General features: G+C 40.2%; 4 protein-coding genes and 2 long non-coding RNA genes across 11 annotated transcripts; 5 read left to right on the plus strand and 1 right to left on the minus strand.

Annotated features, from left to right (window-relative positions):
* Positions 1 to 12,642: 12,642 nt before the first annotated feature.
* LOC128870467 (uncharacterized) lies at positions 12,643 to 13,690 on the plus strand. Its single transcript, XR_008455382.1, has 5 exons — positions 12,643 to 12,779; positions 12,847 to 13,085; positions 13,148 to 13,316; positions 13,376 to 13,498; positions 13,559 to 13,690. It is a non-coding gene; the product is annotated as an uncharacterized LOC128870467 (long non-coding RNA).
* A 1,374-nt stretch (positions 13,691 to 15,064) lies between these two features.
* LOC128869191 (uncharacterized) lies at positions 15,065 to 15,615 on the minus strand. Its single transcript, XR_008455228.1, has 3 exons — positions 15,522 to 15,615; positions 15,308 to 15,448; positions 15,065 to 15,226 (listed from the first exon to the last, which is right to left on the minus strand). It is a non-coding gene; the product is annotated as an uncharacterized LOC128869191 (long non-coding RNA).
* A 6,014-nt stretch (positions 15,616 to 21,629) lies between these two features.
* On the plus strand, positions 21,630 to 93,010 carry LOC128869510 (eukaryotic translation initiation factor 4E transporter). 5 transcript variants are annotated; one of them, XM_054112078.1, is made up of 7 exons: positions 21,630 to 23,154; positions 70,225 to 71,297; positions 71,361 to 71,598; positions 75,144 to 76,580; positions 76,644 to 76,751; positions 76,809 to 77,180; positions 92,373 to 93,010. In XM_054112078.1, the coding sequence occupies exons 1-7, from the start codon at positions 22,338 to 22,340 to the stop codon at positions 92,624 to 92,626; spliced, it is 4,299 nt and encodes a 1,432-aa protein (XP_053968053.1). In that variant the 5' UTR covers positions 21,630 to 22,337; the 3' UTR covers positions 92,627 to 93,010. The 5 variants fall into 5 exon arrangements, with proteins under 5 accessions (XP_053968053.1, XP_053968054.1, XP_053968050.1 ...); XM_054112075.1 differs by having other exon boundaries at positions 21,631 to 21,898; positions 22,089 to 23,154; positions 75,144 to 76,751; XM_054112074.1 differs by having other exon boundaries at positions 21,631 to 21,898; positions 22,113 to 23,154; positions 75,144 to 76,751.
* On the plus strand, positions 62,715 to 65,025 carry LOC128869511 (E3 SUMO-protein ligase ZBED1-like). Of its 2 annotated transcripts, none has more exons than XM_054112080.1 (2): positions 62,715 to 64,626; positions 64,691 to 65,025. In XM_054112080.1, the coding sequence occupies exons 1-2, from the start codon at positions 64,003 to 64,005 to the stop codon at positions 64,877 to 64,879; spliced, it is 813 nt and encodes a 270-aa protein (XP_053968055.1). In that variant the 5' UTR covers positions 62,715 to 64,002; the 3' UTR covers positions 64,880 to 65,025. The 2 variants fall into 2 exon arrangements, with proteins under 2 accessions (XP_053968055.1, XP_053968056.1); XM_054112081.1 differs by having other exon boundaries at positions 62,715 to 64,510.
* A 5,630-nt stretch (positions 93,011 to 98,640) lies between the features above and the next one.
* LOC128870169 (uncharacterized) lies at positions 98,641 to 103,938 on the plus strand. Its single transcript, XM_054112763.1, has one exon. It carries the CDS (start codon positions 98,641 to 98,643, stop codon positions 103,936 to 103,938), a length of 5,298 nt encoding a protein of 1,765 aa, XP_053968738.1.
* A 39,354-nt stretch (positions 103,939 to 143,292) lies between these two features.
* On the plus strand, positions 143,293 to 144,006 carry LOC128869346 (putative nuclease HARBI1). The gene is made up of 2 exons (XM_054111883.1): positions 143,293 to 143,422; positions 143,661 to 144,006. Exons 1-2 carry the CDS (start codon positions 143,293 to 143,295, stop codon positions 143,999 to 144,001), a joined length of 471 nt encoding a protein of 156 aa, XP_053967858.1. The 3' UTR covers positions 144,002 to 144,006.
* The last annotated feature ends 173 nt before the right edge of the window (positions 144,007 to 144,179 follow it).

Below are 144,179 nucleotides of genomic sequence, written 5' to 3' on the forward strand. Positions count from 1 at the left end.
CCGAAAGAAAAACGTTGGGAGAGAAACCTATTTATTATGGAAATTCGGCAAGATAGACTTGCCCGACTCATATACGATGGCTCTCAGGCGTTTGCAGTACCTCGAAGCCAAAATGTCTAAGGATCCACAATTGAAATCCTTCATTCTTAGCACTATACCAAGCAACAAACCAAGGCGTTACATACGCAAGCTGAGCGACACTGAACTTCGGGACAATACTCTTTCATGTTTTCTTCCGATATTCACCGTAACAAATCATAACAAGACTAAAACACGCTAAGAATGGGACGCTGCTGCCAAAGTACGTGGTGTCTGCCTTTAGGACGTCCTGTTGAAAGGGCCTGATGTGTTGGTGTGGCGTGCTTATGCACTTTCGAGAGTAGTGTATCGCGGTTTCCGGCAATATACGAGAAATGTTTCACAAATCAAGGTGCGCAATGAAGACCAACCTGTTCAGAAATTTGTATGGCATGACGGATACAGAACGCGTTCTACTGATCTGTATGTCATGCAAGTCGTGGCATTTGGTGCCTTATGCTCCCCCGCCTTAGCCAACTTCATAAAGAACAGGAACGCTAAGCGGCTCTTAACGAAGTATCAAGAAGCGGTTAAAGGGATTCGCGAAAATACCTTCGTTCATGATTGGCTGCACTCCGTCGATTCAGAAGAACAAATGCTACTTTAAAACAAATACATGCTGAAGGTGGGTACGAGATAAGGCATTGGCTATCAAATTCAATTCAAATTGGCTATCAAGTCAATTTTTGATCCGCTTGGACTTCTTGATTTCTTTAACGTACGTGCCAAAATTATTCTCCTAAATATCTGGCGATCTGGAATCAGATGGAAAGAGGCACTGAAAGATGACGACGAGGCGGACCGGCAGCATTGGATAGGGTTGGTGCCGAAGCTTAACGACGAGCGTATAACTCGTTGCAGTCAATTCAATTGTATATATTTCTAGACGCGAGTATTTATGTGTGGCAGTAGCATTTCTGGTCTCGGATATGGATCGCGATGTACGCAATCCCCTAGTGACTTCGAAGACTAGAGTTCCGCTGCTAAAGCCGATCTTAATACTCCGTATGGAATTGATAGCAGCATTTTTGGGGCTTCGGCTAGCATTAAATCTGAAGCATCTATGTATACGTATCAATCATCGCATCTTTTGGACAGATTCAAAGGATTTGCTTTATTCGATGATGCGCGCATGTTTCAACAGTTCGTAGTAGTTCGCATGGGCGAAATTTTTTGAAGGATCTGGCGTAGATAGGTGCCGCTGGATTCCTTCAGCTCATAAACGACACTAAGTGGGTAACGGATCGACGCATTTGTTTACAGGCCCTGGGCTTCTACGTATGGATGAGTCTCAGTGGCCGCAGTTGAGTATGAACGTTGAATCCAGCAAAAGCAATATCCTGTGTCATGCCATAGTAAATCCTACAAATCCGTCAGCTTTGTTCTGCATTTTACCTGATCTCAACCGACTCAGCAAGTTGGTATGATTGATAGCTACAAAGCGGCACGTACTGAACTTTTCACGAGCTATACGACAAAGGCATTTCAAGGCGCTACTCCACAACATTATACAGCTGAAAGGTGACCATGAAATGGATGTCGTTCTCATGCGCGCTTGCCAAGAATAGGTGTTCTTCTACAATATCAATTATTTACAGGCTGCACACCCTTTGACCGATCGAAAGAGTGCGTTGTTTAAATGCTCGCCGTACTTGGGCGATTATGGAGTTCTCCGTGGGAGAGGCTGCATCGCCGCTATTGAATGTATCGAAATCAACGTAAAGCGCTCCGTGATCCTACCCCGACGGCACCGAATAAATTACCTTGTAGTTGAATTTTACCACAGAAAGTACAGCGAGATCATCGTCAATGAGGTGCGGCAGCGCTACTCTATTTTTAGAATTAAAGCGTTGGCAAGGGAAGTTATAAAAAACTGTCCAGCGTGTCCCATACGTCGAGGCTAACCCTAGCCGTCAGAGATGGGGAAGCTTTCTGTTGAGCGATTGTAGCCTCACCCTCGGCCGTTCACGTTTACGTACGTGGACTACTTCGGCCCCATAGACATTGTGGTGGGTCGGCGCCGTGAAAAATGATGAGAAGTCTTCTTTACAGGCCTTACTACATGGCCTGTTTACTTAGACATCGTTTCTTCTCTCTCCACCGATTCGTTTCTGATGGTGCGGAAGTCTTTTACAACGCGACGTGGCGTACCCAACGAATTCTTTCTGACGGCGGGACAAATTTTCGGACAACTCAATCAGACTGGCACCGGGTTAGCCAAAGATTTTCATGTTGCTGGCCAGATAGCTGATGCGTTTTGGAAGAGGTGGCTACGCAAGTTCCTTACCCCCTTATTTCAATTTTGAATAATTTCATTTAAATATAAATTTTTAAATTTTTTTTTATTTATGTATTTTATACTGATTGTGCTTATTTGTATTGTATACTCGTATGCGTGTATACGAGTGATGTAAGCGAAGTCGTAAGATCCTGTGGATAATCAAACAAAAGGAAGGGGAATTACTTGTGTGTGAAAAAGAGTAGGCAATGGAAACTACCAGACACAAGAAATAATACGCATACACACATACTTCCTTACCGCGGCGTCTTCCGCATAAAAACGAAAACAAACTGTATTTGGAGGCTTTACATTAATTTGTATTTTCACAATTTTACACACGGCACGGTTTTCATTAGTTTGTATAGTTTAAATCTCACAAGCCACAATATTACATAATCACTGAACTTTTACAAGCATGTAATTTCTCCTCTTGTTTGTTCTGTATTGCGAAGAGAGCTTTATTGTGTGAGAACGCGCCCAGGATCTCGTTTCAATACTTGGCAGCATTGCCTATCCCCGGGCTGATGAACAGCTTATAATCGAAATGGCGGGCTCCCACAAGTAAGATACCAAAAATGACTAACGCAACTGTTCGTATTTACATTAGTGGAGAAATATTTGCATTTAAATATTTATAATTATTTGTTTTGAATTATAATATGTATGTTCTTTCTTCGTTATACTTATGTATAATATGTTTTTCATAAGAGCACTGATAAATTTAATCACACTTTGCTGAAAACATTTTGTATACAGGCAATTCCATTGAAAACTTATTGTTGATTATAAAGCTTTCACTTATTCTGTTCCTTGTTAATTTGTTTATTTGCTACCCACTTTTTATGTTATCTTCAAAAATTTCAATATTTTATGTCTTTCCGTGTTTATTACTTTTGTGTGTTTTGAATAATTTCATTTAAATCTTAAACTTTAATTGTTTGCCATATTAATATATATTATACTTATTGTTCTTATTTTATATAGGAGTCTGCGGGTAATATACAGGGTCTGGCATTCGAGGTGTAAAAACTTCAGACCGCTTGCGAAACTGATGCGCAGGCATCAACTGTCCGTTAGTTGGCTAAATGGCAGTCCAGAGTATTATTTACAAGCGCGCAGAAGCATTTTGCCGAGAGTAAACGCTAGAAAAAGAAAATCAGTGATGGATTGTTCGCGAGCTTGAGTAACTTAGAGTAAATAAAGTTTTTATTTATCACACTACTACTCGTCACAGTGATAGTGGTAGCATCACGAAACGTCATGGAGGTGGTCATCAAAAGACTTCAACGTCACGTAAAATGGTTCAAAAAGTGAAGAAGCGACTTGAGCGAAATCCCCGACGAAGTGCCAATCTAATGGCGAAATAACTGAAAATATCTTTTGACAGTAGCATCCGCCGCATACTGAAAAATGATCTTAAAGACAAGCCCTACAAGATCCAAAAGGCGCATGATCTCACACAAAAGCAGTAAAAAGGCAGACTTGAGAAAGCGAAGACTTTCGCTTGGCGGAAAGCGGCCAATTTCGAAACATTGTGTTTTCTGACGAGAAAATTTTTCACAGCAATTCGTAAATGCCCAAAACGATAGGGTTTATTTGACCGACCGTTCATAGGAGAATTTGAGTCTCCGATTGGCCACCAGGAGGCAACACCCGCCACCGGTAATGGTTTGGGCCGCTGTAACCGCAGATGGGCGCTTTCCACTCGTTTTCATCGAGCCTGGCGTCAAGGTAAATGTGAAATGTTATCGGAAAGTATTCTGAAGGTTGCTTTGAAGCCGTGAGCAGACAAACATTTCGTATGCCCCCATGAACGTTTCAAGAGGACTCGACACCGTCTTACAAAGCTCGAGGGAACCAAGAATTGCTAAAAATCAACGATCCGAACTTAATAACGTCCACACAATGGCTCTCGAATTCCCCAAACGCGAATCCGAGATGGCAAACGATTTTTAGAAAACAGTTAACACTTCAGTAATGATATTTTCGAAATCTTCATCATTAATAAATATTTCGATATCTAAATTAAGATAGTCCTGCATATCAACTTGGACTTCGCTGAGCAAGTGCTAATAGAGGAAGCTCATCTTCTGCGGTCCCACCGCTATCGTTATTGGGCATATCTGTTATCCCAAACCCAGCTGTAATGAAACAATTTCGTATTGCCTGTGGACTCATTTGCTTCTACGTTTTTTGCATGAAATAAACCACATCTAATAACTTGATTTTGACAACTCCATCGTGGAACTCGTATCTTCCATCCGAAACAAAATGTGTTTTAAAAATAGCAATTTGCAAGTATCCATGAGCTTAAAGTTTTTTATAACGCCTTGGTCAAGGGGCTGACAAAATTCTGTTGTGTTTGTTGAGAGAAAAATAACTTTAACATTTTTCAATTTTAGATCGCGAGGATGGGAAGCCGGATTATCTAGATACAGAAAGACGCTCCGCTATTGAAGCTGAATGCTTTTATCGAACTGAACGAAAAAATATGTCATCAAATCAGACACCATCCAAGCTTTTTTGTTTGATCGCCCCTTAACGAGTGGATTGTTCGAATTTATGTTGCGAAATGCCCGAGGTCTTGCAAATTTCTCAGTAACAAAAAGGCGTTCTCTTTCTCCAGCCACATTGACGCAGTGTAAAATATTGAGCCTATCCTTAGGTCTCATCTGCATTATAAATGTTTCGCCAATCAAATCCTTCAATCAAATATGGTAGGTTGGTGAAATGGTTGAAGCGCCAGTCTGGCACTCATCAAGTAGCACTAAAGCGCCGTTTTGATACCATTATGACACCTACACCAGGCAGATATCTACAGCCAGCCAGAGGTGTTGATATAATGGAGGACATTGATTGGATTTAGGTTGGCGCACTGCCCCAGGCTGACAAAGAAAGGAGCCCCCAGTGACCTTAGTCGTCTAGCTTCCAAACCCGAACATTTTCAAAGAGTTCAACAGTCTCCTTCTCTGAAAGGTCCACACACCTTCTGCAATGGGGGTTAAATGGCAACCCAAACTTCTCCGGGTGTGTGCCGATCCTCCAGTAATCTGTAAACACAACTACGAGTTTGGAAATTGTATGGCGAGGAGTCCAAAGTACGTTCTGAGTCCTTTGTATTGGGGCCAAACGGTTTTCGAAATAGACATGAAGAAATCGAGCTCCATCTTTTCTGCGCTTTCCTGAGAAATAATTTGTGCAGTTCCCCTTTAACGACTGTGGGGGGATGCCGATGACCGGTAGGAGCTCTGTGATGCCAATTCAGTCCCCTTCCTGGCAAGCTCCTTAGCAATCTCATTTCCCTCTATGTTCCTTTGTCGTGGAGCCCAGATCAGATAAATGTTACCTGCACACCCAAGAGATTTGATCTCCTCCTTACAGGAGTTTACTAATTTCGTTCTACACCATGGCCTCGTCAGAGCCTTAATCGCGGCTTGACTATCGGAGAAAATGTTAATATCTCCCTCGCTCCCGCGTTCCTTAAGCATTTTGCATGCCTGCAAGATCGCAAAGACTTCTGCTTGAAAAACACTAGCAGTGTTCGGTAGTTTAAAAGAGATAGACAAGTTGGCTGATTTAGAGAAAACCCCTGCTCCGACTTCCGATTCCATCTTGGAACCGTCAGTGAAGACAGAGGTACAAGCTTTGGTGCAGATTTTCCCTTCGATTCAATTCTGCCTATTTGGAAAGATTGCCGTGGCGCGACCCTCGAACTCTAGTTTGCGGATAGAGAGACTGTTCGAAGTTCGGAGGAACACGGTGTTAATTTCCCGAAAATGCTACCATGTCCCTTGAGTGATTGCCTCCAGAGGCCAATCTCCTTTGACCTGATTGCACTTTGAGCTGCGATGGAAATAACGCAAAAAACCATGGGAAGTAAGTGTAAAATACCCGTATGGAGTTGCCTGATCTCCCATCGGGCGCGTCCCAGGTGGTGGATAGAGAAGCCCTGACATCACACGAGTGGCCTTCCCTGATGGGGTAGGTTCAACACCCGTGTGATGACTCAAAGTTGGCATAGAATCAGGGTGCCATCCGCGAACCAAACTGGCGAGGGAGGAGTCCCAAATAAAAACCATTCACACAAGTGGCAATCCACCCGCTTCGGCAGAAGGGGCATGGATTCTGGAGGCCCCAACCATTACCCAAGTAAAGTAGCACATTCAAGGGTGCGGCCAAGCCATCCCATAGCTAGAAGGCTGCTGGCCCACGACCTGTGGCTGTGATTGGTAAACTGGGGCCTGACCATCAGCTGACGGATCGACTAACCATCGACTGATGCGTCAGGTTGTTCCCTCCGGTCCTGAAGCCAACGCGAAGGGCTAAGAGGCAAAGTACGGCACCATAAAGGTGACGTGCGCGCCTCTGGCCTACTTCGAGTGGATCAGGACCGTGGTCAATAACGTGCCCCCATGGGGAACACTCGCTTCGCATTAGCACGATGCTTTGGCGAGTCCTCTCGTACACCAAGAGCAAAAACCGGGAAGGAAAGGAAGGGCCTGCTCTTGTGGTGCGAGTGGATGAGGCCAGTGTTGAGGTCATGGGCTCACGGTACGGGAACCGTCTGAGTCTCTTCTTTGGGACTGTCACTTTCCATGTCTATCCCAGATGAGTGGCTCGTACGGTCCCTGCAGCTAAAGTCCCTTGACGGTGACGCAGATTAACTTGCAGCATTCCAAAGACGCTACTGCCCTGGGTCTTTAGGGGCCGTCTCTGTGGCTTAAGCGCGTTGAAAGGGGCCACGTTATTATATGACAGGAGTTCGAGTAGACCTAGGACCGGTCTTATAGTATCATCCCATCTCACTGTAACGGGTCTTGAGCAATTTTGTTGCCAAGACCTGGTAGCGGCTGAGGTGTGTTGCATAGGTAGACGCGTATGGTCGAAGTTTGTGATTGCATCTGCTTAATTTCCTTACGATGCTCTGGAAGGGTCACCACCCGGGAAGGCCACTAGCCTCGTGAGTTTCTGTGAGCGGCGCAATCGGGACCTCATCCTATGTTCCGATGCTAATGCCCAGCATACAATATGGGGCAGCAGCAAGTGCAATGGACGGGCTCTCGACTATTCGAATTTATCGCGTCCTCTTTCCTAGACATACATAACAAGGGCTCACAGCCAACGTTTGTAAGAGCAAGAAGGCAGGAGGTGATTGATCTCACCCTATCAAACTCGAGACTTGGGTGGTCAATCAAGAATTGGAGAGTCCTTGCTGAAGATTCGTGCTCGGACCACAGATACAGAAAAACAGACTGGCAGAAGTTTAGGGCGGCGTTGCGGGACCTTGACGTTATGCCACCAAGACTTCGAAAAGTACAGGCCATTGAGGCGGCTGTGTAGAAACTCAACGCTTCCCTAACTGAATGTTTTGAGTCAGCCTATCCAGCTCGACCTCTCCATAACCGGACTCCCGTTCTTTGGTGGAATCGAGAGCTCCAGACGTTGAGGCGTGAGTCGAGAAAGCTTCTAAAGCGGGCCCTCAAGACTAACCTTGCTGAGAACTGGAAACGATTCCGTGATGTTCAAAAGAACTGCAAAAGCCTTATTCGGTAATCGAAAAGAGCCTCATATAGGGAGTTCTGCAGCGGTATTGAATCACTGAGTGACACGGCGAAATTGGTTAGGATCCTGAAAAGGGGCCTAACTGTAAAGCTGGGGTCACTTAGGAAATCTGATGGCTCCTTCACGGAGTGGCAAAGTGAAACACTCACCTTGCTGATGGAATCTGACTTTCCTTGTAATCAGATAAGCGTCAGCCGGCAACAGCACTTATTGATAGAGGCGGTTGTCAGAGCTGTTACACGTTCTCGGCAGGACTGGTTCGTTGCCAGATCTATGATGAATGAAGCCGCCATTCGATTTGCCATCAAATATTGCCTGGCACTGGCCTACATACCACGCTCTTGGAGAATGGTGCGGGTCGCTTTCATCCCAAAGGTTGGAAGAGACGACTACCCCAGCCCCAAAAGCTTAAGACCCATCAGCATGACTTCTTTCGTGCTGAAAAGTCTCGAACGACTCATGGAATTGCGCATACGTCAGAAGTCGCTGAAGGCTCACCCTCTGTCTCCATTTCAGAATGCCTATGAAAGTGGAAAATCCTGCGAGACGGCACTGCAAAACCTTGTTGCTAGGGTAGAGCTGGCCATTGACAGGAGGGACTACGCTATCGGCATATTTTTAGATATAGAGGAAGCGTTTGATAATGCCACTTTTGACAGTATGTGTAGCTCTGCTAGTAAGCATAGCATAGACCGGGCGCTAGTAAATTGGATTGGTTCGATCCTGGCCCAAAAAATCGTCTCGGTGCGAGCAGAGGAAGATATGCTGGTGTCATCTGGGGTTAATAGAGGCGGTGTGTTGTCTCCATTGCTCTGGGGCATGGTAATCGATCCTCTACTCACCATCTTAATCGATTCGGGAGTTTACACACAAGCATATGCGGACGACCTTGCCTGTTTTTTAATGGGAACTTCGCTTATCAACATCTGTAGAAAAGTCCAGAAAACTCTGGATATGATTGACACTTGGTGATGTGCGAATGGGCTATCGGCAAACCCTACCAAAGCTGGTATTGTCCTATTAACCAGAAGGAGGAAGCTTGATGGACTCGTTCTGCCTGAACTTAAAGGAGTCGCAATCCAACTATCCAAGGAAATTTAATATCTTGGAGTAATCCCCGATAGTAAGCTCCTATGGAAATCACACGTTCAAACAAAGACATCCAAAGCACTAACATCTTTCTGGCAGTGCAAAGGTTTCTTTGGGAAAACGTGGGGTATTTCTCCTATCAAAGTCCTATGGATCTACACGGCTATGATAAGACCTATTATCACCTATGCATCTGTGGTGTGGGATGAGTAGACTCTCTCTCGTGGGAGTCAGGAGGATCTTATCGAGACTACAACGCACTGTGGCCCTCTGTTGCACCGGAGCTTTTCCGACTACTTCAGGCCCGGCATTAGATGCTCTTATTGGTTTGCCACCACTTGATGCGTCCATCCAAGGAGAGGCCTTGAAGACCATCTGCAGGCTCAAACAAAGTGGGAACTGGTACGGCCCTTGTCTGGCATTGGAAAACAGAGAAGGCATGGACGCCCATCCAACGATTCTCTCCATGCCATCAAGAGTCGTACTTGAATACAAATACTGTTTTCGCATTTTTATGGATGGCTCCAGGACCGAGCATAGCTCCAGCTCTGACGTCTACGTGGAATCCAGCGGGGCAAAACAGCACTTTGCTCTTGGAATGCATGCATCTGTGTTTCAAGCGGAGGTGTATGCAGTTCAAGAAGCGATGAACTTTGTTGTGCAAAACCGATGGAGAGGCAGATCTATATGTGTCTGCAGCGACAGCCAAGCTGCGCTTATGGCCTTAGACAGCCCCCCAACCACATCAGGGGTAGTCAAGTCCTGTAAATCCAGGCTGAACTATGTCGGTAGACATAATAGCCTGATGCTACCATGGGTCCCGGGACACGTGGATATCGCGGGTAACGAGACCTCTGACTCCTTAGCTAAGATGGGCTCTGAGGCCAACTTCAACAGATTGTGCATCTCAGACAGTACACTCTGCCCAGCTAGTGAACAGGAGGTTGAGACGACGGACCACTTTCTGTGTGTCTGCCCCTCCTTCACCCGAATCAGGATTGAGGTCTTTGGCACTGATGTGTTAAGAAGCGACCATCTTGGCTCCTTGGCACCACAAGATCTACTCAGATTTCTTCGGAGATCGGCAAGATTTTAAGAAAATTAAAAGGGAATCCAATTGTAGTACAATGAACTTAATTCATGTCTGCGTGCAGCATTTGCTAGTTGTCCTGACAAAAAAAAACGTGTAAAAGGACATTCAGGTCAGCGCCGGGGCAAGTTTTACATACTCCGGTGATGCCAATACATGCAGTCCCTTACACCCTCCCCAGTTCCGAAGAGCTTCCCACCGAACTAGGCATCCATACGTTAAAATTGGCAAAACCACTGCGTTGTACATCCACATGACCTGTGGCTTGAGGCTCTATTTTTTACCGAACATAGATTTGCAGGCCTAGAAGTCTATCTGTCGTTCTTCACATGATTTTCAATGTGTAGCCTCCAATGGTGGTTAAATTATAGACCATATAGATAATAGCTAAAAAATCACCCGTTAGATTTTTTGCAGGACAGGAACCACCAAAGTACTTGTTTTCTGAAGCATCCAGGGCCGTGGAGAGAGTATTCGGGCCCCGGGGGAAACTTGAGATGCGGGCCCCTTCAAATTTTTTTTATTTATCAAAATGCGTATTACATTATTGTGATATAGCATTTAAACATTGAAAAACTCATTGATAAAATTTTTTATATTGTAGAATTAATTATGAAATATTGATTAAAATGAATTTTAGAAAACTCTTCAGCAGATCTTCAATTCTTTAATTTAATTCTTTATCAACGTAAGGACAAATTGCTTTAAGGAATAACTACGTTTCAAAATTGGTCTTCATTTAAAATACAACTATCTAAATTTTATCTAATCATCACTATAATTATTAATTACCTTATAAATCAGTAGCATAAAATGTTCCATTTTAATAAGAGCTCAATAATATATACTTTTGTATCACCATATTATATTTATTCCTCGTAATCGTGATCATAACAATCGATATGGTGACACCAAAAAAAGTCTGTGACGGAACTCTAGTAGAAGTATTATTTACTATATTTTTTCAAGCAGGAATTTTCTTGAAATTACCCTTGAGTCCGGGCCCCTCTGAAAACTAAGGCCCGGGGGAAAAAGTACGATTTCGCCTATCAGCTGTTCATTATCCCATGATGTTTGAAACGAGCTTTTGGGCGCGCTCTCACTCAAAATGAAAAAGTTTCGCATTTCATCATCTGACTTAGTTTGCCATAATTGCACGACCATTACTAGACATTTTTTTCATTTCACTTTGTGTTATACACCAGGTACCATAGGTGGCGCCTTTCCAAAACAATTACTTTATTTATCACGATTTTGACAAGTCTGACGCCAGTTCCCTTTCCAATACTAAACAAACAAAAGTGGGAGAAATTACATGTTTGTGAAAATTCAGTGAATGGCTTGGTAATATTGGGGTTTGTGAGATTTAAACTAATGAAAACGAAGTGTCGGGTGGTAATTTATGAAATCACAAATTAATAAAAAGCCTCTAAATGCAGTTTGCTTTCGTTTCTATGCGGAACACGCCTTCTCGCGTATATATGTTGTTGTAAATCCAACGAAAGTGCCCATGCGCCAAGTAACGAAGCGAGGTTCTCGGAGCATGACCTCGCAGCGAATTCGGGAACAGCAATCTCTTTTCCTATCATTCTTGTATCATGAGTATTCTCGTTTTCAAAGACGCCCAATTATGGTATTATGAATGATATCAGCCTTTCGGCTACAGGGCTGTCTTATGAGCTTTGAGCTTCTTTGTAGTTCACAATTGCACAAATTTCTACGTGCCTTATTTAATGTTTCGGACATCATTTTAAATCTATAGGGGTATTCACATTGAGCTCGTTGCTTCGTTACTTTGGCGAATTGAATATCAGAGTTGGCGCAATTACAAAACATTTACTTTATTTATCGCGATTTTTACAAGTCTGACGTCAACTCCCTTCGCAACAAAAACAAATAAAAGTAGGAGACATTAGGACATGTTTGTGAAAATTCAGTGAATGGCTTGGTAATATTATGATTTTTGTGAGATTTAAATTAATCAAACTAATGAAAACGAAGTGCTGCATATTGAATTGTCAAAGCACAAATTAAAATGAAACCTCCAAATTTAGTTTGTTTGCGTAAGACGCCGTGGCAGAAAGTATGTGTATTTGCATATAATTTTTTGTGTTTGGATGTTTCCATTGCTTTCGGCTACTTTTCTTCTTCACAAACAATTAACTCCCCTTCCTTTTGTTTTTTTATTCATGGACTCTTACGACACGTTGAATTCGGAAGGCGCAATCGTGTATTCTATCATTCTTGCGTATAAATGTTGTTGTAAGTCCATTGAAAGTGCCCAAGCGCCAAGTAACGAAGCTATGTGATGGCAAGCTTGACAATTTGATCGGGTAGGCCGTAGTTATTTTTTCAGTGAAAAAATTGATATTTCAAGGATGACTTCTTACACCGGAAGCAAGGTGGATTTATTATAGGTGACAGCATTCACCCAGCTGAATTTTTCGCCGTAGATATGGCTTACGTCGAAATGATATGCTTTGTTTGTATGTATTGGTATGTTTACATTCGTATGTTTACATTTGTACGTGGAGGTTGAACTTCCAGAAGATGTGAAACGGCTTTTTTCAAATGTAGGATTTTCTTCCGCAAACGCAATCTCAACAAGCGGTTGAAATTAAGAAAGCGAAGCAGAGGATAATGGGCTACAAAAAGTTCATTAAAATTAATCTTTGAATAGTAAGCAGACCCTATTAAAGTAATTTTTTTAAACATGTTTTCTAATCCAATTCAATTTGTGTTTTAGACTCAAATAAAGTAGCTGTCCAGTGCAGTATTAGCAGGTGAAAACACGAAAACTGTCCGTCGAATAACTACAGTATTTGAAAATTAAAACATCGTACAAAGCATCATTTGCTGATTATCGAAAATATGTACAAAGAACTGGCAATAATTTTATCTAGTGGTGGTTTATATACTGCTGCGTTGATTCGGATTATCACCTCTGTGAAGCGTGAGGGTGGTCACAAGAAAATGAAATGGCTGGTGAGAAAAAGCAGTTTCTATACAAACATTTTCTTTCCTATATGATTTTTCCTATAATTTAGATTTGCCTCATCGCAATAAAGCAACCAATACGGCCCGGTCACTGTTACAAAAACTCATTTATGATTATGAGTTAGAAAATTCTACTAGCGTACGTAAATATATAGCAAACAAACTGCTAAGTCTCAACGCTTTTATACCGCAATGGCTATATAGTGTAATGACTACAAGGTATTGAATTTGCTATAAAAACGTTTGACGTAATTTATTAAAAACATGTATACCAACAGTTGGCGAATTGTCCAGAGCTATTGTATTTGTTCGTCTTACATAATCCCTTAATTGAAGCTGCCATATTATCACATGCACCATTGGAAGCTATAAGCGAATACTCAGTTTCAGATATCGAGCAGGTATGCATAATAATAATTCGAATAATAGGCATAAATAATAATTTGTTTTTAATATCATAGGGGCTCACAAATTTAGAGGACGACACCACACACGCACAGCAAATAAAATATCCAAATAAATGAAATAACATTAATATAAATTTAATTAAATAATTTATTTTTAATCAATTTTTCAATGTTCAATAACTTATGTTCTAAATACAGGCTATAAAATCAATAAAGTTGAATTAATAGGACTATGAATAAGTTCATGCGGTTTTTTTTCGAAATTTGAAACTTTATTGACGTAAAATGGTTACAAATTTAATATTCAAAATATTGTCCATCGCTTACTACTACTTTTTCCCATCTTTCTGGCAATTCACGGATTCCCTTTGTGAAAAATTCGGTCGGTTTTGCCGCAATCCACGAATCGATCCATTTTTTGACTTCATCGTAATTACGGAAGTGCTGGTCAGCCAGGCCATGTTGCATCGATCGGAAGAGATAGTAATCGGATGGCGCAAGGTCTGGACTATACAGCGGGTGGGGTAGGATATCCCATTTGAGCGTTTCTAAGTATGTTTTGACCACTTGTGCAACATGTGGCCGAGCATTGTCATGTTGCAAAATAACTTTGTCGTGTCTATCGGCGTATTGCGGCCGTTTTTCTCGCAGTGCTCGGCTCAAACGCATCAATTGTCGTCGGTAGACATCCCCCGTAATCGTTTCATTCGGTTTCAGTAGCTCATAATACACAACACCCAGCTGGTCCCACCAGATACACAGCATAACCTTCAGGCCATGAATATTCTGCGCCGACGTCGATGTTGAAGCATGGCCAGGGTATCCATACGTTGCCCGACGTTTTGGATTGTCGTAATGGACCCACTTTTCATCGCCAGTCACAATTCGATGCAAAAAACCCTTTCTTTTGTGCCGTTGAAGCAGTTGTTCGCATGCCATAAAACGGCGTTCAACGTCTCTTGGCTTCAATTCATACGGCACCCAATGGCCTACCTTTCGGATCATTCCCATGGCTTTTAAACGTTTGGAAATGGTTGATTGATCAACTCCCAAAGTTTTTGCAACCTCTTCTTGCGTTTGAGCCGGATCTTGATCGAGCAATTCCTCCAATTCGGTATCCATGAACTTTGGCGGCGCACCCTCGCGTTCTTCGTCTTCCAAGCCAAAATCACCACTTTTAAAGCGTGCAAACCACTTCTGGCACGTTCGCTCAGATAGAGCATGCTCACCATAAACTTCCACCAAGATACGATGACTTTCGGCTGCTTTTTTCTTCATATTAAAATAATGAAGAAGAATTCCCCGCAAAAACACATTATTTGGCACGAAATTCGACATTTTCAAGTGTGGTAAAAATATTGTTGTTTACGCTTCAAATAAAAAACTTATACTGACGTTTGTGCCTTACGACAGTAGCTCTCCAATGAATGTTTGGAAATGTGGATCGATGGAATAATAATCAAGTTACGCCATCTGTTGTAAAACCGTAACGAACTTATTCATAGTCCTATTATATAAAATGAATTCACAAGCATGTTACAAATTTGTTATCCAGAATTTTTAAGTGTTCAGTTTTAGATGTCTATCATAGCGATCGATTTTCCACAAAAAACATGAAGCAAACTTTTTTATGCAATATGGTATGCGCATCTCAATAGTATTTAGTATGACGTCATCATAGTCATTAGCAGCCAAAGTGGATTTCTGATAGCCATCAATATCCTATGAGGATATAGAATTATACATATAAAAATTTAAAATTAAAAATGTGATACAAATACAATTGAGCTCAATATTACATACATTACTTTCTGTACGCAGTGAGACTTTAATTTTGCCTTTGTTTCGAAGTTTTTTGCGTTATGTTTCTCTATTTTAAACTTTTCCGCCTCCAAACTTCTCTCTCTACATTCAATTTCACCTTATGCATGCCCGTGGCAAATTCTGAAATATGTATGTATTAATAATTAAAATACCGCAAACTCAAATGATTTCTTTCATATCCACAAGAACTTACAATTCACACATAATAAATCCACCTTGCACATAAGCTACATACGCAATCTTCAATGAACTGTGGGAAATGTAGCGACTTTTTATTTTGTGACTATTTCCAGCGTACGTTTCACAAGTAAATCACACTGCAAATTAACAGCTGATTTGACGTGATGCTTGGACCAAATACATGTAGGGTTATATGTGGTTGCTGTCACCTATAAAAAATTCGCCTTGCCCGGAAGAAACGAAGTTCTGTTTCTTGATGTATTAAGAAAGTTCTTTCTCTCGGCCCGCTTCGCTGGGCACACTAAAATAGAATAGATATGGTTTAGAACAGAAAAGATATGGTTTTCATATTATATATTTTTTTATTCTTTATTCAAGCGCTTTGGCATAAACAATATTTTTTGTTTTTCTATTTGTTTTTGATTAAATATATAATGTTGTTGGCTTCCCAACACGTGAACAGCCAACGTATAGTTGACCATGAGTGAATACTGGTTCTTGTAAATTCATCCCGCATATTTCTAAAGTTCACCCTTGTGATTTATTGATAGTTATTGCAAATGCTAAACGAATGGGCAGTTGCAAACGCTTGAATTCAAATGGCAATTCAGGTGGAATCATAGGAATTCTGGGTATTAGAACGTCTTCATTCTTGAATTTGCCAATTAAAACAGTTGCTTGGATAGCATTATTCATCAATCGTTTGACTACTTCATTTTGTTCTTGACGTTCTTCTGATGTCGCGTTATTCCGGGCATTTCTCATGCGCCTATTATTATTTGTCGAACGACCAATATGATTACGTGATTGTCTTGGCATTTGTACTGTAATAAACATGATTGTAATTATGGTATTCTGAGATTTTAAAACATGTTTTTTTTCAATTTTGTGGATTATATTTTCGATGCATATGTGTTTAAAAGCCCAAGTCCACATGGTCAGGATTATTTTATTTTGTTGTGATTTTCTTAAATCATCTCTTTGCTTCTGAAAATTGGTGACAATTTGCATGATAAGACTATTGATTTTTTCATCAAAGTTACGCTTTTTTCGTGCTCTTCTCTTGCATCCTTTAACAATTTCTTTTGTTTTTTAATTTTTTTTTTACCTTTTTTTCACTCATGGTGTATCGTAGCTTATCGCAAATGAACCGAAAAAATAAATCCACAAAACATAATTTCATTTGAACATTCGGATTTCACATTAAACTCTCAAATTTCGTAAGAAATTACTCACTGTTCCAAAATCCACTCCAAAAAAATTCACAAAAAATGTTTACACTTTGCACTTACGTCTTCTCCTTATGGCGTCCAAATCTGAAAGAAATATTGAGACATTGTAACTCACACTGTCAATTTGACAGTTCAGTTCCGCCCCAAGCGTTAAAAAAGTAAACGACATTATGGCTGGTTCAAAGAACGCTGTACGCGTTGCCGGTGTTCCGAATTACAACCAAACTTTACGAAACCCATTTTCAATACTTATTTAACAATGTGTGTAAGTTTGGTTTAATTCGGTGCAAAGACACGGCGGGTCCACGTTTTGGCATATATTTCGAGACCTTAGTGATCAATAGGTATGAAAATGACCCCGTATTAAAGTACTTATCAACAGCTTTCATTTGATACCCATATTGTACATACACAACCAAAGGTTACCCGGGTCCACTTTTTGAGCTATATCTCGAGACCCCAGTCACGGAGCGACATGAAAAATACTCTGTACTAAAGCATTCACCAACAGCTTCCATTTGATATCCATATTGTACAAACATATCCTAGGGTTACCCGGGTCCACGTTTTGGCCTATATCCCGAGACCCTAGTCACGGAACGGTATTAAAAATACTCTATACTATAGAAATCATCAACAGCTTCCATTTGCTACCCATATTGTACATACACGTCCGAAGGTTACCCGGGTCCACGTTTTGACCTATATCTCGAGACCCTATCTACCAATAGGTATTCAAACTATACGGAAACCATCTTCAATAGTAAGTTCGGTTTAATTCGGTTTAAAGACACGGCGGGTCCACGTTTTGGCATATATTTCGAGACCCTAGTCATCAATAGGTATGAAAATTAACCCGTATTAAAGCACTTAACCACAGCTTTCATTTGATATCCATATTGTACAAACATATTCTAGGGTCCACGTTTTGGTCTCTATCTCGAGACCCTAGTCACGGAGCGGATGGAAATACTCTGAACTAAAGCATTCACCAACAGCTTCCATTTGATACCCATATTGTACATACACATCCCCAGGTTACCCGGGTCCACGTTTTGACCTATATCTCGAGACCGTATCTACCAATAGGTATCCAAACTATACGGAAACCATCTTCAATACCTCCTTAACAATGTGTGTAAGTTTGGTTTAATTCGGTTTAAAGACACGACGGGTCCACGTTTTGGCATATATTTCGAGACCCTAGTCATCAATAGGTATGAAAATTACCCCGTATCAAAGCACTTATCAACAGCTTTCATTTGATACCCATATTGTACATACACAACCATAGGTTACCCGGGTCCACGTTTTGACCATTTTCCCGGCAATTATTCGAATTTTTCTCACCTTTTAAACCTTCCCTAGACCTCCACAAATAATTCAAGACCAAGATAAGATAAATCCGTTCAGCCGTTCTCGAGTTTTAAGCGAATATAGGGACAGATTTTCGCATTTATATATATAGACTAGCATTTCCCAGTGGGCTTCGCACCACCATACATAAAATGTTTTTTTATATCGCAAGAAATTTTTCATATTAAGTTTTCTTTGTAGAACTCGTAAAATGTTTAAACAGTTGAATTAGTTGATTTTTTTCATTCAACATAGTTTCTAAAGATGTCACAATAACCTTTTCTGTACTTTTTTTAAATTTGATTGTGGTGGTCACCTACATATATACAGGTAAGGTGAAAGAGCCGATAAAAACTTGTAATTAAACTTTGATTCTTTAATTTCCATTTCAATTTTTTACGCTAAATAAATTATGCTAAAATAAATAAAGTTAAAAATGCTTTTCCAGTTCCTTGAATGCTCCAGTTTTTATTATATTTTCGCCCAAAATTAATATTAACATAATACACTTACAACCACAACAGTACAACAGAAACGCTCATAAGCGGCTGTGTATTTGTTATTGTTTTTCCCATACAGGCATTTCGTATGAGAGGAAACCATTACTCACATAAAATATCATAACTCAGGAACGGCTGCACCGATTTCAATCAAACTTCACACAAACCTCCTCCTTAAAGATAGAAAAGAACTCTAAAATTTTTGTGTCAATCGGTTTGGCGGTTCTTGAGTTATAAGATTACTAAGGAAATGTAAGGCTTTGTTGGACTATTCAGTAGATGGTTTGTGTTTTGAAATTTTAAGAATCGGATACCAGGGTCTCGAGAAATAGGCCAAAACGTGAACCCGGGTAACCCTAGGATGTGTTTGTACAATATGGGTAGCAGCCAAATTAGTATATGTGCGTGCGGCAATCCCCTTTTCTGCCATTCGATGGAGTACATATGGCAACGCACCTCCCCAAATACATATAATTTCACAATTAAATCCATAATTGCTTTACATTTTTGCCGAAATGGATACTCATGTACTATAGAATCATCAGCAGCTTCCATTTGCTACCCATATTGTACAAACACATCCTAGGGTTACCCGGGTCCACGTTTTGGATTATATCTCGAGACCCTAGTCACGGAACGGTATGAAAAATACTCTATACTATAGAAATCATCAACAGCTCCCATTTGCTACCCATATTGTACGAACACATCCTTAAGTTATCGGGGTCCACATTTTGGGCGATATCTCGAGACCTAGTCACGGAGCGGCATCAAAAATACTCTATACTATAGAATAATCAGCAGCTTCCATTTGCTACCCATACTGTACAAACACATCCTAGGGTTACCCGGGTCCACGTTTTGGATTATATCTCGAGACCCTAGTCACGGAACGGTATGAAAAATACTCTATACTATAGAAATCATCAACAGCTCCCATTTGCTACCCATAATGTACGAACACATCCTTAAGTTATCGGGGTCCACATTTTGGGCGATATCTCGAGACCCTAGTCACGGAGCGGCATCAAAAATACTCTATACTATAGAATCATCAACAGCTTCCATTTGCTACCCATATTGTACAAACACATCCTAGGGTTACCCGGGTTCACGTTTTGGCCTATTTCTCGAGACCCTGGTATCCGATTCTGAAAATTTTAAAACACAAACCATCTACTGAATAGTCCAAACAAAGCCTAAAAATTTGGTTTGGATAGGTGAGCCCGTTCTTGAGTTATAAGATTACCAAGGAAATGTAACTTCTTTTTATATATATAGATATACATATATATACATATATATATATATATATATATATATATAGATATATGCGATCTCCACGTTTGACGCCTTCTAGCAGAATACCTAATTATTTGGCTTTTTTTGTCTGTGGTATTGGGGCGTTATTTAAAAATACAGCAGGACATGAGCCGTAGCGAAGCGTGAAAGTAGTCTGCATAGACTTAGTTTCGTTAGCTTTTATACGACAGGCTTTCAATCAGGAACTAATGCTGTTGAGGTTTTCTTGTAAGTAGTAAGAAACAATTGAGGCATGGCTACTTTTGGACATTATACCCGTACCATCGGCAAAAGTGGCTGTAGATGTGATCTTCGTGAAGGGTAAGTCGGCTGTGAACAAAGAGTGCAAAAGGGGTCCTAGGACATTTCCTTGTGATACACCTGCTTTAATTTCGTGGAGGTTGGTAGTTTCATCGATTTACTTTGACAAGAAAGTGTCTACTATTTGTACGATTTTAGAAGCATATATAGTGCGGTGGGCTCATTTTAAACTTATATAGCAGGCCTTCGTGCCATATCTTACCACCTTACCAAAAGCTTTCGTAATATCTAAAAATACTGCAGTACAGAATTTCTTTTTTTCGAGTGCTTCTCTAGCGAATTTGTATACGCAATTAACCTGCTCTATAGTCGAGTAATGTTTGCGGAATCCAAATTGGTTTATTGGAGTGAGTTTCCTTTGCTCAATTATCGGATTAAGCCTTTTCAGAAGCAACCTTTGAAAAAGTTTACAAACAATAGGCAGCAAGCTACTTGGCCTATAGTTGGAAACAAAGTTTGGTGGTTTCCCAGGCTTTAGAATAAGAATAATTTCAGCAACTTTCCACTGAATGGGCAAGTACTCGTTTTTGATCATCGCATTATATATGTAAGTGATGTATTTAACACTCATGTGGGTAACTCTTTTGAAATCTTACTTGTTATGACGTGCCGTTGTTGTTCTAAGTTCTTTGCTTATCGTGTGTTTTACTTCTTTCCGCATTTTGACTCTGAAATGGTACAATAACCTTCAAGCTCTATAGCTTTTCCATGCCAGTTTTTGTCAAGATTCCCTTGGACGTTTCCATCGGTGCAATATCAGATGTTGGCTGTAACAGGGTTTTCGTTGCCTTCCACAGTGAATAGTCCGTAGCTTGTGTAGGCCAGAGATTGGATAACTACTCTTGAGTTTCTGCATTCTTTGCGGCTTTTAGTACGGTTTTGAATTGTTTTGTGAACTTGTTTAGCAGTATCCAAATCAGTGTTGGTTTTTATCAGAATATTTAGTAACAGCGAGTCCTCGACCAAATCTGTATAGCATACTAAGTCTGTCTGCTTGTGGTGCAACCTTGCTGCAGTTTTATTTTCGTAAAAACATGATGTTAAAGTTAAAATCAGTGGCAAGAGGTCTTATGAGAGCTCGGGACATGTACCTATGGAGACCCTATTTTTGGATACACCTTTGCTTATGCAGAAATCGATATCGTCTGGTATTTTGTTTGGGTCGCTAGGCTAGTAGGTAGGGTGCTCTGTGTTTATGTATAATTATTTATGTTTGGCAATTTCTATTGCTTTCGCTTACTCCTCTTGTTCACAAAAACGTATTTTCCCTTCCACTTGTGTGTATATTCTTAAGCGATTACGTCGCAGCGAATTCGGAAGGCGCTATCTTGTATTAATATTTCTGTAGATTTTAGCAATGTTTGGCAACTCTATTTCTTGTGCACTTCGGAATGATTATGTATAGCTAGTCTATTCGATTTGTTTCGTTTCATATATCGCTTTACTTTTTACGTTCGTGGGGAGTAGGATATGTCGTTTGGTTCGAGAAAGTGAAACGTATTTTGTTTATTCAGTCCTGTGCATAAATAACTATTATGAGAGGAAAATACAATTTAATACTGGCGAATGACACGCTACTCTTACTATTGCCCTATATAGCTGATGGGTTATAAATCCTCTGGATTTATATGTATATAATTTGCAACAAGCCAGTTCTCGACTTGTATTTGTTCTTTAAAGTAAAGTGGATTTTTTATATACACTCTTAAGTAATAAAAGTGCGAAAAATATACACGCATTAGGAGTCTCATCATAACTGTGTTGTTAAAACTTACGCGTTGAAAAAATTGATTTTTTCATATCTATCGTCATCGATTTTTATTTAGTATTTTCAATGTTCATTGAAATTATGAATTTCTTTATTCCAAGTATATTCTTTAATTTCATCGATAGTACCTAGTGCCAATAGTAAAATTTTATTTATGCTGCCAAGAGAATAAATATTAAAGAAACAAGAAATTGATGTAAAGAGAAAAAAACTGAAAGTAGAGTAATAATTATTTCTACATTTAGTGAGAATGAAATAAAATCGGTGAAATAAACAATTCTTTGTAAATATAAAAAGTTTTCCAATAAGCTAAAGACAAATTTTAATTCATCTCCATTCAAATAAAATATATGGAGATGAGTTCGTCACCAACAGCGCCGTTGGATACGGCAATTAACAGACACGTCCCTTTTAAAAGTTATAATTATCCGTTAGCCGACTCCAAATTTTCCAATACCACTGTTTCTATCTGTGATACTATCAAACGTTATAATAGATCACAGCTTTTTGATCTTCGCAACGATTCATATTCTCGTCGCCGACCTGAACCTAACCTACAAGCTGATCTGCAGTCTCTTGGTATATGGAAATTTAATGCCAGTGGTAGCGTACATCAAAATGGGGTTAACGCAAGCAGTGAAGGAGCTTCGGTATCTGCCAATTTATGTGGCGGTAGTCATTCGGTACAAATTTCATCTACTTATTTGAATGTTCGTTCACAACGCTCCCCTTCAAGACGTGAAATAAATACGGCTGTAAACATTACAAATTCATCATACCAACATAATTTGTCTCATCACAGCCTTCACAAGACTTACATAGATCATCGTAGCATTTCTTCGTCTCATCTCATGCCAGCGTTTGCGAAGAGGCGAATAGCTGCTTCGTCCACAACCTCAAGTAATGCAACAAAAATGGTTCCCCAAAATTTACCTGGAAGTGGAAATTCTTCATTTGGACCCAATTCTCCTGTTGGTATACGCTCGCAAACCCCAACAGATGGAAAGGATGGCATATTATATAGCAATATTTCTGGCGGAAGTAATGGTAATATGAGGCAACGCACTAAAGAACAATTATATAATTACCGACAAGGTGGAAGTAATACTGGCCATATTGTTGGAGAAGATCACAACTTATTCTTATGTCCTCAACGAAATGTATTGGGTAAGCTAAAATTAGGTAATATAAAGTGAAATAACAATAAATTTGAAAGAGTGGGTGTCTTCGCCAAAATATAGGTTTTTATAAATTCAAATCTAACGGTAACAACTAGGATATATTTTTATCTTTGTAGCACTTAAAGCGAAATTAAATTCAGGATCTGATTTAAGTAACATTTATTTTAAATATGACATGACTTTCTTCTCCATTTTAGTTGTTTTTGCAAAATGTTTATGCAGCTCAAGAGGCTAAACTTTCCATTACTATCACGATATATTTGCATGGGGAGCGGAGGGGGAGGTGGCGCCGGCTGTGCTTTCCTTTCCTACCACGATATATTTCCTTATAATGTCTAAGTGCGTGGACCGAATTTAAAAATTATAACACGCAAATGTAGTCACTATATCAGCCTTTTGATTTATATTAATTTTTATAAATTAAAATTTAGAATTAATAGTAATATTTAACGTTAAAAATGCATCTTTTTTGCATAAGCTTCAAAAAATGCCCGATTACAGACGCTTATTTCACTTAAATACCAACACAGAAAAGTAACAAAATCACTTATAACCATTCTTTATTACATTAAGATTCGATTTAAAGCTATTTTTACTAAATAATAGTCCAAATTCTATTAAAATTCTATTATTACAAATGTTCTAACCGTTTGTAATACCGTGCAGAATAAATTTCAGGAGCGAACTGTCAAACGAACGATGAGAGAGAGAAGAACAAAGCGAAATAAAAAAAACCCAATCAACCAAAAGGGAACAATTCTTTTTTATTATTTATAGGGGCGCTTTTTTGATTTCAAATATACATATATATAACAAAAACAAATATTTTTACAAATACTGAAAATTTGGAATAAAAATCGCGCATTCAAATATATCGTGGTAGTAAAGGAAAGTTTTGCCGTGGCGCCCATTAGAAAGAGCAAGGCCACACCATTATAACTGTGAAAGTCCCAACCTCCTAGGGTGCCTATAGAACCCCCAGGAGAAGTTTAAAAATTAGGTTGTTTACGACCGCATTTGAAGTTTCTACTGAAATACTGTTGAAGAGAAGTGTATACAGCAATCGTCAACCAAGCAAGCATTTAACTTAGGTTTTATAATTCATAGCACTTATGAAAATGTTTTATCATAAAATTTATAAGTGCCGCTGGCGAAAATTTGGGCTATGTAATATGTATGTATATTTGAAATCAAAAAAGCGCCACAGACGAAAGTTTGGACTAAAAATCGCACTATTTTTATTCCAAATTTTTAGTATTCGTAAAAATATTTGTTTTTTATAATATGTATGTATATTCGAAATCAAAAAAGCGTCCCTATAAATAATAAAAAATAATAATAAAAGAGTTCTTCCCTTTTGGTTGACTGGGTTTTTCTTATTTCGCTTTGTTCTTCTCTCATCGTTCGTTTGACAGTTCGCTTCTCACATTTACACCAGATTTACACACGGAGACATCTGGAAAGGAGACACTGGAAATTCTCTTTTCATCAAGAATGATAGAAAGAAGATTGCGCCAATTAGAGAATACGTGACGTCACGTTCGCTGAGTTGTGCAGTATTGCCAACCATTTGCTCTTCGCAATAAATTTAGTGCTTTTTCATACCGAAAATGCGAAAATTTTGAAGTTTCGTGTTTGTTTCTTTTTTTTTTTAATTTAAAGCTACCGAAACTTTAGGTTAAAAAAAACTAATATATATTATTATACAAAAGAAGGTTAAAAAAGGCCATTCTGAGAAGATTTTAGTGCTAATGAAAATTAGTTGGTTTTTATAAAATTTGATACTTTGAAAGTGTGAATTTAATTTTTTGCTCCTTTTAAGGTTATGGAAAAATATTAAATGTCCCTCTCTCAACTCTTCCTAAGATTGAAAATTTTTTACACATTTTAAAAGGCGTTTGAATTTACTGAATGCGGATTAAAATCATAGAGGTGTAATCGTTTCTTCCGGCCATCAATCCTTAGTGGGACATAGGGCATCTAGAGGTGCATTCATTACAAAAATAAGCAACAAAATACCAGAAAATACTAAAGAAACCATACTGACATTTTTACGAAAATAGTACTCTTATCTAGCTAATAACCTCAAATATAGCAAATAAGTCGTTCCCTTAACAAAAGAGTCTCGCTTGACAAAAATAACTTATAAATTAAATTGTACATAAGCACAACCCATTTATTAAAAAAAAACGCACATTCTAAAGAGAATTTGGCACGCATACAAAATTCTTTTAATAATTCAATAAATTTGTTGTGTTATTTTCTTTGAATGGGAATTTTAGTGCCTTTTTTGCGTTTTTATATCCAAAGGTAGGCAATACTGCAGTAGCGAGAGAGGGATTTGACTGCCGAAAGCAGAAGAACACCAGCAACACCTGCAATCGCGGGTAATGCCACCAGATGTTAAAAAAAGTAAAGCTAAATAAAACTAAGTGAATTATTGAACTAATTAAAAAAATATATATTATGTATATTTTACAAAATTATAAACATTACTTTTAATTAGAACAGGCTAGAAAAATGTCATGAAGAAAGAACTAAAACTCTCAGACTAAATAACAAAAAAAAAAAAAAATGCTAAATCAAGTTACGAAAATGGTAATCTGGCCATACTGGAGCTAAAATCACGTAAATCGTTGTCAAATTCGCTGAGAGCAAAGTAACAGGACCACGATAGGCGCCATCTCATTATTCTTTCCATCATGTCTTTTCATGTCTCATTCGCGGCCACACGAGCAAAATTGTTTTCGGCAACATTTTGACGTTTACTACTTTAACATCTTCTGGTTCGAATATATTCTACAACCCGCTAACATGTAAAGCGGAAAACGTTCGTCAACAATTTCTTAAATATATGAATGAAAAATGCAAATTGGTTAAATAATAAATAATTTGTTGTTTTTTTATTTAAATATATTTATAAATTGTTGTACTTGAATAAAAAAAATTAAATTAAAAATACTTCATATGTAAATAATTAACTTGAGTATCAAGAAATGCGGGGAAAATTAGAATTCAACATAAACATGCCCCATAATATATTTTAAATTATACCTACTTTACTAGCAAAAAGAATCGTGCATTTCATAAGCAGCGTTCGGATGTTTGTCATCGTTGTTATCTTCCGTTTGATTGAAAACCAACACATAACTCAGAACTTTCTCCCACAAAAGAAGAAAACAAATGAAGCAACTGTCAAAAATTGCTTTAAGATTGGAAATACGAATAAGAGAGCAAAGCGTGTCGCCAGTACAGGAGACAGAAGAAGAACACATTCCCATGGCAGCCGGTTCTACGTTACCGGAATGACTCGGGTTTTTATTCCCGACCAAGGGCTGCCGCCCCAGTACACTAGCCCTGTCTAGTGCACCGTATTTTACCCTAAACCTTTCGTCACAGGAGCAACTCATTGCAGCCAGTTTGCTCCAAATACTTCTCTTCCGGGCTGGCGTCGAACCCAACCCCGGACCTGAAGTATTTTACTGCTGCATTTGCCACAAACGGCTCCACCCGAACTCCACCTCGGTTAGGTGTAACCAGTGCAACGGGTGGTGCCATCTTAAGACCTGTTCAGGCCTTAAGACTCACAGGGAGTGGTCCACAAGGTATGTGGCCACGTGTTGCTCCCGCCCACAGGCGGTCACCGCCTCTACGGCGACACTGCCCTCAGTGCCGGCACATCACACTGCCGCCACTAACAACACCTCAACGGCCAGGAGCCCCCAAGAGCAACACGACTCCCTCTCCAACCCACAACCCTCCTGCTCCTACCCCAGTGCGGGGACAAACCAGCAGCTCTTGGTCCCCCGCACAGTCTGCTCCGTGTGCCAGACCGTAGTACCTCGGAACCTGACAACTGTCCAATGCAGTTCTTGCAGTGGCTGGTGTCACTTTCGGAGGTGCTCCGGCCTGCACACCACCCGTGAGTGGACACGCGACTACGTTGCCCCCTGCTGCAGAGCTCTGCACCCGCAACCGCCCACCGTGGCGCGGCCACCCGACAACATCAGGCCACTCCCCATTTTGCGGAACGCACAGCAGGACCAACGCAGACAACATCACGCATCCCTCACCCCCCGAATTACGACGACCCTCCCGCGAAGCTTCAAGCTTTTGCAACTGAACTGCAACGGACTAACGAGTAAGATTGACGAGATAGTCGACTTCATGAGTCGGTTCGGAATTAAGATAGCTGCGGTCCAAGAGACAAAACTGCACGCTAGCTCCCCCCTGATTACCAGGGACGGCTATAACGTGCACCGAAAGGACCGCGAGCGAGACAACGGTGGTGGCCTAGCGTTCATAGTACACCATTCAGTGCAGTATCGTCTTATTGATGAAGGCATCGACCGCAGGGACAGCACCTTAGAACGTCAAGGTATAGCTGTCCGGTCAGGCGATGCCGAGCTCGAAATTTACAATATTTATATACCCCCTGTCACCTGCTGCCCGGCAGGATATCTCCCCGATATTGGTGCGCTCATCAGGGGAGAAAACCGATTGGTAGTAGGTGACTTTAACGCGCATCACGATCTTTGGCATTCAAGCCTGCCAAATGATCGTAGGGGACAGCTATTGGCAGAGCAGATAGACGATTCGACGTTCAGCACTGTAAACGACGACGCCCCCACTAGGGTAGTGGGCAATTGTAGCAGCTCGCCTGACATAACAATTGCTAGCGCTGGACTGATAAATAGCATAACCTGGCGACCTATGCTATCGCTTGCATCAGACCACTTGCCCATTATCATCTCGATCGAGAGACCCGCCGATTTTGTTTCCGCGGATCACCGGTCATATATCAACTTTAACAAAGCTGATTGGACCAGATTCGCGGAATTTACTGAGAACATCTTCGCAGCCCTACCCACTCCCACCGATGTGCGCGCAGGCGAACGCGCACTCCGCAAGGCGATTACAGCCGCCGCGGCTCGCTTCATACCTGCTGGACGGATCCGGGAATTACGTCCCAATTTCCCAGCCGAAGCAGCCGTTATGGCAAACGAGCGTGACCGTCTACGCCAGGCCGATCCCGGGGATCCTCGTATAAAGGATCTCAATTTGGAGATCCGGCAACTGGTCACCCAACATAAGCGGACCAAATGGGTAGAGCATCTGAAGTCCTGTAACTTCACCTCTGGTGTGAGCAAGCTCTGGTCCACCGTAAGGTCCCTGTCGAACCCGACGAAGCACAACGACAAGGTGGATATCACCTTCAACGGTCGTACTTCGTCGGACCCGAAGAGATGCGCGAGCTATTTTAGCCGGCAATTTATATTGCATCCTCCGGTCGACAGATCCAAACGTTGTGCCACCAGACGGCTGCACAAACTGCCCTACAACAGTGCACCGCTTACTTTCACCAGTGACGAGGTTCAGGGGGCCATCAAACACATGAAACCATCAAAAGCCATTGGCCCCGACGGACTAAACATGCTGATGCTGAAAAAGCTGGGTCCATTGGGAGTAGAATATCTCACAAAGGTCTTCAACCTGTCTATGGCCACTCTCATCATTCCTGATAAGTGGAAATTAGGGAGAGTGGTCCCACTGCTGAAGCCTGGGAAACCCGCCAACCAAGGGGAGTCCTATCGTCCGATAACTCTCCTTTCCCCAGTAGTGAAGACACTTGAGGCCCTTCTACTCCCACTCCTCACTCAACACCTGACTCCAGCCCCACACCAGCATGGTTTCCGTAGAGTGCACAGTACCACCACGGCACTCACCGTCATAAACACCCAGGTAAACCGCGGCCTTAACCAAAACCGCCCCTGCGAGAGGACTGTCCTAGTAGCGTTGGACCTACAAAAGGCTTTCGACACAGTCAGCCACGCCACGCTACTAGATGACATTTTACAGTCGACACTCCCGCCAGGGCTGAAGAGGTGGACCGCGAACTACCTGAGTGGTCGTCACTCGTCGGTAGTATTTCGAGACCAAACCTCAAAACAGAGAAAAATAAAGCAAGGAGTACCGCAGGGTGGTGTCCTTTCACCCTTGCTTTTTAATTTCTATATTTCGAAACTCCCCCAGCCACCAGAGGGAGTCTCACTGGTCTCATATGCCGACGACTGCACGATAATGGCGTCGGGCAATGACATTGATGGCCTATGCTCAAAAGTAAACGACTACCTCGCCAGCCTTTCTCGCTTCTTCACTGCGAGAAACTTAAAACTTTCTCCCACTAAATCCACGGCGACCCTATTTACCACCTGGACAAAGGAGGTCAAGCTGCCACTTCAGGTACACGTCGACGATACCCCAATTCCGACGATAAACAACCCCAAAATTTTGGGAGTCACCTTTGACAGCTTGCTCTCCTTTTCGGCGCACACAACCGCTATTGCAACGAGAGTACAGAATCGCAACAAGGTCCTCAAGTCGCTTGCCGGCAGCACTTGGGGCAAAGACAAAGAAATGTTGCTGTCGACTTTCAAAGCAATAGGCCGACCGGTTCTGAACTATGCCGCGCCTGTCTGGTCGCCTGGAACCAGTGATACGCAGTGGACGAAGCTTCAGACCTGCCAGAATACTGCCATCAGGACCGCGACAGGATGTCTCCTGATGTCCCCTATCTACCATTTACATGACGAGGCGCACATGCTCCCGGTTAAGGAGCATAACAAAATGCTCGGCAAGCAGTTTCTGCTTGGGTGTCACCGCAGGCCTCACCCATGCAGACACCTGCTCGAGCCTGAGCCACCTCCCAGGCACATCAGGAGACACTTCCTCAACTACGTGGACGAGATCCAGGACAAAACGGACAGACCTATCCAGGATCGGACAGTATACAGACAGGCTATTAACGACATTCATCGGGAGACACTTACCACCTTCCTAAGCTCCCGACCTCCGAATGCCGTTATCGGAGTCCAACCACCACCTATCGCAGACGAAGAGCTCCAGCTTCCTCGAGAGTCCCGCGTAATCTTGGCACAACTACGTTCTGGATATTGTAGCAGGTTAAACTCCTACCTATCCAGAATCGACCCCGACATACTAAACATATGTCCTGCATGTGAAGGTACCCCGCACGACACTAACCACCTCTTCACATGCCCTATCAAACCCACTCATCTAACACCTCTCTCCCTCTGGACCCAACCCGTCGAAACTGCCAGTTTCCTGGGCCTACCGTTAGATGAGCTAGACGAAGACGACCGGTAATTTACACTACACTGACAGGGCGAAGATACTGCTACAACAACAACAACAACAACAACAGAGAAGAACATTTGTAATAATAGAATTTGGAGTATTATTTAGTAAAAATAACTTTAAATCGAATCTTCAATTAAACAATTTTAAAGTGAATATTTTTACTTTTCTGTGCTTGTATTTAAGTAAAATAAGCGTCTGTAATAGGGCATTTTTTCAGCTTATGCAAAAAATAAGTATTTTTAACGTTAAATATTGCTATTAATTCTTAATTTTAATTTATAAAAAGTACTGTAATTCAAAAGGCTGATATAGTGACTACATTTGCGTGTTATAATTTTTAAATTCGGTCCACGCTTTCAGACATTATAAACAACTTTACGTGATAGAAATGGAAAGCCAACCCGCTCAAGATAATGTGCCGAAGGCTCCCAGATTTTGAATGATAAATATTATATGTTACCACTACAACTACAATTACTTCGGCCCTGAAGATTGGTTTCGGGAATTAAGGTGTCCTTAAATAGATGCTGTAATACGTGTGTGGTATATGATCGTATTTGTAGTGGTAAAGATGAAAAGCAAGGGCCCTCAAACTTCTGCGGTACCTTACACTACGGTATGATCCAAAAAATTATGCATGGTTGCAAAAAAAGATAGCTGCATGTACGAGGAACATACAGTGAGTCAAAAAAATATTGGCACACTCGAAAAATCAGAGTTTTCAGTGCTATAACTTTTCTTCTAATGAAAGTATAAAAAAAAAACTATTTTCTAAATGTATTTATTTATTACGCATAGGGAGAGTAATCAGCTTGCTCCATTGCAGCTGTAACGCGCTAATACTTTGTGTGTCCCCACTATTACCAGATTTGAAGGTTCGGAAGGTGTTATTTTATTCCATTCAGCAATTATTGCCTCTTTTAGAGAATCCTTTGACGTTATGTGGTGAGATCGTATCTTGCGTTCCAGAAGATGCCACACATGGTCAATAGGATTTAAGTCCGGCGATTGGGGGTGTTTTGAACTGTTTGCAATGGTATATCAATCACTCCTGCACAAGATAAGATGTATGTTTTGGGCGTTCCCACGACAGTCGGTTCTACGTAACCGGAACGACCCGGATTTATATCCGGCCAAGGACTGTCACTTCAGCAGTATTCCTCGTATATGCACGGGGAATGTTTATGCTGCTACAACAACAACAACAACGTATGTTTTGGGTCATTACCTTGTTGATATTGTCGAGTTGTCCCATTAAGGCCCAGTTTTTCGACACTTGGACTTAAATTTCCTTTAAGAATGTCGCGATACACATGCTTATCCATTGTCTCTTCTATGAACACGAGCTTTTCGACACCAGATGCCGTGAAATACCCCCAAACTATCACATTTCCTCCACCGTGTTTAACTGTTTTGAGCAGATTGTTTTATTGAAGCTCTTTATTTGGCTTTTGTTGAATCTTTTATGCTCCATCTGATCCAAATAAATTGAATTTTGATTCCTCACTAAATATGATGGTGTTCCAAAAAGCGTTGTGCTTATTTAAATGCTGTTAAGCAAATTCTAGCCTCTTTTTCTTATTTACCTTCGAAATTAAGGGTTTGCGTCGAGGAACCCGGCCTTGCACAATTTGCCGGCCGAAGTTTTTGGATTTTGTGCCACCGTGGACACCACAATTCGCTCCTGTCGTTCGGTTAATTTATTTGGGAGACCAGATCTCCCCGAAGCTATTTTGCCAATAATGCAATAAAGCATAACGATGTTTCGAACGCTGGACCATGAAGTATCGACAAGTTTGCCGATTTCGCGATTTTTTTTCCAAAATACAGTTTTATCATTAATTGACGTAGTTTTAGGGAAATTTCAGCACCACGCCAAAAGCATAAGCTAACATAAAGAATGTGCCAGTACTTTTTTGATGTGAATTTGTGCCTTATTTTACCTTTCAAGTTTGAGCTTGTAAACCTTTGTCGAAATATTTTTTATACATTAATAATAAATAAATACATTTAGACAATACCGTTTTCTACTTTTTTATACATACTATACTTTCATTAGAAGAGAAGTTGTAGCACTAAGAACTTTGATTTTTCGAGTGTGACAATACTTTTTTGACTCACTGTATACTCGTATAATGTCTTATGTCGCACCCTTTGTTGGTTGGAATTTTTTTTTATAATAATGATGATTTTGATAAAACAATTCGTTGTTGTTATAGCAACATAAACATTCCCCATACGTGTACCGGGAGGGCTTCTGGAGTGACAGTCATTGGTCGGATATAAATCCGAGTCGTTCCGGTAACGTTGAACCGACTGTGTGAGAACGACAATTTTTTAAATCTAAATATCAATTCGTCATCTGAACCATTAAATTCAAAAATTTTGTTTCACAAAATAGGGGGCACATGGAAAAAGGTTTTCAAACAAAGTTGAGAGGGTGCCAATCGGCGCATATAAGCCCCAGTATTAGCCCTCCGTTGGGCACCCGGCTCTGGTCACACCTTTTTAGAATTTGGACGTGAATTTAACATATTTCTATCATAGTTAACGACTTAAGCTTCCATGTAGCTTCCTAAAATCAAATTTCCTATCTATTTAAAAAGAATCTTCGAACAAGTCGAATATAAGGATTTAAAAAGTTACACCATCGGCTGGGCACCTTGGGTCGTTTCTTTGCTCTTTTTGGTGTACTGCCTGTATATATATTCAGCGTCATTTCTATTTATCAACCAGTCAGCAAGTAAACGTTCAACACTTAACACATTAGTGTCAAATAAAAAGTAATTTACGCGCAAAATAAAGTATCATAATGGGCGATCAAGTAGAGTTAATTTACAACACAATATCACGCGGAAGAAATCTGAGTGTTGATTTATATAATCGACTTTCTTTCTGATATTCGTCGAGGAAGTACAGGTGAAGATAACAATGACGAAGTGATTATTTGCCTGAGGAAGATGCATCCGATATTGAGCAGGAAGAAATAATCAAGCCAAATGAAATACTTGACAGCAATAAAGAAATTGAGCACGATTTATTGAATGAGACGACGACTCCGCCAGATCCAAGATCTGACGATCAGTTTTTTTTCGCGGCAGAGATGGAACAAATTGGAAGAAAGATGAACCCTCTGCGACAACACAATATTATGCGACTTAGCTCGGGGCTAAAACATAAAAATTCTGTTCCTATTGAGGTATTCGAGAAATTTTTATTCAAAATATTTCATTCATTATTATTTCGGAAACAAACGATACGCCATTCAAAAATGGAATGAAGCACATCCATATGCAAAACAATACGTTTTGATTGATCTAACTAGCACTGAGCTTGATGCATTTATTGGTATTCTTTTGGTGGTGGGTGTAACACACAATCATATGCAGAAAGCGGAAATTTTTAAGCGTTCGGATGCTTTGCCCATTTTTCGAGCAACAATGTCGATTCAAAATTCGGACACGATATATTCGTTTTGATAGCGGCCGAACACGTGAGTTTCGCCAAAGAACTGATTAAGCTGCACCCATTCGTTATATAAGTTATTGGCTTTTAAGCATTGAAACTAATATTTTTATTTTAATCGCTAGTGCTCTTGTTTATTTTATGAGCTAATTACAACTGAAACTTAAAAGTATTTTCTCCAACTCATTTGTTCCTATGCTTCGCACAAATTCCGTGACAGTGTTGCTGTTGTTGGTGCAGTTCACGCTGACGTTGTTGTTGCAGAAGTTCGCACTGGCATTGTTGGTTCAGGTTGCGCTAACATTGTTGTAGCATTCGCCGGTAAATGGATTGGATTTCTATGTCGTGGCATGACACGAGCAGTTCACGCACTTGCACACTGGCAGAATTGCTACGCCATCGTCTGCTCTGTGGTGTGACGGTGGCAAGGGTTTTCATGTGTTAAAGGCAAGCTAAGGAGTTCCAAGTGTTCCGTTATATTGACGAACTGCGTCGATGGGACTCCAGGGGGAAGTGTTGCCATCGCTTTGTAGTTGACAAATACGGTATCATTTATGCGGACTTCTTTTTCGAAGGTTATTAGAAAAGTACCACTTATAGTGACCAAAGAATCGTTTGCCTCTCGAACTTCGATAGTTTCGTCATTTATGATGATGAGGCAACTGTTTATTTCAGTTACTGAACCGAGTTGGCTGAACACGATTATACACGATGCCTTGTGGTTACTAAACAGCTGCTGTACGCTTGTGGCTTCTGCTTTGATCTTACAAAAGCTAGCAGTTGGTGCTATCGTGCAATTAGTGATAGGAAATGCTGAGTTGCAATTGCGTTGGTTTCCAAAACTATTGTCGTTTCGTTGTGTGCCACTGGAAATACCCTAACTAAACTACAAATTTCCTTAATTTTTTGCAAAATTTTTAACTTAGAATAACTTAATATATCGCTTATGCCAACGTTAACGCTGTACGCAGTTATCAATATTTTTGAAATTTCATTTGAATCAAGAAGGGCTTTGTTAGCAATGTTTATTTCTCCTAAAACTATAGAGTAAATGATATTTTCCAAATCCCTTATTACTGCTCTATTTTTAGCTGAAAGTAATCCAAATAACTTCCCTATAGCTATTGCATTTACTTAGGTGGTTTTTAAAATTCGTTTGACTGTCTCAGTAATTTGGTTTATTTGTAACTGTATTTATGTGTTGATAGAGAATTGACGTTCAATGAGCGCCCTCTCCCTGTATTTACCTCATTAAAGTCGTACCTATTACGTTAATACTTCGGGCATGTGTAGAATAAATTTGAAGCGTATCCATTAGTTCGGATAATTTGGTTTAATATTTTTCATATGGGATTGAGGGAATATGTGAAGTATGTTTTCCATGTCCTTTAAAACGTTACGGGGAAATCCTTAAGTTTGTACAGTGCGTCATATAGTCATAACTTTCCCAAATTGCTACCTTTCCGTCTGTTATTTTGCTATACAATCCCTGACTTGACAGTAACAATACAAATATGTCAAGAAAAGTAAAAATTAAAAACTTATAGGTTGCATTTATGAATCTTCCTATTGTCTATTAGAACGCTGGAACTTATATCCTTTTGTACCGTTTTTTTTTCTATAAATACTTTAGAAAACTAATTTCTATTCTTTTGTTTGTCTTCACACAGACTTTATCCCCTGGATTGAAAATTCGTGTAACTTTATCCTTATTGAGTGTTTTCAACTTACTTTCCTGAGCTTTTATTAATTTTGCTTTAGTTTCTGACAGTTGATATACCAGAGCTCTCCAAAGAGCTTCTGAGATATATATCCAAAAGTCTTTCAAAGATTTTTAACAGGAAAGGTGAAACAATGATTGGCCTATAATCCTTCGCTGATTCATGTCCCCTCCTGCCTATTGGAATGAAGACGACCTTGACTAGTTTCCAACTATCTAGAATATGACCTAGGTTTAAACACGCTTTTAAAATTTCCTCTAGCCATGGTTGAATACAGTACAAGGTTTCCTGTAACATCTTTGGAATGATCCCATCTGGCCCCGGAGATTTAAAAGGTGAGAAAGATTTAATTGCCCATGCAACTTTTTCCTTTGTAATTTTTTCTTTTGCAAGATGCTGTGGATTATATTGGCTCCGCCTGATATGTCCCCTTTCAATTTCGTGGACGCTGCACCCCGGGAAATGCGTGTTTAGCAGAAGTTTTAGCGATTCTTCTGTTGTAGCAGTCCAAGTACCATCAGGCTTTTTGACCCAAGAAGCCATTGAATGGTCTTTGGACAGAACACGGCTAAGTCTAGCAGAATCCCTGGTGGGTTCGATTGACGGACACAATTCCCTCCAGCTCTCTTTCTTGGCGGCCCTAATTGCCTTCTTGTAGTGTCTCCGACTCTGTCTGTACAATTCCCAATTTCCTGTCGAGTATCTGAGGTTAAACGTTGATCTAGAATTTTCCCTTAGTTTCGAGAGCTCACTGCTCCACCAAGGAGGGTGGGATTTTTTGTTAAATTTTATGGGGCAGGACGTTTTGTTGGCCCTACTAAATGCCGTCTCCAGCGTTGTAATCCTACTCTAAGGTTTTCGGTGAGAGTGATTTGGTGGATGGTAATATCTCCTATCCTTTTATTTACTATGTTTCTGAACCTCTTCCAGTTGGTTCTTAGTGGATTTCTATACGGCAAGGGCGGATCAACATTAAGATCCAGATTGTACAAGATCCAGCTGTGATCCGAAAAAGACCTTTTATTAGAGACCCTCCAATTGTCTAACCTTACTGAGCTGTTTTCAGACAATAGATCGTCGATCACTTCCTCCCATTCCCTGAAGTACTCTAAACTGGGAAAGGTGAAAGTGGGAGTGTTACCCCTGTTACATACCGACAAGTTAGTGTTAATTATGAAATCATAAAGAGACTCACCTCGGTCGTTTTTTTTGGAGCTTCCCCTTACATTGGCATCGCATTCGAGAAGTAGGGTTTTGTTCTTGTTTTCCTGCACAAGTTTGCGGGCCTCCTCAGGCGGTGGTGGTCTCTTATGTGCCATATACTCGTATACTATATAGAGGCAAGTGTTATTCTGACTCCGTCAGTGGCATCCACCTCAACAGCCGTCACATCCTGTGAACTATATAATGGAATTTTTTTATATTTATTTTATTTATTTTTTATTTTTAAAAGCTTACATGATAATAAAATTATAAGTAAACTTAAGCAAACGCAGCGCTAGCAGCAGAGGCTTTCGGCGGCTGGTGATGTGTGTTGGATCAGATACGACGGAGTAGGTCGGTGTCCTTCAGAAATTTGTAAATTTGTTTAATGTGTTCTTCAGTGGCTTCTTTTAAAAGTAGAAGAGGATCTGTGTTGCTGAAGTGGTGATGCCTTTGAGAAGCAAGTTCTGGGTAGGATACCAGTAGATGATGTACGCTGACTGTTGCTTGGCAAAAGGGGCAGGTGTTGGATGTATTACCCTGTAATAGGTGTACGCTAGTAATTGTGGTGTGCTCAATACGGAGTCGTGTGTATGGGGTAATGGTATTGGTGGGTACCGATGAGGGATAGGCAGGTTTTGAACATTTGGGGTTAATGTTCGAATAATGGTGTTTATAATACGGAATAGGAATTATGGGCGAGGTGGGTCTCATTTAGAAGTATGACGGAGGGCGTATACGTTTTTATTAGGATTTCAAGTTCTATGTAGTTATTATTGTACCCGTTTGTATTCCACTGTAAAATTGTTAACATAGGATATGTAATACTCGTATGTATGTGTGTGTTAATGTGTTATTACTAAGTATTAAAGTTATGACTTATCTAAATAATTGGTTGTATTTTGTACAGGTAAAAAGTTTTTGTATTTTGGTATGCGTTAAGGTTGATACTATAAATTTTCCACGCTTCTCTAAAAGTGCAACGCCGCTCTATTTTTATCTTATTAACGGACTTGTGTTTCAAAAAAGTGGGACAGCAAGGTTCGTTAGACGAATGTGTCTCTGCTTGACAATTCACACAAAATAGTCTTGGGCATGGGTGATGTGGCGGTGGAGTGGCGCGCTGGCTACATACCTCATTGTTGCGACATCTGTTTTTTGTGTGCCCTAGCCTTTGGCAGGTTTTGCATCGCAACGGATTAGGGATGTGTTCTAGCACACGTACCCTTTCCCAACCTAATTTACTGAATTCGGGTCTCCGGATAAGATCGATCGTCACAATTGCAGCACCCGTAGAAACTAGTTTGTCCCCATCTTTTTAACTTCGATCACTTTTTGGTCAATCAATCCTTCAGTTAATTCTTCTTCAGAGAGGTTGATGTTTCTCGAAAAAATTCTGCCTTGCGTTGTGTTTAAACCTTTGTGGGATGTAATCTTTACAGCTATGTTGCCTATGTGGGTTGCTTTAAGGAACTTTTCACCTGATCTTAATTCCGTAACAACGATGTTTTCGGCGCAAATGTGTCTTAAGCCTCTTTCTATTTGGAAGACATTATAGGATGATAGTGAACGAATTTTATCGTCAACAAATGGACCGATAGCGCTTGCGACTAGGAATCGAGGGATGTGATCGTCGTTTTGTTTTGGCACAGGAAGGGGCACAAAGTCGTTAAATTTTGGTCTTTTCTTCGGGCGTTGCAGGTCAGGATCGAGTAACCGAAACCTGTTGCTTTCGGGTTCATGGCGTCAAATGTACACTATTGCAATGTGTTGGTTATTTGTGTTTGACTTTGTGGTTATTACTTTTTTTTGTGTTTAGTTTGTTTTTTGGTTTGTTTTGTTTATTTGTGAGGTGTTTGAACTTTTAACTAACTGCAATTGTAAGGGAAGCGGTAGCGGTAAATAAATAGTCAATCGCAAGAGAACGCGTGAAACGGGACGTGTTAACGCGGCGGTTGCCCACTATCGACTAATGGAATAATGGAATTAAAAATGTGTTTAAGTGTTTTTAGCCACAATACATGTTCTGGGATTACCCTCTATCCGGTTATAGTAGATATTGTAGTTTTTCCCAGTGAATCCTGAATTAATGCAATGTCCACGTTGTCCTCCGCCAGGAGAACGGTTAAGTTGTCCGTTGCAGTCTGTGAATGCTGCAGATTAATTTGGACAACCCTTAAACCCATGTTTATTGGTTTCCTTTTTCGGTGTTATCTAGCTGCATGCCAGTCAGCAGTTCGTTGGCACCATCGACCTCATCCTGCTCCTCTTCCGCGTTCGCAGAACGGAATATCTTCAGCTGGGCCTTCCTAATGCCAAACCGAGGTTTGTTTTCCACTTTCTCCAGTGGTCCCAGACTCTCTTCTGTAATTAGAAGGAGGAAAGACATGCTGTGCCTTTGCGGAGCCTCCGCTTTAATGATCGACCGAACGGTCATCGGCACCGAGCGATTTTGCGCCTGAAGGTAGGGGATTAATTGATTGGCTTCAAACTCCATGTTTGGTACCCAGATGCGAGCCCTCGGCCTTCGTGGAATCTCGCTAGCCGGAATTAGCTTGAATTTCAGGCCTTCCCAGCTGTTCTGGATTTTATCAATAACGTTTGTCAGAAAATGCAGTGAGAATTGGTCATCACATTTTATGACACTGTAACCGTGGACTACCTCCACCGAGTCGAAACCTGGTGTTTGGCCCCCCGGTTCGCCATGACATGGTCAACGACTATGCGAGACAAGCGTGCCCCAATCTCTGACCAGTTGTCAAGCACTGGATTTCCGCGATTAGAGGTTTCATCTACAAATGCCATTTTAAGATGGTTCCGCGCCACCTCACTAAATCGCTTGGTAGGTTTGGAGGCAACTGCACCCTTATCCGATATCTTGTGCTTCTTTGTTACCTTCCCAGTTTCGTCATGCGAGCGGTTTCGTTTTTTGGCATCTGTCTTTCGGGCGGTTTGGAATGCCAAGTATTTGTCAACCACGTTTTGACATCTTGCCTTGTCGGTCTTATCTTTGGGATGAACTTTACCTTCGGCCTCGTTTTTTCGAATCCTGCCAAGGATAGCGAGGGACCTCTGGTAGAGTTTATACCTCGAGGGACCTTTATTACCACGCTTTTGCCCCATGGCTTTAGCGGATGTTGTTGGTTGATTTATGGTTGTTGGCGTACTGTGGCCCACAGTTTTGCCGTCAACTGTTTCTTGGCTGAAGGCCAAGAGCTCATCCTCTGAGGGTGACCCAGTCATCCTCAGTTCGTCCGAGCACGTACGTCTTGTCCATTTGTCTGACTGGTTTTTAAGTGCGTCCGTCCCTTTCCCCTGTCTATCTTTTTGCTTGTCCTGTGGTTTTGTCCGCGTGTTCGTTTTTTTATCAGTCAGTGCTGTCGATGCGTCCGTATGTTTTCCAGTAATTTTGTCCGTTTGTTTCGTGCTTGTTTTTCCGTCATCCGAATTGTTATTTTTTTTTTTTGTTTGAGCATTTCATCTGGTTCGTACGGTCTCCTGCCCCGCCAAGGGAGCTGCGCATGTCGCCATGCGCGGTGACCAAAGAGGATTAAGTGGAAATATCCGGTCGACCACGGCAGCGCCCCATACCATCACAAGGCCACCGTTACAACCTGAGGCGGCCTGATATCAGGAGGGCTCCGTTCGAAGACAGCCTTATTTAGTCCCCCGGCTGCCAAACCCACCCAATAGGCACGGGTCGCATCACACCTTGGGTTGAGGGAGTTTTTTAACGAAGTTTGCGTCTTCGACCTGTGTGGTTCGCGGGAGACCTACTCTCCTACCTTTCATATCTGGGAGGCGTTCCCCTATCCACCACCTGGGGACGCTCCCTATAGGGATAACTGGTTCCCAGAAGGGATATTTTACCTATATTTGCCAAACAAATTCGGTAAATATTGGCAATACCTTAAATATATTGGTAATACAAATATATACAATATATAACGAAATGATGCTTGACATTGCCAACTTATTGTTCTGCACTGGTTTGAACCACGCGAGTACGACCACTTCTTTTTCAGCCTGTCACTTCAGATGTTTGGGAAAAACGATTAATCGTGCGGTAAACAAATTTTTTTTTCAGCAATTCGTATATCTCACTTGCACTTTTACTACACTTATTTATTTATTTATTCAGATGATTCAATCCTAACACAGAAAGGATAAACCTTATAATTACTAGTGCTAGTCAGAATAGGCTTAAATTTTCAAAATTTTACGAATATATTTTAAGTTTCAAAAGAAAAACAAATTAAGTTAACATTACTTATGAATTACTTACTTATTATTAAAATTATCTCTCTTAGTACTAATATATCTCTGCAGTTAGCGTCTTAATGAAGAAAATTCCAAAGTTGAGTCACATGCTCCTAGAACTGTCTTTCCGATGTTTGTGTTTTGTATCTAGTAACAAGAAGTTTTGAGTTTCTCACTGACTTCGTGGCAGTTATTCTGAGGGCGAGGGCGATCTTTCAGTATTTTGGGAAAACGGACGTTGTTAGTATCATGTTAAAACAGTGAGAAAAATATGGAAGTATAATTGGTCGAACAGCTTTTAGAAAAACAGAGTGTATACCATCCAGGCATTCAGCATCCGGCATTTGACTTGATCGAGAGAAAACATTCAACGACCTCAGACTGATTAACGCACGAAAAGCTAAATTTTAGATCATTTGGTAGAGGGCTAAAAAAATGTATGTTAGTGTTCGTGACTCGAGGCGGCGAAATATTTACCAATTTTTCATTTATAGAGACAAGATTTAACAAGCATTAATAATTTTTGACTTTACTTTTAATAAGACCAATGGATTTGATTTTTTGCGAAGTTTGTTTGCTGCCAATTGCCCTTGCAAAACTGTTTTCCAAGTACTTGGAACTAGTAACGTCTTTCCTTATAGCTAAAAACTGGTTGTGAGAATCGTATGTTTTGTATATTTTCCAGAGATCGTACGTTTTATTCCGCCTCTCTATAGCTTTTTTAATTTCTGAATTGAACCAAATGTTGTCATGATCTCACTTAATAATTGTCTTGATTGGAGTGTTAAACAGATTTACTAAATTATTTTGCAAATATTGCATTTGGTCGTCGGTAGATATCATATTCTTAATAGAGTGCCAGTCAATTTTATTTACGTCATTGTTAAGCTTAACATCGTCTATATTTTTGAAATCTCTATAGCTAAACTGCTGAACGTCATCGGTCGTAGTGACACAAGACAAACGTCAAGAAAATTAAGTCTTGTTTGGAAAAAGTAGGCATAGCTAGTTGGTCATATAATAAAATTCATTTAAAGTTATTGTTGTTGTAGTAGCATAAACATTCCCCATATTTACATACGGGGAATGCTGCTGGAGTGACAGTCCTTGGCCGGATATAAATCCGGGTCGTTTCGGTAACGTAGAACCGACTGTCGTGACAGTAACCGGAACGACCCGGATTTATATCCGGCCAAGGACTGTCACTTCAGCAGTATTCCTCGTATATGCACGGGGAATGTTTATGCTGCTACAACAACAACAACAAAACGTAGAGTTGACTGTCGTGGTTCATATAGAAGTAGTCAATGCGAGATACACTACTATTCGTGAAGTACATTGGTGTTACTGAATTCACTGGTAGAAGACCAAAAGTACTCATTATGTCAGCTACGCAGTGTTCAACCAACAAATTGCAGTTGGAATCACCAGCAACAATACCATCTTTATAAGATAACGATATTTTCTCAATGGTATTCGCTAGTGGGGCACAAACTGTAGGTCCCTCCATTTGTGGAACAACATCAAGACGCACGCCACAAATAGGAGGAGTAGCTCGGCCAAACACCCAAAAAAGGGTGTACGCGCCAATTATATATATAATACTCCAAATTTTATTAAAATTTTATTATTACAACTGTTCTTCTAAACGTTTGTAATACTGTGCAGAATAAATGTGAGAAGCGAAATGTCAAACGAACGATGAGAGAGAGAAGAACAAAGCGAAATAAGAAAAACCCACTCAACCAAAAGGGAAGAACTCTTTTATTATTACTTTTTATTATTTATAGGGACGCTTTTTTGATTTAGAATATACATACATATTATAAAAAAAATATTTTTACGAATACTCAAAATTTGGAATAAAAATAGCGCGATTTTTAGTCCAAATTTTCGTCTGCGGCGCTTTTTTGATTTCAAATATACATACATATACAAAAAAAATATTTTTACAAATACTGAAAATTTGGAATAAAAATCGCGCGATTTTTAGTCGAAATTTTCGTCTGTGGCGCTTTTTTGATTTCATATATACATACATATTACAAAAAAAAAATATGTATGTTTACAAATACTGAAAATTTTGAATAAAAATCGCGCGATTTTTAATTCAAAAACATATATCGTGGCAGTAATGGAAAGTTTTACCCATTCAAATAACGCAACATAAGAAATATTTTCAATTTGATAAATAATACATTTCATAAGAGAATTTACAGACATCAATCTACATATCGCTGCGTAAAAGAAAATTCTCTTCGACGGTTCCCCCTAAGTGTCTCAGTGTTTGCATAGATAGTAATCAAGGCGAATTTATTACAGGTGACAGCAAACACATATAAGTAAAACCCTACATGTATTTGTTGTTGCGTTTGGTGCAAGCATCATGTCAAAATCAGCAAGCAAATGTAAACATAAGAATGTAAACATACCAATTCATACAAACAAAGCATATCATTTTGACGTAAGCCATACCTACGGCGAAAAATTCAGCTGGGTGAATGCTGTCACCTTATTAAATCCACCTTGATAGTAATCAAACAGGTGCCTCGCTAAGAGAAAATGAAAATTTTCCCACGCCTTGTTAAAGATGAGAAAATTTGTTAATGTTTTTTTAAGCGCACCGCAGTTTTCAGCAAAGTGTGATTTGCTTAAGGCAAGCATTCATTATCGCATATAAGCATTCATTGGTATGTTGGAGTTGGTGCCTTAAGCACAATTTCTAAGAAACGCTCCCTTCTCCTTAGGAAAGCTGAACTTTACAATGATCGGAGCGTCAGTTTTTGTGTTGATAGATTTGCGTATTAGAAAAATTCTTTTTACCTCAGATAGCATAGTATTAGTTCAGCTATAAATATTCAGCAGGCACCGCAAACTTCTGTTTTTTTTTTGCTGGTATGCCGTTTAAAGATGCATCAGCGCGATTTCAGCTCTTTCATAGCGATCAATCTGTCTTTGCAGTGAACAGACTTCAACGCTAAGAGAAGCATTTCTCACATCTCCGTTTTAAGAGTACCAACGCAACTTCTCTCATTCGGCGCAGTCTCGTTGTACTGTTTCTACTCTTCAAGAGATTTTACTGTTTGCTTTATTCTTGTGAGCTCAGCCGTAAGCTCTTCTATGGGTAGCCGTATGCGCCCATCTGATTCCCTCGTTGAGTCCTTCACTGCACCTATGATTTTTGCCTCCAGCTGCGCGACTAACGCAGCGCTAGGCGAACTCCCACCTTTGCTCAGATTTTGTTCTGTTGTTGGACTCAAACAAGTGGTAATTTTGTTTGTTTGTAGAAAACCAAGGTGGATTTAATAAGGTGACAGCATTCACCCAGCTGAATTTTTCGCCGTAGGTATGGCTTACGTCAAAATGATATGCTTTGTATACAAACAATTGGTATGTTTACATTCGTATGTTTACATTTGCTTGCTGATTTTGACATGATGCTTGCACCAAACGCAACAACAAATACATGTAGGGTTTTACTTATATGTGTTTGCTGTCACCTGTAATAAATTCGCCTTGTAGAAAACTTTAGACAAAAAGAGCAGGAGAAATTAATAATCCGCTTGAAGGCAGCAAGAGCGTATCAGCGGTAGAGCAGTAGCAGTATCAACAGACAAACGAAAAACAAGTTTTTGCTTACGCGATATGTTATTTATTATTTCTCTTTTTGTATGTAAATCACCACTTATTCTAATACGACACAGCTCAAAGAGACTTTGAAATGCTGGTTATAGTTCTCAATCAAATTTTAGTTCATGATTAGAAAAGGACCGTAAAGATTGGAATTTCTGTGCAGAGCGAGAAAAAAGACGTCTGTGCTCTCGAACAACTTGTTTAGTTTTTGTAGTTTTAGTTTATGTAATGCAATTACTGCAATGCGATTTTCCTTAGCTCCCCACTCCATTGAAACAAGCCAAGTTTGCCACAAAACTGGGTATAATTTATGAGTAGACAATGCATACGAACAAAAGCAACCATATGCCAACGTTTCCACGGCAGTCGGTTCTACGTTACCGAAACGACCTGGATTTATATCCGGCCAAGGATTGCCACTCCAGGAGCATTCCCCGTATGTAAGAATGGGGAATGTTTATGCTGCTACAACAACAACAACCATATGCCAACTATCTTGTGAAGCAATATTTTTTAATGTAATAGATCAGATGACGAATTGATATAATTTTTTGTAAACAGATGCCATAATGAAAACATCACCCATACAGTTAGTTATGGCGCGCACACCCTTTTTAGGTGTTCGGCCGAGCTCCTCCTCCCATTTGTGACGTGCGTCTTTATTTTGTTCCACAAATGGAGGGATCTACAGTTTCAAGCCGACTCCGAACCGGAGATATTTTTTATGAGGAGCTTTTTCATGGCAGAAATACACTCGGAGGTTTGCCATTGCCTGCCGAGGGGCGACCGCTATTAGAAAAATGTTTTTCTCAATTTTGGTGTTTCACCGAGATTCGAACCTACGTTCTCTCTGAATTCCGAATGGTAGTCACGCACCAATCCATTCGGCTACGACGGCCGTTGTAGTGCTTACCACGCGAAATATTAACTTAATAATTAGTCATGATATTCCTCATTTTTATGTACAGCGAGTTAATAAAGTATTGGCACACTCGAAAAATCAGAGTTCTTAGTGCTATAACTTTTCTTCCAATGAAATTATAAAAAAATAGGAAACGTATTCGTGTCTTATTGTATTTATTTATTACGTATCTGAACAAAAAAAAAATAATACAATAATATCGACAAAGGTTTACAAGCTCAAACGTGAAAGGTAAAATAAGGCACAAATTCACATCGAAAAACTATTAGCACATTCTTTATGTTAGCTTATGCTTTTGGCGTTATAACGGTATTTTTTCACTCTTGCTTTTTACTTATTCGTACGTTTCAGGATTTGCATACGGTTGCAATCACTTTTGATCGCGATTTCAACGGACATATACCAAAATGGGCCGTGGTGCTGAAATTTCCCTAGAACTACGCCAGTTAATGATAAACCTGTATTTAGAAAAAAATCGTATCGTGAAATTGGCAAACTCGTCGATAAATCATGGTCCAGCGTCCGCCCAAAAAAATTAACCGAACGACACCCTGCGAAATTCATTTGAAATCAATTTCAACCCCCAAACTGTTTAGAATACGCTATATAAGGCTGGGTATCATGGCTGGGTTCCTCCACGCAAACCCTTAATTTCGAAGGTAAATAAGAAAAAGAAGGTAAATAGAATTTGCTAAGCAGCATTTAAATAAGCCCGACGCCTTTTGGAACACCATCATATTTAGTGAGGAATCAAAATTCAATTTATTTGGATCAGATGGACCACAAAAGATTCGGCGAAAACCAAATAAAGAGCTTCAAGAAAACAATCTGCTAAAAACAGTTAAACACGGTGGAGGAAATGTGATGGTTTGGGGGTGTTTCACGGCATCTGGTGTCGGAAAGCTCGGGTTCATAGATGAGACAATGGATAAGCATGTGTATCGCGACATTCTTAAAGAAATTTTATGTTCAAGTATCGAAAAAGTGGGCCTTAATGGGACAACTTGACAATTTCAACAAGGTAATGACCCAAAACATACATCTTATCTTGTGCAGGAGTGATTGATATACCATTGCAAACAGTTCAAAATACCCCCCAATCGCCGGACTTAAATCCTATTGACCATGTGTGGCATCTTCTGGAGCGGAAGATACGATCTCACCACATAACGTCAAAGGATTCTCTAAAAGAGGCAATTGCTGAATGGCATAAAATAACACCTTCAGAAACTTCAAACCTGGTAATAGTGTGAAGAGACATTTGCAGGCCGTTAAACAGTCTAAAGGAGGACACACAAAGTATTAGCTCGTTACAGCTGCAATGGAGCAAGCTGATTACGCTACCTGGGCGTAAATACGTAATAAATAAATTTAGAAAACACAGTTTTTTATTTTTTTATATTATACTTTCATTAGGAGAAAAGTTATAGCACTGAGAACTTTGATTTTCCGAGTGTGCCAATACTTTTTTGACTCACTGTATATTATTTGCTTACACCGGTTGTCTTATTACCGACTACAAATACTTTTAAGTTATATTCTGTGGTTAACTATCGCGAAAGAGACTTAAAAAGTTAAATCTAAAGGAATGACGCCATTCTTATTTTTATCTTGCCCTGCTACGAAGGTGTGTTTAAAAAATACTAAATCTTATGGTTACGAAAATAAGTGCAATTGTTTCTTTTTTATCAGATATTTAACACGAGGGAGCGAAGTACAGAATTAAAAAAACCTAACTGCTACGCCGTTTATGGAAATCTAAAGTCTTAACCTGCAACTATTTTGAGATTTATTATTATTGTTGTTGTTGGTGTAGCTCATCTAACGGTAGGCCCGGGAAACTTGCTGTTTCGACAGGTTGAGTGCTTATAGAAAGGGGTATTAGATAAGTGGGTTTGATGGGGCATGTGAAAAGGTGGTTAGTGTCGTGCGGAGTGCCTTCACATGCTGGACATATGTTTATTATGTCGGGGTCCATTCTGGGTAAGTAGGAGTTTAACCTGCTACAATATCCGGAACGTAATTGTGCCAAGGTTACCAAGGTTATTTCGTCGGCGTAGTTGAAGAGGTGCCTCCTGACGTACTCGGTAGTCGGCCCTGGCTCAAGTCGGAATGGGTTGGACCTGCGGTAGCACCTGATCAGAAACTGCTTGCTGAGGGGTTTGTTGTGCTCGTCATGTAAGTGTTCTAGTGGAGACATCAGGAGGCATCCTGTTTTGGACTTAATTAGCAATTGCGGTTGTGTGCGCAGAGAAGGAAAGCAAACTGTCGAAGGTAACTCCCAAGATTTTGGGGTTGCTAACAGTCGGTATTGGTGTGTCGTCGACTTTCACCTCAGGTCGCAGTGGACTTCGAGGGAGAAAGTTGTAGATTCCTCCCAGGGAAACTAGGAAGAAAGAGGTAGACTTTCACTTTGGCGCAGAGGCCATCAATGTCCGACGCCATTACCGTACACTCTTCGGCGTAGGAGTCCAGGGAGACTGGAAGAGCTTGAAAAGCAAGGGGGAAAAGACACCACCCTGCGGAAAACCTTGCTTTATTATGTTTGGAGATTTGGTCTTGAAATATTGCCGACGAGTGTCGACAACTCAGATAGTTCGCGGACCACCTCTTCAGCCCTGTCGGGAGGGTCGACTGTGAAATGTCATCTAGTAGCGTGGAGTAGCTGACAGTGTCGAAAGCCTTCATCAGGTGAGGTGTTACTAGGGCAGTCCTCTCGCAGGGGCGGTTTTGGTTAAGCCCCTGGTTGACCTGGCTGTTTATGCCGGTGAGTGCTGTGGTGGTACTGTGCACTCTTCGGAAGTCATGTTGATGTGAGGCTGGGGTCAGATGTTTCGTGTAAAGTGGGAGTAGTAAAGGCCGATAAGAATCCCCTTGGTTGGCGGATTCAGACCAGCGCTAGCAATTGTTATATCGAGCGAGCTGCTGCTATTGCCCCCTACCCTGGTGGGGGCGTCGTCGTTCACAGTGCTGAATGTCGAATCGTCCATCTGCTCTGCCAAATGGTGTCCCCGACGATCGTTTGGTAGGCTTGAATGCCAAAGATCGTCGTGCGTATTAAAGTCACCTATTACCCATCGGATGCGCGCACCAATTTCAGAGCGATATCATGCTGGGCAGCAGGTGACATATATACCATATAGACATATATGTTATAAATTTCGAGCTCGGCATCGCCTGACCGGACAGCTATACCTGGGGTGAATGCCTTCATCGATAAGACGATATTGCACTGTGTGGTGGACTATAAACGCTAGGCCTACACCGTTGTCTCACTCGCGATCCTTTCTGTGTATATTATCGCCATCCCTGGTAATCAAGAAGGAGCTAGCGACCAATTTCGTCTCTTGGATCGCAGCTGTTTTAATTCCATGTTGGCTCATAAAGTCGACTATCTCATCTATCTTGCTCATAAGTCCGTTGTATTGTCGTAAAGCGGGGTGCGAGGGACGCGTGAGGTTGTCCTGCTGTGCGTTCCGCAGTTGTTGCGGGCTGATGGTAATGGGCGCCCAAGCCACAGGGGGTGGTTGCGGGAGCAGGGCGACGTAGTCGCGCGTCCACTCACGGGTGGTGCGCAGGCTAGAGCACCTCCGCAAGTGGTACCAGCCGTTGCAGGAATTGCACCTGACCGATGTTCGAGGAACCCTGGTCTGACACACGGAGCAGACTGTGCAGAGAGTTTGCAGTGCCAGCACATTTGACGGTAAAGCCTTTGAAGCAGGGACCGCCTGAAGGCGAGAGCAACACGTGGGTACATATCGTGTGTCTTAAAGTCTGAGCAACTCTTAAGATGGCACCTCCCGTTGCACTTGTTACACCTAACCGAGGTTGAATTCAGGTGGAGCCCTTTGTGGCAGATGCAGCAGTATAATACTTCTGGTCCAGGGTTGGATTCGATACCAGCTCCGAAGAAAAGTATTTGGAGCAGACTTGCTGCGTAAGATTGCTCCTGTGACGATAGGTTAGGGGTGAGGTACAGTACACTGGACAGGGCTAGTTTACTGGGGCACCAGCATTTGATCGGGAAAAAGCCGAGTCATTCCGGTAACGTGGAACCGGCTGCCATGGAAAGGATTATTTTTTAAGATTTGTCGATATATTTTGAGATGTATCGATATGCATTGCATTTGCATTTCCTATGTCGTGATGTAGGTCTTTTACGATATGAGATTACCCATAGAATATAACTGTTAAAAGTCGTAAGCTCTTTGTACTTGAGAGTAAAAATCCTTGTATATTGTTGTTTTCTTTCGTCGATGTGAGTCAGAATGAAATATATAAATTATAATTATTAATATCCCACGGCACTCTCCCCCGCATGCCGCGTGAGTTGGGTTCCATTTTCACCAAGCACGACGTTTTTAATTGCTACTTATTTTGTTTGAGATTTATGAATTTTCTTGTTAAATTGCACGTTTTAAGAATCAACCATTTATGTATTCTGTAGTGATTTTTTGAGTGTATTTCTAAATGTTTCAGATTGCGAAAAAAGGTTTGTGCAATATACCATTGACTGAAGTTCTAAAAGGGAATTGTTCGAACACTTTTTGTTTCCATATGCATTTTATTTCTTGTGTGAATTCAATGTATGTTCTATTTTTTCGGTATATTTTCTGTGTATGTTTGTTTCTTGAGGCGATACTTTCAATGAAGAAGGTTGTTCTATTGGTTTTGTTAATAGGTGTTATATATTAATAGACCCCTCCTGTATATTATGTTGTATGGTGTGTTTTTATAAAATGGTTCCTTGTTTTTCAACAGGTGTAGTTTGTTTGCAATTTCTTGTAAAAATTGCAATTTCTTGTGTAAAATTTTTGCGACTATGTTATGCCTTTTTGTGTATTCAGTACCGGTAAATATAGGGCATTGTGTAACTATATGGGTTATCGTTTCTTGGGTATATGGCATCTGCGGCATTTATAATCTGACACGAATTGCAATAATTTTGTTGGAAAAATTTTTTCCTTCTATTATTAAATCATTGTTTTCTCTAGGTTTTCTGTATATTTTCTGTGTATATTCGTATCATGGGGGGTTTTCGTTCGTTTGTTCATTTGCGTTATATCCGGTTTTTGTTGTTGCTGTTGTAACAGGTTACTGAATCCTGTCAGTCCGATGTAGTTACCGGGCATCTTCGTCTAACGATAGACCCCGAAAACGTGTTCTTGTTGTAGCGACGTACTAAACCCTGTCAGTGCGATGTAGATTACCGGTTATCTTCGTCTAGCTCATCTAAGGTAGACCCAAGAAATTTGCTGTTTTGACAGACCGGGTCCACATGTTGGACATATACTGGATAAGTTCTTCGTCTGCAATAGGTTGTTGTTGTTGTTGTTAATATCATTTAGTGTTTGTATACTGTCCGGTCCAGTATGTTAGTTGTAAATATGACGTGCCTGGGAGATGGCTCAGGTTCTAACGAGTGTCTGCAGGGGTGACACCTTCAGTAGTAGAAATTGCTTGCTGAACATTTTATTGTACTTCTTGACAGGGAGCATTGATACCTCTCTGATTAGTATTTTGACATTTCTATCGCTTTTTCCACTGCGAATCCCTGGTACCAGGTGAATAGACAGGCGCAGCATAATTGAGAGCCGGTCGGCCAATTGCTTTAAATGTCGCCAACAACATTTCTTTGTTTTTGCCCCAAGTGCTGCCGGGAAGCGATTTGAGGATCTTGTTGCCGTTTCGAATCTTAGTAGCAATTGCGAATGTGTGCTCAGAAAAGGAAAGCAAACTATCGAAGATGACACACAACATTTGGGGGTTGTCTACTGTCGGTATTGATGTGTCATCGACTTTTACCTTTAGCTGTAGTTTGACCTCTTTGGTCCAGGTTGTGAAGAGGGTCGACGTGGATTTAGTGGGGAAAAGGGAGAAAAGCGTGGTGGGGCAATAGTTGACTTTGAAACCAGTGAGACTCCCTCTGGTGGTTGGGGGAGCTTCGATATGTAGAAGTTGAAGAGCAAAGGTGAAAGCACACCACCCTTGCTTTATCTTCCTCTGTTTTAAGTTTTGGTCTCGAAAAATGACTGACGAGTGCCGAAGACTCAAATAATTTGCGGACACCACTTCAGCTCCGGCGGGAGGGTTAACTTTATAATATCATCTATCAGTTTGGAGTGACTGACTGTATCGAAAGCCGTCTTCAGTCCTCATGCAGGGGCGGTTTTTTTGGTTAAGCCCGCAGTTAATTTGGGTGTTTATGGCGGTGAGTGCTGTGGTGGAATGAAGCGAGTCGCAGCGGCTGTAAGCACCTTGCGGAAAGCACGTTAGCCTGCGTGCACATCGGTGGGGATGGGGAGAGCGGCGAAGGTGTTCTCGGTAAATTCCGCGAAGCTGGCCTAATTAGCTTTGTTGAAGCTAATATATTACCGGTGATCCGCGGAAACAAACTCAGCAGGTCTCTCATTCGAGATGATAATGGGTACGTGGTCTGATGCAAGGAATATCATAGGTCGCCGGTTGTGCTATTTTTCATCAGACCAGCGCTAGCAATTGTTATATCAGGCGAGCTGCTGCGAACGGCTTTGCTGCGGGAAGCAGCGTAGTCGCGCGACCACTCACGGGTGGTGCGCAAGCTAGAACACCTCTGCAAGTGGTACCAGCCATTGCAGGAATTGCACCTGACCGATGTCAGGTTCCGAGGAACCCTGGTCTGACACACGGAGCAGACTGTGCGTGGGAGCAAGTGTTGCTGGCTTGTCCTCGCACTAGGGTTGGAACAAGAGGTTATGGTCTGAGTTCAGAGAGTTGTGGCGACAGTTTGCAGTGCCAGCACATTTGACGATAACGCCGTTGACGCAGCAGTATTGGATTCGATACCAGCTCTGAAGAGAAGTATTTGGAGCAGACTTGCTGCATGTTTACTCTTGTGACGATAGATTAGGGGTAAGGTACGGTGCACTAGACAAGGCTAGTTTACTGGGGCGGCAGCCCTTTGTCGGGAAAAAGTCGAGTTATTCCGGGAACGTGGAACAGGCTTCCATGAATGTATTCCATTTTCACCTAAAACGACGGCAAGTCGTGTCAGCACTAGTTTTTGTTTTTGTTAGGTTTTGTATTATTTTATTGATATTTATGTTGATATTTTCCTAACAATGTTGCATGTTTCTAAAATTACTGCCTTTTGTATCATGTGATGTAAAATAGGTTCGATGTGGAATTCTTTTAAGTTTTTAATAATTGTTTTGTGGAGTAATCCAGTTGCTGAAATCAGAAATGGGACTGTTTTTACAGTATTTTGTTTCCACATTCGTTTTATTTCTTGTGTTAGTTCACTATATTTTTAAGTTTTTTCTAGGTATTCAGTTTTATCGGTGCGTATTGTAGTGTCCCAGTATAGGGTATATTCTTCATTGTCTATGATGTCTGAAGGGGTATATTTGTAATATGGGTCTTTGTTTTCTGTTAAATGTTGTTTATTGGCCATTTCTTGATGTATTATTTTGTAACTATCATATAATAGAGTTGTATGTATTATGAATTTTAATAGTTCTTGCGGCATTAAAATCCCTCCGATTCATGATGAAGCTCTCCTCTCTGTAGCCAAGTACAGCTGTTCATCCTGTCAAGATCTTCCATAATGTGTAATTGTTTGCCATATAACTCTTTCTGTGCCCAAGCAGTTTTCTTTTCTTCAACTATTGTTTGGGTAATTGTAATTTCAGTGTTCTATAGGTTTAGTGCTTATCTGCAAGGACTATTGCTTTGTGTAGGTCGGATGTGTGGTGGAATTTAGTTGTGTTTTAAGTATCTGGTTAAGGCGTTTCTTGTATTGCTGTGACAGTTGATTTTTAATAGAGGTGTGGTCTATTTTGTACTTTGATGTAGTCTAAGATATTTGTACTTTATAAGTTCTTCCATGTTTTCAAGGATTTGATCGTTTAATGTTTCAGTCCATTTTCTTTTCTACACATTTGTGCTTTACATTTACCAATGCCAAAGCACATTTTTATATCGTTTGTTATTGGTTCTGTAATTTTTGAAAGTGTAATTTTATGTGTGTTTGTGTTATTGTATTAGTTAGATCATTTAACAGTGCGATATTGTGTTGTGGTTGCAGTTCTTCTTGCCGGTATGCCTCTTGGCGAATCCATGTACCTGTGTCGTTCTGCTGAGCCGGTTGTTGTAGTTGTAGCGGGTGGGTGGTGTAGTAAAGGTGGGGGTTGAGCAGGTATTGACCTTAAGTTTTTCCAGTAGTTTGTTATTTGTTCTTTGGAAGAGGGGTATTATTTAAAAGTCTTCTGCACATGCTAATTTTTTGTAAAAGGTTGTTTTGGAAAAGTTCGTAATAAATTCTCCTTTGGTTGGATTCTCTATAACGTGCTAGTCTGGCGGGGTACGCCTTATGTGTTTATTAATGGGTGTTCATTATTTCGTCTAATAGTTTATTATTTTTTTATTGTAAAACGTTTAAGTATTTAATTATGTTTTTTATCTGTTGTCATTTTTTTATTGTGTGAGTCGTCCTAAATGTCTCCGAAGTTCATTTACAGATAACCCTCCTACAACGCGGTCAATAGGTTTCTGAAAAAAGTCGCGTTGTAGGAGACTTATATATATATATAATTGGCGCGTACACCCTCTTTGGGTGTTTGGTCGAGCTCCTCCTCCTATTTATGGTGTGCGTCTTGATGTTGGGACCTACGTCAAATGGAGGGACCTACACTTTCAAGCCGACTCCGAACGGCAGATATTTTTTATGAGGAGCTTTTTGATGGCAGAATACACTCGAAGGTTCGCCATTGCCTGCCGAGGGGCGACCGTTATTACAAAAATGTTTTTCTTAATTTTGATATTTCACCGAGATTCGAACCTACGTTCTCTCTCTGAATTCCGAATGGTAGTCACGCACCAACTCATTCGGCCACGGCGGCCGCCATGAGACTTTTTACTCCATACAAAAATCAAGGCTAGGTTTCTATTCGAAAAAAAAAGTTTTATTTAAGATAGTTTTCCATTTATTCAATTCAATATAACAAGATAAATTAATACCAATTCCTTTATGTAAAGAACACAAAACAAAATAAAATAAAAACTGAAAAAAAAAAACGGAATTTCAAATCTACTTAACATGTAGAGTTAAACCGAAATTCAAATCACAACCTTCTACGAAACTTCCTCCTTGGGGTCACTTCTTATAACTTGCTCGTGGTCGTCCTAATTCAAAGTCAGATCTTGATACACTATCAGATTGATCCTTTTCAGCGATTACTGATTTTAAAAAACCTTCTACTGAAATTTGTTTCCCCTTATTTCGTAAATCTTTATAGATTTCCTGGTAGGCAGATAAATTGTTTTCTAGACTTCTTTTGAACATTTCTGCTCTATCCCTTACAGGATCGTTTTCTAAAACATACTCTTCCAACTCCTTCCCTAGATTTAAAAATTTCACCCCACTTTTTAGTGAAAAGTTTTTGTTTTCTACATCGGGAACGTCGTAAGGGCTATCTTCAATCGATAATGATTCATTTGTTATTGCCACTAAAGCTCTCAGTTTTAATTGTAAAGATAAGTGAGATACCAACGATTTCGTTTTTCAAAATAAAAGTTCTTGACGGCATTTTTTCCATCATAAACACGTCTCATCAGCGTTAAATATTTGATCTAGTAAATACTCGTTATAATGTTTTTTAACAATTTTTGCGAACTCTTTTGGATATTTATCCGCTGCATCAGCAGCTGCAGGTGCTCTTTCACCCTGTATTTTCAAATTGTGTAATGCATGTCGGTTTTTGAACTTTTCAAACCATCCTTTGCTAGCCATGAATTGATGGCTGTCTTCATCGGTTGATGGTTGTCCTATTTCCTTTAAATAATCGAATATTTTAATGCTTTCTGCTTAATTACATTTCCATCTAAGGGCAATCGCTTTTTCGTCATATCTTCTATCCACACCTTGTTCCATTTGTTCATTATTTTTGCTCTTGGACGAGAAGTGATTTTTGCGGGTACCGATGATCCAGATGATATCGAATATCTTCTTTCCTCTTCGTTTTATTTTAATGTTTTTGTTGTTGATTCATTTAAGGGGTTATACGCAGTTATGACTTTCAAAAAAATCGATTTTTTATTGCATTTTTGTAATGTACATATATTCAAAAGTATACGCACGAAATTTGAAGTAGATCTAAGCAATACTTTCGGAGTTATACCTAAATATGTAGAGATGCCTCGGCACGTTTTAAGGTAGGTATTGAAACTTTAAACGTGTTTTTTTCAAAACAGCATTTTTCAAGTCGGTGTACACGATATCTCGAAAACGGCTTGTTTGATCGTTCAACCGTTTTAACTCAATCTTTAAAGATACATTTTCTAGTAATTAATCGTTCCTTTTGTAAATCTGATACTTATTTTCCATTTTATAATCAATTTACGGCCAAATTTTAACGTAAAAATCGAAATCATTTCTTTTAAAAGCTGCCATTTTGTGAAAATTCACTATTTTGATTAGCCGAACGATTAATTACTAGATAATCTAATATATTAACAAAATTGGTTTGGTTTTTTGATTTTAGATAATCCAATCCTGAGTTACGATGTACACCGTAAATCGTCTTTTTTTAAAGGAGGTTCCAGAAATCGCCTGCAGCGCGCTCTATAATCAACATTTTCATAAATAAAAAATTTTGTTACGTTCTTGAAGGATGCTTTTATAACCGCCAAAAATTTTCAAATTAAAATATTCTGAAGTTTCTTCAGGATAAATCCTTGACAACCCGTCTTTTATTTGCTTCATAACTGCGTATAACCCCTTAATTTAAAATGTCTAGCAATATCAGCTCCCCTTTCTTGATTTTGAAATCTATCCAAAATTTTAATTTTGGTTTCCATTGTGATAAATTTTCGTTTTAACGGCGTACCCTCCTTTCCTTTTCGCATTTGTATAGCCTAAATTACAATTTAATTGCTTTAAGCTATAAAAAAAATTAAAAGAAACTGATTATGAAATGTATTCACATTGATTTCCCCAAAATAAACTTGTAAGACAAAAAATACAAGCTCATAAATCCTCTACCTTTAAAAGTTTTGAAATATATTTTTATGAAAAATGTAATTCTCACGACTTCTCTTTACTGTGAATGACGAGAAAAACATAAAAATCCAAAAACTCTTTAAAAATTTAATTTTCGGGAAATCCCCTTTTTATAAATAAAAAAGCGAGTGTAAATGTTAAACAAAAATTGCGCTGTAACTTTCCCGTTAATTTGAAAATCGCGTTGTAGGAGGTTATAGGAAGGTTACCTGTACTTTATTTTCAATTCGTATTTGCAACTTATGTTTTCGTGTGTTACATATTTTATTGTGTTGTGTTATAGGATATTGGTTGCAAAGTATTGTTGTAGTTATTGCAGCTATGTACGTACATATATGTGTGTGAATGTTTGTTATTGTGGTGTTATAATTTATCATTGTTGGTAGTTGTTTATAGTTTCGATGTATTTAGTGGTGTCTCTTTTAAATATTAATTTTGGAATTCGACGGCGAGTAATTGGGCTTACCCCTTCCAACTTTATTCGACTAGTGTTTATTTCATTTACAATGTTTGCTATTATATAGTTATCCGGGTTGTTTGTGATTTCAGCACTGTTTGTATTATTGTTGGGATTTTGTCCTTAATTATTGTTCGGGTATATTGAATCGTTTGCTTGGTTGCTATTATTCGAATTTTGTGTAGTATTTTAGTTCTATACTGTTGCTATGTACATTTTATTGGCTACTTTTTTTAATTTTTTCAATGTTAACATGAGTTAAAAGTTTTGTTTGTCACTATTATTATTTTTTGGCGTGATACTCTTTGTGTAGTTATTTTATGTTCGTATTGTGGATACACGAGTAATTGTATAAATAGTTTATGGATTTGTGTTCTGTATCCTGTTTTTAATGTGTCCAATTTCGTTGCAGTGTAGTGGCTGTGCATAATATCTTCGTTCTGTTGGGAACCGCAATTCTATGAACCGTTTATCACACTAGTAGATGTTAAATCTATTCTAGTGGTTAACTGAGGTCCGTGGATTCGTCATTTCTGTAATACCACATAGGCACTCCTTTGCGGTTTTGGTTTACAGTTTTCCTTCAGGCATGCATTCTACCAGCCTGTATGATAGGTGTTTTAACCGGATTGCTATCTTCGTCGTCTAAACTTATGTACCATGGATTCGTCACATCCATGGTCTCCTATCGGAGGATCCCTATTCGGTTTTTTGACTAGAGTTTCTCTAACTCGGTAGGGTTCGCAACTACCGGAGATAATATGTGTTCCGGATATCGATATCAAGGGACAATGCTCTATTGTTTTGTGTTCTGATGTACTAAACGTTCTGATTCAAAATTAACCTTACCATATTACACGTTTGCAGTACGACTACCTTTTGTATTTCTTCATGTGTTTTTCGTATGTATTCATTGATTTTAGGATTTGTGTAAAGTGTTGTGTAATATTCCGCTTGCTGATATTATAAATGGTATTATTTTCACTTCACTGTATATGCTAATGTCATTAGGGACACTTACATCAATTAACTGTATGTTTTTTCTTTGTTGTCTATGATTGTTATACCTGGTCTGTTAAAGATTATTGTCTTATCAGTGTATATGGTTCTGTTCCAGAATAGTTTGAAATTTTTGTTCTCTAGTATAGTTTCGGGTGTACATTGATAATACAGTGGCTACTGTATCGTGTATTTGCGTGTATTTTGTCCCAGCGAGAATTGGGCATCCTGAGTTAAGTGATCTATTGTTTGCATGTTTGTATGTTGCATTTACAGCATCTGTCGGACGTGATGGTTAAATATTTTACTATATATTTTCCGTAGTTTCTTGTTGCCCGTTATTTCCGCTTGTAGATCTCCTTTTCTTAGCCATGTGTATGTGTTTTACTGGTCTATGTTGACTTTGTTAATTATGTGTGGACGTTTTCGTTTGTTTTTGTTTCCAAGCTGCTAGAGTTTCTTCTTTTGTATGTTTTGGTCTGATTAGGTTTTGGTTGTGGAGATTAAGAGACGTTAGTACTCTAGTACAATTGCTTTATGAAGTGCTGTGTTTTGGTTGTAGAAGTATGTTGTTAAGTTATTTATTTGGTGGTTGTGTAGAGGATGGGTATCAATAAGTCCTCTCCCTCCATTTTGCCTGCGGATTGTTATACGCTCCTTACATCAATATGGATGGTATTTGTTATATTTAGTTAGTTTCGCTCTTGTTGCTGTCTTTAGGTTTTTTATGGCCCCTATTACGAGTTGCATTCGATATTCGTTCGTTGTCGAAGATCGAAAATCGAATGTCAATTTGGTATTATGAGCGGTGCATGCCTGTCGAAATTTTCGTTGTATACCGAATTTAGAGTCGAATGCAATTTTGCTTTCGATTGTGTAGCGTGTAACTTGTTAAAATGTAAGTTGTTTGCGATTATTTATTGTTTTATAGTAACCAAATAATAAATATATACTAATTTTGTTAATATTATGCAGGAATATGTTAATATATGTTAATATTTTGGGAGGAATTTACAACGGAGCTGAATTGCTTGGGACCACCAGTTAGAACGGCAGCAAAATGGATTAAGGTTAATAATGTTTTTTTTTGTGATGTTTATAGAAATACATTTTTATTTTTTTATTATTTTCCCTTGGCAGGTATGGGCTGAAATACGTAGAGGAACTGAAATACATATTTTTTTCGAATGACGAATAATTGAATAAAGAAAATTTATAACAAAAATAAAACAGAAACTGTGGCGTAAAGGTTTCTATTTAATACCTTTTAGATTTTTCTATAATATTCTAAGAATTCCATTTCTTATGTTTTCTGCTTCTCCGTTATTTGGCTCCACTTCAATATCTTCAGCATCATCGTTGAGGGTCTCATCGGATAACTCTTCATCCGGAAGTTGAACATTATAAAACAAGCAAATGTTGTGCAAAGCTGCACACACATTTATAATTTGTGTTGCTTTTTTTGGAGAATAGTGAAGAGCTCTTGGCTCGGGTGCACTGCTGCAACTGGTTTTTTGTACTGGACAGTAGGTTCATAAACGGCTCTTTAGATAATCTAAAGTTCTTTAAAAAACTGTAAGGAAATTTCTGTAATATTATGTACGTCAACACATTTTGAAAATACTAAACTTGCTCAGTGGAAGCCATTTCAAGGGGGTTGGATGCGCCCCTCAGCTGTTTTCTACATCTAGCTAGTTCCACTAATCTTTCATCGAGCGTTGAATCGTCGAACCACAACTCCGTTGTACTCATTTCACAAAAAATACTTTTTTTAACTTTTAAAATTGTTGTTAGCAAAGAATTTCAACACAATCGGTTTTTCTTTTATTTTGATTTGCTGTATCAGCTGAGAAAAATTATCTATTGTAAATGCGTCGAGCGATCGAAATTCACAATAGTCCTGTTCTTCAACGAATGAGCACCATAATACCAAATGAAAATTCGTTCGATCAGCACTTTCGACTACAGTCGAAGATCGAATGTTGCTCATAATAGGGGCCTATATCTGTATCACTCCATTTTATTATTCCAAAGGAATATGTTAGCAACGATATCGCGAATGAGTTCATGGCTTTAAAAAGGTTTTCGAGTTAAGGCAGCTTTTCAAGATTTTTTTATGCGCGCTAGATACGCAGGCGTTAATTCTTTTTTATTGTGGTATGGTCTATTTTTATTTTTTGTTTAAAACTTAGGTATTTATAAAACTCATTTTCTTCCATGTTTAGGAGTGTTTCAATGTTAAGGTTTTCTATTGTGTTTCTGTCTGTCCATTGTTCGCGTTCTATATATTAGGTTTTGCATTTATCTATCCCGAATTCCATTTTTATGTGTATAGCAAATTTTTCAATTATTTTTATTAATATTTGTAATTCTTGTTGATTTTTTGCACACAATTTGATTACGTGGTTGACGTATAATAAGTGATTTATTTTGTGAATGTTTTGTTATTGATTAATTATATTTGTTTCCGTATTTTGTTTTATTGAGTATGTTTGAGAGTGGATTCAGACAAATACAGAACCACAACACGTTTAATGCATCTCCTTGAAATATTCCGGTTTTTATTTTAATTGTATCTTTTGTTATATTGTACTCATGGATGGGGTTTATAGAAGTATTTTTGTTGTCCAGTATTTCATATTTATTTGTTTATATTTCGAGTGTATTTTATATATTTTTACCACTTTTAAGAGTCAGCTATGTGGTGCTTTTTAGATCCTCTTTTTATAGTCAATATAACGCATGTAAAGTAGATTCGTTGCTCTTAAATGGCTTGTTGTGTGACCATTTGGTCTATTATTACTTGTTCTTTACAAGCTTGACTTTGCTTTCTACATCCTTTTAGTTCATTTGCTAACCCCTTCGGACCTCATGTGCAGAATTATGCACATAATGTTTAAAGCCTTATAATATTTTTATTTTACTTTGTTGACAACACTTGGGACCTAATGTGCATAATTGTGCACATGCCAGAAAATTCGGAAAACTTAATAAATAAAGTGTGATTTTTTAAGAGCTATAGGAAAGTTAAAAAAAAAAAACACACGTAAAATTCAGAAAAATGCATGAAATTTTTATTTAAATCGATAGTAGAGTTCATATAATTTAATGTTTGAAGATTATTTCATGCAAATGTTGACCGCGACTGCGCTTCAAATGGTCCATCCGCTTAGTCCAATTTTGGCATACTCTTTCCAAAGTTTCGGCCGGTATCTCACATATAAATGCTTTATTGTTGTCTTCCAATGCGTTAATTGAAGCGGGCTTGTCTGAATATACATGAGTTTTAGCCCCACAAAATATAATCTAAAGGCGTTATATCGCACGATCTGGGTGGCCAATTGACAGGTCCCGACCGTGCAATAAAATGTTCATCGAACTCGCCTCTTCACAAGTCCATTGTTACGTGTGCTGTGTGGCATGTGGCATCGTCTTGCTGAAACCACATGTCATGCAAGTCAAGCTCTTGCATTTTGGGCAAAAAAAAAAGTTGGATACCATTTCACGGCAGCGCTCACCATTAACAGTTACGTTACGATTCGCAGCATCTTTGAAGAAGTACGGTCCAATGATACCTCCAGCCCATAAACCGCACCAAACTGTGACCTTTTCTGGATACATTGGTAGCTCTTGCAATTCTTCTGGCTGATCTTCACTCCAAAATCGACAATTCTGCTTATTTACGTACCCATTGATCCAAAAATGAGCTTCGTCGCTGAACACAATTTTTCGATAAAAAAGTAGATCTTCGGCCAACTTTCCAAGAGCCCATTCACCAAAAATTCTGCATTGCGGTAGGTCGTTCGGCTTCAATTCTTGCACCAGCTGTATTTTGAAAGGCGTCACACCTAAATCCTTTCGCAAAATTTTCCACGTTGTTGAGTAACAGAGTAGAGGTGGAAAACTATCGATGGCACTATCGACACTATCGATGGTTGGGCGCTATCGAGCAACAATCGATAGCAGCAGACACTTGCGATAGTGGGCCATCCACTATCGATGGTGCCATCGATAGCAGGCGTCTCACATCGCCAAAAAAAATTGCTCGCGCTTGTTCTGTATCAGCAATTTCCAAGAAGAAAAAATAGATAGATATGGAGCGCTTTTTAAAAATAAGTATGTTTAATATATTATACATAAGTATTTTGATCGACAATGTGTGGAATTTAAGGTAAACGTCGAGTGTCCCCCTCAACTATCGACAAGCAGGACTGCGAGTGCAATAGCACTGAACCAGATAGACAGGGTATTACAAAAAAAAATAAAATTTCCTATGTCTGGAAGTATTTCAAGAGGTCCGACGACAAAAAATTTGCAAAATGTCTTGACTGCGGCAAAGAATACAAGATAAGCGGCAAAACGTCAAACCTGCACGACCACTTGAAAAGGTTTCATTCTGGCTTGGAAATTAAAAAACCAGACTCTAGCACACGAGCTGTAGGTGCTGAAAGGAACGACACTGCGTCTACAAGCAGCAGTTGCAGATCGAGTATGAACTCTGTAGAGTCCTACTTCAAAAGAGCCGTCTTGTACGATTCGAATTCTAAGCGAAAGACGGACATTGACAAAGCCTTAACTGAGATGGTTGCCAAAGATGTGCAGCCCTACAATATTGTAGAAAATAAAGGGTTTGTACAATACACTCAGGTATTGGATCCTAGACACAAACTACCGAGCAAGACACACTTACGAGATGTGCTTATGTTAAACTATTTCAAGGAAACCTCTGCCAAGTTATCAGTAATACTTCAAAATGTTTCGGATATAGCTATTACATGTGACTTGTGGACATCAAGTGCCAATGCTAGTTTTTTGACTGTGACGGGTCATTTTGTTTATAATCACGAATTAAAAACAGCATCATTGGCTACGAAAAAACTGTTAAGCACAACTAATCACTGTTCGCAAAACATTGCAGATACATTGCGATAAATATTTATTGATTGGAACATCCTCAATAAAACGGTATGCATTGTAACAGATAATGCCAGCTCCATGCTTAAGGGGTTATACGCAGTTATGAAGCAAATAAAAGACGGGTTGTCAAGGATTTATCCTGAAGAAACTTCAGAATATTTTAATTTGAAAATTTTTGGCGGTTATAAAAGCATCCTTCAAGAACGTAACAAAATTTTTTATTTATGAAAATGTTGATTATTGAGCGCGCTGCAGGCGATTTCTGGAACCTCCTTTAAAAAAAGACGATTTACGGTGTACATCGTAACTCAGGATTGGATTATCTGAAATCAAAAAACCAAACAAATTTTGTTAATATATTAGATTATCTAGTAATTAATCGTTCGGCTAATCAAAATAGTGAATTTTCACAAAATGGCAGCTTTTAAAAGAAATGATTTCGATTTTTACGTTAAAATTTGGCCGTAAATTGATTATAAAATGGAAAATAAGTATCAGATTTACAAAAGGAACGATTAATTACTAGAAAATGTATCTTTAAAGATTGAGTTAAAACGGTTGACCGATCAAACAAGCCGTTTTCGAGATATCGTGTACACCGACTTGAAAAATGCTGTTTTGAAAAAAACACGTTTAAAGTTTCAATACCTACCTTAAAACGTGCCGAGGCATCTCTACATATTTAGGTATAACTCCGAAAGTATTGCTTAGATCTACTTCAAATTTCGTGCGTATACTTTTGAATATATGTACATTACAAAAATGCAATAAAAAAAATCGATTTTTTTGAAAGTCATAACTGCGTATAACCCCTTAAAGCATGTGAAATATTGCAAATTAGCAATTTGCGATGCTTTGCGCACACTATTAATCTGGTGGTGCAAGATGCTTTAAAAGTTGATGACGTAGTACTTCAAGATTTATTTACTAAGTGTAAATCAATTGTTCGATTCTTTAAAAAAAGCACTATAGTGAATGAAAAATTTAAATTAGCTCGAGAAGTCTCGGCGTATACTTTGTTGCAAGAAACACCCACTAGATGGAATAGTTTCTATTTCATGATTGAGCGTATTTTAGAAACGAACGATACCATTGCCAAAGTCTTATTATCAACGACAAATGCACCGCAGCCATTTACTGCTAAGGAAATACTTGCGCTAAAAGATATTGAAAAGGTATTGGCTTTCTTTCAGCAAGCAAGTGAGAAAATTTCTGGTGGAAGGTATGTAACCATATCGCTAATTATACCCATGGCATATGGACTTTTCCGCAAAATCGATAGTGTTTCACCTCTGCTACAAACTTTGCAAGGCAAAACTATGACAAAAATATTAATGGAGTCAATAAAGAAACGCCTTTCCATATATGAGCAAAGGACAGTCTGCATGATGGCTACGCTATTGGATCCACGCTTTAAAAAAAATGGATTTCAACACAGCTCAAACGCTGAACTAGGAGCAACATTTTTTGAAAATGAACTAGCAAAATACCCCGTCAAAGAGTCCCTAATTAATCTGCCCGTCGCACCGGATACAAGTTCCCAGGACTCTTTGTTTGATTTTTTGGGTGAGCGATCGATGAACAAAGTTGGAAACTCACGAGTGGATGCAATCCTGACTAAAAGGCAATATCCGGAGAGGGCAATTGCCGCTCAAGATATGGACCCTCTGTTATGGATGAAGGTATGCCTAAAAAACGAATTATAAGTTCTATATAATTAAATACAATATATTACTTTTTTTCCAGGTGAATCAAACTGAATTTCCCTCTATTGAAAGGCTGTTTTGCAAATATCTTTGCATTCCCGCTACGTCCGTAGAATCCGAAAGAACTTTCAGCAAGGCGGGCCAAATTATTTCAGAGAGGCGAACCCGACTCAAAGAAAAAAGTGTTAACATTCTTTTATTTTTGAACTGTAACTTTTGGTTAAAATAAACTATAATTTTCTTGTATTCATTTAAAATAAATTTGTTTGTCGGGCTATACTATCGATGGAGCTATCGACACTATCGATGGCACTATCGACACTATCGATGGTTCAAAATTAACTATCGTCGAATATTGATGGCGCCCACTATCGATAGTTCTCCACCTCTATAACAGAGGCCCAATTGCTGCGAACGGCGACGAATCGATAATTATTGGTCATCATTAACACTGGCCGGTACAGCTGCGAGATTTTCTTCAGTTCGCACTCTACGTAAGCGTGTAGGTGGTTTGATGTCCAATAATGTAAATTTGGTTCTAAATTTAGTCACAATAGCTCGAAAGCCGCTTCAGTGGGTCGATTAAACTGACCATAAAATGGCAGAAGCGCGCGATAAACTTTAATAACAGAACACGCATTTTTATAATAAAATTCAATGATGTGCAAGCGTTGTTCGTTTGTAAGACGATTCATGGTTAAATTATAAACCAAACTGAAGATTTTTAACAGTGAAATAAAACACGAAACGTGCGTCAGCTGTTTAAACCAACTGTTTAAAAAGATAATAGCTAAAAAATCACCCGTTACGTATGATTTTTCACTCGTTTGTTTTTCTTACTAATAATTAATAAAAAAATTATTTTATTATCCATTAACAATAATTCAGGCCTGAAGGGGTTAAAATGTTATTGTCTATGAGGTTAGTATATATTTTTTGTGACATTAATAATGTGATAATCTTGTAAAGACTGGCTAAGCATGTGATATGTCTGTAATTTGGATTATTAGTATGATCATTCTTTGGTTTAATGAATGTTATTTCTTGCGTAAGAAAATATAGTAAAGTGTTTGGGTGGTTTAGTTTATTTTTTATTACTTTTAACAGTTTATTGTGTGCGGGCGCCGTAGCTAAATGAGTTCGTAACTGCCATTCGGATTTCGGAGTACGTTGGTTCGAATCTCCGTGAAAAACGAAAACGAAGAAACAGTTTTTTCTAAGAGCGGCCACCCCTTGGCAGGCAACGGCAAACCTCCAAGATTATTTCTTCATAAAAAAAGACCTGCTGTTCGAGCTCGGCTTAAAAATGTACATCCCTCCATTTGAATAATATCAAGACGCACGGCACAAATAGAAGGAGGAGCTCGGCTAAACACCTTAAAGGGGTGTAAGCGCCAATTATATACATACAGGGTGAACGATATGAAGTGTTACCAACTTCACACTGCTTATATCTATAAAACAGCTCATGACATCAATGTCAAAATTGTTCTTATGACAGTTCAATATATTATTTATAAGCCATCAAAAGCATTTGCGTCTCAGTTTTGTTCAATTTTTTTTCTGTAATGTAATTCAAACGTAATAGCGTGATTGCGTAATATTTGTCTTGAAAATCAGAACCAGCCATTGCTCTTGAGCTCAGTCACCTCAAAGTGAGTAAAATGTTTGTGTATCGCACTATAAAACGTTACAATGATACTGGTGGCATTGCAAAACGCTATGGAGGTGGACCAAAAAGAACCGCAACAACGCCAGAAATTGTTCGGAAAGTGAAGGCTCGACTTGAACGAAATCCCCGTCGAAGTGGGAGAAAAATGGCCACAAAAACTGAAACATAGCAAGACTGCATTCGACGCATATTGAAAAATGAGGTCAAGGTCACCCCAGCAAAAAAAAGTTCGGTGCGAAAGAGCAAGGGAGTTGTTGCTCTTGCACGAACGTGGTGAATTTCCTAACATTGTGTTTTCTGATGAAAAAAATTTCCCAATTGAGCAGTTTATAAACACTCAAAACGATCGTGTTTACCTGACCGAACGCTCATACGAGAATTTGAGCCTACATATGGCCACTCGAAGCAATTTCCCATCGCGCAAGTAATGGTTAGGGCCGCAGTGACCGCTGATGGACGCTCTCCAATCGTTTTTATCGAGCTTGGTGTCAAAGTGAATGCGACTTATTATTGGGAAAATGTTTTAGAAGCTGTTTTAGAGCCGTGGACATGCAAACAGTTCGGCCGTAGACCATGGACTTTTCAACAGGACTCGGCACCGTCTCATAAAGCTCGTGTGAACCAAAAATGGTTAAAAAATCATGTTCCACACTTCATTTCGTCCACACAATGGCTTTCGAATTCTCCAGACGCAAATCCGATGGACTATTCCATCTGGTCCAGTTTGGAGAGTAAGGTGAGGACTAAAAAATATGCCTGTATGGATGCGCTGAAAAAAGAGATTATACGAGAATGGGCCAAAATACCTTAAGATCACATTCGTGCAGCATGCAACTCATTTTTTGACCGTTTGAAGGCTATAGTCAAGGCGAAAGGTGGTCATATCGAGCTAAAGTGAATATACATATGTTAAAATTGTAATAATTTTTGAACACTTTTGTCTATGAAATCAATCAAAACTAATTTCACACAAAAAAGTTATGGTGTTTTGAATAGGTAACACCTCATATCGTTCACCATGTACATTTATATAGTCTATTTGTGTTGATGTTAGTACTGTGTACCACTTTTTGTGGATGTAGTCTGTTCAGGGATATTTCCAATTACCTATATTTTTGATAATGTTTTTTTGTGGTGGTATAGTACTGTGCATCTCTTCTTGTTTTATCCATATGTTGTTTTTGTTATGATTATTATATTATTTTAATTTAACCATATGTCTTACCAGTATGTTTGTATTTGGTGTTTTGTTGAGGGATTTATCTTTAACTGATGGTTGTTTTTTGTTAGAGTTTTATAAAAAGTTTTTTGGATGTACTTATACTCTCAATTTAGTTTCTTCTTTTCATTTGATTTTATATAATGTATTTGCTTAGCCTATATGCATACTTTTCACTTTCGATTTAAAGTATCTAGCGTGATTAGAAGAGATTCGTTTCCTTTAATCAATTATTTAGGTGCTTGGTGACTCTCTTCGATGTATTTCCTCTATTGGGTTGTGTGATTGTTGCTGTGTCTTTTCTTTTCTTTCTATGTCTTTTTTCATCAGGAGGGACTTCCACTGTGGATGGTAGGGTAGACTCAGGGACCGTTATGACTGACGGATCTCTGCCCTCCTCCGTAACCATTGGTTCCGGCTGGGCTTCCTTATCCCCGGTAGCCTTTTGCCTCCATGGTTTCATGGTGACAGAGCTGAACAGCTACGTACGAGTCCTTGTCTATGCTCAGGTTAAGTCACGCTCCTGTTTTAAGCCGCCGTTATGAGCCTTCAGCAGCCCGACGGCAAAGCTCATCCATGATGGCCTCTTGAAGCATAGTAAAGTCTTCTTGTCCTAGCGTCTCCGAAAGATATTTCTTCGGCAGCACTGCCAAATGGATGTCTTTGAGAGCCTCCGAATAGTTTGTCTGCTGTTCATTACTATCCAGCGGGGCTACTGGGGGAGGAATACCCTGCCGCTACCTGAGCCACACGGAAGGAGGCGGGGGATGCGCTCGCTGCCTCTTAGCGTTGGCTGTCTGTGTGGTGATCTGCTCGCTTCTCCGCTTTGCACCGGTTGCGGGCTCAACTGTAAGTTTCCCGTTTCCTTGTTCAGGTGTCATGAGCCGACATAGAATTCCGATAGCTGTGGTCCAAGAAACAAAACTGTATGCTAGCTCTTATCTGAAAACCAGAGACCAGAAACCAGAGACAGTGGTGGTCGTCTAGCACTCATAGTCTACCACACTATGTAGAATCGTATCATAGATGAAGGCAACCGCAGGGACAGCAGCTTAGATTGTCACGGAATAGTTGTCCAGTCAGACGATGCCGAGCTCAAAATATTGAATATATATTTACCCGCTGTCACCTGCGGCCAGGCAGGATATCACCCTGAAAATGGTGCGCTTATCAGAAGTGAAAACCGATTGGTAGTAGGTGACTTAAACGTGCACTACGACTTTTGGCACTTAAGACTGCCAAACGATCGTAAGTAAGAGCTTTTGGCGGAGCAGAAAGACGATTCGACATTCTGCACCCAATAACAATTGCTAGCGCTGGTCTGATAAATAGCATAATCTGGCGACTTATGCTATCATTGGCTTCAAGTCATCTGCCCATTATCTTCTCAATTGAGAGACTTGCCGGCTTTGTTTCCGCGAATTACCGGTCATATGATAACTTTAACCAAGCTGATGGGACCGGCTACAGCTAAAGGTAAAAGTCGATGTCACTTCAGCACCTACAGTAAACAACTCCAAAATTTTGTGCGTCATCTTTGATAGTTTGCTCTCTCTACCGAAGGTACCACACCTGTAGACATTTCCTAGAGCCTGAATCACCTCCCAGGCACTTCAGGAGGCATCTCTTCAACTAGTCTGACGATATCCAGGTCAAAACATATTTACAACTATCTTACTAGACCGGACAGTAAACAGACAAACAGTAAACGACATTCATCGGTAGACACTTACCACCTTCCTAAACTCCCGACCTCTGAATGCCGCCATCGGAGTCCAACCACCACCTATTGCAGACAAAAAGCTTCAGCTGCCTCGTGAGACCCCCGTAACCTTGGCCCAATTACGATCTGGATATTGTAGTAGGTTAAACTTCTACTTTTCCAGAATCAACCCCGAATACCCAATATATGTCCAGCATGTGAAGGCACTCCGCACGACACTAATTACCAATTCACATGCCCTATCAAACCAACTCTCCTAACATCAATCTCTCTCTGGACCCAACTTGTCGAAACAGCACGTTTTCTACACCGCACTGACATGGCTTAGGAACAAAAATAACGGCTAGAACGGGTCTACAACAATAACGGCTTGCATGGGCTTACCGTTGAATTATATCCACGACGAAGACTGATGTTTTCACCGCCTTTAGAAGGATTTTGTAAATGCTGTAATAATAACAACACGTCTTTAAAGGGCTAGTGTTTAAAAGGCTACCCTTTAAATATAAAAAATTTCTGATGTAGGAGGTATTGGGGAAGACACGCAATGAATCAATGATAGATATTTACCTTTATTAAGAATCAACGCGCATGCTCTGCAAATCGTATGATTTGAAATGCGATTTGCTAAATGCTTTTAAGTATTTGTAATGTAAGTAAAAAATTTGTCAAATGGAAACTGCTAGAAACACATCATTAAGACGTGTTCAACGATTTAGTGTCAAATTTTGAATTTTTTGTTAAAAAAACTGCGAAATAGTTTTTTTAAATCACATTAAAACGAATTTATAATATTTATTAAAATCCTATATTTTACAAAGGTTTTTTTTGAATCTTCTATGCAATGTCACTTAGGTGATTTTAGCTATTTCCCGTGTACAGAATTTTGAATCTAGTGAAATATAATTAAAAAAAAATTATTTTCTTATTCAATTATTGAATAATTTGTCTATTTGGCAGATCATGATCGCGACCGAGAACAAGAGCTTCAACCAAACAATGGCCGCTTATCTTCACCTGTTACACAAGGTTCCTCCAGACACAGTCACAATGGCGTTGGTATTGCTCATGAACGACGAATCGGAAGTGGCCGCTTACTTCCACGCGACGTCAACTGGGACTACCGTACTGTTCAAGATAGAGACAAAATCCTAAATGTGAACTCTGTTGCCATATCGGAGAAAGACGGATTACCGTTAACCCATTTAGGACAGGCGCGAAGTGGTGGTCGGTACTCTGATCGAACTCATGATCGCACTGCTGGAGGTAATGGATATACGGAACGACGACCATTTGATCGTCGTGGTGGAGGTTGTGACGATAATTCTCGTGATAAATATGAGCATGTTAATAGCACACTATCACCCAACGTCCATAGTAGTATAACAAGGAGAGATATGTACGGATCAGAAATATCCGCAAATCAGCATACTGCATCTCATAACCGTAATAGACGCAATCACCAATATAACGAAAAAAATGAAGAGCCAGAATGGTTTAGTAGTGGACCAACATCACAACATGATACGATTGAATTGCGAGGATTTGAAGAAACTGACGATCATTACAATGGCAACATCAGTGGTAATAACAAACGACCAACATTATCAGCATCTTCACGAAAGATAACTGAAAGTTCATCATCGCGAGCAAGTAGTACCTTGTCTAATTCGAAATCAAAAGAACAATCACATGAATCGCTTGACCAGGATAAAGCAGTAAATCGCAGCTTAAATATATCTCCAAATTCATTAAAACCCTCTAATAATTTCGAACATGGGGATTCGCTGAATAAAGAAGAAGGAAACAATTATTTTAAGCGCAATGGCGATAGTAACAACAATCATAATAATTCAGAAAAAACTATAAAAAATAAATTAACTATTGATGTAGTCATACCTGATTTCTTGGAAGAAAAAGACGCAGCAGCGCCAAATAGTTCGAGTAACGTACGAGTTAATACGAAAGATTCGGAGTTTAATTTTGACGCCTTCCTAAATCCAAATCTTGATCCGCTTAAACATTCGCTCATGGTTAGTTCTGTTTACATTATTTTACAATTATAGTATTTAAGGACAATGAAATTTTTTATCTAGCGAGGAGATAATCCAAATGGGGATGAAAATGAAGTAATGGGTAGCTCACGATTTAGTCGTTGGTTTGTAAAGAAAAATGGATCCAATGGCACTCAATCATTGTCGGGCGTCAACAATAGCAATAACATTACTTTGAAACTTGTTGAAGATAAGAGTGAAGCTAAAAATGAAACAAATACTCTAATGGAATTTTTAAACAAACTGCCAACTTTGCCGGACCCCAGTTTACCACAGAAAGGTGCGTACTGAATTTTTGTTTTCGAAAAATGTATTGTTTATTTAACTTTTATTACTCATGCCTGGCTTAGATGATTAGCTTATTATAAAGATTAAAAAGATAGAATCGTATTGACACATGATGGGCGTTCGTGGAAAGCATGTCAGCAGCATGTTGTTGTTGTTGTAGCAGTATCTTCGCCCTGTCAGTGTAGTGTAATTACCGGTCGTCTTCGTCTAGCTCATCTAACGGTAGGCCCAGGAAATCAGCTGTTTCGACGGGTTGGGTCCAGAGGGAGAGAGGTATTAGATGAGTGGGTTTTATGGGGCATGTGAAAAGGTGGTTAGTGTCGTGCGGGGTGCCTTCACATGCCTTCACATGCCGGACATATGTTTAGTATGTCGGGGTCGATTCTGGATAGGTAGGACCTACCTGCTACAGTATCCAGAACGTAATTGTGCCAGCACCCTAGCAGAAACTGATTGCCGAGCATTTTGTTTTGCTCATTAACAGGGAGCATGTGAGCCTCGTCATGCAGGTGTTGAATTGGGGACATCAGGAGACATCCTGTCGCGGTCCTGATAGCAGTATTTTGGCAGCTCTGGAGCTTCGTTCACTGCGTATCACTGGTTCCAGGCGACCAGACAGGCGCAGCATAATTAAGAACCGGTCGGCCTATTGCTTTGAAAGTCGACAGCAACATTTCTTTGTCTTTGCCCCAAGTGCTGCCGGCGAGCGACTGGAGGACCTTGTTGGGATTCTGTACTCACGTTGCAATGGCGGTTGTGTGCGCTAAGAAGGAGAGCAAGCTGTCAAAGGTGACTCCCAATATTCTGGGGTTATTTACCGTCGGTATTGGGGTATCATCGACGTGCACCTGAAGTTGCAGCTTGACCTCCTTTGTCCAGGTGGTAAAAAGGGTCGCCGTGGATTAAGTGGGAGAAAGTTTTAAGTTTCTCGCAGTGAAGAAGCTAGAAAGGCGGGTGAGGTAGTCGTTTACTTTGGAGCATAGGCCGCCAATGTCATTGTCCGACGCCATTATCGTGCAGTCGTCGGCGTATGAGACCAGTGAGACTCCCTCCGGTGGCTGGGGGAGTTTCGAAATATAGAAATTAAAAAGCAAGGGTGAAAGGACACCAGCCTGCGGTACTCCTTGCTTTATTTTTTTCTGTTTTGAAGTTTGGTCTCGAAATATCACCAACGAGTGACGACCACTCAGGTAGTTCGCGGTCCACCTCTTCAGCCCTGGCGGGAGTGTCGACTGTGAAATGTCATCTAGTAGCGGGGCGTGGCTGACTGTATCGAAAGCCTTTTGTAGGTCCAACGCTACTAGGACAGTCCTCTCGCAGCGGCGGTCTTGGTTTAGGCCACGGTTTACCTGGGTGTTTATGACGGTGAGTGCCGTGATGGTGCTGTGCACTTTTCGGAAACCATGCTGGTGTGGGGCTGGAGTCAGGTGTTCTGTGAGGAGTGGGAGTAGAAGGGCTTCAATCGTTTTCACTACTGGGGAAAGGAGAGTTATCGGACGATAAGACTCCCCTTGGTTGGCGGGTTTCCCAGGCGTCAGTAGTGGGACCACTCTCCCTAATTTCCACTTATCAGGAATGATGAGAGTGGCCATAGGTTGAAGACCTTGGTGAGAAATTCTACTCCCAGTGGACCCAGCTTTTTTGGCATCAGCATGTTTAGTCCGTCAGGGACAATGGCTTTAGATGGTTTCATGTGTTTGATGGCCCCCTGAACTTGCTCGCTGGAGAAGGCAAGCGGTGCACTGTTGTATGGCAGTTTGTGCAATCGTCTGGTGGCACAACGTTTGGATCTGTCGACCGGAGGATGCAGTATAAATTGCCGGCTAAAATAGCTCGCGCATCTCTTCGGATCCGACGAAGTACGACCGTTGGAGGCGATATCCACCTTGTCGTTGTGCTTCGTCGGGCTCGTCAGGGACCTTACGGTGGACCAGAGCTTGCTCACACCAGAGGTGAAGTTGCAGGACTTCAGATGCTCTACCCATTTGGTCCGCTTGTGTTGGTCGACCAGTTGCCTGATCTCCGACTTGAGGTCCTTTATAGGAGGATCCCCGGGATCGGCCTGGCGTAGGCGGTCACGCTCGTTCGCCAGAAGGGCTGTTTCAGCTGGGAAATTGGGACGTAATTCCCAGATCCGTGCAGCAGGTATGAAGCGAGCCGCGGCGGCTGTGATCGCCTTGCGGAATACGCGTTCGCTTGCGCGCACATCGGTGGTAATAGGGAGAGCGGCGAAGATGTCTTCAGTAAATTTCGCGAATCTGGTCCAATCAGCTTTGTTAAAGTTAATGTATGACCAGTGATCCGCGGAAACAAAGTCGGCAGTTTTCTCGATCGAGATGATAATGGGCAAGTGGACTTATGCAAGCGATAGCATAGGTCGCCAGGTTATGCTATTTATCAGACCAGCCCTAGCAATTGTTATGTCAGGCGAGCTGCAGCAATTGCCCACTACCCTGGTGGGGGCGTCGTCGTTTACAGTGCTGAACGTTGAATCGACTATCTGCTCTGCCAATAGCTGTCCCCTTTCAGCAGTATGTTCTCTGGTATCGCTGCGATGTTATGTTGCAGGCTGTCGCCCTTTTCTGCTCTATCACCAAACTGGTCCAATTGTTTTTCCAAACATTTAAAAAATAGAATGTAGACTATTGAACTGACCAAAAATTTTATAAGATTGAATTTAATGAATTTAAGTTCTCCTAATTATTGAAAAGCTGTATCTTTAACACCTTCCTATGTGTAGAGAAAACGTTTTCAAAATTGTCCTGGATTATATCGTCTTCAGCACGACAATTCCAAATTGGTTATGACCATGTATAAAGATTTTCTTTGGAGTTGTCAGGGTAAGATCTGCTGCATCATTTTCATTTTGTCTCTAAAGAAATTATTTCTTCTTCAAATCAATCTCTTTATAGTCCAATCCACAGCAACAATAAGTTAACTATACATTAAAATAGTATTAATTACAAACTTCAGTTACTTTTGGCCTGCTATATCGATTGCATAGTGACACTTTTTGTTTTTGTTTTTTACTTGTGAGAATTTTTGTTTAGAACGTAATGCTACCTCATAAAAGTAATACTGTCGCTACCATTAAAGTCTAACTCATTCCTCATTAAGCCGCCTTATGTTTAGTGCTGTGGCACAAAAACACAGTTTGCTATTACGTGCAGAAATATTTATTTTGGTTCCCATCCCTTAAGTTTTATCAATCCATATGCTGATGTGGTATACCTCCCTATTTTGGATGACTTGTATTTAGCTTATTTTATTAAAAGGGTCTTCTGGCATCTGGTAAAGAAAACCAAATTCATTGTTGCAAGAGGGAATTCATTATCATCGACGCATTTTCCAGTTCTTGGATAAGTGTATTTATTTTTATGTTCCACGACAGCGGTAAGTCCATCATTCTACGTACATTCCGCTGGGTCGTGTCTCTAACTGGAAACCATTTTGTTGACTTTGAAATTAGCTTTTGTGCAATGTATTTATAAATAGTATTTTGTTTTTTAATTTTTATTGCCAATTTACTGTATATAGTACCCACCATAACTAGTGTAGAGGAACTAGAAGCACGTATGCGTAGTATGAATACTGGCACTGGAATGTCGTCCAATACTCCAACGACTGGGTCAGAAATTCCAAAGAAAAAGGATCAAGACCTAGCCCAAGAAATAGGTCTTCCAAATGCATCCGAACAGTTCAATTGTGGACAACCTCAAGCAGGAGAGATAGAAGCGTTCAAGAAGTTATTAGAACAATTAGGATCTGGAAGCAAACAGCAGCATACACATCCTCAACATCATTTACCACCTTCCAATATACAAATGAATGTGTTAATATCGCCGCAAAACCGCACTGTGCCGGTACCTCCGCTGAATATTATACAGTTCGGAACTATGATGTCTGATGCACATTTGACACATCAGGGGTTACTTAAGAATGATGAGTTGAAAAAAGTAATGCATCTACAATCTCTTAACCAACATCATCAAAATAATGGAGATATTAGCAATGTGTCAAATTCACAACTCCAGTATTTGTCAAATTTGTTCGCAAATCAACCACAAAAACTTTTGGAGGCACGGAATATATACCAGTGTATAACACGTGGTGAAATACCAATTCATTTCTTGGAGCAAGAAATGAACAATCCAAATGCTTCACCACATGCCAAAGAAGTAATAGCTGCAATTTTACATGAGACGTCGACTGCGTCTATTTTAAACTGCAATGTATCACAGAGTCAGGCATTAACTAATTCAATGCTAGGACATCAACAGAATCATTCTCCTATACCCTTGTGTCACAACGGACCGCCCATGCCCAATCAAACTCCAACAAATACATCGAGTGATTCACTACAACAGCAACAGCTATTACAACAAATTCCGAATTCTAATGCTATACTTCCAGGACAAACAGATCTAATCTCTCTTCTGCCATTAACCCAGGCTTCAAATCTTCAAACTACCCCGAATCAACGAGATTTACAATTCCATACGCAAACAATAATGCAAAACGCTATGTTGAAGAAGAAAATAGAGGAACAACAGCAGCAACAAAAAGATTCTCTAAGAAGACGTCAGGAAATTCAGAAGCAACCACAAGCAAACATCTTGTCAGTACTAAATGAAATCGATATGCAACAAGTTCCAATTTCTAATAGCATGCAACAACAACCAGCGGTTACCCAACAGCAGGCTCATATTCCGCATACCTTGCAACATCAGCATCAACAATCACGACATATTAACTCACCAACGCCGCTAGCCTTCACACCAACATCAGTGCTTCGCAAGATGACTGCCGAAAAAGATAATCCGAACACAAACACAACAACCCACAGTGCTACAAACGATGTTATACATCAGCAAAACAAAAGTCTAACACAAACTACTTTTATAAATCCTCAAAATACACATCAGCATATGCAGCAACAGCCAATTGCAACTCAGCCAAGAATGATACTTGGTGGTAACCACTCACAACAACAACTGCAAATAAGTACCAATAACCAGGTCCCTCCACAATCTTTAGCTCAGATATCTCAGCAAATACCGATGCAATCTTCACGAAATACACCAGCACCAATGAAATGGCCGTTACATTTGGTAAATCAAAACATGAGTGCTATTAAGCCAATGGGTAAGTCCACTAGTTACTAGTTTTAGAAACAAGAAACGTAATTATATTCCTTTATAGGGCGTCCAATTTTGAAAGGTCCTTTGCCGCCACAACCAAGTAGCCAGCAACATCAGCCGCAGCAAATGCAGCAGATATCTCAAATGATGTTTACTAAATTAGATTTTCAACAAATGCAACAGCGGTTAAAAAATAATCAGACCACGCAGCATATGTTAAGCCAGTCTACACCTCAATTTCCTCCACATACAATAGCGTCACCACAACCACCGAGCCATGGTAATCTCCTGACACATGTACAACAACAGCAACAAATGTATCACCATCAACAACGTGCCCTAGCTTTGCAAAGACATCAACAGCAACAACTTCACCTGCAGCAGCAATTGCTCAAACAACAACAAAACACAGTAGATACATCCAATCACAACAGTATGTTGTAATTTTATTATTCTCTACCTCATTACATCCGCAAAAACGTTGATCCATAACAGTTATTAGATGAGAAATATTTTTGTATTTCGCCAATACGAGTTTTATTGCAGCGTTTATTTTTCCGGTTACTTTGTAACTATTATGTAAGAGAAATAATTTTTTGTTACCAAAAAAGTTATTTCCCTACGTTTATTTTTTACGGTGCCTAACCGCAGTTATTGCCGAACGTATATTTTTTACGCTGACACATAACAGTTACCCAACCTTAATTTTTTTCGCATTTATTACTCATATGCAGGAGTTTTCAATATTAATAATGATCAATCATGTGAAGTGTAAACTTTACATAACCCCATGCCACAATAACACCTATATTTCAATTGCATATCACTTATTTCTGCACATTTTACCCCCTTACTCGGTCTAATTCAATCTTATCTCTGACTTGAACCCTTGAGTAACATAATCGGGGAGTCATAAATGTTTGCAATAATTGAATGCCCTGTTGAAGTGAGTTCATTTCAGTGTTATTCTTTTTACAGCCCCGGATTTATTATGGAGTTTAAAGCATTTTAAACTTAAAGAAAGTAAATTACTCTATTATAAGCTCCGCTAGAATATGAGAGTTAAAAAATTTGTTCGTTGAACGTCTGCTCGCGGCCGCTGTTAGGTGAAACAAGAAGAATATTTTCACTCTCTGTCTTCTACCTTGTCCTGCGCTAACTGCTGAGACTAACCGAGAACCTCTGCTTGAAAGATGCTATTTCAATTCGCCAGGTGAAAGGACTTGGAAGCTTCGAAGTCTTTCGAAAATACACCCGCACCAACGCCGCAATCCATCTTGGATCCATCGGTGTAAAATGCGGTGGTACCTTCCTTGACTACTTAATTTAACTCCCATTCCTTTCGCGTGAGAAACATTACCTTAAATTCTAGTTCGAAGTCTAGGGTAGCGGTAATGTCTTCTAATGGATAGCCGTTTAGCTTCCACCTATCAAGAATAGTACTATGACCAAGCACCCTAGGATTCCAACAACCATCCTCTTTAATTCTGATGAGGGTATTTGCTTCCAGTAATCGTAGTTGCAAATCTATTGGTAATAGGTTCAGTATGACATTCAGTGCCTCTGCTGGACATTGTTTAATAACTCCACTTATTCCTGCGCAGGCTGCTCGTTGTACGCTATTTAACTGTCTAACGTTGTACTCTTCGTTTAATGCAGGCCACCGTACTAACGCTAAGTATGTCAAAATCGGTTGTTGTTGTAGCAGCATAAACATTCCCCATACTTACATACGGGGAATGCTGCTGGAGTGACAGTCCTTGGCCGGATATAGCTCCGGGTCGTTTCGGTAACGTAGAACCGACTGTCTTGAAAACGGTCAAAATCGGTCTTCTATGACGGTGTACATACAGAGTGCGAGTCTATGCTTTAAACCCCAATTTCTGTTAATAATTCTTTTGCACGTAATAAGCTACTAAGCTACATAAGCGTTTTCTACTTTCCTTTCTACATTGGGCCTCTAGTTCAGTTTTGGATCTAGCACTACTAGATAGGTCGCTCTGTCTGTCAACCTCATTAATTGACGGTAGTATAATATCTAGGTTTTATTTGTAAACAAGATTAACTAGGTTTTGCTTGGATTAACATTAAGACCACTGATTGTAGCCCATTTACTTAGCTTTCCCAGAGCTCCTTCTAGAATTTGACTAATAGAGAGCTCGATTAAAACGCATTAACTACCGTCGCATTAACTGCAGTACTAAAGATGCGATGCAGAAAACCTTTTCTGTTCTGCAGTTCAAGGAGCATCTCACACGTCACCCAATGTCTCTCGATATCCCTCTCCTTCAATTGATGTGGCACCCAGTTACCTGCTTTCTGAACCATTCCCATCGCGTGCAAATGTTTACCGACAGTTGACCTGTCAACATCCAACTCTTTAGACATATCATCAACATTCTAATGGCAGATAAGACTAATCGGTCGTAAATTTCTGCTATCTCATGTTTCTTCTTAACCACGTTGGGTATGAATACTACCATTACTCTTCTCCAGCTCTCTGGAATATAAGTTAGACGAAAGCATGCTTTGGACATGCTTAGGAAGCAAATCTCCATGTGCTTCTGAAGCTTATGAAGCATAATTGACATGATGTTATCTGGACCAGCTGATTTAAATGGTTCAAAACTGTTTATTGAAAAAACAATAGTCTCTGTATCTACTATTGAATCTATCTCGCCTTCAGAGGCCCTCTGGAGGACAGTCAAGGTTCTTGGCAAAGTGGGTGAAGGTTTCGCTTTAGTGCTCCTTAAACAATATCTTACTCAGCCTTGCGGGAGGTTGAATAGTATAAAACAGTGAGCAGACATTGATATTCTATCTGATACCATCCAATTCCTCACGGACACACTATTGTTCTCGGTCAATAGCGTAAGATCCAGGACTTCCTCCTATCCCTCAAATCTATCTTAGCTTGGGAGGATGAAAGTCAGCTTGTAACCTTTATTACATATACTGTCGTTTGTTTCGTTACTGTTGCATAGGGTATGCTTAGCATTCGTGTTGCACTTAATAAGGCAAATGTCTTGTTGGTTCTGTTTAACAGCCTTCTTCAGTTCCTTTAGCGACGCTTCTCTGTCGTGGATCATGTATGCCGAAATCCAAACAAGATTCTGGAACCCGGCTTCTTCTATCTTTACTAGCGTGATATTTGGTACGCTGCAATTAGAACATAGGTAAGCATTTATACCTTTCTTGATAAGAATGCATGATCTAGGATTTCCTGGCTCTTTTCTATAGAAAAGATTGTACGCACTGTTGAGCCCCTTAACTTTGCCGTGGTTTATCCAGGGCTCTTGTATTGAACTAATATGAATATCCTCTTCGCTGAGAAGGATATCTAAACTGCAAGTGGCAGCTTTTGAATGTTTCAGGTCAATACGCACGAACCTCAACATCTTTGTTGTCGTCGGTGATGTCCACGTCCTTCAGCAGCTGGCCCGAGTTCATATCGCTTTCACGATATGAGAAAAAATAAATATCTTTTTTATGTTTTAACGCGTGTTTATTTTCGATATTCTTAAGACTAACTTGTAACAGAAATCTTACTGCCATTTATACTATTTGAATGCGGCGGTTGTTATCGCATTGGGATAATTCGTTGCTGATTGTGTATGGTTTACTTTTACTTGTAGATAACTATTTGAATGTTTATGGTTTGTTTAGGTGATACCGAATTTCTATTGTTCTTTACTTGATAATGTATGTGAAAACAAGTCCTATCGGCTTGATGTTGTTTACTTGATAATGCATGTCTATTAACCATGGACTGAATTGATTAGAAAAGAAGAAAGTGAGGCCATGTCGTTAACTCCCCTCCTTCTTAAGACGTAGCGTCCTCGCTATGGTGCTGCTACAAGTTGCTGTTGAAGACGGTTCATTTCGATTTCATATAATTCTTCAATTTGCCTTCGTCTGTTAAGCATCCTTCTATTTTCGTGGTATGGGCAGAGGTGTACCATACCGTAAGTGATAACTACCAAGGTTAAGAATCCCATTACTGTGAAGAACGTAAACTGTACAGGATTTTCTTCAATAGGTATCAAAAATGTTGAGAGTTTTTGTATATTGCTGAGTTTGTATATCGAACTTGAGGAAAGGATGCGGAGTACTTCAAGTTTTTCGTTATTTTGGTTGTGTATGATTTCCCTCAGTTGTAGTTGATGATTGTAATATGTGATATTATCATTGTTTGTGGGTTCATTAAAATGTATCAATTTAGGGCCGGAGATATGCATATTGTTCCAAGTGTGCTCGTAGTCTGTCAAAATATATCCATTCTCTAAGATGCGGAGTGGAGCATTATTTTCGTGGATTGTTTCGCATTGTGCTGAGTTGTCTTTCAATATATTTTAGTACAATTGTCAGAGGGTTCTGATTTGCAAATAAAGTTATTCATATAGTTTTTATATTTAGATATTCTTTGATAATCGTTACATTTTGCGATTTTAGGGTCTAAATTAATTTTACCATGCTTATGTGCTAGATGATGTACATTAAGTAGGCTACATTTAGTTTCCAGGATATGATATTTGTATATTGTTATAATTGCTTCTTGTAGGTAACAGATATGAATATCGGCATATTCTAATATGTTAATTATTGGAAGATCCAACTTTTCGTGTTTATTAAATCGTACACATCTTTCAAATTTAATGTGCCAGAATAAAATTAGGTTTTGCAAAATTTATAGTGTTCGTTATTGATTGAAGTTCATTATAGACTTCTGCTATAACAATTTTTTCGGTTATTGCTTTGGGATCGAGGGCTTCGAGTATTCTCTCGAACTGTGAATTAATTGTTCTTTGCTTATTATTATTTTCTATTAGCGTATTAAGTGTAAATTTAATTTTTACAAGGTCGTCGTGGTTTGGCTGAGTCTTGATAAATGTAAACAGGATCTGCTTCTACTAGGACATATATCTTATTGGCTAAATCTATTATATAATCGCAAAGTACGATAGAGAAAAGTAAGGTAAATATTATTACATACATGCCTTTACTCTGATATTGTCCTTATGTATAATAACTCTTTTATTGGTCGTTATTGTATCACCGTTGTCTTTTTGACGATATGTTTGGCGTATTTTTTTACGTTTTTGTTCCTTCTATGCGTCTTTGAATATACGACGTCTCCTTCTTTGTAGTTCAGCTGTTTCCGATTGCGGTTGTGGTATCGCAAAACTCTCGCTTGGGTTTGTTGTAGATGTTGATGTCAGGATACTCCCTTTGATTGAAAAACACGTCCTCGGGTCTCTCGTTGGTTGCGGAATGGATTGTTTTGTTGTATTGTCAGACTGCTTCAAATATCTGTTAGTCAAGTACCGAACTGTGTTGATGTGCTAAAACTTTCGCGAGTTCTATTATGGTACTGTGCGTTCGTTTAACTTGACCGTTTGTTGTCGAATGATAGGCTGGACTTTTGGTATGCGTTATTGGTAGTCGCTTGTATATTTGTTTGTTGACTCGTTATCAGGCATTACAAACTTTGCGTTTGGGTATATTTGAGATAGTATCTCGTCTACGTATTTATATGTGTCCTTCTTTAATGGTATTTGTCTCAAATGGCAGAATTTGGAGTATTTGTCGGTTGAACTAATGTACATATTATTGCTCATAAAAAATAAATCTAAGTGTATGTATTCACCTACCTTGTTCGTTATAGGCGCTGAATCTATTGGTTGTTTATTTGGTCGGTCTTCATACTTATTTGTGAGGCAAATTTCGCAGTCCTGTACTTATTTTTTACAAGCGACACTTATGTTTGGCCAGTAGTATCTGATCGAAATTTCCCGTGCGTTATTTTTATAGTTTCTGTGAGCACGTTTGTGTGTGTCCTGTATAATTTGTTTTTGTTGTTCGGTTTCGGTGATGTCGTCCACCAATTTTTGCGCTATTACGATCGCTACAGTTGAAAATATGTTGATAATATCATTTTCGACGTAAAATAATATTTGCTCGTCTATTTGCAGAGCATTAGTTACCTTAGGTTAAATTATATTATATATTATATTTAGTCTGTCTTGCAATTCAGTTTTGGTGTTAAAAAAAAGCGTATGCCGGCTGTTAGAAAATATATTTTGTGAGGATATTTCGACGAGGTTCCGGTCTGACTGTTTTATAATAATTTGATTTCTAAAGGAGTTTAGTGGTTGCTTTACTCGTTTGAGTTTCTGTGTTGGGGAACTTTGTGCTGAATGTTGGGAGTCATCAGAATTTGAAGTGTTGTTTATTTGCTGGCGGGAAAGTGCATCAGGATGTCCAGGTTTGTAAACAAGTTTTGCGCCGTATTCTTCAATGAAATTTTTCCATCTTTTTAATTTTGTATTGGGGTTTTTTTCTGAAATGGAGAAGATTAAAGATTGGTGATCAGTGTAAATTATTAAATCAGCTATACCATACAAGTAATTACGTAGTTTCTGTAGCGACCAAACAATTGCGAGTAACTCTTTCTCATTCGTAGAATAATTCTGTTCTGTTTGCCTGAGTGTTCGCGAAATAAATGATATGGGTTTCCGGTTTTGCGATAATACGGATCCTATAGCGTAATTGCTAGCATCTGTGGTTAATTCGAAAGGTTTACTAAAATTAGGTTGGAAGAGTTCAACCTGGGCTTGCAGTTCCTCTTTAATTTTTTCCAGCGCTTCTAGTGCAGGCTCGTCTAAGGTGATTTTTATTTTTGCGCTTTGATTTTTGGATATGTCACCGTTTTCTCCTCTGAGGAATGTTGTGAGTGGTTTGACAATGGCTGCAAAATTCTGTATGAATTTCCTATAATAACTAGCGAGGCCTAGGAAAGATCTGAGTTCCTTCAGTGTTATGGGAATAGGAAAATCTTTAATAGTTTGTATTTTTGCAGGGTCTACCGTGATCCTGTTGTATTTAATTATGTGCCCTAAGTATTCCACAGAGTCTTGGAAAAAGTGAGATTTCTCATTAGATATCTTCATGTTGGCTTGATGAAGCGCGTTTATAATTATGCGAATGTGTTCGATATGTTCTTCAGGGGAAGAAGAATAAATGAGAACATCATCTATATAAACGTACGCGAACTTGCCGATATATGGTCTAAGGATATCGTCAACGCATCTTTGAAATAGAAGGAGCATTTTTCAGACCGAAAGTCATGCGAAGAAATTCGTATTTTGCTCCATTTACACTAAAGGCAGTTTTTTTCCCTGTCGGACTCATTAATAAGAATCTGATGGAAGCCTGACTCTAAATCTAAAGCTGTAAATATTTTGGCATTACCTAAATTCTGTATGGTCATAACCACATCAGGTATGGGGTATCTATCTGTGATAGTTTGAGCGTTTAGCTTCTGAAAGTGCGAAGAAAGTCGTATTTTGCTCCATTTACACTAAAGGCAGTTTTTTTCCCTGTCGGACTCATTAATAAGAATCTGATAGAAGCCTGACTCTAAATCTAAAGTTGTAAATATTTTGGCATTACCTAAATTCTGTATGGTCATAACCACATCAGGTATGGGGTATCTATCTGTGATAGTTTGAGCGTTTAGCTTCTGAAAGTGCGAAGAAAGTCGTATTTTGCTCCATTTACACTAAAGGCAGTTTTTTCGTTGTCGGACTCATTAATAAGAATCTGATGGAAGCCTGACTCTAAATCTAAAGTTGTAAATACTTTTGCATTACCTAAATTCTGTATGGTCGTAGCCACATCAGGTATGGGGTATCTATCTGTGATAGTTTGAGCGTTTAGCTTCTGAAAGTCTACAACCATTCTTCGCTTAGCTTTCCCTTGTTCATCGGAACCTTTTTTAGCGACTGTCCAAATGGGAGAGTTGTACGGACTTTTGCTTGGTTGGATTATTTTATTTTTTAAAAGTTTTTTGATTTCTGTGTTAATGAAGTCATTATCCGACATAGGGTACGGATATTGCTTGGTCCAAATAGGATCTCCGGATTTCTTTCTAATGGTAGCTTGTATCGTGGTAGTATAAGGTAGCACTTCGTTTGTGATTTAATTTTTTTGCATAATTTTTTCAATTTCTGCAATATGCTTTTCATTATTAACTGTATAATTTATTTTTTGTACAGATTCACTTTCTTTCTTGGCCCTATATTTATAACTCAGCTTGTACTCGAAAAGGTCGATCTCTGCTTTTATTTTTCTAAGACCATGTTCACCCAGAAGCATATCAAATTCTTCTAATGCATCTGTTTCAAAAAATGTGATATTATGTTCTAATAGTGTTACAATTTTTTTTGATTTTGTTATTGAATAACATTGAAGGGTTTTCACGTTAACAGGTTTAGTGAAAATAGACTCACCGATGTTGCATTTTGTACTTATGTAATTGTTGGTTGCTCCAGTGTCGATCAGGATGTTAATTAGTTTGCCTGTATCCCTGCAGTGGCGTTGCAGACACGGCAAATCGTTTATGCGCCTAAAAAAACACTGCCTGTTTCATATTCATCATTTTCGTATTCTGGTGCAAGCGATTGTAGTTTTTCCTTGCGTGTTTGATTCACACGTAGCACCTTCTGTTGTGTGTTGTAGTTACGAGGTGAAGGATTTCGGTCTCTTTTTTGAGGATCACCTCGAAATGGATTATTCGGAGCTAATCCTTGCATTAGGCGGTCATAGCTCTTTTGTTGTGGAGCAGAATGATTCCTATTTGCGGATCTCGTGTACTGTTGTGATGGATCTACGTCCATTGGTTCGTGCTGTTGCCTGGGTGCAGTTTGGTTGTATTGCACCTGTATGTTGGGTCTGTACCTTTGTGGTATCTCGTAATATCTTCTGCCTTGGTTTTGGTACTGCAATGTACTATTATATTGTCTGTGCTGATTATATTGCGGAACGTCGAACTGTGAGTTCACGTTATCGTGGTATATTGTACTTGCGATAGCGTAAGCGGTTTTTAAGTCATTTGGATTGTGGCTATATAGGGTGCCGCTGGTATATTTGCTGTTCAGGCCAAGAATGAATGTCCTTACAGCTTCCTTGTTCGCATATTCTTTCATGGGTGATGGATTTCCTGAGCTATCCATCTCAACTTTAGTAAGTGCAGGATTAAGTGCCTTACTGACTTCGCAATGGAACTCTGCCAAGGTTCTTTTTTCCTGCCTTATTCTCTTCATTTCTTCGAGCAACACACGCAGTGGTCTCTGGTCCGCATAAGTGTAATCGAGATGGTTTATTATATCATAAAAATGGAATTTGGTGTCGTGGTTAATTAAAATGTCGGCTGCCTCTCCTTGAATTTGCGAATATTTAATAGAGAGTGCCGTGTAGTAAGTGGGTAGTAGAGTAATTCTTAATATTTTCCATGTGTGTCCAGGCACGTTTTCTCCATGACCGCTATTGGTTCTTATCGCCTGTGAATATGGGTAACGTCTTCAAAATTTCTAGGTTAATTTGTGACTTATTGGTGATATGTGGGGTACAGTCCTGGTATTATTGGTGACTGTGATGTTAGATGTTGCGATGGAACTCAATCTATGTTGAGTTTCAGTGAGTCCTGTGGTCAGAGCAGCGATTTGTGCCTTTAGGTTAGCGATTACCTGTGCAATCGTTTCGGAGTCGTATGTCCAACGATAAACATATAAATTAAAGCTTGCTTGTCGCTTTCTTCGCGATTCCAGTGTGATGTCTCTTCAGGATGTGCTGTATTGCTTATCACGTTGCTCTAATTCCTGCTCTTATTCCGAATTTTTCAGGAATCCAATTTTTTCCTTCTTTAGGAACGCGGAATTTTTTACTTTTGTCCTGTAATGCAGGATGAGGCTTGTTCAAGAAAGAACGGACGGGCCCACAGTTAATATCGCTTTCTCGATATGAGAAAAAAGAATTATCTTTTTTATATTTTAACGCCGAAGTGCGTGTTTATTTTCGATATTCTTAAGACTAACTTGTTACAGAAATCTTACTGCTATTTATACTATTTGAATGCGGCGGTTGTTATCGCATTGAGATGATTCGTTGCTGATTGTCTATTGTTTACTTTTACTTGTAGATAACTATTTGAATGTTTATGGTTTGTTTAGGTGATACCGAATTTCTATGGTTGTTTACTTGAAAATGTATGTGAAAACAAGTCCTATCGGCTTGATGTTGTTTACTTGATAATGCATGTCTATTGACCATGGACTGAAGTGATTAGAAAAGAAGAAAGTTAGGCCATGTCGTTAACTCCCGCGAAGTCGACCTCCTCTGTGTCGTCTTCCTGTGCACTCCAATCGCCCCTGAATATATTCATTTTGGCCATTCGGAAGCCACAGCTGATTTTCTTGTCCGCCTTGGACAGCTCTTCCAGAGGTTCTTCACTGATGGCCAAAAGGAGTGGACGAGAAGCATTTTTTCACTTGGCTGGTTCATCCGCGGCAACCAAATGCGAGCTCTGGGTCTTTTCAGGACCTCACTCGCCGGGATTAGCTTGAGCTTCAAGCTGCGATATCGTTCTCCTTAGCGTAGCAACACTTTCAGCGAGGAATCCAGAGGTAGGTAGGTGGATGAAATGGTTGAAGTGAAAGTCTGGTACTCCCCAAGTAGCACTAAAGCGCCGTTTTGATACCATTATGGGATCTCCAACAGAAAGATATCTATAGCCAGCTTGAGCTGTTGATATAATGGAGAAGATTAATGGAGTTTAGGTTGACGCACTGCCCCAGGTTGTCGAAGAAAGGAGCGCCCAGTGCCCTTAATCGTCTAGCAACCAAACCTGGCCATTTACAGAAAAAGTGCTTGGCAGTCTCCTTCTCTCCCGGTGAATGTCGTTTAATGTCTGTCTAAATACTGTCTGGTTCAGGAGGTATCTGTTTGTATTGTCCTGGATCTCGTCGGCGAGTGTAGTAGGTGTCTCCTGACGTGCCGTTGGAGGTCAGCTCAGGCTCCAGCAGGTGTCTGCAAGGGTGAAACCTAAGGTAGCACCCTAACAGGAACTGCTTGCTGAGCCGTTTGTTATGCTCCCTAACAGGTAGCATATTGGCCTCGTTGTGAAGGTTTTGTATTGGGGACATCAGCGGGCAGCCCGTCGCTGTCCGAATGGCAGTGTTTTGGCATGCCTGGAGCTTTATCCACTGTGCGTCACTGGTTCCAGGCGACCAGACAGGCGCAGCATAGTTCAGAACCGGCCGGCCAATTTCCTTAAATGTGATTTGAGGACTTTGTTGCGATTTTGGACTTTTGTGGCAATTGCGGTTGTGTGCGTAGAGAAGGAGAGCAAACTGTCGAAGTTTACACCCAAAATTTTGGGATTGTTTGCCGTCGGAAATGGTGTGTCGTCGACTTTTACCTTGAGAGGCAGTTTGACCTCCTTTGTCCAGGTGGTAAAGAGGGTCGCCGTGGACTTAGTGGGAGAAAGTTGAAGATTCCTCGCAGTGAAAAAGCGAGAAAGGTCGGAGAGGTAGTTGTTCACTTTGGAGCACAGGCCATCGATGTCATCCCCCGACGCCATTTTCGTGCAGTCGTCAGCGTATGTGACCAGGGAGACTCCCTGTGGTGGCTGGAGGAGTTTCGAGATGTAGAAGTTGAACAGCAAGGGTGAAAGGACACCACCCTGCGGAACACTTTGCTTAATCTTCCGCTGTTTAGATGTTTGATCTCGAAAAATCACTGACGAGTGACGACCGCTCAGGTAGTTTGCGGACCACCTCTTCAGCCCTGGCGGGAGTGTCAAAAGTCTTCTTCAAGTCCAACGCTACTAGGACAGTCCTCTCGCAGGGGCGGTTTTGGTTAAGCCCTCCGTTTATCTGGGCGTTTATGGCGGTGAATGCAGTGGTGGTGATATGCACTCGACGGAAACCATGCTGGTGAGGCTGGGGCCAGATGTTTCGTAAAGAGTGGGAGTAGGAGGGCTTCAAGTGTCTTCTTTACTGCGGAAAGGAGAGTTATGGCCGCTAAGATTCCCCTTGGTTGGCGGGTTTTCCAGGTTTCAGTAGGGGAATCACTCTCCCTGCTTTCCACTTGTCAGGGATAATGAGAGTGGCCACGGACAGATTGAAAACCCTTTGTGAGAAAGCCTAACCCCAAAGGTCCCAGGTGCTTCAGCATCAGCGTGTTCAGTCCGTCAGGGCCTATGGCTTTTAATGATTTTGTTTTATTGATGGCCCCTTGAACCTCATCGCTGGAGAAAGCAAGTGGAGCACTGTCGTTCATCAGTTTGTGCAGCCTTCTGGTGACACGACGTTTGGTTCTGTAGGCCGGAGGATGCAGTGTAAAAAGTCGGCTAAAATAGCTCACGCATCTTTTCGGGTCCGACGAAGTAAAACCGTTGAAGGTGATTGAAAGGTTCGACAGAAACCTAACGGTGGGCCAGAACATACTCACACCAGTGGTGAAATTGCAGGTCTTCAGATGCTCAACCCATTTGGTCCGTTTATGTTGGTCTACTAGTTGCCGGATCTCCAAATTGAGATCTCTTATGAGGGGATCTCCAGGATCGACCTGGCGTAGGTGGTCACGCTCGTTTGCTAAACTGGCTGCTTCGGCTGGGAAATGAGGACGGATCTCCCTGAGCCTCCCAGCGGGGATGAAGCGAGCCGCAACAGCTGTGAGCACCTTGCAGAATGCGCGTTTGCCTGCGCGCTCGTCAGTAGGGATGGGAAGAGCGGCGAAGGTGAACTTCGCGAAGCCGGCCAACTAGCTGTGTTAAAGTCAATATAGGATCGGTGATTCGCGGAAATTAAGTCGGCAGGTCTTTCAATCGAGGCGATAATGGGCTAGTGGTCTGATGCAAGCGATAGCATAGGTCGCCAGGTTATGTTATTTATCTTACCAGCGCTAGTAGTTGTTATGTACGGCGAGCTGTTGCAATTACCCACTATCCTGGTGGGGGTGTCGTCGTTCACAGTGCTGAATGCCGAATCGTCTATCCGGTCTGCGAGTAGTTGGCAGGCTTGAATGCTACAGATCGTGATGCGTATTAAAGACACCTACAACCAATCGGTTTTCACCTCTGATGAGCGCACCTATGTCAGGGTGATATCTTGCCGGGCAGCAGGGGTATGTAAATATTATATATTTCGAGCTCAGCATCTCCTGACCGGACATCTATACCTTGACATTCTAAGGTGATGTCCCTTGACATTCTAAGGTGCGGTCCCTGCCTGTCGATACCTTCGTCAACGAGACGATACTGCACTGTGTGGTGGACTATGAACGCTAGGCCGCCAATATTGTCTCGCTCGCGATCATGTCTGTGCACGTTATTGCCATCTGCCTGTTGATCAGGGAGGATCTAGCGTGCAACTTGGTTTCCTGGACCGTAGCTATTTTGATACTGTGTCGGCTCCTAAAGTCAACTATCTCATCGACCTTACTCGTGACTCCGTTGCAGTTGTATTGTAAAAGCTTAAAGCTTCTAGGTAAGGCTGTTGTAACGCGGAGGGTGAGGGACGCGTGTGATTGCCTACGTTGGACCTGCTGTGCATACCGCTGTAGTTGTTTCGGCCTGATGCGGGTGAGCGCCCGCGCCACGGGGGCGGTTGTGGGTGCAGAGTTCTGCAGCGGGGGGCAACGTAGGCAGTTGTCCACTCACGGGTGGTGCGCAGGCCGGAACATCTCCGAAAATGGCACCAGCCATTGCAAGAATTGTACGGGGGACCAGGAGCTGTTGGTTTGTCCCCGCACTGGGGCTAGAGCTGGAGGGAAGAGGATCGAGTGTGTTGGGGGGTTGCGTTGCTCCGATAGGCACCTTTCCGAGGAGGAATGGGTTGTGGTGGCGGTTGGAGGTGCCAGACTATCAGGGAGGGTAGTAACCGTTAAGGCAACAGACGCGTGCGGGCGGGAGCAACACGTAGTCACATACCTTGTGGACCACTCCCTATGAGACTTAAGCCGTGAACAGGTCTTGAGGTGGGTCCACCCTTTGCACTTGTTGCACCTACCCGAGGTGATGTGCTGGTGGAGCCATTTATGGTATACCCAGCAATAGAATACTTCTGGCCTATGGTTGGATTCGATACCAGCCCTGAGCAGAACTATTTGGAGCAAGATTGCTGCGAGGAGTGATTCCCGTGACGTCAGGGGTGGGGTGATAGACTGTTCACTAGACAGGGCTAGTTTACTGGGGCGGCAGCCCTTGGTCGGGAAAAACCCGACTCATTCCGATAACGTAGATCCGGCTGTCATGGGAATGTTCCTATGTCCTGGAACCCAGACATAGGGACCCTCTATGTTCCTATGGCCTGGAACCCAGATGAATGTTACCTGCACATCTAAGAGATTCTCTCCCCTCCTTACAGGAGTTTACTAGTTTCGTTCTGCATCATCGCCTCGTCGCAAAGGCTTCTACCTGAAAAACACTATTCGGCAGTTTAAATGAGATTAAAATTTGGCTGATTTAGAGAAATTTCGTGCTCCGACTTCCGATTCATCTTGGATACAGATAGAGGTACAAGCTTCGGTGCGGAAATCCAGAGAGTATTGATTGATCTGCGCATTTGATTACCTTATAACCCCTTAAGGCTTCCGGTGAATGAAACTTCGGGTGAGGACCTTCGGGATTGTCAAGTATGTAATTCACTACGGTTCGAGACATTCCCACATCGATCTTCACCCGAGTTTGCTGAACATAGAGATCGTCTCTTGCGACCTCGCTGAAGGGCGTGGTGACTGCTGGAGCTTCGGCTTGTGGCTCATCCCCCTTTTTGGGCGTCTTGGGATGGGCATTACCGCTTTCGTTCTGAGAGCGATTCCTTTTTTATGTTTGGTTACCTGCGTTAGTAGTTTGTGCGGATGTACGTTCCGAAAACTTCTTGCACTCCTCGATCACCGCCTCGTAGACAAACTTCTGGTACCGTTGCTTCATGTTCATGCCCATGCATTTCGTCTTTTTCTGGGTCCCTCTAGGCGCGACTGCGCCGGAGGCCACCTGCAATGCTGCTTTGAAGGCAGAAACTACAACTACTTCGGGTGTACTCCTCTTAATACATTCCTACACTCTGGCTATGTTTGGCGCGATCCTGAATGCTAGTCAAGTATTCTTGACTTGAGGGCAACAGTCTGTCGTCGTCCGAGTCGAAGGCAATCTTTCCCGGAGCTCGTTCTCCTTTGTCCTTTGTCATAGCAGTGTCGTCAACTAATTTGGTTTGTTCTTTTTTTTTTTTGTGTATTTTTTGTCTTTCATATTTTAGTCCCACGAGTGTGCTCGGAAGGGGTGATCACTCGTCCGCAGAGCCGGCATGCGTAGAGAGGGCACGGGTACCACAACACCTAAGCTTAACGTGCTGTACCAATCTTGATCTGACACCTCAGAGTAAGCCTGCGCGGCATCGGTGACCCTGGCGGAATGAACGCTGCCAATTATGTCGGCATAATCTAACTCCTCATTGATGCACGCAAGCTCTTCTACTGCGGCAAGATTTTGGTACCCAAGAAGGGAAGATTATCATACATTGTACACTTAGTGTTATGTAGGAAAAATTTGAACATATTCATACTACATATTCATATTTTTTTGGTATTAGAGTTGTAATAGTAATTATTATTTTGGTATAGTTATAAACGTGTAAGAATTATCAGATATTCTTTGTCAAATAGCTGTTATGAAACCACTTTTTCGTCCACTTTCCGGATTGGGCAACACTTTCAATTTGTAAATTCGAAATAACTGTTATTTGGTCTCTGATATTAATACCTAAAATTTTGGTTTTCTTCGTAGTTTGTATGCCATCATCCTTGGCAAGTGATAGTAATGCTGTGTCAAATAACGCCGCTGCCACTGCGGTGAATATAAAAAATTATCGAGATGGTACATTGTCTCCAACAAGTAATCAACTGGCGCAGTGGTTTTCGCCTGAGCTATTAGCGCAAGCATCTGCGGGGAAACTTCCACTGCTCAATATGAATCAAGCTCTAAGTTTAGAAGAGTTCGAAAAAAACATACAACATTCCTCAACAACGGTGCACAATTAATGCCACAAATAACTTGGCATATTTTATTTAAAATTGTGTGTTAATTGGGAATCAGATTATTTTAATATCATTCAATTAAGTTCATATGCTTGCTTGGCATATTAAAAGAGCGAAACGTATCCTTTATCTATTAAAAGTTAACCACAAAATTTGAGCAAACAAAAAAACATAGTTTTTAATATAAAACTAGTAGGAAATAAAAGTTTTACTGTAGCATATTCACTTTTTATCATTATTGTAACTGTTCTACCATACGTTTATGAATAAGTATCTCAATTATTGTAAATGCATTATTTAAATTGAAACGATTGTACTTTTTAAAATGTAAAAAAAATATATATATATACATGAACTAAAAAATAGCAAACAATAAAAGTTCGGAAATACCATTAATGATATCTTTATGCTATAAAAAATTGTTTTATATAATACTTCGTGTGTCGTGTGTTCAAAGTTTTTGTTTAGAAAATACGTGAGATTCTCCCCTAGCTTTTTCCTTCTTCTTAATTGGCGCGATAACCGCTTACGCGATTTTGGCCGAGTTTAACAAAGCGCGCCAGTCGTTTCTTTCTCGTGCTAACCGGCGCCGATTGGACACACCAAGTGAAGCCAAGTCCTTCTCCACCTGATCTTTCCAACGCAGAGGAGGCCTTCCTCTTCCTCTGCTACCACCAGCTGGTACCGTATCGAATATTTTCAAAGCCGGAGGGTTTGTATCCATTCGGACGACATGACCCAGCCAACGAAGCCGCTGGATCTTTATTCGCGATTTGGCGTATTGTGAATATTTTGTCGATGGTAGACTTTCCAGGTCTGAAGCCACACTGATAAGGTCCAATCAGTTGGTTGACGGTGGGCTTCAGCCTTTCACACAATACGCTCGCTAGAACCTTATAGGCGATATTTAGGAGACTAATCCCGCGGTAATTGGCACAAATTGCAGGATCGCCCTTCTTATGGATTGGGCAGATCACACTTAAATTCCAATCGGCAGGCATGTTTTCATCCGACCATATTTTGCACAGGAGCTGCTGCATGCACCTTACCAGCTCCTCGCCGCCATGTTTGAATAGCTCAGCCGGCAGTCCGTCGGTGCCCGCGGCTTTGTTGTTCTTTAGCCGTGATATCGCTATTCTCACCTCGTCATGGTCGGGTAACGGAACGACAATTCCGTCGTCAACGATTGGGGTATCGGGATCTTCACATTCTCTATGGCATGCGCAGCTGTCACTGTTTAACAGGTTCGAGAAGTGTTCCCTCCATAATTTAAGACCGCTCTGTACGTCAGTAACCAGATCGCCGTCTTTGTTCGTACAGGAAAACGCCCCGGTCTTAAAACCTTCTGTAAGCCACCGAACTTTCTGATAGAATTTTCGGGCGTTGTTCCTTTTGGCCAGTATCTCAATCTCCTCGCACTCACGTATTTCGGCCTCTCGTTTCTTCTGTCGGATAATACGTCTCTCTTCCTTTTTCAGCTCTCTGCAGCGATCCCACATGGCTCGCGTTGCCGCGTTGCGCCCGATTGCAGCGTGGCTCTATAGGCGGCATCCTTTCTTTCTGCGGCAGCATGACATTCCTCGTCGTACCAACAGCCAGGTAGCTTGGTGTATCTCTTTATGCTGGAATCTGGTGCTGCAGACTACCATGTTTCGGGCCCCGGCGAAGTCGATCAGCCTCTGTCCGTTACCGGAGGTTTCGTTGTGCAGGCTGAATTTTCCGAATGTGGGACCAAAAATTCCCTCCTTGCCCACCCTGGCGTTGAAGTCGCCAAGCACGATTTTTATGTCGTGGCGAGGGCAGCGCTCATAGGAACTGTCCAAGCGCTCATAGAAGGAATCTTTGGTCGCATCGTCCTTCTCTTCCATCGGGGCGTGGGCGCAAATTAGCGAGATGTTAAAAAATCGCGCTTTGATGCGGATTATTGCGAGACGCTCGTCCACCGGAGTGAACGACAGTACTTGGCGACGAAGTCTCTCTCCCACAACAAATCCGACACCGAATTTGCGCTCCTTTACATGGCAGCGGTAGTAGACGTCGCAAGGTCCTATGTTTTTCTTACCTTGCCCCGTCCATCGCATCTCTTGGATGGCCGTGATGTCAGCCTTTACTCTCACGAGGACATCAACCAGCCGGGCAGAGGCACCTTCCCCATTAAGGGACCGGACATTCCAGGAGCATGCCCTCAAATCATATTCCTTATTTCGTTTGCAGGGGTCGTCATCAGTAAAGGCAGTTCTCATCCGAGGCTTTGCAGTTCTTTTCATTGGGGGGGATTTTTAACTGGCGGGTCCCAAACCCAGTGCACAACCAGCTATACTGGAATGCTTCGCCCTCTCACGTTAGCTCACTCCCGAACGGGTGTTCGGAAGCTACCCAGAGGATACTTGGCCTAATCCCGGATGTTGTGAGCTGCTTGAACCATATGTAGAAGAATCGTCCTGGCCACTCCCAGGTGAATAGCGATCAGTAACTTTCCCAACTTGCGTGGACTTCTACACATGGAACCATCCTTTTTAATATAACTAAAAAAAGTTGCAAAACCTGGCGAATAGTAACGAACCTTGAGGTACAGTTGGCCATGGAAAGTACGGTTTCATGCTATGAAAAATGTTTTATTTTTCAAACTATTTTCAGAAAGTTTTTTAACCTTTGAAATGAAAACTCACAGAGCTTTTCAGCAATTATTATAAGTCAATAAAGACGTGTATCATTTTAGCAGCATTCCTCCAACATTCGTGTGGAATGATTCTGCCGTTACAGCAACGACAATACTGATCGCTATACTATAGCTGCCTTTTGGGTTTGCGTAAGCGATGACCTTTCTCAGTTGCTCCTGGAAACGTTTGCGAGAGTTAAAAAAAAATAATGTTACCGGTGGTTCCTAGCCTTCCCCAAATAAGATATTTCTAATCAATGCTGCCGCTAATTTCATAATCAACATAACTTCATTTCCTCTGTTAACTCTGAATTTGGAGCACAAACAAAGCAAGGCGTGAGTTCCAGATACTCTTGAAATTTGGTATGTAAACATCTATGAACGACTGTGTAAAGGTCTGGTCAAATACTCATTTTTTATAGATATTTTTAGGTGCTACAATGGGAAATTTTTTTTGAAAAATAACATAATGGCGGACTTTTGAAAAAAATGTATGTTTTTCGGGTGGAAATCAGACTGTAGTATGGAAAGTTAGGACTGAAAATAAACGAAAGTAGCACCTGCCAGAATGACAAGCCTACAGAATAATAATCAGTTTACCTTTTTCGTTTCAGATGTCCTGAAGAGCCAAATCTTTTTTTAAGACGCTAACTTTGGTGCCACACTACTACAAAAAAATATAAAAAAAAAATTGTTTTTGTATACTATTTAGTGTCAATAATAACATACTATAAAATCAAAACGATCGCATTTTATTTTCTTAAAAAAAAAATATATCTATAAAAAGGAGTATTTGACCAGTGCTGCTTACTGCCGCTAAGATTCAGTATATAAAAAAAAAGTCAAAAGCAATAATTCGTTGACAACACGACGATTGATGTATGAAATTGGAATACTGAATACTAGCGCAAGGTTGTATCAGCGCAGAGTTGTATTCTGACTTGATTGCCGCATAACGCTGTCAGAGCTAGTTTAGTCGCGACTTCATCAGCTGAAGCGTCCATTGAAGGAGTGTATTATATTTCTGCCAGGAATCTATGAGCAAGTTTGTTCTGGAGATGAGAAATTCCTTGATTTTTTTCTTCCCCGAGGTTGATGTTGATTCGCGGAGAAATCGGGGATGAGTTTTGTTTGTTTGGTTGTTAACAGTTATAATAGTCCCGCCAGTGTCGGGTATCTCACCTGTCATCTTCGTCTAGCTCATCTAGGGGTAGGCCCAGGAAACATGCTGTTTCGACGGTATGGGTCCAGAGGGAGAGGGGTGTTAGATGAGTTGGTTTTAGAGGGCATGTGAAAAGGTGGTTAGTGTCGTGCGGGGTGCCTTCACATGCCGGACATATGTTTGGTATGCTGGGGTCGATTCTGGATAGGTAGGAACTTAAACTGCTACAATATTCAGAACGTAATTGTGCCAGTGTTACACGTGTCTCACGAGGAAGCTGAAGCTCTTCATCGGCTGTAGGGTGTGGTTGGACCCCGATTACGGCATTCACAGGACGGGAGCTTAAGATGGTGGTGACGGTCTCCCGGTGAATGTCGTTTATTGACTGTCTAAATACTGTTGCTGAGCAGTTTGTTATGCTCCATTACTGGAAGCATTTGTGCCTCGTTGTGTAGGTGTGGAACCGGGGACATCAGGAGGCAACCGGTCGCTGTCCTAATGGCAGTATTTTGGCATGTCTGAAGCTTTGTCCAATGCGTGTCACTAGTTCCAGGCGACCAGACAGGCGCTGCATAGTTTAGAACCGGCAAGTCAATTGTCTTAAATGTCGATAGCAACAGTTCTTTGTCTTTGCCCCAAATGCTGCCGGCAAGCGACTTTGGACTTAATGGCAACTGCGGTTGTGTACGCTGAGAAGGAGAGCAAACTGTCAAAGGTTACTCAAAGGGGTTGTTTACTGTCGGTATTGGTGTGTCATCGACTTTTACCTTAAGGGATAGTTTGACCCCCCTTTGTCCAGGTGGTGAAGAGGGTCGCCGTGGATTTAGGGGGGGAAAGTTGGAGATTCCTCGCAGTGAAAAAGCGAGAAAGGTCGGTGAGGTAGTTGTTCACTTTGGAACACAGGCCATCGATGTCATTGCCCGACGCCATTATCGTACAGTCGTCAGCGTATGAGACCAGGGAAACTCCCGCTGGTGGTTGGGGGAGCTTCGAGATATAGAAGTTGAATAGCAAGGGAGACACCACCCTGCGGACACCACCCTGCGGTACACCTTGCTTTATCTTCCTCTGCTTTGATCTCGAGAAGTCACTAACAAGTGACGACCGCTCAGATAGTTTGCGGACCACCTCTTCAGCCCTGGCGGGAGTGTCGACTGATAAATATCATCTAGTAGCGTGGAATGGCTGACCGTGTCGAAAGCCTTCTTCAGGTCCAACGCTACTAGGACAGTCCTCTCGCAGGGGCGGTTTTGGTTAAGCCCGCGGTCTATTTGGGCGTTTACGGCGGTGAGTGCAGTGGCGGTGCTATGCACTCGTCGGAAGCCGTGCTGATGTGGGGCTGGGACCAAGTGTTTCGAGAAGAGTGCCCTGTCTAGTAAACAATTTAGCGGTGGTGTTTTCCGACAGTGTTAATTTGGTGTGCTCGATAAAATGAGGGTATACAAATAACCTAATTAAATCCACCGAAACTTTATGATTTTATTAAGTTTGTATGCAGCAGGAATCTGCATAAACCCCCATTTAGTTTAAGTTATAGAAAATACTTTGTATTATTCCTACAGGCATTCTTTCTTTGTTATACCTACAGGCATTCCTTCTAAAATAACAGTAGAAACATCCGATCTCTGTAACCGTACCAAAAATTAGCATGTACATACATATAATATTGTTATCATATTTGTTTTTCCATCTGTATTTTTCGTTAAGCTAACAGTGCCTGCTTTGCAGATTTGATACTATAAATAAGGTTGCGAAAATACATTGCACCCTCCTCTTCTACTTGGTGCGTGAACAAATCCACACATTGTTTTTCACTCGGAAAAAATAACTAACAGGATTAAGAAAATACTTAATTCCTCAAAACATTGGTGACCCCGACGTGATCGAATAAATCATAATATACATATATAATTATTTGATTAACCGTATCGTTTTAGAATTTTCGTATCCCAAGTAGAAGTAATTTCGGTACGCATATTTGTACGCACATAGTTTAAAACATATGTACATTTTCGTCGCGGCCGTGAGTGTTTGTATACCCATTTACAAAAGTACAGCTATCGAAGGCAAAACAGGTTGTTTTTCGCTTAAAATAAAGACATTTGGTGTTTTTTCTATTAACTGTTAACGATTAGTACAAACATAAAGTGCAGTGAAAAGTAAATAGAACTCAACAAAAGAAAATATATTTATAAAATGCCGAAAGAGTGTAAATCGTCTGATGAGAATCCTGGTGTAGCAGGTGAAATCGCTTTCTACAAAAAGGAAGGCAATGCGTTTCAACGCCAGCTAGATAATCTCAATAGCTTCCTTACGAACGAGCAGCTAAAAAACTTAGATGAGGCTGAACTTTCTGCGCGACTTAAACATGCTGAGCGTTTGCAGGCAAACTTCGAAAATGCACGATCAACACTTAGGCGATTGGACCGCAAGGAATTTGAGTCTGATGCTGACGAAAATTTCTGCAAAGTGTATATTGAGGTAGAGGTAAAAATTAATCGTTGGCTGAATACAAAACATAAGTCATCTGGCGCGCACTCTTCAACACTACGACAGTTCTCTTGGGACGACATTACGCCGCAGCAGTTACAACGACGATCCAGGCTACCTGAGCTCAAAATTCCAGTTTTTAGTGGCTCCTATCTCGACTGGCCATCGTTTTTCAGCACGTTTACTTCAGCAATAGACAAAGACGTGGAGATGTCCAAATTAGAAAAAATGCAGTACTTGATCACTAGTCTCAGTGATGCAGCTTTAGACACTGTGCGCTCACTCGAGCCCAGTGAAGAGAATTACGACAAAGCTTTAGATTTATTAAAAGTACGTTTTGATAATAAATTACTTCATTTCCAGGCACACATAAAGGCAATTTTCGGGCTACAAGGTATGGAAATGGGCGCATCAGATGGGTTACGAAAATTAAGCGATCAAGTAAATGCACATCTTCGAGCGCTGCAAACTTTAGCAACTACTGAAGATATATATAATGGCTTACTCATTCACCTCATCACAAGCAAACTGGATCGACAAACGCACGAAAAATGGGAAGAGAACTTATCTGCACACAAATTACCTACATGGACTGATATGTCAACGTTTTTGGAAAGAAGATGCCGCATGATGGAGAATTTGGAAAACGCTATGGTCATACAGGCACCTAGCAAACAGGTGAAAAATATTGTATCTCAAGCAAAATCAAAAGCAAGCGTACTCGTTACTGTAGGTGGTGGCAAGCCCACTCCACTCTGTATTTTTTGTGATTCCAAAGAGCATTTCATTACTGGTTGCACTTCGTTTTTGAATCTTTCTCCAAATTTGCGTTATAAGGAAGCAAAAAAATTTCATTTGTGCTTAAATTGCCTACGCAAGGGTCACACTATCAAGCAATGCAAATCTGGCAATTGCAGGTATTGCCAAGCAAAACATAACACTTTACTGCATTTAAATGGCAAGCAAGATAGTGTACCAAAACCGATTGTGGCATCGCCTGTACCAAATAGCCAGGTTACAACATCGCAATCAGCATTAACATCATTAGTTGCAAGTCCCAAACCTTTAGCCTTGAAAAATGTGTCTAACAATTGTGTGCTGTTAGCAACGGCCATCATTTTAGTAAAAAATCGTGCAGGCACATTAATTCCTTGTCGCGCTATTTTAGACTCTGCGTCTCAATTAAATTTCATTACATCCCGGTTAGCAAATCAACTTCAACTTCGGTCTCATCATTCACCAGTTTTAGTATCTGGCATTGGAGAATCGAGTCTCAATGCAGACAGATGCGTCGACATATTTGCCCAAGCGCATGATGGTCGGTTTTCGACATCCTTCACAGCTTTAATAACACAAAGCATAACAGACTATCAGCCGAATTTTGATATCAGCATTGAGGGGTGGAACATACCAAACAACATTAATTTAGCTGACCCATCATTCTTCAAAGCAAACCGTATTGATGTTTTGATCGGTGCGGAATTATTCTACGACTTAATTTGCGTTGGACAATTTAGAATTGCTGATCACTTACCAACACTGCAAAAAACTAAGTTGGGCTGGGTAGTTTCTGGAGGCGCATCACATATCAGTAATAAATTAACAACTCTTTCGGCATTCAGAAAATTAACACTTCCACATGATAATATTGATACACTTTCAAACATTGTTAAACGCTTTTGGGAGATCGAAAATGGTTTCGATTCTACTCCAGCATTATCAGAAGAGGACGCTTTTTGTGAGCAGCATTTCATACAAAATTTTCTTCGTTTGCCTTCAGGGGACTACTCAGTTAGACTACCACCTAAATCCGATCTTGATGCTCTTGGTGAATCGCATTATCTTGCTTTACGTAGATTCAGGGCGCTAGAAAAAAAACTCCAAAAGGCTCAATCCACAAAACTTTTATATTCGGCATTTATGCAGGAGTATAAGGATCTTGGTCATATGTCGCTGGCATCATTTCAAGCAGACAAACCAGTTTACTACTTACCGCATCACTGCGTTAAAAAGCAAGACAGTACCACTACAAAACTGCGCGTGGTTTTTGATGGGTCCGCTAAAACTACTTCAGGGTATTCGCTAAACGATTTGTTGCTACCAGGGCCAATCATTCAGCCAAAACTTTTTAACATCTTGCTTCGCTTTAGACTTTTCAAAGTTGCACTACTTGGCGACATATGTAAAATGTATCGCGGCATTAAAATGAGTAGCCCTGATGACCAGTTGCAGTGCATTCTTTGGCGCGATGACCCATCTGAGCAAGTCAAGACATACAAGTTAAACACGGTCACATATGGAACGAGGCCTGCTGCTTTCCTAGCTATTCGAGCTATGCATCAGCTTACATTTGATGAGGAGGAATCATTTCCAGTCGGCGCTAAAATCATTCGAAGAGATTTTTACGTGGATGATTTGATATCTGGTGGCGATTCAATCGAGGAGGTCATACAAATGAAGCAAGAGATCAGACAGCTACTTCTACGAGGAGGCTTTCCAATTCGAAAATGGTGCTCTAATGAAGTTGATGTTTTGAAAGATGAAGACGAAAGTAATTGCGAAAAATTCATAAAGTTTCATGATGGTACAGATGTGACAAAGGCACTTGGCCTTGTGTGGGAACGTATCTCAGACAACTTTCTATTCAGTTTCACACCAATCTTGAATTCGCAGAAAATTACAAAGCGATCTATTCTTTCAGTCATAGCGCGGTTCTACGATCCACTTGGCTTAATATGCCCAGTTATCACAAAGCTGAAGATCTTCATGCAAGCCTTATGGAAGGAAAAACTGGTTTGGGACGAAAGCCTGCCGCAATCGCTACAGTCCATTTGGTTGGACTTGTGTGGTCAACTTTCATTCGTTAGCAATCTTCATTTTCCACGATACGTGCTTGCACTGCAAGCCCGCGTTCAAATTCATGCCTTTTGTGATGCCAGTCTATCCGCTTATGGTGCTTGTGTTTACACACGCGTTGAAAAGCACGGCGTCAACAAAATACATCTTCTATGTTCCAAGTCCAGAGTTGCACCTTTGAAGTCGATCACGGTTCCAAAACTCGAGTTGTCTGCTGCGTTGTTGTTAGCGGAATTGGTTTCAAATATTTTGGAAAATAGCCAACTATCATATGAGTGCCATTGTTGGTCGGATTCAATGGTTGTATTGTCGTGGCTACGATCTGCTCCCAGTAATTTTAACATATTCGTATCAAATCGCGTAGCTAAAATACAATCGCTTACATCAGGTATGACCTGGCATCACGTTCCAACCGAACTGAATCCTGCGGATATTCTTTCGCGCGGTTGCACTCCAAAAGAGCTTCTAAATAACACCCTATGGGCTAATGGACCTTCATTCCTCCAATTTGATTCAGCGCATTGGCCAAGCAATATGGATTTCTTATCTAATCTTCCAGAAAGACGGCGCCATGTTTTAATTGCTGCAACTCAAATCGACGAAACTTACGGTTGCAAGTTCCAAAATTCATTCAGCAAGTTACAGCGCGTGTTTGCGTACGTTTACAAATTTCGCCACATTAAATCAAAACGAACTTTACCATCAGCTGGATTTCTCACAGTCGACGACATTAAAGGCGGTACACTGCTGCTAATCAGGCATATCCAGCAAGTGCACTTCGCATCAGAATACAAAATACTGAAAGAAAACAAACAGTTGCCTTCCTGCAACCATTTACTGTCACTCAATCCATTTATCGACGACTTTGGTTCATTACGCGTTGGAGGGCGGCTCTATAATTCGAATTTAGAATTCGAGGCAAAACACCCACTTTTGCTACCTAAACAGCATCCAGTCACTTCCGCACTCATTAAATTCTATCATCGTAAACTATTGCATGCAGGACCGCAGAGCTTATTAGCATCAATTCGTCAGCAATTTTGGCCTATTGGTGGGCGCAAAACAGTTTCAAAAATCATTAATAAATGCTTGAGGTGCTTCCGCCTTAAGCCCAGGGTACTGCAGCAAATTATGGGTCAACTTCCAACAGACCGTGTGAGACCATCTAGACCTTTTATTACAACAGGTGTTGACTATTGTGGACCACTCCAGTACAAATGTGAGGTGCGCAACCGGCCACCCGTGAAATGCTACGTATGTATCTTTGTTTGTTTTTCAACGAAAGCATGTCATCTTGAACTTGTCCAAGATTTATCGACGTCATCGTTCATTGCTGCACTCAAACGATTTATCAGCATTAGAGGCAAGCCAAACACTATTTGGTCTGATAACGCTACAAATTTTGTTGGGGCAAAAAATGAGCTAGAAGAGCTGCGAAAACTATTCGCCGATCAAAATCACAATAGAGCAGTAGCTGAAGCTTGCATTGAAAATCAAATTGATTGGAAATTTATTCCTCCCCGCTCGCCCCATTTTGGCGGCTTATGGGAAGCTGCGGTCAAGTCCGCAAAACTTCATTTCTATCGCACCGTTGGCGTTTCTATTTTAACCTTCGATGAGCTTCGCACTCTCATTTGTGAAATTTCTGCTATTTTAAATTCTCGTCCCCTTTGTCCAATTACAGAAAATCCAGACGATCTTGACGTGCTTACACCAGCGCACTTTCTCATTGGTGGGTCATTTACAGCCATAGAAGAACCAATTGTTACGCATCTAAATATGAACCGTCTAAGCCGGTGGCAGCGAATTTGTCAGATGCAGCAAATCTTTTGGCAAAGGTGGAGCACTGCGTATCTATCATTACTGCAAGAGAGGTGTAAGTGGCGAAACCCTATGGCAAACATACAACAAGGTGCTATGGTGCTTTTAAAGGATGACAATCAACCGCCTTTAAAATGGAGTCTGGGTCGGGTTGAACACACCTTCAGTGGCGCTGACGGATATGTTAGAGCAGCGATCATTAAAACAGCAAATGGGCCAGTAAAACGAGCTATAACTAAGATTGCAGCAATTCCGGTTGAAACAGATTTGGTTGAAAGCCTACACCTTCCAACGGGGGGAGTATGTATGCAGCAGGAATCTGCATAAACCCCCATTTAGTTTAAGTTATAGAAAATACTTTGTATTATTCCTACAGGCATTCTTTCTTTGTTATACCTACAGGCATTCCTTCTAAAATAACAGTAGAAACATCCGATCTCTGTAACCGTACCAAAAATTAGCATGTACATACATATAATATTGTTATCATATTTGTTTTTCCATCTGTATTTTTCGTTAAGCTAACAGTGCCTGCTTTGCAGATTTGATACTATAAATAAGGTTGCGAAAATACATTGCACCCTCCTCTTCTACTTGGTGCGTGAACAAATCCACACATTGTTTTTCACTCGGAAAAAATAACTAACAGGATTAAGAAAATACTTAATTCCTCAAAACAAAGTTCAATATCCAAAATTAATTTCAAATTAAAATGAATATCGGGAGCTACGATTCATTTAATTTCAGTTTTGGAAAAGGGTTGAGGGGTAAGGCAAAAGTTTGAAAAACTACTTTTTATGACACAGCGATTTAAACAAAAAATATAAAAAAAGTTCATACGTACATGGAAAAAATAAAGTTGGCACTAATACTACTGAACCAGCTTTCGCATTTTGGTTTGAGTATCATTCGGCGAGAAATTGAAAAGCTAAACCAGATATTCGGAAAGTTGAATTGGACAATTTGGCGCTCAAATTCGTTTGTACATCCAATTTTAAGTATTAATGAAATATATAAAAACTATAACTAAGGTTTTTTACTAAACGCATTTCTTTAACAGCCGCTTTAACTTTGTGTTGAAAATTCGTTTTCATGCTGGATACACTTCATTGTAAGTACAAGTGAAATACGAGAAAGTTACTTAAATTAACAGTATTTATTCCTCAGTTTTTGTTTTTCGTGGTTCGGCATTCCAGAGAGCTGAATTTCGATCAGTTCTTACTTCGCTCAGATCAGCATTTTGGACAATAAGCGAAAAAGCCAAAACAATCTCTATGTATTCGAGAGAAAAAAGTTGAGGCTAATCTTCGGTGCAGTCAAAGACAACGGCGCGTGGCGTATAAGATGGAACCGTGAACTAGACAAATTAGAAGAGGGGAAAATGTTGTACGATTCATTAAAGCTCAAAGGCTAAGATGGCTGGGCATACCATGAGAATGGATCCCAGGGGAGCTCTAGAAAAAATAATTGAAATTTGTAACGAAAGTAAGAGGCAGACCAAGACCAAGATGGATTGACGGATTAGAAGTCGGCATGGGAAAACTCAAGGTCAACAACTGGAAGGAATTAACCAAATGATGATTACTTACTTCACTCATTGCAATACTTTGACAAAATGGCTTGTGGAATGGTAACGGTTCCACCGCACATGCTCACTGAAGGTTTATTGTTGTGTTCCCCCTGCCTAAACCTCAAGCTTGGCTAATGGATACGTAGTTTCTGAAAGCTTCTAGGCAACACGAAGGAAAATCGACGACGTCATCGGTATCGACGTGAATTCCCATTATACTCTTTGGGGAAGCACGGACATTAATGTGAGAGGCAATTTTATTGTAAATGAGGTGGAGGAGGTGCTTGACCTCACTCCGGCCTCTTTCGCCCTAATGTACCGAATCGCTGACTGTAGGATGGTTAATGACAAAATTAAGATCTTTTGGAGAGATCGATAAATAAGCTGGTGGAGACAAACATCCCTTCGTTGAACATGGTTCTCGAGAGCACTTGTTCACTAATATTGCCTACGCGGAGTGGACTTTATCGTTACAGGGAAGTTCTTAAATATTATGTACTAGCTTTAACCCGCGGCCCCGCTTGCCTAGGAGTAGTTAGGATATGTATATAAAAGAATTTCAAACAATAATTTCACAGAAAATAGTTTTTTATTAATATAATAACCATAATATTGCAATACCCGGCTTCCGTTGCTATGCCTCGTTGAATAAAATCAAAACAACCAATCAGAAAAATATCAAGCAAAATTATTTTTATTAATTTTCTGTCTCAAACCGTTTTTGAACTTTGCATTTGGATCATAGTTGAACAGCTTATGCGGATTATGAAGTCTAGAGTGGAAAAACTAGGAAACTTAGGAAAAACTAAGATTTTTTACAACGTACAGACATTCACCTTTATAGTATAGATTATGGCAACAAAACCGAGCGAATGAGATACTAAGGCAAAGACAGGAATTCGGCTTTACACCAGATAGCAAGAAAAACAAGCCGAGATAGAAGCTGTCAAAAGATAAGTTGGCAAGTCTAGAAATTACGATAGTTGTTAAGGCTCCTTTCTGGTCTAGAATTTCGAAAACATCGATTTTTTTCATGTTATTATAGTTTATATTTTCCAAAATATACTTGCAAATTTTTATATTGAAATTCGTTGTAGTTTAGACGTTACAATCCTTTAAAACGAGACCGGCTTGGAGTTCGACGCCCAGGTATCAGCGCGTTAACCGTGTTTTTCTCGAAACTATTTTTTCCGAGTTGGCGTTGATAATTTCTCAAAAAGTACTGAACCGATTGATTTGAATTTTTAATATGTTATTGAGTAGACTTCTGGCTCTCGCGGGTAGCAGAATTATAATTTTATAACCAATTTTTTGTTTTTTTTTTTAGAGCGAGAACGTAAAAAAATCCTTTTTTTCGTTTTTTCAATAAACAGATTAAATTTCTAGAAATTTTTTTTTGTTAATCTGCTACCCACCATAGTGACAGCTGATATATAATCGACCGTAGTTTTTTTTTTCAGACGTACCTGAGCAGCCCAGTGGTATGTGTTACGTCAGGGGAAGCAATTTTTTTATTATTTTCATTGAAAAAAATATTATTTTTTTGTGTAAATAAACAACTGATCTAATGAATAAAAACGATTTTCAATTTATACCAATTGTTTTTCTTCATTTTTCAACGCCTTCGATTTTTACGTCTCTAGACCAGAAAGGTGCTTAATCGCATGTACTTGCATGCAGAAGAGCATACGCACAAAGATATCAATGGTAAGTTAGCGTGTGAACGTTCAAACGTGAAGTAAATCGATGAAGTGTAGAAATTAAATACAGGAAGTTATGTTGACATTAATTTGTTACTTCTATTTAGCAATCCAGTGGTCGAGCTCAGAGGAATTATTGTGAGACGTTTTATTGGAGAAATCGTAACACAATGAAATATATCGACTTGCCATATGTAATTTTTGGCAGCTCTATTCCAGTGCTACCAACGTGTGTTTATTTATACCAGTTGTTTAATCTATTTGCCTTTTGCTACCGCTTAGCGAATCGAAAGCGGTGTTTATTACTAATGTTTAATATACGCGATTGAGGGAATTTAGAACTGCGACCTAGCCAAATTTCCCCAATAAATTTTAGTATTTGTCCTATTTCCTATTTTCCTCATCATGTTGGTCTCCTTGTCACGGGGATGAGGCTTAAGTGTTGGTTTGACCCCCATATCATGGGGACCAACCCAACACGAACTAAGAGGGAAGCTCCATATGAGGATTGGCTAGCCATCCACCCGCTTCATGGCAAAATTGGTGGCCATCCAATAACCATATGAAGATCACCGTACCGACGTACCTGTTAATCCTTAACCCTCATCATCCCATCATCTCCTCGCCTCGTACGACGGAAGCTGGGATAACTAAACCTAGTGGAAGTGTCAGTACATCGAAGCCCTTCACGGCTAGCTCATTTCGTACGGCGGAAGCTGGTGCTGGCCCTGGTAAAGGTGGCAAAGCTGAGTCTGAAACGACTGATACCTCCGCAGTAGCAGAGCCTGCACGGCATTGCTACAAGGAGAGACATGCTGCCTTCAGGCTACTGGAGCGCCTGAAAACGATTCCAGAAGGGGAGTGGTCTGTTAAACAGAAGCACTCATTTAGCTGGGCGACAAGGGTAACGGAGGAGTCCCCTCGGGGTTCTGAACCGAACCCAAAACGTCAGTTGTCGGCCGACCCACCCAGCAACCCCAGCACGTTGAAGAAGCCCCGAAACAACAAGACTTCTCCAGCTACATACAGCGAAGTTGTCAAAGGCCAACAGCTAAGGGCGGTGGTTGATAAAAGCAACCCTGACGGCACTATTTCGCCTGAGAATTGGAAGAAAGTGGAAGCTAGGCTCTCAAACGTTTTCTTCCAAATTCTTAAGGAGAATCCTGGTCCAGCTCCTTTCTGTCGCGATAGTGGATGGCATCAGAGCCATGTGAAGCTTATTGCCTGTGCCGATCAGAGATCCACTGATCTTTACAAAATAGCCATCTCAAGGATTGGCGAAGTATGGCCTGGGTCTAAACTCGAGGTAATTTCAAGGGATGACATCCCTAGTTTACCAAGAGCTAGGGCCTGGTTACCAGCGGAGCCATCAGACCCTCAACGAATCCTTGAAATGCTTCGGGTAAGCAATCCGGAGCTTCCTACATCGTCTTGGAAGGTCACAAAGCTGGACGATCCCAAGGGCGAGTACCGAAGCGCTACTTTCGTAGTCTGCAAGGACTCGGTGGACGCACTGGCGCGATCTGACGGTGTAGTAAGCTATGGGTTTTCGTCCACAACTCTGAGGGTCTACAATAAGGGCAAGGTGCCTAACTTAAAGGACCCGGTTGGAGCTGAGATAGGCCCCACGGCGGAATCTGGCTGCGGTCCTAACACTGCTACAGCGCTACGGAAGGCATCTGCTGACGGCAGTATCTCTTCCTTGTTAGATAGAGTACTTGATACTACTCTCACTGATGAGGAAGAGCTACTGGCGTCAGATTCAGATGAGCCCAACAAAACGGTGGTGGAGAGGAAGCCCAGTAACCATGATGTTTCGGGTTCTTCAAATTAACCTTCACCACTCAAAGGTTGCGTCCGCCAACCTCATAATCCACCTGGCCAAAGGTGGACATCATATTGTCCTGATTCAAGAACCATGGGTATCACATGGACTTGTGTGCGGACTAAGGACTCAAAAATATAAACTGATGTATGCTCGCAACAAAGGTAATCCTAGAGCGTGCGTACTAATAAGAAAAGGGATAAATGCTTTCATGCTCTCTAATTACAGCGACACCGATCAATTGACCATTAGCCTGGAGTCGGGAAATGAACGGATGTGGCTATCTTCCTGTTACCTCGCACATGACCACGAGGAGCTACCGAGATTAATATTCAAAGATCTGGTAGCGCAGGCGCAGAAGCTTGGCGCAAAGCTAATTATTGGTGCGGATGTAAATGCGCATCACGAGATATGGGGCAGCACTGATACTAACGCTAGAGGTGAGTGTCTCTTTGATTATCTGATAGGTACTAAACTACAGATTTGCAATAAAGGTAATCAACCTACTTTTGTCATTAGTGTTAGTAGGAAGTCTTAGACGCTACTTTTGCTTTTGACTCCGTTATTAACAGAATTAGGAACTGGAAAGTTTTGGAAGAACATTCCTTCTCTGATCATAGATATATCTCGTTTAAGGTTAGCAAAAATCTACCGAAACCTAAGCCTGGTAGAAATATCTGGGAAAGGTATATAGATTGTATCAGGGTTACCCTAGGAACATGTCCATCAGTGGTACCACAAAGCATAGAAGGACTAGAAAATTTGGTTGACAAGATTACCCACAACATGAATGCTGCCTTGGCGGAAGAAGACTGAGGGGTAAACCTAAGCCTAAGTGGAGGACGGTTGAGCTAAGCTAGCTTCAAAAAACAAGCAGAAGCGCTTTTAATGAGGCAAAGAAAACACGTCTCGATGAAGATTGGAAAGGCTATAAAGATGCTCTGAGAATCTACAAGAAGGAAATCAGAAATGCCCAAAGGCAATCTTGGAAATCCTTTTGTGAAGAGGTTGAGGGGGCAACTGAGGCCTCCAGACTTCGTAAGATTTTAGCGGGAAGCCCTCAAAATTGGGAACTGCTACAGAAAAGTGATGGTACTTTCACTACAACCAGTAAAGAGTCTCTAGAACTTTTACTCGACACTCATTTTCCAGGCTGCTCAGATATTACTGGGCATGACATGGAAGATACAGTACACTGTCGTGAAGTCAGAATAGATGCTATATCTGAGGATCGGCTCTTATGGGCGATTGAAAGTTTCAAACCTTTTAAATCACCGGGCCCAGATGGCATTTACCCAGTGGAACTGCAAAAGGCCGCCGGACATCTAGCACACGGGCTACTAGCAATCTTCAAAGATTGCTTTCTCTACGGTCATATACCTCTTAAGTGGAGACAAGTCAAAATTGTTTTCATTCCAAAAGCTGGTAGAAACTCACATACCCATCCAAAAGACTTAAGACCGATATCTCTCTCCTCCTTCCTATTGAAAACTTTGGAGACGTTGATAGAATTTCACTGCACAAACAGGAATTTACTTTAGCCGCTTTCCTTGATATTGAAGGGGTCGTTAACAATGTTGAAGGGGGGGCAATTACTGCAGCACTCACTGATCTTAGGGTAGAACCGGACTTGGTAGGCTTCATTGGCAAAATGCTAAATAATATAGCAGAATCATTGAAGCGGAACTAGGAGAATCGGTGCTCAGGAGATTGGTAAGTAGAGGTACACCGCAAGGTGGAGTCCTCTCACCGTTTTTATGGAACGCAGTTGCAAATTAACTTCTGTTAATACTGGAATCGGTGGGCTGTAAGGTGATAGCTTACGCCGACGATGTTGTTATTGCTGTCTCTGGTAAATTTGTATCTACATTAAGAGATCTAATACAAAATGCTCTAGATATACTTTCTAGGTGGGCAGGAAAGTGTGGTCTAGGAGTCAACCCAGACAAAACACCACTCATATTGTTCACTAGGAAACACAGAATCCCTCAGCTAAGTCCTATTATGCTCAAAGGGGAAGCTCTTGTGATTTCGGAAGAAACCAAGTACTTGGGACTAAACATAGATAGGAAACTGACTTGGAAGTCAAACACCTTAGAAAGGGTCAGGAAAGCGAACCTAGCTTTTTATGCCTGTAAGAGAGCTTTAGGTAAGACCTGGGGAATTAAACCTAAGGTTGCTCATTGGCTCTACACTGCTGTCGTCAGACCCTTTCTTCTATATGGAAATGTTGTCTGGTGGTGTGCTATGCAGGAAAAAACCTATTCAATTTATTGAATAAGGTGCAGAGATCAGCGGAACTAGCAATATGTGGCGTCATGAAAACCACGCCATCCATGGCTTTGGACATAATGCTACATCTGCCACCCCTAGATCTCTTCTGCAAATACTCAGCGGCCTGCGCCGCTTTAAGGCTCAAAGCGAGCTCACAATGGAGAACTGTCACACATGGACATTCAACCATTTTAGACTCCTACACGGATATACCCGGTGACTGTGATTATCACCCTCCCATTCTTTGCTTCGAAAGGAATTTCCCAATGAAAATCCCTTCTAGACTGGAATGGCTTGAAGAAGATCCAACACCCAACACACCCGTTAAGATCTACACGGACGGATCCAAAATGGACACCGGTGTAGGACCAGGGCTATTTTGTGAAGAGCTTTCTATCAGTGACTCCTTTAAATTACCGGATCACTGTAGCGTTTTTCAAGCGGAAATAAACGCTATTCATGAAGCCTTAAAATGGTTAAAGATAAACAGAATATCATCAACGTATATCTGCATTCTATCAGACAGTCAAGCTGCCTTACGAGCCCTGGATGCATTCCAAACAACATCAAGGAGTGTCTTACGTTGTCGCCAATCTCTAAATGAGATGGCCAAACAATACCGTATAATATTATGCTGGGTCCCAGGCCACAGAGATATACCTGGGAACTCTAGGGCAGACCAACTTGCAAGAGAAGGTACCTGTATGCCAGACATAAGTAATTTTATGGAGATACCTCTCGCAACTTGTAAGCTTCTCATTAAGGACGCACTAATCAATTCTGCAAATCAGAGATGGATTAGCGCTAACACCTGTGAAATTGCTAGGCAAACATGGCCAAGGCTAAATTTACGTCTGTCCAAGAGTATTATAAAACTGAGTAGACTTCAAATCAGGACCTTAGTAGGGGCCCTCACAGGACATTGTCTCATAGGAAATCATGCAAGGAGATTAGGCGTATACACGCATGATTTCTGTCGTAGCTGCTGAAATGAGGAGGAATTGGAAACAATTCAACACCTTTTTTGCACATGCCCGGCTCTCGCCAGAAGCAGAAACCGATTTTTAAAATCCTACTTCTTAACGAATATAGATAATCTATACACTTTAGGTATCAACAACCTTTTACGCTTTGTCAAAAGCTCAGGATGGTTCAATATGGAAAGGGAAATGTAGCCCAGCCCCCGCGGCTCACAACGGACCCATTCCGTGGTCTAAGTGGCATCGTTGTCTCTATGTGCGATGCGGCGGCCAAACCTACCTACCTACCTATTTCACCGAGTTTTTATTTATTTATTTCATCAATTAAAGTATAACTTAAATAGATTACTAATATTAAAGCTTAAATATAATATATGGTAAACAATACTGTGAGATACATTAGTCACAATTCAAAAAGTGTATCTCCAGATTAAGTTTTGATTTGAAAGTCTCTCGTGAGTTAGAGAATATATCCAAATATTTGCATAATTGGTTAGACTCTCTTATACAACGTGCAAGCGGTTCATTTCGACTAAAATTGGTCTTGTGATAAGGTAAATGGAACATATTGCTGAGTCTTAGGTTACGAGTGGGACAATTAAAGAGTATTAGCTCCAGCAAGAAGTGACATTTGATATGATTCGTAACTAACATATGTCCCTTATAAATATTACCGATGAAGTTTTCCTCCGCATTTCTAAAGTTGGCAATGCTAACAAAAGACATCTACTTTTATATGCAGGCAAACTGCAAGGCCAACGAATTGAATGAATAGCAAATCGAGTGAAACGTTTTTGAACCTTCTCAATTCTTAAAGATGAACCCATATAGTATGGATCCCAAATGATGCTGCAATATTCGAGGTTTGATCTCACAAGAGAAAAATACAAATTTTTCAGCGTAAAAATATCCTGGAATTCCCTTGAATTCCTTTTTACAAAGCCAAGCATAGATCTGGACTTGGCAATCATAAAGTCTATATGTTTGGAAAACGACATTTTCGATGTAAATATGACCCCCAAGTCTTTCTTTTCGTAAATTTTTGTGAGGGTGGTAGTGCCCAACTTGTAATCGAAATCAATCGTAACTTTTCGTCTACTGAATGACATGTGCTGGCATTTACCAGCATTAAGAGGTAAGGAGTTATCATCACACCAAGCTTCCAATCTGGTTAAGTCTTCAGTTACGTTCTCTACCCGACTGTAAATTTTCAGGTCATCTGCATACATCAGACAACGTGATGTCTCGAAAAAATTTCGAATGTCATTAACAAACATTAAGCACAATAGTGGCCCAAGATGGCTACCTTGAGGTACGCCTGAGGTAACTTTGATGACATCAGATTTTATGTTATTTATACGAACGAATTGAGTTCTATCTGTTAGATAAGATGCAATCCACTTGAGTAAGCTAGGATGAAGACCAAATGAACCCAGCTTTTTAAGTAGGATACTATGGCTGACTCGATCAAACGCTTTCGAAAAATCGGTGAATATGACATTGCATTGTTGGCCTGTTTCAAATTGGTTTAAGACATGATTTGTAAATAACCCTGAATTCGTAACAGTAGATCTACTCTTAACAAAGTCATGCTGATTAGGCGGTATGAGATTTGAAATTTGGAAGAATATCAAATCATAAACTAGCTTCTCAAAGAGTCTAGGTATGCAAAAGATTTTGCAGATAGGGCGATAATTTTGGACTTCCGACTTGCTTCCAGACTTATGTATCGGTATGATAAACGATTTTTTCCAATTATGTAAAAACTCACCAGAAGCTAGTGATTTATTGAAGATAATTGTTGGTTTTGCTAGCGATGTAGCACAGTTTTTTAGTAATATAGGAGGGAAGCCATCTTCTCCAGGAGTTGGGTCGTTTGCCAAGGCCGATAGGCTCCTGAGTACATCATTAGATGAGAGCTGGAAACCTTTATTTGTTCGTGAGCTGTTAAAAGAAGTATCCTCTATTCCGGTGTCGGATTGACGAACATAAACAGTTCGAAAAAAATCTGCAAAAAGATTACTAATTTTTTGAATGTTCGACAACGTTTCCCCCAAATAATGCATTTTTTCTGGAATTCCAGTGGTTTTCTTTTTACCGTTAATGAACTGCCAAAAAGATTTACAATTTTCTTTGATACCACTCTCTACTTTAGAAATGTAGTTCTGATATAAAAATTTGTTCAGAACATCGAATTCTTTTTGCAAACGATTGTACGCTTCATAAAGTTTTGCGTTATTTTTAGATTTGCGGTATAATTTGTATGCTTTGGTTTTTTTATTGTTAAGATTAATGAGCCTAGAATTGTACCAGGCCGGTTTGGACTGATTTTTTTGCAGACAATATTGGAACAAACATATAAATTGCCCTTTCTAGTCTTCCTACGAAATCATCATACATCTGTGATAGTACGGGTTTGTTTAAGACAGTTTCCCAATCTACCAAATCCAATGACCGCGATATCTGGTTGAAATTGGCTTTATAGAAGTTATAATTTATGCAATTATTAATAACTGATTTGATATAGCTTATATGTTTAAAACGCACACATAACGCTTTGTGGTGTATCGAGTTAGGAAGAGGGGGTGAAGAGAGGGACTCGACATCGGACTTTAGATCATTGCTTATGAATACTAAATCAAGTAAGCGATTGATATCATTGTGTACTCTGTTAATCTGGCAGAGGTTATATTAGGCAAAAGTGTCAAGCACCTCACATTCACTCTCGCTTGATACTCCATATGGTACTAATTTCTTAGCATCATCGTCGAAACACCAATTAACATTGGGTAAGTTGAAGTCACCCAAAATAATTATGTTTTGACCGCCAGTTAGACTATCCAGTATTGTACAACAATTAATTACATGCTTTTTATATAATTCAATTGGTCTTGAAGGCGGTATATAACTTACACTAATGTATAATTCATTCGATTTTCCTAAATTAATTTTAATTATTATTTGATCAACATCAAAATATCCGTTGTCGGAACTCATACTTGGTGACAAAGTGATTTGTGTACTGGGTAATCTCGCACTTACAACAACAAGTACGCCACCACCTTTAGAGAGACCAGTAGTGCGGGAGCATCTGTCTTTACGAAATACAATATACAGTTGACAGTCAAATATTTCTGCAGTATAATGGCATTCAGAAAGCCAAGTCTCTGTTAAAACTATGATATCATACAGAGAACGTTAAATATACAAAGCGCAGTCAAGCATGCTGAACTGTTACCAATCCCTATTAGTGCAGTCGGGTGGCGTCGTGACACACGTATTTGTTGTCGGCTACACGTGCGATGCTTGATGAAAATCAAAAATTTTTGATATTTTCGTTTGACGCTTACTTTTTTGATCGTGTCGGAGTCTGATTGACAAAACAGCAGTGTTGTATTTAGCATTGAGGCTAGTATTTAGTGTGCGGTTGCCCAATAGTATATTACTTGTAAGCACCTACATATACTAAAAATAAGCACAATCCGTATGAAATATGTACATAAATAAGAAAAAATTTAAAAATTTATATGTAAATGAAATTATTTAAAACTGATATACATAAGTAATTTAATAATAATAAAGTTATGAACCCGAAAAACATAAGTTATAATTAAAAACATGACTTATTGCGATTTTTTAATATAACTCATGCCCAAAAGCTCTTCAAATGTTTCCGAGTCCATTCGCATACAATTTTTATATTCGTCTTTACATGATAATTTTAATTCACTTAAAAGATGCTCATGAGTAAACTTTTTACGTTTTGCGTACAAGCTTTTTTCATCCACACTTTTTTTTATCTCTTTTCTTCTTTTTTTAACAAAACTGCAATAGTTGCAAGTAATAAAAATTCATCATCCGATGACGACATATTTACTTCTAAATACAACTGTGGATTGATCGCTTTTTGTTTTGAACGTCACCGGGCAAACGACAAGCACCCGACACGCACACATATAAAGTGCTGGACTGTCACCAGGGGCTATAACACATACAAAGCGCAGCCAAGCATGCTGGACTGTTATCAACCCCTAATTGACTGGAGAGTCGGCAGCGGCTGCAGCAGCGGCAGCATAAGAGGTAGATGGAGCAGAAGAGAAAGATGGTGGTGTCGAGTTAGAAACAAGTACTCGATCCTTGTTTTTTGTTGTTGCAGAATTATTGTCGTGTAGTACATGTAAATTGCTGTGAAGGGCTTTTATATCATTATCCAAAGCGGGAATAGTAGCAGCGACATCAAGATCGCAAAGTTTGTGACGAACGGCTTTTACCTCAAACTGTAGTTCTTCTACCTTTTTAATTAGATTTCTCTTGTCGGTTTGCAAAGAGATAATTACAGCTATCATTTTCTCCTGAGCATATCTAAGAGATTTAATTTCGTCGAAAACAGCTTGCAGGTTGATTTCTTGCTTGCTGCACTCCGCTGATGGATTCGGTCTTACGGGTACCGAAGTAGCTGGAAGCGATGAAATATTGGTGGTCCCAGAAATATTTTCATTGTTGTTGTCTGCATCTATTGGCGGAGAAACTGAGCGAGGCGACACTAGGATCGAATTACGGCGCGCTTTTGTGCATTGTTTACAACAATACTGCTTATTTATTTTCAGCAGGTACTCAATGTCAGCAGGCAATAAATTTTCACAAGTACCCTTGGATATTATGTATTAATGTGATAATTGAATCTACAATGCGCTGTTACAGTTCTAAAATTTTTTTTTATTCAGGCGGCCGCCGCAGCGGAATGGGCTGGTACATGACTACCATCCGTGCATGAAACAGCAAAATGATAGAACAAGTTTTTTCTAATAGCGGTCGTCTTTTAGCAGGCAATGGCAAACCTCCGAATGTATTTCTGCCATGAAAAAGCTCCTCATAAAAACTACTTGCCGTTCGCAGTCGGCTTAAATCTGTAGGTCACTCCATTTGTGGAACAACATCAAGACGCACGCCACAAATAGGAGGAGGAGCTTGGCCAAACACCTAACAGAAATTTTTTTAATTTATTTGAATTTCGCACTATCTTTAAATCCGGTTAGGCTAAAGCTACCATTGATTTTGATTGCGAGAAAACCGGTAGATTGCCCCAGTAGGATTTTCTTTGTCTTTCCTGCACTTTCTGAATTAAAGAGGGCAAGTGACCATGTCCTAGGGCACAAAATGCGTGTGGACCTGTAAATGGAGTGGTCACTTCCAGCCTAGATTGCTGCCTGGCTATCTGTAAGTATAGCTGTTCTTCTGTTGCTGTTCTTCGAGGTTAAAGTAATTGCATTTTTCTATTGCGTATACTTCCACTTGAAACATATTTGTGTTCTTGCCTGACCTTTCCGAGTATTTTTTCCTCTGTCCGAGTGCTATCTTGTCATATTCTCGTTTGTCTTATAAGTTTTATATAACTCGTTCCAAGTTTTTTTGTTACCCAGCATAGTCTTGAAGCACTTGACAAAACTGAATATGTTGTTGTAGAAGCATAAACATTCCCCATACTTACATACGGCGAATGCCGCTGTAGTGACAGTCCTTGGCCGGATATAAATCCGCATCGTTTCGGTAAAGTAGAACCGACTGTCGTGGAAACGATGGTATTAAGATCTCAGGGGTTAGTTCAGAGCGAATATCAAACGTCCCGCGATTTTGATGAGCAAACTTTGTAACCCTGTTATTACGTTTATTATCGTGCAATCCCCACAGACTACTGCCAGAGACATTTAAGGTATAGAGAAGTCTTAATGGGAGATTTGTATTTGAACTTGTTCTACTTCCCTTTCATTCTAACATTATATTTTTGAATTTGTTCTATTTGATTTTCATTTCACTTTGAATTATTTCACATCTCTTTACATCTTTCTTCTTGTATGCCATAGATGAACCCAAAAACTACTGGACCGATTATTATAAAAATTGCTATATATATATATGTATTTTTGCACGGAGAAGGTTTGTAGAATATGCTCACTGATGCCACTCGCCACCATGTGGCGCTGCAGAGTAGCAACTTCTGCCCCGTTCAACCGATTGTAATGAAAATCAGTATGACCATGTATTTTTACACAGGGGAAACGAATATGACATGATCATAGATGTAACATAGATTTTGATTGAAGACATATGTTTGACAATCGCTTACAAGGCACTGGTGCAACTGGGAATGCCTGCTTCAAACCGACCTGTAAAAAATCTTTTCGATCATGATTTGCAACGAGAAACACACTATGATTCTGACAAACTGGGGATATTCGTTAGAAAAAAATTTCCTCTGTTGATTCCAGAACAACGCTTTGCATTTGACAGAATTATGCGTGCAATCACACAACAAGGCGGTGGACTGTTTTTCATACATGCGACCGGAGGTACAGGCAAAACTCTTCTTCTTTCACTAATTTTGGCAACCATACGATGACATAATATTGCACTGGCTATTGCATCATCTGGAATTGCGGTAACTCTTTTATATGGTGGCCGAACAGCGCATTCAGCATTGAAACTGCCGTTGAATTTGCAAAACACTGAGGCACCAACATGCAACATCAGCAAAAACTCTGGAATGGGAAAAGTACTCCAAACGTGTCAAATTATCATATAGGACGAATGTACAATGTCTCACAAGAAAGCATCGGAAGCGCTTGATCCTACACTGCGAGATTTGAGAGGAAACAGACGGATCTTCGGTGGCGTACTCATTTTATTGTCTGGTGATTTTCGACAAAAATTGCCCATTATATCACGTTCAACACCCGCTGATGAACTTTATGCATCTTAAATCATCAGTTCTATGGCGTCATTAACAGAAATGGACTTTGAAAACTAACATGCGTGTACTACTGCATCCCGTTGTAGGCTGAAAATTTTGCCAAACAATTATTGGATATTGGAAATGGGCGAATGGAAATTGATGAATCTACACAATGTGTCACCCTGCCAGCAAACTTCTGTAAGAGTTTAGCGAGATGTTAAAAAATTGCGCTTTGATGCGGATTATTGCGAGACGCTCCTCCACGGGAGTGAACGACAGTACTTGGCGACGAAGTCTCTCTCCCACAACAAATCCCACACCGAATCTGCACTCCTTTACATGGCAGCGGTAGTAGACGTCGCAAGGTCCTATGTTTTTCTTACCTTGCCCCGTCCATCGCATCTCTTGGATGGCAGTGATGTCAGCCTTTACTCTCACAAGGACATTAACCAGCCGGCCAGTGGCACCTTCCCCATTAAGAGACCGGATGTTCCAGGGGCATGCCCTCAAATCATATTCCTTATTTCGTTTGCAGGGGTCGTCATCAGTAAAGGCAGTTCTCATCCGAGGCTTTGTAAATCTTTTCATTGGGGGGGGAGTTTTAAGTGGCGGGTCCCAAACACAGCGCACAACCAGCTATCCTCTAATGCTTCGCCTTCTCACGTTAGCTCACTCCCGAACGGGTGTTCGGAAGGACCCAGAGGATACTTGGGCTAATCCCGGACGTTGTGAGCTGCTTGAACCATATGCAGAAGAATCGTCCTGGCCACTCTCAAGTGAATGGCGATCAGTATTTTTCCCCACTTGCGTGGACTTCTACACATGGAACCATCCTTTATGGAAAATGGTCGGTAAGACATTTATCTCCACGACTTTCACATTGGATTTACATGGCGGTAGTAAGACCAGTAATGATTTATAGCATTCTAGTATGGTGGACAAGTTTGAACAAGAAGACATACGCTAAGATATGAGAGAAATTACAAAGAGTTGACGAGCTGTGTATAACGGGTGCAATGCGCACCACTCCTACAACAGCATTAGATAAGATACTTTACCTTCACCAAATACACTGCGTGTGACACTGGGTACGACAGTGCCGGAACAGGATGGATGAGCTAGGAACTCAGAAACAAATCACTATGTACTGGGTTCCAGGACACAAGAAAATTGAAGGAAACGGGAAAGGGGTTATGCTAGCACTAGCGGTCGCCTCTCAGCAGGCAATGGCAAACCTCCGAGTGTATTTCTGCCATAAAAAATCTTTTTAAAAAAAAATATCTGTTGTTCGGAGTCGGTTTGAAACTGTAGGTCCCTCCATTTGTGGAACAACATCAGTTCGCACGCCACAAATGGGTGCTCCTCCACCCGGCCAAACAACCAGTAAATGGTGTAATCACCAATTATATGTATATATATATGCGTATGTTTTTGTGTACTTTTTATCAGTTGGGGAACCACGTAAAGAAATATACCAAGCCAATATTTACAAGCTATCAGAGAACAATAAGTAATTTCGAAAATTTCTCCAGTATCGAAATGTCCGGAACAGAAGTTTATTACCAGCTATTTGTAACTGTGTTTAACACGCCGTAGGTATCCTGGGGTTATTTTCTCTTCAAATGCTCTCATGATATGATACCAGTAAGAGGAATTGAAAGAATTTTTATCGTCTAATGTGACGACCGCATAGTATTTTTTATCGGCTTACATCCTTTCTAAATGGATGGACAGTTGAGCGATGTTTTCTGAAGCCGATCTGATTTTCTGAAAGGCCGGATTTTTCATTTTCCAGATGTTGCTCCAGACTCATACAGATTAATTTCTCAAGTTCTTGCCCATCGGGTATATAATGAAGAGTGGTCGATATGAACTTGGATCAGCTGCTGGTTTATTTGACTTCTGAAGTAGGACATGTCGCTGTTTCTTCCATACTTTGGGAATTATACCTTCACTAATACACTTCGTGTAGAGGTCCGCAAAAAGCTTTGGATTGCGCTTGGTTGCGATCACCAGCGTTTATACGGTATGCCGTCAAGTCCCGGAATATTGGTGTTGCCCAAACTCTCTACAGTCTTAATCACCTCTGCATCATTGATTGCTCTGCTACCGTTTACTTCAGAGAGCCTGGACTGACTTTGCGTAACACTTTGTCTCGAAAAAACGGACAAGTTGGTGTCTGTTCAATCCTGTACGCATCACCCCAGGGGCTTTCGTCAACATTGTGGCATAACTCCTTAAAGCTGATCACTTTGCAACTTTTTATAGTTTTTTTTAGCTCCTTGTGCTTCTTTTTGTAGTCCTCGTGGAGCCTTGTATGTTTCACCGACCCGTAACTCCTTTGAGAAAGACGCGTTGCTTTGGGACATTCTCTTCTTTCAGTGCTGACCTGTTCGTTCCACCAATACACAGACTTTCTCAACGTGGTCTGCCTTTTTCAGCATATGGCGGTATCACAGTCTATATTTATGTGCTTCACCAGTAGCCTCGCATGTAGGTCTACATCATGATCTTCCTCGTCAAGCGTTTCCACCCTCCAACCGTTGCTGGCTGTTTTCCTTATGGTTCCTGGTATCCGGACGGGTTCGTCAAGGTTCATCATAATGGGAAAATGATCGCTGTGTGTATAATAGTCGCACACCTGACAATTTGCCGAACAAAGAAGGGCTTTGCTGACGAAGGCAATGCCGATTATTGATCCTCCACCATTCATTTCGAAGGTGTTACTTCCATCCGTTATAACAGAAGCGCATCCAATAAAGAGAACGCTTTAATCAGGGCATCACCCCCTTTATATGTAAAGGACACATATTTGAGGTTCGTATTGCGAACGTCTTTCACCGGCTCATCATGGAACTTTTCAAATTCGCCTTGCGACAACTTCGGCGGTGCGTAGTAACTGTAGAAGTAGATACTACAATTTTTTTCCTGGAAGGTATTTCTTCCAGATGCCAATGTTGCAGATGCACCTTTCCAATCGGAGATCAATGTTAGGTTAGGTTGAGGCAGTTGTCCTGACACGCTCCGGCTCATAGCCCGTCGTGGTGCCCTATTTCTCCTAAAACCAGTGTGTGCTTTTCAAAAATTTTAGAATATCTCCTATTTATGCAAGATTGTCTCCTCCTCATCTAGACAATTTCTACAGAAGTCATGCCCATCCTTTAGGAATCCCTACCTATTAGGAAATGCCCCGTTATGACTAAAATCAGTAAGCTAAGACTGTGTTTATTTTGACTTAGCAGATATTCTTTGCGTTTAGCATTGAGAGTCGGCCACAGTTGACGGCCATCCTTCGTTTGCTTTCCTTACGATTTCTTCAAGGATGAGTAGCTTACATATTTGTAAGGGTATCCCTATGTCATTGTCTATTTACTCATCGGCCAATTTGGTGCCAAGTCTCACTAGTTCATCAGCTGCAGTCACCCTCAATGTCGCGATGGCCAGGAACCCATGTTATTTTTAGGTAAAATGACTCAGCCATTTCGTTAAGATATGTGCGAAATTTCATGGCTACCGTGGAGGTTGTTGACTATTTTATGAAGGACTTTATCGCTAGCTGGCTGTCAGTGAAAATGTAGATGTCATTTCCAGATATCGCATCACACTGTACCAGTGTCGCGGCTTTCAGTATTGCTATCAGTTCAGCCTGAAAGACGCTACTGTAGTCGGGGAGACGAAAACTGAAGCAGATCCTCAGATGTTCGAGGGACCCACCTCCGTCCACCCTGCCCTCGAGCTTTGAGCCATCTGTCTATACATGGAGAGACTCGCCCTGTCTTACATCGTCGCGTTCCCACTCTTCCCTTGAGGGTAGGAGAGTCGTGAGCATTGTAATGACAAGTGTGGGCGGGAGTGCAAGTCTACCAATCCGGGAATCTCCAAAGTGCCAGCCAGGATTTTGCCGTGACCGTAGCTCTTATTTGACCACTTATTTAGAGTGTTCAGCATTACCGCCGAGCTACGCGCGATATATTTTGTCTGCAGATCTACCGGCAGGAAGTTTAATGTCGCATATAATGCCTTCGATGGTGTGATTGACATCGTGCCAGTTATAAGAACAGGGTATTTGAACCTTGTCAAGTTTTTTGATGTTCACACCCTTCTCAAGGGTAGAGAATAGGCCTAACCACTGCTGTGTATAGCCAGTATATCATTCTGGGTTCCAATCACCGTTCCTTTCCAATTAACCTTCCGCAGGAGTACAACGACATCATAGATTTGCAATTTAGTTTCCTATCCAGTACAAGTCCTGGATATTTCGCTTTTTCTGTTACTCTAAGTGGTTTTCCTCCTAGGAATATGTGTTTAAGAGCAGGTGTTTCAAGTTTCCTGCTTAACAGTATCAGATCCATTTTTTCCGGATTTACTTCAAGTCCTCGACTTTTACACCAAAGTGATAGTCTGTTGAGAGATATTTGCTGAAGATCACATAATGTTGGAAAATGTTTCCCCGAGATTGCTATGTCAATATCATTGGCATATGAGATTATTTTCCCTCCCATTTTTTCAAGTTCTAAAAGAAGATTATTGAAAGTTAAGTTCCACAGAAGTGGAGAGATTACCCCACTTTGGGGTGTACCACTGATTCGGGATTTCTTAGTGGATATGTCACCCAGACTTGCGCTTATCATTTGCCTAGTTAACATTTGTTGTGTAAACGAAGTGGTAATTGCTTCCGAATATATATTATATTATTAAAGGCACCCTTAGTGTCTAGAAATACACTCATTTGCCTTTGATGTATGCGTGTTGGAACGGTGAAAGCTTGTTGATATGCACATCTAGCAACCGTTTTAGGGCTTTTGACAGAGAGGATGGTAGGCTAATCGGCTTGAAGTCCTTCGGTTTCGTATGTGCGGTTTTCCCTCCTTTGGGAATGAATACCACTTTTTCTTCTGCCCATTTTTTGGGGATATAATTGAGTCGTATCGTTGCCTCGAAAATTAAGGCGAGTATAGGTGCGGTCATATCTCTTGTATGTTGCAGATCAGCGGGGATGATTCCATCTGGCCCGGCGGTTTCTAAGGTTTGAAGCTGACAATGGTAAATTTTATGTTATCATCCGTTATGAAATCTGTTGGGGGATTCCCGTTGTGAACTATAGGTTGAGTTCTACTGTCTTCGTTGCAGAGGAAATCTGAAAAGTGTGTCTGCATTAGTTATTCTAGTGTTTCTTCACTGCTAGTTGTGCAATTGCCGTTCTCTTTTTTGAGGTAGTTAAGGTTACTGGTCTCGGAAAGGCTTTCTATCTTTTGAGAGAAGTCTCTCCAAGACGGGATGTTACCATTCTTTGTATCCATCCCACGAGTTAGTTCTCCTCGCTTCGTTATACATAGTTCTGCATTCCTTTCTTAGGTCTGCTATATCAGTGGACCACCATGGTGGAGGTCCTGGATTTTCTTTCAGGATGTTCCTGTACACCTTCCAAAGACTCCTGTTTATCAGGTCCCAGTTTTCTTGAGAGATCGCATTGTGGGAATTGCGATCAATCACCGCTCATATATAGCTTTCCTTCGCTATTTCCGCGAAATACTTCTTTGCCGTGACATTAATCGTCAGCCAATGTCCCTTCACTCGATCGTTTGCGCTTGCCTTGCGCAGATCCTAGTTTGGCCTTCTCCCGGTGTTCGGCGATGAAGGCTTCAGCCCACGCCTTGGAGTCTGACTGTTCGTCAGTCAGATCCTCTACTCTGATGCCCTTCAGTCTCTCCAGGGTCCTGAAGGCGAATCGCCTGGTACGATAGTACCTTTCTGAAGCACTTATTTGCTTCCGGGGGTCAGTACTACCCGGAGAAGTGATAGTGTCAGAAGGGCAGGCACCAGGAACCATTGGCTGAACCATGTGGTCCTATGCTGCCGACGTTGCGGTGGGTGTTTCTCCTCCTGGAGCTCCCGTGCCACCTGGAGTGACAGTAACAGCAAGATCCGCTTGTCTTTTGACAGGGCAGATCTTACTTCCCAAGAGTTGTGTTGCGAGGGGTTGTCTACTGCGGGCACCATACGTGGATGGAGTGTCGCCCCCAACTTGTCGTATGACAGGGCTGGGATTGTTACTATGACGCCTAGTAAGAGGCCTCGCTGCCGTAGAGGCAGCTTCTGAAGGGACGGAGCGATAGCTAGGCCCTGGCTTAGCCACAGGCTTCACTCCGCTTGTGTGAAAGATCTTTTTTGTAGAAAGAAACCAACACTTAAGCCTCATCCTCGCGGCAAGGAGACCAACTTGATGAGGGAGATCAACGTTACTGCGTCAAAGTTTTTAAACTCTTCACTGACCATCACCACATCCACTTTTCCTCAAATACTCTCTGTCTTAAGAGATTTTGTGCAGCTTCGCAGGGGTTTAGATTGATCTGCTCTACTCCTCATTTCTTGATTTTTATAAACGCTACTTGGTAAAGAGGACATCTTCTGATTCCAATCTGGTGGTTGATGAGTTTCTTCCACTTATCTTTTCCGCTCGTCTTCGCTTGATAGTCCTCCTCGCCACATGTAATGCAGTTCTGGCTTCTGTCGCCCGCACCCTCTCCAGGTGCCCATAGTCCAGACATCTGTAGCACCTCCTCGGTGATTTCATCTAAGTTGCGAATCTCCAGCAGTGTCTCGTAGGTTAAGACATTAATTTGCGCCTGGTCATCTAGCACCTTGCTAAACTCCTTCTGATACACCCCTGTGTTTGCAGTTAAACAAAAAATTCTTATATAATTAAAAAAAAATCGATTTTGAGCCGGAAAACAAAATTGCCGATAAATCTTGAAAAAAATTTTTTTCGGGCAAAGAAAAAAAAAACGTGTCTCATTATTTTGACCAAAGAGCAACATATTTGAGTTACATCGAAATCGAAGAACATGTCCCGAATAGTCCGGTTGAATTGAAATGGAAAGCATCCATTTGCTTTTTTCAGCTCAAGTACGATCTCGTCTTTTGTCGTATTTCTTATTCGAGCAATTTCATCACCAAAGTCTTTCAGGGCATCGATTTTTTACCGCTCTAAAGATGTCACTGTACGCCATGTTTCCCGCACGTTCAATAACGATCACGTCCGGCCTCGCGGGTGGCTTACTTATTGCTTCCTTCTTAACTGGTTTGCATTTGATGTGCGTTCAGCCATATTCTTTCTCTAACTCGTTCGCCTCGTTGACACTACTATCTCCCTAGACCTTAACTTATGGTCTTCGTCGCGGCTGATTTTATTCTTTTTGGGTGGAGTCTTCCGACTAGGTTGGTTGGTAATTGGTCAAAAAATCCTGGTAAGTGGTTCTATTAGTAGGTCTGCGCTTTGCGAAGCAATGCTCGAAGCTCTTCATCGCTATTTCAATCTTCGTGTCGTATATATTCTTTGGTAATAAACCATTCATTCTTCTTAACTCTTCCAGGTTTCGGTATGTGTTACAGAAGCCTGGAGAGTGTGCCTAAAGAAGTAGTCTAACTTTCTCATTTTCAATTTCGTTGAAGATGCCGTCTTTTCTTTTTTTTTTTATTTTGCCAACCGCTTTAGTCAAAAATACTTGTTTAATGAAATAATAATTATTATCATTTTTATTTCAAAAAAGAATTGCATTTAACAAGAAATGGTGACAAATGTTATAACCTCACTAATTTTTGGAATCACTGCCACACTGTTACTATCGATACTCAGCGTAATGTCACCTTTAAATCGCCGTAGGATATGACTCGCTAAATAAATCTAGAGAAAAAAGTTATTACTTTTTACTTTACCTCATACTGTAACGAATGTTTGGAAACAGTGCTGATAGTATATTTGATACAAATGTTTGTAATCAAACAAAAAAAAAATTATTTGAAAAGCAAATAACGCTATATAACATCATATCTTTTATTATGGTAATGGACAATGACAATTCCAACTGCATAGAAATATTTTTTTTCTAATGTTAGCTTTATTGAAAGCGCTGTTAGCTCTTGCAATATAACTGCACTTGTTCCTATTTCTGTCCCGCCATGAGTAAATGTCTCTTGGGCTCAGTGTGCGTTCGCTTTAACACTTCATGTCCGGCTTTTGTCGAACATAAATCGGCTATGTTATCTTAAGTTTTGCAAAGTGTTGGATCCGCCAATGCCGTGTTATCTCCCGAAGAGGTGATTACAATTGACCACGGAGATCTTGTGATTTAACACCTTGTGATGTTTTTCTTTGGGACCACGTAAAAGAGAAGGTCTACGCCAACAGCCCAGGGTCGATTCAAGACCTCAAAGACGGAATTTGTAAGGCTATCGAGGACATAGGGCAGCCACTGTGCAATTCGGTTATGAAAAATTTCATGACAAGGATATTGTCCTGTAAGCGTGGTCGTGGTGGTCATTTGCCTGATGTTATTTTCCACTATTAACGGAAGGTATGCCTTCTTTATAATAAAATAAACATCCGATCATTTATATTAAAAAATAGCATTTTTCTTTGAATATCAAAATAACACCTCTCTTTGGAAAACCTTCAGTACATGTGCTTAATAACTATCGTATGGCCCCAATTACAAGTCGGTTCATTATTGTCAGCACTAATTCGGCCGCCGTGACCGAATTGGCTGTTGCGTGACTACCATTCAGAATTCACACAGATAACGTTGGTTCGAATCTCGGTGAAACGCCACAATTAAGAAAAACATTTTTCTAATAGCGGTCGCCCCTCGGCAGGCAATGGCAAACCTCCGAGTGTATTTCTGCCATGAAAAAGCCCCTCATAAATATATCTGCCGTTCGGAGTCAGCTTGAAACTGTAGAACCCTTCATTTGTGGAACAACATCAAGACGCACACCACAAATAGGAGGAGAAGCTCGGCCAAACACCCAAAAAGGGTGTACGCGCAATTATATATACATAGGTATATTATATCTATATATATATATATATATATACATATATAATTCTATACACTTAGCATCTCCGTGTCGTAGTACCTTACTGCAGCCCTTAGAGAGCACAAAATTGAGCAAAAGTTATCCCGTAGAAAACAACTGCGTTTTTTAGTTACATATTTACACAATGTTTGTGTGTGTTGTGTTTGGTTGTATCGACACAACGTTGGCATTGATATTTTTGCATACACACTTTTTCACACATCCGCGTTATCAGTTACAATTTTTCATTGTTTAATAAACCAAAGCCAAAAACCACGAAATGCAAATAGTTCATTTATCTATAACTAGCTGACCCGGCGAACTTTGTTCCGCCCTAGAGGCAATAAAAAAAACAGATTTTTGATTTTATTGAGTTAATTTTTTTATGAATCAAGTATTTCAATGAAGCTTTAATAGATTGCACTCTTCAGTTAAGCACCTTGTGATACACGACATTTTTTGTGTTACCTATTATCAGGTGCAAGAACAAACAACGAAGATGGTTTTCCGACCCGTGAGTATGCCACATATAATTGACCATGTGAGAAACATTGAATTTCTAGATTCAGACCACAAACTTTCAAGGATTCGCCTTGTGATTTTTTAATGGTCGTGGCGAATGCAGGACGGATCGGCAATTGAAGTCTTTTAAACTCAAACGGAAGATCTGTCGGGATCATCTTCACCTTCGAATTTTCCATTGAGTATCGTCGCGTAAATCACATTGTTCATCAATTTATTTACCACCAAACGGGTACCGTTGCAAAGTTTTGGTAGCCTTATGATTCGAAGCATGATTACTACGGAGCCAACTTTTAGTCGTAAATTGTGCGGTGGTAAGCCAGGCACATACAAGGAGTTTAAAAATTCAATTGGATAGTTGGTGGCTTCATCTTCATTTGTTACACAGTCAATGGATTTGAATGAATGCAATGTTCCAATGATATCATTTTGAATTATGTAGTTCTAGATCTTTATTCTTAGCCGCTAAAATTGCTCGCTCACTCAACCATTCATTATTTTTGTAGTTATTAATGATGTTTTCGAATACTTTATTGATAAGTTCGTCTTTCGATGTTACAAAGTTACAGAAATTCTGAGGAAATGGAATCAATCCGCTCGGTTCGTCGACAGGTACTCGACCATTACCGATAGTCAGTAATTGCTCAGAGAAATCTTCAGTAAATGTATCATTAAGTAATGCAACTCTCATGTTTGTTGTCAGCTGATGTTTCCTCACATAGCGCCATAGATTCGATGATTTGATCTTGGAATTACTGGCAGTGTTTGGCGGAAGTCGCCAGACAGTAAAATCATTGCGCCTCCAAAACATCTCGAGTCATTTCGTATATCTTTCAATGCTTCTAATGCACGCTTATGCGCCATTGTGCATTCGTCCCAGATGCTGATTTTCGATGCTGATAAAACTTTGGCCATTGCTGAGTTTTTTGAAATATTACATGTGAGTTCTTCAAATTTTTGAAGATTCAACGGCAATTTTAATGCTGAATGAGCCGTACGGCAATCTTCTAATAATGTGGCTGCTATTCCAGAAGAAGCAACGGCAAGCGCAATGTTGGATCTCGCACGAACAGTGGCTAAAATTACTAGCATGAAGAATGTCTTACCAGTTCCACCTGGGGCATCAAAGAAATATAAACTACCATTTCCATCATCAATTGCCTTCATTAATGTATCATAAACTTTTGGCGATTCAACAGTGGTACATTCCTGGTGTTCATATTCACGTTCCGTTCCAACTCTCAATTAAATGCGTCATTCATTTCAGAATTTGGCGCAGGCATTCCTAACCTGACTAATAAACTACCGCACATAAGGTAGCATATGTCTTCGAGAGTAAAACCCGATTATGTATCTCCTCATTCATCTCAAGATCCGGATTTCTGGAACTGACACGAATTTGATGTAAAATATCTTCTGACATATTATCCTTGTATTTATGCCATAGGTTAGAGGGGTTCGATGGAAAGCATGTCGAAATTATGATAGCAAATAATGTGTGTATCTGACTTGGAGATTCAGAGATAATGGCTTCAACGATTGTCGCATCCCAATGGGTATCGTTTTCTAGTAAATTGAGTTCTTCACATGCAGCACGATATGTTGGGAATATTGTACCATTAACAGTCCCTAGTGACTCAAATGACGTTGGCCCACTCACATTTACCAGTAACAACCGCAAATAGAAGCATTCATCATTCTTTGGATGAACTGTATACATACGGCCAAGAGCATGAGTATAACGCACATCCGGATAACCAGTAACCGTATCACCTTGCTTCCGTCGTTGAAAATTCTTCGATGAAGCATTCCAAGTGTAATAATATAATATTATCAAATTTTCTACTTAACCATAGACAAAATTATGTTGCCATTTGCGTTTTGTTATTCCATATCAGATGCGTTTTTGTTATACCACATTTTATAGTGACTTCACGGAAACGCGTTCGAATGGGATAAAAAGTATGCTATGTCCGTCTCTTGGTTCTAAGCTACCTCTCCACCAATTTGCAGCCAAATCGGTTCAGCCGTTCTCGAGTTATAAATAGTGTAACTAACATGACTTTCTTTTATATACATAGATTAACATTATTCAACATTGCTTTTAAGTTATTTATTTTTATAAAAATTAAAATTTTCCTAAGTGTATTTTGTAAATGATTTCGTTTTCATTCATTATCTGATTACGGGTGCAAGGGTGTTGTACATATTTTCTAAATCCCCGTCAAGGAACATATCCTTTCACATACTTAGGACTGGAAGATTCTTCCTTGACCTGAATGCAATTCAGTAAGTACTCCAAACCTAGCCTTCCAATTCTGCACAAAAACCTCAGAAATGGTTTGCTATAGCCTACACTTCTGGTCACTTACTGAAGTAGTCCATAACATCGAGCCGTAGTCACTAGTTGAAACCGGACCCGTAACATCCATGGACATCCGCTCACACACTGCTCATAAATTGGAATGCTTTGGACAACTGATTCTCTGCAATCCGCTGTTTTATTTTCTCCAACGTTTTATTGATACCCAGATGATCTCCGCTTGGTCCATTGTGGGATTCCTCTTATCATAGTTCCTAAGCCCAGAATGACATGACGTGAACAATAGTATCCGATCAGCTAAATAAACAAGCAGTTTCACAATTCATTGTAAGCAGTTTAATTACAATATTACTAGGCGAAACTTACTTTAAGTATTGAGCAATAAATATTTTCAATACAACAATTATATGGTATTCTAGAAAATAACGTTATATTCTTATACAATACTAGCGTACCCTCGCCCTCTTCGCTAGACGATAAATTCAATGATTTGCTGAAAGAGAATAAAATTAATACGAAACAAAGCAAATTCTTTTATACAATTTCATTCGAACTTTATTGTAACACTTTTTGGTAGACAACGTTTTTGGGTTTTTCATCTTTCGCGTGAATAATGACGATGGTTTGCCAACTCGTGAGCAAGCTACATACAATTGTCCATGAGAAAAAATTGGGTATTCTAAATTAATACCGCACATTTGTAGAGACTGTCCTTGCACCTTATTAATTCTCATAGCGAAGGCAAGGCGAATAGGGAACTGCAAACGTTTGAAATCGAATGGTAAATCCGCCGGAATCAGTGGAATTCAGGGTATCAAAATGTCTTCTCCTTTGTACTTCCCTTTCAAAATTGTTGCTTCGATAACGTTACCCATTAGCTTCTTCACAGCGAGTCTGGTACCGTTGCAAAGTCGGGGCACATTACCATTGCGCAGCATAATAATCGGTGCTCCAATTTTTAATCGTAAATTATGAGGTGGTAAGAATGGCAAATCGAGTGAGTTTAAGAATTCAGTTGGATAATTTACGACCTCATCTTGATCAGTAATAGTGTCCATTGACTTATACGCAACTATGTCACCAGGTATTTGATCTAAAATAGCTGAATTTATATCATTGACGTCCTTATTTTTCCCAGCTAAAATTGCTCTTTCGCTGAGTCAATCATGGTTTTTGTAATGTTGAACTATGTTTGGAAATACACTCTGTATCAATGCCTCTTTAGACTGTGCAAAAGTGCAGAAATTGTTAGGCAATGTTATCATTCCTGTTGTTTTTGAAAAAAGGTTTATTTTTTTTTGTTAAAAAGTGTTTTTTGAAGTTTTGAAAAACACTTCGCTCTAACAAATTTCTTCTCAGTTAATTGCTGGAAATTAAATATTTTGAAAAAACTATTTTTTTTTAATTTAACGTTTTTGAGAAAATTTTGTTCTTGAAAAAATTTCATACTTTTGTAAAAGTTTAAATTGATTTGTTAAAAAAGATTTTTTTCCGCTTTGAAAAACACCCCCTCGAAAAAATGTATTCTCTATTAATAGTGGAATATGAAATGCTTTGAAAACACCATTTTTTTTTTAATTTTGTTTGGTTTTCAGAAAATTTTGTTTGGAAAAAATTTCATACCCTTGAAAAAGTTTTATTTTATTTTATTTGTTTAAAATTTTTGAAATTTTTTTTTTGTAATTTTAGAAAAACACCTCTTCGAAGAAATTTCTTTTATCTTTTTGAGGAAAATTTGGTTTTGAAAAAATTTCATGCTTTCGAAATTTTATTATTTTACTTTATTTCTTCAAAATTTTTGAAAACAATTTTTTTTATAATTTTCGAAAAACACCCCTTTGAAAAAATGTTTTCTATGTGTCATAGTGGTATTCCATTAACTTTTAGGATTATAGTCAAATACTTACAAATATCTACGCTTTCACAAATAGCAACAATAAACAAATTTCCTCAAAACCAAAAAATTTACTTTTTTTCTAAAAAAATTCTAAACAAACAACGTAATAAATTTAGAATTTTGTGTTCACGAAAAAACAGTATTGTTTTTATTGTATTAACTGAAAACCAAAATGTTGCAAAAAATCAAAACAAAACTAAATTATTTTTTTGTGTTCATTTGGTCCATATGTTCCATAAAAAGTTGATATGGTAAATAATATGCAGGGTCTGATACACGCAAATTTCCATTGACCATTATAGTGACAAAATTATCGATCACCAATTCCAACAGGATTTCAAAATCAGAGTTGGAATGAGTTGTGTGGTGTACTTCTGAAAAAATGAGAAATAAACAAAATAAATCTAAAAATTCGAATTCTAACTTTATCTTGTGTATGTTCTTATTACCTTTGAATTTTTCCAATGAAGCACCATTCATTTTAAATTTTCCAAGAATTTTTTTTATCATTTCGCGTTTCTTTCCTTTTTCATTCGATTCCAACATTTGTTCATAGCCGAAAACATCGTTTGCAAACGCATTCATTTCCATATAGAATTGGTCAAAGAAAGCATTGCTCAATTGAATTGAAACATTATTTTCATAAATACTTAGGACCTTAACTAATGCACCTTGGTACATACCTAACGCAGATATTCATCGCGACCTTGACATCGATACTATTGATGAAACAATACAAAGCGCTAGCAGAAGACACATAAATAGACTATTAACGCATACAAATCCTATGATGAGAAGACTACCAAATAAAGAAAAATCTACCCAAAGTCGGCTTAACCGTCAAACACCAACAGATCTTGCAAAATCCTTGTAATCAATTGTCAACTAATCGTATATATCATTGTTTGTTAACCACTTGTTTTTAAATAATATGTATATATTTCTTCTAAATGAGCTTGGGGGCATTGGCCTTTCAATATCACTCTCATTCCATCTTTTTGTAAATCAAATTACTTATTGTCTAACGACAGGTGTAATATTTTATGGAAGAAATAAAAAAAAAACAAAAAAATTTTCATTCGAATCATTTGAAATTTCTGTATACAATACATTTCTGTATCACAATACAAATACAAAAAATTCAAAAAAAGTTGTACACATAAAATGAATGTCGATTCGAAACTTACTTTAATCTAACAATCGAGCAAGTTTTGTTTTGGACAATATTTTGATTTTTTCTTTTTTTTATATGAAGAAAATATTTAAAAGAAATTTTTTTTGCTAAAAACCTTCCCCTAGTGGATCCCTATAATATGAAAAAAGAACGAATAAAATTGGCCTCGTATCGGCCCAAAAAAATGCGGACAAACGAACATCATTTCATTTTTATATATATAGATGTATATATTTCTTCTAAATGAGCTTGGGGGCATTGGCCCTTCAATATCACTCTCATTCCATCTTTTTGTAAATCAAATTACTTATTGTCTAACGACAGGTGTAATATTTTATGGAAGAAATAAAAAAAAAAAAACAATTTTCATTCGAATCATTTGAAATTTCTGTATATAATAACGAAAAATTCAAAAAAAGTTGTACACATAAAATGAATGTCGATTCGAAACTTACTTTAATCTAAGAATCGAGCAAGTTTTGTTTTGTACAATATTTTAATTTTTTCTTTTTTTTATATGAAGAAAATATTTAAAAGAATTTTTTTTTTGCTAAAAACCTTCCTCTAGTGGATCCCTATAATATGAAAAAAGAACGAATAAAATTGGCCTCGTATCGGCCCAAAAAAATGCGTACAAACGAACATCATTTCATTTTTATATATTATATATAGATATACAAATGAATGTTTGTCTATTTTGTCCAGAGCATACTTAAATTATAGAGGGAACAATTATCGAACCTGCTAAACAGTGATAGCTGCGCATGTCACAGAGAATGTGAAGATCCCGATACCCAATCGTCGACGATGGAATTGTCGTTCCGCTACCCGACCATGACGAGGTGAGAATAGCGATAACGCGGCCAAAGAACAACAAAACCACGAGCGCCGACGGACTGCCGGCTGAGCTACTCAAACATGGCGGCAAGGAGCTGGTAAAATGCATGCATCAGCTTCTATGCAAAATATGGTCGGATGAAAGAATGGCTGCCGATTGGAATTAAATGTGCTCTGCCCAATCCATAAGAAGGGCGATCCTGCAATCTGTTCCAATTACCGCAGGATTAGTCTTCTAAATATCGCCTATAAGGTTCTAGGGAGCGTATTGTGTGAAAGGCTGAAATCCACCGTCAACCAACTGATTGGACCTTATCAGTGTGGCCTTAGACCTGGAAAATCTACCATCGACCAAATATTTACAATACGCCAAATCTTGGAAAAGACCCACGAAAGGAGAATCGACACACACCATCTTTTCGTCGATTTCAAATCTGAATTCGATAGTAAGAAAAGAAGTTACCTGTATGCCGCGATGTCTGAATTTGGTATCCCCACAGAACTAATACGGCTATGCCAGATGACGTTGCTCAACACCAGCTGCGTCGTCCGAATTGGGAAGGACCTCTCTGAGCCCTTTGATACCAAACGAGGTTTCAGACATTGTGACTCGCTGTCATGTGACTTCTTTAACTTCTTTAATCATACAATATTTTATAAGAGTGTACAATTGTTGACGTATGCCGAGATATTGAGTTCATCGCCCTTAACAACCGCGCTGTTAGTTTTGCCTTCTCTAAACTGGATAAGGAGGCAAAGCGAATGGGTCTGGTGATGAACGAGGAAAAAACGAAGTACCTCCTGTCTTCAAACTAACAGTCGGCACACTCGCGTATCGGCACCCACGTCACTGTAGACAGTTATAATTTCGAGGTTGTAAAAGACTTCGTTTATTTAGGAACCAGCATTAACACCGATAACAATGTCAGCCTTGAAATCTAACGTAGAATCTCTCTTGCCAACAAGTGCTACTTTAGACTAAGTAGGCAACTGAGCAGTAAAGACCTCTATCGTCGAACAAAACTAACACTCTACATCCTTGTAATGTCGGTCTCCTTGCCGCGGGGATGAGGCTTAAGTGGCGAGTTAACCCCATTCTATGGAGATTAACTTACCACGAACTAAGAGGGCAGCTCCATATAGGAATTGGGTATCCACTCAACCGCGGAACGGCGGAATTGGTGGCCACCCAAGTACTATGTGGAGAGTACCGTACCGACAACCTGGCAGGAGGTATAAAATGCATTTTCCTACAATGTGGAGGCTCAACAAGGATCTCTCTGCACGAGGTAACCCACTTCTGGGAAATCCTCCCGTCGAGCAATCGACGGCTCGGGCATCGGATGTGCAGGCCCGAACCCCACATTCCCCTATGACCGGAACTGACACCCAGGGTTCCGGAGGAAGCGCACTACTAGTGGTGAAACATGGCACATTGGCTATGCCAATGGAGAGCAGAGTGAGTGTGAGCGATACACCGCCGTCGAAACGATCTGAAGCAACTGAACAAGTTGTGGAGGATGTGGAGATGGCGGACAATCTCTCAGTAGACTCAGACGGATCTCTGGTACCGAGTAAGTCTTTGACAACGGTTAAACCTGGTGCGAATCAGGTAAGTACCGGTAAAAAGACCGAAGTTATTGGAGATTCGAACGCAGGTGTTGGTCTAACCGCAAGGCAGATCAAACGAAGGAGACAGAAGGCGAGGCAAGCCGAAGCACTAGCTAAGGCAAGGACTCAAGCTCCGTCAACTTCGACACCTGTAACGGAAACGGGAAAGCGTGGCAGAACTGAGGATTCCTCTGTAGCGCTGCGCTCTTCCGGAAACGAAACGGGGTCTGTGCCAACGACCGGGAAGAGGAGAAAGGCAAAGAAGAGGAAAGTCGAGAGACGGAATTCGGAAATGCCTGCATCCTCGACCCAATCCAAGGCAGACAAACCTTTGCCTGACAAGGCTGAGGCTAAGGGACCTCAAATGTCGAATGACACTCTTCCGTCAACGTCTGGCGAATCATTCGCGAGAATGGCAGCAAAGGCAAGGTGCTTAAGTCGAAGTACGGGTGCCGTCCTCACCTACTTCTGGGGCGGATCCAGTTCCGCGTCCAGGATAAGGTGGAGGACAAAGCGTAAATATACTCAGTCTCATGACTGAAGTAATATTTACACAGATTAATCTGCAGCATAGCAAAGCGTCTACGGCTCTCTTGTGCCGTAGGCATGCAAAACTGCAAACAAACCCACACATAATACTTATACAAGAACCATGGGTATGTCACAAGCGTATCTGTGGTCTAAGTGCTATGTCGTGGGGACAAATACTTCATTGTGAAGGGAATGTGAGACCGCGAGCATGTATTATCATGCCGAGGTTGATCGAACACACGATGTTAAAAGAGCTATGCTCCGGAGATATCGTTGCTGCAAAAATAAAGTACTTGAAAAGTAGGAACAGTGTCGAAGCTATCATAGTTTCGGAATACCTACCCTACGACTCTTTACAGCCACCTCCTTCGAGGGAGCTAAGAGAAGTGGTCAAGTATGCAGAATCCAATAATCTGGGGCTAATAGTGGGCTGTGTGGGAAAGCAGCAAATGCAACCCCAGAGGTCTCAAGTTACTGGATTTTATCCTGTCATCCGATTTGGTCATCCAAAACACTGGTAACAAACCAACTTTTGTGACCGGAAGGAGACAAGAGGTGATTGATTTAACACTTAAAATCAGATCAATCGATGGCGAGTTTTGGAAGAGGACTCTCTTTCTGATCATCGTCTTATCGAATTCCGACTGTGAATTGACACAATATCAATACCTTCCGGTAGGAATCCTCGAAATGTGGACTGGTACAGGTATGGTGAGCTTGTAACAGAGCGATTACCAAACCTGAAAAAACTCAAATCAGCAGAAATGATTGAAGATGCTACTAAGAAATTAGAAGGTACTTTAATCAATTGCTTTGAGGAACTGTGTCCACTCAGGCAAAGCAGACAGGGGAAAGCGGTTCCTTGGTGGAACCCTGAGTTGTCGAAGCTTCGTGTACGGTCCAGGAGACTTCTTAATAAGGCCTTGAAGACCAAAACAGAAGAGGACTGGGCCAATCATCGACTTACACAGAGAGAATATAAGAAAAAAGTACGGCAAGCCAAACTTGAATCCTATAGAAATTTCTGCAGTAACGTCGAAGAAATGAGGGAAACAGCGAGACTTTGTAAGGTCCTTCATTTAGACCGCTCAGTAAGGCTGGATTCCATTCGAAAACCTGATGGTTCATACACCATTTCCAAATCGGAAACGTCTAATGCTCTACTCGAAACCCATTTTCCGGGTAGTAGAACTCTCTCTGAAGCTGAGAGTGGCATGAACAATGACGGTAGCAACGGTGGAACCTCTAGGTACAGCTGGTATATTGCTAGTCGGATAGTGACAAGGGAATCGATAAGGTTTTCCTTATCCTCCTTTGAGAACTTTAAGTCCCCTGGACCTAACGGAATATATCCAGTAATGCTTAAAAAAGGAGGAGACAGGCTGATTGAGGCCCTTAAAAGGATCTTCACAGCCTGTCTTGCATTTGGTTATATACCATCCCAATGGCGACGCGTAAGAGTAGTATTTATTCCAAAACCAGGAAAAGATGGCTATTCCCTAGCAAAAAGTTTTAGACCAATCAGTTTGACATCGTTCATGTTGAAAAGTCTGGAACGAGTCGTGGAGAAACATATTCGAGTGGGGGTATTGCCGAGAAGTCCACTTAGTAGAAATCAACACGCTTACCAGAGTGGAAAATCATGTGAATCAGCCTTATACGATCTTGTTAGCAAGATTGAAGCTGGGCTGGAAGCTGACGAATACACAATGGGCGTGTTCGTGGACATTGAGGGGGCTTTTGATAATGCCACTTTCGGCTCGATATGTTCTTCTGCCGAACGACACGGAGTTAATCAAGCCATTATAAAATGGATATACTCCATGCTCTCTGAGAGGCTGTTAACCGCTGGTGGGAGCGACGACGAACAAATCACAGTCAGGGCAAAGCAAGGATGTCCCCAAGGGGGTGTTCTTTCTCCGCTGCTGGTGCTTCGTCGTAGACTCCCTATTAGCGGAGATGCAGGAACTCGGCTTTCACGTCCAAGCATATGCGGACGACGTCTGTGCGCTAACATCGGATAAATCCTTAAGGAGGCTTTGCACGAAAGTGCAGAGGATCCTTGACAAAATCGATGATTGGTGCATGAGACAAGGTCTTTCCGTTAATCCGAACAAAACAACCATAGTCTTGTTTACGAAAAAACGGAAATTGGATGGACTCAGTCTTCCAACACTGAAAGGTGTGACACTTGGTCTTTCCAACGAAGTTAAATATCTAGGAGTAATCTTGGATAAGAAGCTGACCTGGGAGACACACGTTTCACTGAAGGTGAATCGTGCATTCAAGATTTTTCAGCAATGCCGTAGAGCCTTTGGCAAAACTTGGGGTCTGAAACCTGCTGTGGTCCTATGGATATACACAGCACTTATCAAGGGAGGTTTGACGGATATTTTCTTTACCGATGGGTCCAAGACTGAAATAGGGTCTGGAGCCGGATGGTACTTAAACGATAGTAATAAGTATCACTATGCTATAGGGGGAATGGCAACTGTTTTCCAAACAGAAGTTTTTGCTATCCTAAAAGTAGCTGGAATGGATAATCGAGAGGTGATGAAGCGGGAAACAGATTGGAGTCTTCAGTGACAGTCAGGCTGCACTGAAGGCCCTGGAGAACGCGAAGCAAACCTCGAAGATTGTTCAAGAATGTAAGAAGAAGCTGAATTCTGTCGCAAGACAAAACAGGCTTGTACTTATATGGGTTCCGGGACACTCCGGTGTTCAAGGAAACGAAATTGCCGACGAATTGGCCAACCGTGGATCAGCGGTGCCCCCACAGGGGCCAGAGCCAATAATCGGAATCAGTCCCGCAGGAATCAAGAATTGGATCAACGATTATGTAGGCAATCTACATAAAGAGCGATGGTCCGGTCTAGAACGCTGCAGAACTGCAAAGTGTTTTGTGACAAGTCCGAACAGAAAACTGTCAAACTTTCTACTAAAACTTAGAAGGAAAGACATTCGGTTGATGGTCGGCATCATTACAGGACACAACCCATGGGGTCAGCATATGACCACCATTGGAATCATCGAGGACCCGGTATGCCTGTCATGCTTGGAGGAGGCGGATAGCACTGAGCACTTTCTCTGTGAGTGTCCTGCCTTTGCTAGAGCGCGACTACAGGTATTGGGTTCCGATGTCATGGGAATGAGTAATATTCGTTCTCTAAAACTGGAGGATATTTACAGATTTGCCAAAGAATCTGGAAAATTCTCACAGGACTAACTATCTCTATCTCTGTCTCTATTCTTTCCTATCTCTTTCTCTGATACTTTTCTCCCTCCCTCCTTGACTATCTACCCCCTTTCCAGAGCTTTAAATACAATGGGCTTTTTAGCCTGAGTGTTTTAGGAGCCACCAAATCTCCTGGTGCTCCTTGGCTCGACCTCTTCAAATTCAATTCAAATTCAACACTCTACATCGAATTGAAACTAAACTTTGTAATGTCACAATTTTTTCGAAATAAACAAAATCAAGAAAATTTTTTCGAATGAATTGAATATTTGTGTACTGATTTTTCTTTAAAGTTATTTTTTTTAAATTTATTTTAGTTGTTGGCGTAGCAACGCGCGCCGGATACAGCTAGTATATATAGGGTTTTTCAGTAAGAGCGCTTCAACCTTTGAACTTTTTTGAATAAAACACAAACGGTTTGACTTTTTTAACTAATTTTTTTTTTATTATCGAGTTTGAACATATACATTTAAGCGTGAAATTCGATTTCTTTTGCATGATCACCGCGTGCACGTTTTACGAAGTCCAATCGTTGAACCCAATTTTCGACCACTCTTTTGCATAAATCGGCCGAAATTCCAGCAATTTCGCGTTCAATATTAGCTCTGAGCTTACTGTAGACCAATGACTTCACATAACCCCAAAACGGAACGGCTTGTTAAATGGACCGTAAAATGGCCGTAATGCTCTTAAAGTAGCAGTAACAAAACGATTATTTTCATAAAAAATTTGCACGATTTGCAATCGTTGCTCAAGTGTGTAGCGTTCCATGATGAAATGTATACTAATGAAGTTAACAAATGACAAGCGAAAAATAAAGAATATTGCGTCGTTCGCCCTACCTATCGGAAAAAAGTTGAAGCGCACCTATTAAAAAACCCTATATATATACTAGCAAACCCCTCCCGCTTCGCTGGGCACACTAAAACAGAATAGATATGGTTTAGAACAGAAAAGATATGGTTTTCAAATTATTTATTTCTTTATTCTTTTTTCAAGCGCTTTGGCATAAACAAAATTTTTTGTTTTTCTATTTGTTTTTGAGTAAATATATGTATAATGTTGTTGGCTTCCCAACACGTGAACAGCCAACGTATAGTTGACCATGGGTGAATACTGGTTCTTCTAAATTCATCCCGCATATTTCTAAAGTTTGCCCTTGTGATTTATTGATAGTTTTTGCAAATGCTGAACGAATGGGCAGTTGCAAACGCTTGAATTCAAATGGCAACTCAGGTGGAATCTTTGGAATTCTCGGTATTAGAACTTCTTCATTCTTGAATTTGGCAATTAAAATAGTTGCTTCGATAACATTATTCATCAATCGTTTGACTACAAGTCTAGTTCCGTTACATAATTTTGGATGATTAATATTCCGAAGCATAATAATGGTTGCACCAACTTTTAATTGCAAATAATGTGGCGGAAATCCAGATACATATATCCAATGAATTGAAAAATTCGGTTGGATAGTTTACTTGATCTTGGTCGATAATTATAATAATAACAGACCGGTATACAACAGTATCACCAGGTATTTTATCCAAGGTATCTGCATTTATCTCGTTGACATCTTTATTCGTACCAGCTAATATAGCTCGTTCACTTAGCCAATTGTGATTCTTGCAATTTTGTGTTATGTCGGGAAAAACCTTTTGCACCAAATCGGCCTTTGATTCTGCTATTTGACAAAAATGATCTGGAAATTTAAATAAGCCATTATTATCAATAGGAATTCGTCCATTGCCAATTTGTAACAATTGCTTTGAAAAAACTTCAGCACTTGAATCATTTTGGAGTTTAGTGTTCTAATAATGTAGCTGCAATACCCGATGAAGCAATGGCTAATGCAATAAATCCGTTTGCTCGTATATTGGCCAAAATCAATGACATAACAAATGTCTTGCCAGTTCCACCGGGAGCATCAAGAAAATAAAAGCCACCACTTCCAGTGTTAACGGCATGCATGATTGTATCGTATACACGCTTTTGTTCAGTATTTAAAATGGTTCATTTGCTTGTAGGTATGCGCTCAATGCATTTCTGTCGTATTGTTGTTCTCGTTCCAACTCTTTGTTGAAAATGTCGTGAATATTTCGATTTGGTGCAATCATACCAAGTTGTGTCAACGCTTTATTAGCAATTTACAAACACAGATCCTCTACCAAGATTAGCACTTCATTGTACATATTTGATGTATAATCCAAATTATGATTTCCAGTTGCAATACGCATTCGGTATAAAATATAATATCTTCCGTCATGCTGTTCTTATGGTTATTCCACAACTCACCAGGACTTGCTGGAAAACATGTTGATATGATTATTGCAAATAACGTACGAATTTGGAATGGTGTGGATGATGCAGCTGCATCTGTTAAAGTATCATTCCAATGTGTGTCATCCTCAAGCAAATGCAATTTCATACATGCTTCGCGAAATGTAGTGCAGATTTGACCATTTACTGTACGTATGTTTTGAAATGATGTTGGGCCACGGACATTAATCAATAGTAATCGCAAATAAAAACATTCTGCATTAGTTGGATGAATTGTATAAATACGGCCTATTGCATCGCTGGCAAAAACATTGTGATGAGTTTCAACCGGTGTTCCTTGCTTCCGTCTTTGAAAACTTTTCGATGCGAGATTCCAAGTGTAGTATTTTGGAGCTTCAGAATATAACAAAGTTCTCGCAAAATCATCTGACCGACATAAATTGAAAAAAGCAGGGCCCTTACTCTGTAATGCGATGCGAAAAGCAATGCGATGCGAAAATAAATTGCGTTACGAAGGGTAATTGGTACTCTGTAGCGCTATCGCATCGCTGAAAGTGTTGCTCTTTTTATTATTCACTTACTTTCCGCTTTAGTATGCATCACTGACCGAAATGTCAAAGAAAGCGACCAAAACAAACGAGCGATTGGAAGTTAAGTATCTACATTTAAATAATATAAAGTAATGGATTGTGTAGCTTTATGGGACGAATCATCTGAGGAAAGGATTTCTCGGAGATTTATAAGAGATAACTCCAACATTATGAGTCTCAGCGGTCAAAGGTAAGTTAAACTTTAAAGAATTACTCATGCTTTATTCAGCAGTTTGTTCTATTCATCAGTTTTGTGCAGAATTTTCGGCTTAGTAAGGAAGCCTTTATGTATGTGCTAAATAGCATAAAAGGCGAGATGAAATCTCCAACGAGAGCAACGGCTATCCCTGACATCATAAAAGTTGCAACAACCCTAAAGTTTCTTGCTCAGCATTTAATTGGCCAAGACCATCGCGCGGGCTAGCAGAGCAAACCGTTTCCAGTTGCCTTTGGGAAGTTTGCAGTGCAATTGAAAAGGTATTGTGCCCAAAACATATCGTTTTTTCGATGAGCAGGGAAGAGAAATAGGATGCCAACCGTAGCTTTTACGAAACATGCGGAATTCCGGGCGTGGTAGGAGCAGTGGATGGAACGCACATCCAAATGATGAGGCCATCAAATGACGAGCATTTATTTTTTAACCGAAAGCTTAAGCACAGCATAAATGCAATGGTGTTAAGAGTGTTTCAATTAAATAAGATTATTTTCATTAAACATTTTTTGTTCTACTTTAGATATGTGATCACAAAATGCAAATTAGAGCCGTGAATGGTAGATTTGGCGGCGCATCGCATGATTCGCACATATGGAACTTGTCCGGTGAGCGCGAATATTTAAAAACTGCTTATGAAAACGGTGACTCTGGCCAACGATTTCTTGGTAAGCTTTTTAATATACTACGAGTATATGACCTTAATGTAGTGGTCCGTATACTCGTATTAATATAGTCTTATATAGTAGATAACATACATATGTATAATTGTTAATACACATATATATGTATATGTATATGCATTTTCATGTAATAAATGCTTACGAACATGCATATGCACATATTTAGCTATTGTAATTTATTGTTATTCAACTAAAAATACCTTTATATTTTTGTTATCTGCAGGCGACTCAGGATATCCGTTGGAACCATGGCTCCTTACTCCATACAGGAATTCTGCGGAGGATTCAGACGAACATTTTTTTAATCAAAAACATTCAAAGGGAAGGTCGTTAATTGAGAGAGTTTTTGGCGTTTTGAAAGGCCGATTTCGTTGCCTTCTAGCTTCAAGGGAGTTGCACTATGCTCCAGAAAAGGTTATGCAAATACTAAATGTTTGTTGTGCTCTGCATAATATAATATTATATATGTATAATGTTCAAAGTTCATCCTCCCAGTTTAGAAATCGAACCGGAACAAGTGAACATGGTAAATATAAAAAATCTGAGTTTTGGAAATATAGCTAGACGTGTAAGAGACCAAATAAAAAATGATAGATTGCCACTCGAAATTCTGTATGAAAAATTTGTTTAAATGAAATCGCTTTTTAATAAATATGAATTCAGTCTTTTATTTAAGTTAGGTCTACAAAGTGTGTACATATATTTAAACTAATAGTAATAGTGTACAAATTATATACATTGT

The sequence above is a fragment of the Anastrepha ludens genome, chromosome X, assembly GCF_028408465.1.
Source record: "Anastrepha ludens isolate Willacy chromosome X, idAnaLude1.1, whole genome shotgun sequence".
Classification (NCBI taxonomy): domain Eukaryota; kingdom Metazoa; phylum Arthropoda; class Insecta; order Diptera; family Tephritidae; genus Anastrepha; species Anastrepha ludens.

Bases quoted from the DNA above. Each gene is read 5' to 3' on its own strand.
- LOC128869510 (XM_054112075.1), top strand. From the start codon at position 22,338: ATGGAGATGAGTTCGTCACCAACAGCGCCGTTGGATACGGCAATTAAC. The intron at 71,298-71,360 runs GTTAGTTCTGTT...TTTTTTATCTAG, and splicing joins CGCTTAAACATTCGCTCATG to CGAGGAGATAATCCAAATGG. The intron at 71,599-75,143 runs GTGCGTACTGAA...TACTGTATATAG, and splicing joins CCCCAGTTTACCACAGAAAG to TACCCACCATAACTAGTGTA.
- LOC128869511 (XM_054112080.1), top strand. From the start codon at position 64,003: ATGATTGAGCGTATTTTAGAAACGAACGATACCATTGCCAAAGTCTTA. The intron at 64,627-64,690 runs GTATGCCTAAAA...CTTTTTTTCCAG, and splicing joins ACCCTCTGTTATGGATGAAG to GTGAATCAAACTGAATTTCC.
- LOC128870169 (XM_054112763.1), top strand. From the start codon at position 98,641: ATGCCGAAAGAGTGTAAATCGTCTGATGAGAATCCTGGTGTAGCAGGT.
- LOC128869346 (XM_054111883.1), top strand. From the start codon at position 143,293: ATGCAAATTAGAGCCGTGAATGGTAGATTTGGCGGCGCATCGCATGAT. The intron at 143,423-143,660 runs GTAAGCTTTTTA...TGTTATCTGCAG, and splicing joins CTCTGGCCAACGATTTCTTG to GCGACTCAGGATATCCGTTG.